We start from the raw sequence: 121,206 nt of genomic DNA on the forward strand, positions 1-121,206 counted from the left end.
ACAAAGGCATCAGGAACGCAAGCTCAATGTTCAAGCTCATTTCAAGCCTCTGCTTCAGTTATGCTTACTAATGTCCCATTGGACAAAGCAGGTCACACAGCCAAATCCAGATTCAAGGAATGGAAAAATAGACTCAATTTCTTTATGGGAGTCACTGCAAAATGTTACTTATTTGCAGCACAATATATTATTGTGACATTGTATAATATCACAATTAACAGAACAGGTGATGTTTCTTGATTTATGTTTGTTATAGACTGAATGTTTGCGTTCCCCAAAATGCATATGTTGAAATCCCCAGTGTGATTGTATTTGATAATGGCCTTTGGGATATGGCTAGGTCATGAGAGTGGAGCCCTCATGACAATGGTGCCCTTTTACAAGAAGCACCAGAGAACTCCCCTGTGCTTTCACCATATAAAAATATAGCAAGTCACCAAACTCCACACCCAAAAAACAAACAATCCAGTGAAGAAATGGGCAGAAAACATGAATAGACACTTCTCTAAAGAAGACATCCAGATGGCCAACAGGCACATGAAAAGATGCTCAACGTCGCTCCTCATCAGGGAAATACAAATCAAAACCACACTCAGATATCACCTCACGCCAGTCAGAGTGGCCAAAATGAACAAATCAGGAGACTATAGATGCTGGGGAGGATGTGGAGAAATGGGAACCCTCTTGCACTGTTGGTGGGAATGCAAACTGGTGCAGCCACTCTGGAAAACAGTGTGGAGGTTCCTCAAAGAATTAAAAATAGACCTACCCTATGACCCAGCAATAGCACTGCTAGGAATTTACCCAAGGGATACAGGAGTATTGATGCATAGGGGCACTTGTACTCCAATGTTTATAGCAGCACTCTCAACAATAGCCAAATTGTGGAAAAAGCCTAAATGTCCATCAACTGATGAATGGATAAAGAAATTGTGGTTTATATACACAATGGAGTACTACGTAGCAGTGAGAAAGAATGAAATATGGCCCTTTGTAGCAACGTGGATGGAACTGGAGAGTGTGATGCTAAGTGAAATAAGCCATACAGAGAAAGACAGATACCATATATTTTCACTCTTATGTGGATCCTGAGAAACTTAACAGAAACCCATGGGGGAGGGGAAGGAAAAAAAAAAGAGGGTAGAGTGGGAGAGAGCCAAAGCATAAGAGACTGTTAAAAACTGAGAACAAACTGAGGGTTGATGGGGGGTGGGAGGGAGGGTAGGGTGGGTGATGGGTATTGAGGAGGGCACCTTTTGGGATGAGCACTGGGTGTTGTATGGAAACCAATATGACAATAAATTTCATATATTAAAAAAAATAATAGAATAAAATAAATATATAGCAAGAAAACAGCCAACTATGAATCAGGAAGTGGACCCTTACCAGACACTTAATCTGCCAGTAATTGGACCTTGGACTTCCCAGCCTTGAGAACAGTGAGAAATACATCTCTGTTGTTCATAAGCTACTTAGTCTATGGTGTTCTTTGATAATAGCCCAAATAAACTGAGACGGTGTTACCTATGAAACAGTTTTTCTTATGTGATTTTATTTTTCAATTCTACCTCACTGTGTAATTAACTAATAATTATTTATGATGCCTCTTAGATATGGTTGGTTTCGATGAACAGTAAGTTCCAAAGAACAGGTCACCCTACATCAGAACTACACAGACACTTTCTGAAGGGAACCAAAAGGGATAGAGACTCAGTGAAATCTAATAAAATGAGGCTTGACTATTTCCACATGAAGGTTACTTTTCCTTACAAAAAGCGTCTGGATAGGGCAGCCCTTGTCACTAGGGCTTGCCATTTCATGCTCTGGATAAATCCTGTCCAGGTGGTAGGGATCTCTGTCTGCAGAAGAAAAGAGCAGTTTTTTGTTTGCAAAAGCTCATGCTTCGAATAGATGTTACCTAGATCATTCTAGAAAGATGAAATAAAAAATGTGAAGGAGTCAAAAATGGCTCATCTAATAGTCATGCACTCCACTTCTGAGGTAAATGGACCCACACGTACGTCTAAAATGTTTATTTGGTGCTGTGGCCTGGGAGATTCACATATAGAGCATCATATTTTCCTGCTTTATAGAGGACTACAGGATCTTGGCCTATGAACTTTTTCCCAAGTTTCTTTTTGTTACATTCCCTGGCAGTCTTCACAAAGACCTTTTAGTGGGAGGATAGCCCACACACCCTCAGGGAAAAAATACATAAGACTGAATTCTCTTAGTGAGAAAAACTTGGAAGCAAATTAATTTAAAGAAGAAAAACTAACATGATTTTTTTACTCCAAAATTTTGTGCAGCAATTTCATTTCCACATTATCTGTCTCATTCACAATTCTTCTGTGAACTTATCTGCCTGCAACATCTGGAAGACACATCCAGTTTTCCCTCTTCATCTAGGTCTGATTGGATCAGCATTTGGCATCAGTGGGGCAAGGTACTCAGCCAGTCTAAATTTTCTATTTGGAAAAGTACTTACAGCATTGTTTGGAACATAAAATTAGATAATTTTTTAAATGTTTATTTTTCAGAGAAAGAGAGAGAGACAGAGAGAGAAAGACAGAGAGACAAAGCATGAGTGGGGAAGGGGCAGAGAGGGAGACACAGAATCTGAACCAGGCTCCAGGCTCCGAGCTGTCAGCAGAGCCCGATGCGGGGCTCAAACCCACGCACCGCGAGATCATGACCTGAGCCAAAGTCAGACGCTTAACCAACTGAGCCACCCAGGCACCCCAAAATTAGGTAATTTTTAGCACAATGCCTCATACATACTGAATGCTTAGTATATGTTAGACAGTGTTATTAGAACCACATTTAACTGAATGTTGATAGTTCAGATACCCACATATCCACAACAAAACATGAAGAAATACTAACACACTATTCACAAACTGGTATCTTGTTTGTTTGCCTCAATTTATAGAGATATAAACAGTTTTTTAGAGGAGAAAGGAGTTTTGTCTGAATTTGTTAAGAGAATGCTAAAATTGAATATATCTGCTTTTGCCTTGGTCAGGCATCCGAAGACTAAGCAAAAAACATTAAGATTTCAATGCTCACATTCCAGTACAAGATTCTAAACTATTTATGTAGGATATGCTGGAAAAAATAAATCTGTCTTCAGCTCACAACTTCTCAAATACATCTCAGGCAATAAAAGAGTTACAGGAGAAGGAGAAAGATGTATAAGCTATGGCATCTCTTTCCCGTCCCATCCTTTCTGGTTTTGGCACTGGGTGCCAGAATCTGCTAAAGCTGATCAAGAAGAGACCATGTAGGCATTCTGACACAGGTGAAATAGTTTCCGGGACAAAGTTTACACCTACTTTTATCGATGATGTGATGCTCTTCTAACACCCTGAGGATTGGAAGCTTTGATAGCACCTACACCCAGTGTCCTTGGTATGAACACTGACACTCTCGTAACATGTTATGGAGTAGTTGAGGTTTTTTCAGATGATTTTAGAGATGGATAAATGGAAGCGAGAGCACAGGAACCAGAGAACAGCATGCAGTGGGGGAACTAACAGGCACAGACTGCCTTTTGAAAACACATGGAGTACCTCTAGAGTATAGCGTCTGGTATGACATGATGACATGAGGAGTGGCTGGGGGAGTAGCGAAGCCCTGCTAATAGCAGGGACGAAGCTATTGAGGCCAGCGGGTATTTGCATTAAGTATAGCTGTCGTTGTTATTAACACGTTAAAGAGTACCTGATTTCTTTTTTTTTTTTTAATGTTTATTTTTAGTTTTGGGAGAGACAGAGACAGAATGCGAGCGGGTTAGGGGCAGAGACAGAGAGAGAGAGACACAGAATCCGAAGCAGGCTCCAGGCTCCGAGCTGTCAGCACAGAGCCCGACACGGGACTCGAACTGACGAGCTGTGAGATCATGACCTGAGCCGAAGTCGGACACTCAACCGACTGAGCCACCCAGGCGCCCCAAGAGTACCTGATTTCTATCAATTATTGAAGATAACAGCTACATAAACTGGAGTGAGTTTGTTGTGTATTTGTTTTCTGAATGTGAAACGGCCAAGAAGCAGCATTAATGGGGCGCCTCATTTTTTTTCAATTTTTTTAATTTATTGAATAAATTTATTTATTGAAATTTAGTGAATTTATGTATTGAATAAATTTATTGGAAAAAAATTTATTTATTGAAAAAAATATTGAATATGTGAAAATGTGGGACTCACATATGCTCACACAATGACCAGCCAGGGAGTACATCTGATAGGGAGCAAACGGGATTTTTAATTGCCTGACAGAACCAATCCAATAGAATTTTAGAACAAGGCGACTGGAATTTTAAAATGTGCTCCAAAGTAAGACGTTATAGAAGGTTATAAAAATATATTACCTGTTAGTGTCCGCAACTATGTAGGTGGCTATGACACCCTATCACTCTCTGAGAAAAGTAGATTATGCTAGAAAGTGTTTTCCAAGTCCTCCACCAAAATAGTTCACTGACAAGTGAGTGCTGACATTTTTTGGAAAACCCCAGGGCTCCTGGTTATTAACTTCTGGTCATTCACTAAAATAGTGGTCCTCAGACTTTAGCATGCATCAAAATCATCTGGAGGGGTTATTAAAATTCAGATCGCTGTACCCCAACACCAAAGTATCTGATTCCATAAGTCTTGGTAATAATTTGCATTTCTAACAAGTTCCCAGGTGACACTACTGCTATTGCTAATGAGGACACACTTTGAGAACCTTTGCACTGGAATACGTTACCAGATTTCAGCTAGAATTCTGTGAGCTGCTGAAGGGACCAAATTGAGCAGATCATAAAGGCCTATTAAAAATTTAGAGGACCACCAGAGTCATCCAAATGGCCCTATCTTTAAACATCATGGTTGTTTGGTTAAACATCGTGGTATCTTCTGGTACATACTGCAGGATGCATCATCGATGGAATAAAACCATAACATTTTTGTCAACTCACAAGAACTGTCATTGAGAACTTTCCCATCTCTACCACAAACTTCAGTATTTATTGCCCTTGAAAGTGCGTGTGAGATGTCAACCTTGCTGGCCCTTTCTATTCTTTTTTTTTTTAATTTTTTTAAATGTTTATTTATTTTTGACAGAGAGAGAGAGAGCATAAGCGGGGGTGGGGGGGGGGGATGCAGAGAGAGAGGGAGACACCAAATCCAAAGCAGGCTCCAGGCTCTGAGCTGTCAGCACAGAGCCCAATGCAGGGCTCAAACTCACAGACCGCGAGATCATGACCTGAGCCAAAGTCAGGACGCTCAACCGACTGAGCCACCCAGGCGCCCCTGGCCCTTTCTATTCTTGAAGGACTGTGTTCTCAGAACTGTTCCACAACCATCCTGTAAAACCATCATTCCCGGTGCAACTAGCAATGCAATTGGATCAGCTGGCATCTGTTCCACAAACAAATCCTGTAGGATAATTATGGACAATTAGTGTTCAAACTACTGGATGACTAGAAAAGTTTTGGGTTTGGATTAGTTTGGTCTAGCATGGATTCCATACATTTACACCCAAAAAATCTATTGAATGACTGCCCTTTTTCTAAGCAAAAGTCATCTTTGCTTTTGGGCAGATATTGGGAATACTGGTAGTACAGCACTGCTTTCTTGGTTTTTATGTGAGAAAACAAATGCTAGAGTCAATATGGTTACAGCTGCACACACTTCCTTGGGCTAATGTGTCCTGATTACATACATCAATGTACATACATACATCAATGTAACCTGGATGTTGTCTGGAATTTAATTTTGACGCCACTTAATTGTTATAAATGATCATTTCATGATTATGTATGTGTTAGATACATCTGACCATTCTATACCCCCAGTACTAGCCTAAAATGCTTGGAGTCATGAAAGCAGAACTTCCTTCACTTTCTGCTAATCCACCAACAAATTTATTTGAATTCACATTCATACTTCCTTTTTTTTCTCCTTGTCACATGCACCTGCCTTTCTTCCCATCCGAAAAGCAACCAAGCCACTGGTGATCTACATGCTTCTCCCGCACCTCCTCCGCCAAAGCATCTTGCCCACTCAATTACTCCTTTCTCTCTATCTTCAATCTCTCTCCCTGGAGGAGAATGTTCCCGGAAGTGTGGTTTATGAGTCATGAACCTCAACACAATCTGGGAGTTTTTAGAAAAGGCAAACTCATAGGCCCCACCCTAGACCTCTCTGTTTTGACAAATTCTCAGATAATTTTGTCACAAGTATGAGAAGCATTAGAATAGTGCAGTGGTTCTCAGACTTATCTACACATTGGAATCACATGGAAGCTTAAAAAAAAAGCTATCGGTGCTTTGGTCCTATCTCCAGTGATTGATTTCATTCCTCTAAGATACAGCCTGGGCACTGGATTTCTTTTTAAATAGACTAGTTATAAGAGCAGTTTTAGGTTCACAGCATAGAGATTTCCTGTATACCTTCTGCACTTAAATACACACAGGAATTTTCAAAAGCTCTCCAGGTGAGCCTCATGTGCAGCCAACTTTAGGAACTACTCTCCAAAATATTTTTCTTATCAGTACTTCAATAGAATTTTCTTACTTTCTTCCAATTCCTCTCAATTGCATATCTACCTCTAAAATTTTTGTTGTTTTTTCACTTATAAGCTTGACTATTCCCTACTTTCTTTCTCCACTTACTCACCTCCTTTTACCCCTCAGTCACTGTGATTTCTTCTGCATTTCCACCATTCTCTTATCTTCAACAAGAGATCCTTTTAGATCTTACCTTACTCGATTTCTCTGGGCATTTGGTGCTAACTTCTGAACTCTTCCCTTTCATTATTTTCCCGACAGCCCAGCCCCTGGGGTTGATTCCCCACTTCTCACTCATTCCCAGTCTATTAGATTTCCTCCTGTGCCATTCCTTATGCACTGATGTTCCTCAAGTTTACATTGCAGGTTCTCTTTTGGACTATCTAGCTGTCACATAGCAGGAAATTTGGGGATACGTGGAGAATTTTTAAAAATTAACTTTTAATGTATTAGTGAACAGCATGTGAAAAGTCACTAAAGCCAAACACAGCTAAAACACGTAGAGGTTTCTGGCTACTCTACATTTTCGACAAAAACAAGTAAAGGAAAACTTGCTGGGGTTTTTGTTTGGAATTTCGTTGAATCTATAAATCAGTTTGTGGAGAAATGATATTTTAACAATATTGAAATGTCCAATCTGAGAACATGGTATATCTTTTATGTTTTTAATTTCTGTCATCTAGGTTTTATAGTTACCAGAGTAGAGAGTTTTTACACATTTTTCATAACCATGTTTTACTAGATATTTGGTGTTTTGGTGCTTTTGTACATGGCATCTTTTAAATTCTATTTTCTATTTTTTTGTTTCTAGTATATGGAAATACAATTCATTTTGTGCATATTGATTTGTATACTATCACCTTGCTAAATTTACTTATTAGTTCTAGTAGTTTCTTTGTAAAGTCTTTTGAGTTTTTTGTACACACAATTGTTGTCGGCAGATAAAAATAATTATATTTTATAATCCCCAGTCTTTATGGATTTGCTTTTTTCCCCTTGCTTTTTTTAATCAGATAGGGTCTCCAATATTATAGTGAATAAAGTATTGGCAGCTGGGGCGCCTGGGTAGTTCAGTCAGTTAAGCATCTAACTCTTGGTTTCAGCTCAGGTCATGATCTCATGGTTCATAAGTTTGAGCCCCGCCTCAGGCTCCACACTGACAGCACAGAGCCTGCTGGGAATCTCTCTCTCTCTCCTTCTCTCTGTTCCTCCCAGCTCACATTCTCTCTGTTTCTTAAAATAATTAAGTAAATTGAAAAAAAAAGTATTGGCAGTAGATACCTTTGCTTTGTTCCCAACTTTCTTTAAGGTGAGATTTTTTTTCATATTTCACTCATATATGTTGTTAGCTTTATGGTTTTGGTAAATACTTTCAGTCATAATGAGAAAGTTTGACTCTATTCTTAAATTGCTGAGATTTTTACCAGTTTAAGTTTAATTATATGACATTTATGCATCTGATGATAAAGTAATATGGTTTTTCTCCTTATTCTGATAGGCTGGTGAACCACATTGATTGATGTGGGATGATATCAATCATAATGTTTTGTTTGTTTTTGCTGGGTTAATTATTTGATATTCTGTTAAAGATATTTACATTTATGTTCATGAGTGATTTTAGTCTGTAATTTTATCTTCTTGTAATTTTCTTGTTGTGAAATCAAGCCAAATCTTACCCAGTGGTCTGCTGGTAAATGTCCAATCATTAGCTTTCCAGGGAGATAAAAGGCCTTGGTTTATAGCGGTTGATGATTACCTTGGTGAATAAAGTCCCATGACAGCTGATTTCAATCTATCATGTGATGTCACTGAACGAACAGTTGGGAAGACAAGTTCATACTTCATTCTTGTTAGCCTGTGCAAGCTGGCTCCAGCATTCCACTGCTCTGACCAAAAAAAAAAAAAAAAAAAGTTCAGAATTGTTCTGTCATGCTTTATACTTGATAATTGGTGCAATATTGGTATTTCCAAGTCTGCTTTAAAATTTTTTTTACTGGTCACAAGGTTTTGAATAGTTTGGTCTTATGACTCCTGAAATATATATATATATTTTTCTTTTTCTTAATGTAAAAAAAAAAATTGCCCTTTTCTGTGAAGACCATATCATCAGTTGCACTGTGTCTTTCAAGAGAAGTGCATAGTTAGTATGTAAATGACATATTGACATATTCCAGGAAAAAGAAAATCAAATGAAGCAAAAAGCAAAACGAATCTTTATGATCCTACTACCTGACAAGGACATCTGTAGTTGGCTAAATAATTAGCAGTGGATTTTGTCAAATGCTATTGGAGAAAGATTTATGTTAATAATGGTTCATTTTGTTTTACGCTAAAACACTAGTTTAATCAGTGGCTGACTTTCTCTTTAGCTAAAACATTAGCTAAATCACAGTGGGAAAATAAAATCCAGAGGTGGAAACTAATTGGAAACATTGCTTTTAGGTAATGAAGCACTTATGCATCCATTTGGGGGATTCATTAAGTGTTAGTTTGGGGAAGTTTTCATATAACTCAACTGAAAAATGCATAATTGTGATTGAGATGTATAATTACCAAAATATAAGTACAAGGGAAATCTGGCATTTCATTTCATCAAACATTCCATCAAAATTTGACTAAACTTTAGGGGTCCAAAAAATAAAAAAGATGAACAACAATGTATTCCACTACTTCAGGAACCTAGCAAGGAACAAACACATTTAAACTAATAACAACACTAACAGGTGATAAGGGCAATTAATGAGATTTATAAAAAGTGCTATAGGAACACAATGTGAGACAATACATTCTTTCTAGGTGGGAGACAAAGTCTATTGATAGTGTTATTGTCTGTCTGTCTGTTTCTCTCTTTTTCTCTCCCACACTGCTCCCCATCAACCAATTAACTATTTTGAAGATGAATTTAAAAAAGTGTCAAAGTAAGAAGTTGCTGCAACTGAGATCAAAGAGGTTGTTGCCTGTTTTCTCCTCTAGGATTTTGATGGCTTCCTGTCATACATTTAGGTCTTTCATCCATTTTGAATTTATTTTTGTGCATCGTATGAGTAAGTGGTCCAGTTTCATTCTCCTGCATGTCACTGTCCAGTTTTCCCAGCACCTATTGCTAAAGAGACTGTCTTTTTTCCATTGGATACTCTTTCCTGCTTTGTTGAAGATTAGTGGGCCATACATTTGTGGGCCTGTTTCTGGGTTCTCTGTCTGTTCCATTGATCTCTGTGTCTGTTTTTGTGCCAATACCATACTATCTTGATTACAGCTTTGTTATACAGCTTAAAGTCCAGAATTATGATGCCTCTAGCTTTACCGTTCTTTTTCACATTACATTGGCTATTAGGGGTCTCTTCTGGTTCTGTAATACAGCTTGAAGTCCAGAATTGTGATGCCTCCAGCTTTGGTGACATGTCTCCCGAGGTAAGGGAAACAAAAGCAAAAAAGAACTCATAGGACCTCATCAAGATAAAAAGCTTCTGCACAGCAAAGGAAATGATTAGCAAAACTAAAAGGCAACTGATGGAATGTGAAAACATATTTGCAAATGACACATCAGATAAAGGGTTAGTATCCAAAATCTATAAAGAAGTTATCAAACTCAACCTCCAAAAAACAAATAATCCAGTGAAGAAATGGGCAAAAGACATGAACAGACACTTTTCCACAGAAGACAATCAGATGGCTAACAGTCACATGAAAAAATGCTCCACATCACTCATCATCAGGGAAATAGAGATCAAGACCACAATGAGATACCACCTCACACCAGTCAGAATGGCTAAAATTAACACCTCAGGCAACAACAGATGTTGGCAAGGATGTGGAGAAAGAGGAACACTTTTGCACTGCTGGTGGGAATGCAAACTGGTGCAGCCACTCTGGAAAACAGTATGGAGGTTCCTTAGAAAATTAAAAATAGAAGGGTGCCTGGGTGGCTCAGTAGGTTGAGCATCAGACTTCGGCTCAGGTCATGATCTCACGATTTGTGAGCTAGAGCCCCACATTGGGCTCTGTGCTGATGGCTCGGAGCCTAGAGCCTGCTTCGGATTCTGTGTCTCCCTCTCTCTCTTTGCCCCTCTGCCGCTTGTGCTCTGACTCTCTCAAAAATAAATAAACATTAAAAAAAATTAAAAATAGAATGACCCTATGACCCAGAAATTGCACTACTATGTATTTCTCCAAGGGATACAGGAGTGCTGTTTCAAAGGGGCACATGCACCCAATGTTTATCACAGTACTATCACACACACACCCACACACACACACGCACGCATAAAATTATATAATGGAATATTACTCGGCAATCAAAAAGAATGAAATCTTGATGCTTGCAACAATGTGGATGGAACTAGAGTGTATTATGTTAATCAAAATCAGAGAAAGACAAATATCATATGACTTCACTCATATGTGGAATTTAAGATACAAAACAAATGAACATAAAGGAAGGGAAGCAAAAACAATACAAAAATAGGGAGAGAGACAAACCATAAGAAACCCTTAAATACAGAGAACAAACTGAGGGTTGCTGGAGGGGTTTTTTTGGGGGGATGGGCTAAATGGGCAAGGGGCCTTAAGGAGGACACTTGGTATGAGCACTGGGTGTTATATGTAAGAGATGAGTCACTAAATTCTACTCCTGAAATCATTATTACACTATATATTAGGTAACTTGGATGTAAATTTAAAAAGTAATAATGATAATAAGAAATAAATTAAAATTTAAGTAACCAAAAAAAATATAAAGAAGGGTCAAAGTATCCCTTCCGTAAACCAGAGGAAGTTACTTTTGCTCCAAGTCCTATTGTTTGCTTTTAAAAGGGGTGCTCAAGTCAAATAAAGGGGCATTCATTCCCAGTGGGATATCTTCCTTTGGAGAACTCCAGAAACATTACTATTGTTGAAGAGCTCCTCAGCAACAAGTGAGCATAGCACATTCATGGTCAATGAATACCATTCTCCTAGGAAAGAGACAATGGATATCTGAAAGGTGAAGTTGTTTTTCTAATGATAAGAAATGGAGCAGTCTCAGAATTGTCCAAAATAATCTTGTTTATCGATTAGGATAGGTTTTATCATATCTTTATACATGATGACTGTTAAAAGAGCTGATGAGATATTTTCCAGAAATATCTAAAGTTTTCCCAGTGCAAACTAAAAATGCAGTATCACTTGTTCAAACACAAGTAAAATTTCAAGATGGCAGTAGCTGCACATTAAACCCAGTACAGGGCTCTGTATTACTACATAGTTCTCAAGCCCATGAAGCCAGTCCTGACCGAAGGGCAGTATCACTTTATGTACTGGAGCAAGCTAAATCTTTGTCATTTGGTTTAGAATGAGAAACCATGAGCTTTGAAATGCAGCAAGTGTGGGTCTGAATACTACTTCCATCACATGTTACCTACTAGATGCTGGACAAGTTATGAAATTTTCCATGTTCCTCACTAAAATGTGGCCATGAAAACTTCCATTGCAAGTTCTAATAATATACATGAATAAATGTGTGCATTTTCTTCTAGTGACTTTACAATTAAAAGTATTATAAAAAGTTTGTGCAAATTAGTGGCTTTACAGTATTGCTACTAGTTTTAGAAAAATAATTATTAAAACAATCCATTCTTTTTTTTTTTTAATTTTTTTTAATGTTTATTTATTTTTGACAGAAAGAGAGACAGAGCATGAATGGGGGAGGGTCAGAGAGAGAGGGAGACACAGAATCCGAAACAGGCTCCAGGCTCTGAGCTGTCAGCACAGAGCCCGACGCGGGGCTCGAACCCACGGACCGTGAGATCATGACCTGAGACGAAGTCGGACACCCAACCGACTGAGCCACCCAGGCGCCCCAATCCATTCTTTTTTAAAAAATTTCCTTGTCTTTTGTTGACATCCTTCATTTTGGTTGTGAGCTACCAATTACAAGTTAGATCACTAAAAAATCATTTTAAGACCAGATTTTACGATATTTAAATAAGTTATGGAGTTAGGATTAAGAACATAATATCATGTGAATTATATATTCTGCATATTATATTCATTATTGTAACATTTCACCATTATTTGGGGGACTCATAGATAGTCATTTAATTTACATTGTATTCAACAATTTAAAATATTACTTACTAAAACATCATAGTACTAGCATAAAAACAGACACATAGATCAATGGAACAGAATAGAGAGCCCAGAAACAAACCCACACAAATAAGGTCAATTAACTTATGAAAAAGGAGACAAGAATATATAATGGACAGTTTCTGCAATAAATGGTGCTGGAAAGGGACGTCTGGGTGGCTTAGTCGAGTGATCGTCCACCTTTGGCTCAGGTCATGATCTCACGGTTTGTGGGTTAGAGGTCCGTGGTGGGCTCAGTGCTGACAGCTCAGAGCCTGGAGCCTGTTTCGGATGCTGTGTCTCCCTCTCTCTCTGCCCCTCCCTTGTTTATTCTCTCTCTCTCTCTTTTTCTCTCTCTCAAAAATGAGTAAATGTTAAAATAAATAAATAAATAAATGGTGCTGGGAAAACTGGGCAGCTACATGCAAAAGAATGAACTGGACCATTATCTGATACCATGTACAAAAAATCACTGAAGATAGATTAATGACATGAATGTAAGACCTGAAACTGTAAAACTCCTAGAAGAAAACAGTGGTAAGCTCTTTGACACTGGTCTTGGTGATGATTTTTTAGATTTGACACCAAAAAAAAAAAAAAAAGAAAAAAAAAGCAACTAAAACAAAAATAAACAAGTGGGACGACATCAAGTTACAGAGCTTCTGCGCAGCAAAGGAAACTATCAACCAAATGAACAAGCAATCTACTGAATGGGAGAAAACATGTGCAAATCATATATCTGATCGGAAATTAGATAAAAGGGGGCAAGGTAAGCCTAATGGCAAGCGGAAGGAAGGTAGAAGATGAAAAGACAAGCTACAGACAGGGAGAAAATAACTGCAAACCACATAACCAACAAAGACCCATATAATATATTTAAAAATTCTCCAAACTCAACAGTAAGATAAAAAAAATGAATTAGAAAATGGTAAAAGACATGAACAGATATTTCACTAAAGAAGATATACAGATGGCAACTAAGCTTATGAAAAAATAGATGTTCAACATCATTAGCCGTTAGGAAATATAAATTAAAACCACCATGAGACATTACTATATACCTATCAAAATGGCCAAAAGAAAAATGGTTACCACATGAAATGTTGCAAAGATCCAAGAAAACGTTTCACTGATACAATGGTGGTAAAAAATGCAAAATGATACAGACACTCTCGAAGTTTGGCAGTTTCTCATAAAACAAAAACATGCAACTACCACAGAATCTCAGGCATGTGTCCCAACGAAAAAGAAATGTATATTCACACAAAAAATCATAGCAGCTTTATTCATAACAGCCAGAAACTAAAAATAATCCAGATGTCCTACAACAGATGAATAGTTAAGAGCAAAGTGTGTGGTACGCATACAAGTAATACTACTCAGCAATAAAAACAAACTATCGGTACATGTGCCTTTGGTGGATCTTCAGGGAATTACATGGAGTAAAAAAAGCCAATCCCCAAGGTTACATACTGCATGATTCCATTTATACAACACTTTCAAGTAAAATTTTAGAAATGAAGGTCAGATTCCTGGTTTCTAGTGGTAGTGAGGGGGATAAGGTATATGGGACAACTGGAAGTAGGTGGGAGTAGTTATACGGGGGCAATATGAGGGATATTTGTGATAATGGCTTGTTCGGTATCATGACTGCGGTACTAGATATACAAACCTACAATTGTAATAAAATTGTATGCAACTAAATCCCCCCATATACACACACACATGCGTGTGCGCATGCACACACACAGGAGTGTAAATAAAGCTGGAGAAATCTAAGTAAGATTCAATAGTATCAAGGCCAATATCCTGGATGTAGTGTTAAACTAGTTTTACAAAATGACTAGCAGGAGAACTGGGTGAAAGTTTTAAAGATTGTTCTATATTATTTTTTTTACAAAGCATGTGAATCTATTATCTCAATAAAATTCATTTAAAAATGATTTGTGTATGGGGCGCCTGGGTGGCTCAGTCGGTTGAGCATCCGACTTCGGCTCAGGTCATGATCTCATGGTTCATGGGTTCAAGCCCCGCATGTCCGGCTCTGTGCTGACAGCTCAGAGCCTGGAGCCTGCTTCGGATTCTGTGTCTCCCTCTCTCTCTGCCCCTTCCCTGCTCATGCTCTGTCTCTCTTTCTGTCAAAAATAAATAAAACATTAAAAAAAATTTTTTTAAACGATTTGTGTAAATATTTCTCCTAGAGCCTCCTTACAGGAACTCTGAGGTCAAGTTAGGCATCAGATTGCTGCTAGAGAAATGCCATTATAAAAACTCTCCCAGCCCAGTGTTACCTCCTGGCCACATTCAGTAACCCATCTAAAGTATAAAACACTCTTATCAAAAACCACAATATCATTCTTAGATGCAAGAAGTGAGATTCAGAATTGTTATGTAGCTTTCCCAATGTTGCATGATGATAGAGTTGAAATCTGAACCTGGCACCATCTAAACACAAAGTCTAAGTTATCAAACTACACAATCCTGCATCCCCATACCGACAGCATTAGCATCACTCTGGATTTCATAGAGACAGACATTGTGTATTATTATCCTGTGATTTTCTTAATTAATTTTAATTTTAATAGAGGAAGACTGTGGGAAAAAATGTGTGCCTTATATATAAACAGAAATGCTTCAAATTAAGTTAATGTTTCTTAAATAAATGTGTGTGTCAATGGGCTCATAGTGGTGTGGTAATTCTCTTAGTTTAACAGTGGCCCCAAATTATGAGAATTAGACCTATTGGTCAAGGTGTGTCAGATTCCCAAAAGGTTTCAGTGCATTGAATTTATTTACCAAGGGCTGCAGTTCTAACCAGCACGTACTGTTTATCACAGCAAAATTTAGTGGTTTTGAGAAGTGTGGACATTGCAGGGAGCGCCAATCTCCTGTGACCTGATGACTTCTGCTATGAGTTAGCACAGACCCAAATTGATGTCAAAATGAGCCTTTTTCCAATGTTTTTTTGAAGAGACACTGTCAAAACCCCCCTCTCCCTTATCAGACAAGCCCGTTATCTGAGTGATAAATGCAGAGATATGAGGGATAAAACACACTTGGTAGCAAAGAACCAAACAACTCGCCCCTGAAACATTATATTTATTTTTTCCTAACTGGACAAGTCTTAGCTTCAAAAGCTTTAAACAGCTAAACGTGAATACATTTTTCATGATGGGGAAAAGGTAAGAAAGGACTAGTTTCAAGAACAGAAGGAAGCAGGTGATTCCACTTTAAGTCTGGGAGTCGTCAATTTTCAAAGATTATGAAATTCTTGCTGAACGATCAACAAGCTTATTCTTAGGCTTTGTTGCTCTCTTGGTTCCCTACCAGGTAGTCACAAAAGAAAATCATGCCCCATCCCATTCACCAACACTCCCACACCTTCTCCCCATCTTTTCACCCCTTGCAGTCCCTTCCAGCAGATGAACTTAAGGTTCAAGAACATGCTGGCTGCCACCATGTGGCAGATACATGTATCTGCATAGAAGAGGAAAAAAGTCTTCGTGAAAACTAATAAACACAAAACTGAATCATTTCAGAGGAAAAATAATTTCATTATGAAAGTGAAAACAATCAATCAACAATATTATTTAAAAAATGTAGTTAGAGGAGTTTTGATGAAACGCCCTATTTAACATGTCAGCATGGGAAAGAGAGGTAAAAGCCGTAGGTAATTCCTCTATAACCGGGTGCTATTATATTAGCTGCTCCGGGTCCGTTTTTCTAGACACTGCATATCCCCTCGTGGACATGGACCACATTTCATCTAGAGGTTATGACAGAGGGAGCCAGGCTTTTACAAGATGACCACCCCCTCATTCCACAGTCAGTTGCTTCAGGGACCATCGAAATCAGGGAAGCCAGGCTGTAATGAGAAACAAATACCATACAGAGAGGCAAGTAAGAGAAAGAGGAGATATAATGGTTCCATCAAATACTACAGCTAGAAGCAATACTTAATTTTTGGTCCCTACCCCAGAATAATTAAGTCAGAGTCTCTTTGGGTGGAGCGTGGATTTTTTAAAACTCCCGTCAGACTAAGTTAAGCAGCAGCTAGGGTTGAGAATAATGATTCTAGATAGATTCTGAAGCTCAAACGCATTTCCCATCTGGAGCCTGGAAAATACCTCAGTATTCATTCAGTACATTACTGTTAACTAACATAGTTCTTCTGCCAAAATTTTAGAATGTAACATGAGTGCTGCAGAGAGATAGCAAAGCAAATGGCAAGTATATACCATTTTATTTATTTTTTTAATGTTTATTTTTTTTGAGAGAGAGAGAGCGAGTGAGCGAGGGAAGGGCAGAAAGAGAGGGAGACACAGAATTCAAAGCAGGCTCCAGGCTCTGAGCTGTCAGCACAGAGACCAATATGGGGCTTGAAACCACAAACTGCGAGATCATGACCTGAACCGAAGTTGGACCCTTAACCGACTGAGCCACCCAGGCACCCCAAATATATACCATTTTAATGCAATGTTACATCTTAAGAAGTTAGTTCAAAAAGAAGTTTGTCATATACCTACAGTGTGATTCTTTTGACCAGAGGTTTTAAAAAACAAGGAAAAAGACCTTGTAGTCCATATAATGGAATTTCTTTAGAAGTCTAGGTTTCAGGTCTAAGGCATGCTAAACTTCATTGTTATAGACAAAACAAAGCAAAACAAAAGCCTGCTTACAGAATAGAAGTTAATGGCAGAGTCCTAACAAAAACCCTTTTACCTTACTGGGCTGTTGTAGCAAATAAGTAGTTGGGGAAAGTGTTGTATTATTTTTCACCAACATTTTTATCTGCTTTTTTATTCACTATCCACATTATCTTTGCCATAATGTTAAATGAGGAGACAAAGAGCCAAGAGGTGAATAAAAGAATTTTCTTTGGTCCTTATTAGCTCATCAGAGAATTCACCTTCAGATTATATAAACTATGAGGAATCCAAATTTGTCTTGGCTCAATATATTTCCAAAATACATTCATGTATACTATTTTATCTGATCCAAATTTTTTAATAACAAAGTGTTTGTATATCTCTTCATTTGAATATATATACAATAGGGGCACCTGGGTGCTTCAGTTGGTTAAGCATCAGACTCTTGATTTCAGCTCAGGTCATGATCTCCAGTTTGGGAAATTGAAGCCTCGCATCGTACTCCATGCTGACAGTGCAGAGCCTGCTTGGGATACTCTCTCCCTTGCTCTATGTCCCTCCTCCACTCATGCTCTCACTCACACAAAATAAAGAAATAAACTTAGGAAAAAAAACTTAGATATATTTAAAATATATGGGATCTTAAATCTACCTTTTATCCTTCACACTTTGCATCATCCTTGTCTAGCTGCAATTTCAAGTATTTTTTTCTCATTCCCTCTGAGCATCTGTCGCCAAGGAATTTCAACACAGATGAGAGAGTTTGAGACTCTTCCCCCAACGATTCATTTCTGCTTTCTCCGTGAGTAGAAGACAGTATGATATTTCCCAGGTTTCCTCCTCCAGAGACCAATGCCAATCATTGCTTCATGTGATTAGCTTTCCCAGATGTGGATGAAACTCATATTTTCATCAAATTTACCTACCCTGTATTTGGGAACCATGTGCACTCTCATTGAGTACACTTTAGGGGGAAATGAACATCAGAAATTTATTTTAAAATGTACCTCTTTTCTGAAAAGAATCATCTTCCAAGTGTTGATTTTGTCACACTTACTGGAAAATTTCTTTTGGCTTCTTTTTTCCCTTTCAAGCCTTAGGCCAAATTTTTATCTTTTTCATTCTTTGATGAGCGTCATATATTTCTTCTGGCATTGGCTCTAGCTTTTTGATAAACACTAGAGGATTTAATCAGTTTTGACACAATCTCTCTTTATCTTATTTTTATAAACTCCTTCTGTTGTTCCAGAATTTTGTGCATCCAAAGTAGGAAGGTGCAGTACTGCATCACTCAGCTTTGTTGTAGTTCACCTTCCCTCTTTCCCTGCTGAGGACGAATTACAGTGATACACGCAAAGGGAATCTTCGTAGAGTTCAACTGTGTCTACATCCACCAATTTGCTGGGTTTGGAAGATAATCATACTGGTATAGTAAGTCAATCCAACATCTCCTTAATTCAAACAATAAAAAATATCACCACGCCTTGATTGTTTAATGAGTTTGTGAATTTTTCTCATGTTGACAAAGAAACCAGTTACTTTCTCCTTCAAGGTTCTCTCTGTGTATCTATCCGTCTATATAACTAAACAACTTTCTCTACGACATGTTGTACGTTGAAATCAGGATCATCACAGTCAGTTCTTTCTTGAAATACGGTTGTTGTACATTTTGTTTAGTTGGTTGTTGTTGTTTTTAAATATCGCATTTCAATTCTCTTGAAGCTTCCATGAATAACAGCAAAGGAAAATTTTCTCTCAGTTCTCAAGATTGTTTAGAACACAATAGTGGGCTAATGTACCACTTTACTTTTCATGTGAAAAATTCTTTAGCATAGACTAACTAAGGCTTTTGGTTTTCCTATTATTTTGTTTCATTGCCTCATTCTAATGATTTATATCCCAAAATATATACCACTTTTTTTTGTTATTTTCCAAGAGTTGAAATTTATCTTTTGATGAAATTTTAATATGTCAGTAGCTTTATGAGTTTCTGCAAACCTTTATGTTTATTTTCCAAGAGCTAGAGAAGTAAACATTGACAGATGGGGAATTCTTTCATCTTCTTATAAACAGATTCACTGTTTTCAAATAGCCTGGAACTTGTCCAAAATATATAGATAAAGAAGATTTTAGTATGTTCTTATACTGGAGGAAAAGTGTTATATTGCAGAAATTATTGACTCTATTAGCTGAGAAACAATCACCATGTAATCTAAACAAATAAAACACAGAAGTATCAAACTAGCCAGGCTGAAAAATCCAAAAGAAAAGTGTTCTTTCCAATGTTATTTTAAGAAACCTTCATTCAGGGGCAGCTGAGTGGCTCAGTCAGTTCAGCGTCCAGCTCTTGTTGGGCTCACGTCATGATCTCACGGTTTCATGAGTCCAAGCTCTGCATTGAATTTGCTCCTTGGAACTCTCTCTTCCCTCTCTCTCTACCCCTCCTCCATTTGTGCTGTCTTTGTCTCTCTCAAATAAATAAAGAAAACTTTAAAAAAGCCTTCATTCGAATAACTATTCAATTGTGAAATATTCACCAAGTGCTTATTAATTACCTTCTGTGCCAGAACTGTACTAATCCCTGGACACAGATTTGAAAAAGCCGCCCTCATGGGGTTTGCAGCCCTTTCTCTTTTAATCTTCACAAAGATTATTTAAAACATGCAAGTTGGCATTATTATGTCAATAATACATAAGAATAAAGATTCAATGTCTTGTCCATGGCCAAACTGGAACTCATACCTCCATATTCCTTTTGGGGGCTTTTTCATATATAAAGATGCAATCTTATTGTCATTTTTAAAAAGTCATGCTATCAAGATATTAAGAATAAACCGAGAAAGAAAATAAAACAGATGGAATCATTTGTTTTCATTCCTTTCACTTGGGTAATTTATACTCTGAATTAATGTAACTTGATTGCCTATTTTGCAGCAATCTCTTCTCCAAGCAAAAAATCCATTGTTCCCTACTTGGAAACTTGGGGCCTTCATTCTTCAAATAAATAATTAATTTATAAATAAATATACTATGCTTGCCTGTACTGCAACCTCTTCCAGGATAATGAAAGAACCAGTACAGCCTGTCTGGAACCCAGCTGGATATTCTTTCTGCTAAATCCTTTCCCTGTTTTCATCTCTTGGAGCATCTGACAGCAACATTCCATCCTAACTAAGCTGCATGCCACAGGCTCTGTTGGGTTTGCCTTTCTGAAGCTATAGTGTCCCCAGTTCTGTGGCATTATCAATCTACTTCTCATGCACAAGGTGACATAGCCATTCTTTGGCCCAATATAAATATATTATCTCCTTTCCACTGTAAAATTGTTACCCACCCACTCCAAACCCTCTTTCACACAATGTAGCGAACATGTCAAAATACCAATTTGAGCCTTATGTTCATGAAATTGAGTTCCATATTTACATTATCATGAACTGCATTACTTTTTACCTTCCAAGACATTTTAAGATTCATAAAGAAAGGATTAGATTTCCTCATTAGAATGCTTTCTAAGCACCTACTACATTGCTATGGGTCCTGTTGCCAGATGAATTTTAATATTTTCAGGTTACCCTGTCTTTTTTGTTTGTTTATTTTTGAGAGACAGGGAGACAGAGAGACAGAGCATGAGCAGGGGAGAGGCAGAGAGAGAGGGAGACACAGAATCCGAAGCAGGCTCCAGAGTCTGAGCTGTCAGCACAGAGCCCGACGTGGGGCTTGAACTCACCAGCCTTGAGATCATGACTTGAGCTGAAGTCAGATGCTCAAGACTGAGCCACCCAGGTGCCCCATCACACTATCCTGTCTTATATCGTCTCTTCACTCCCTGACCTTCTGCCTTTCTTCTCCACCCTCAACATGTGGCAAGATTGAGAAATGGGCGAAAAATGGAAGGTAATAATGACAATTCTTTTATTTTTCCTTTCAACATCAAGAATGTCTTTTTATCTTTTTGTTTCTACACATGGTGGGTTCATCCTGCAGCTCGGTATGTGGGAGGCAAAGTAATAATGTGGAAGAGATGTAAAACTGGGAACTCGTAGTGAGAGTCAAAGCACCTGAAATATCAAGATGCAGTGATGACAAACTCTCTCTTTGGCTGAACCCTAGCCAGACTCTGCTCAGCCCTCTTCCTGATGGGACTACAACCTTGGCCTGCAAAGACTTGAGCAAAACACTAACAGCCCAAGAGCATATCCCTAGGATGATGACCCTCAGCCCCCTCAAAGTACCTGCCTGAGAAAAGTCAAGGCTGCCAAAAGAACTTACTGTTTGTTCTGGTCAAGACTTGAGATATGGTATTCTAGCTTCTGTGGGAGACTAGGAGCCTAACGTCAATAGTCACAGGTTATCAAACCCAAGGGGGTTTCACTAAACCAATCCCCCCTCCAACTTTTTGTAATTTTGACTTCCCTGACTCACTGAGGCCTCACTCATTTCCTGTCCTATTCCCTCGTACTCCTTTTGTATCACCCAGTCTCCCTCTATACAAATTGAAGTTAAAGTCATGTTAAACTCTTTTCCCTATTACAATAGAATATTACTAATTAAAATTTGATCTTACCACTTAAACTAGTGTCCAGCTTTGTTTATCTTTAAAAGTGGGAGCAGGGAGTGCCTGGGTGGCTCAGTCGGGTAAGCATCTGAGTCTTAACTTCAGCTCAGGTCATGATCTCATGGTTCATTGGTTTGAGCCCCATGGGCTCTGCGCTGGCAGCATAGAGCCTGCTTGGGATTCTCTCTCCCTCTCTCTGCCCATCTCCCAGTCACATGTGCTGCTCTCACTCTCTCTCAAAATAAATAAACTTTAAAAAATCAGTTTAAAAGTGGGAACAGGTGGTGGCTACTAGGGAGGTAGGCAGCAATTATTGCTTATAGAATGTATATCACTTGAACCCAGCCCAGCCCATAAATCAGATCTTCACGCGTGTAAGAGATCACATGCTACTGAGTCAGTTTTTGTTACTCATTTTTGTTTCACAGATCCAAAGAAATTTTTTTAAGTTTGTGCTTTCAAAAGAAGACACTATTCACTATTCATCCTCTTTGTGATGTCCAAGGAACCTAAATACATGGTTCATAGCAGAGACTTAAAACTATCTGGTGAATGAAATTATATCAGAATAGGTACCTGATATGCTTCAATTTCCTTATTCCATTAGAGCTCTAAATGCTGAATTTATTAACTTTTCATATTCTAAGACCTAGCTGATATTCTCAGTTGTATAAATTCAGCTTTGAATTTTCCATGACTTCATTTTTCTAGTTCTAGATCCTTCCTCTTTGCAAAATACCCTACATATTCAGTTGAAACAACTGTTATCTTTTCCCTTGCTATACAGTAATGTGATTATATTGTACACGGTACAATATTTCAGGACATACATAGGTGAAATATAAAATGTACATGAAATAAAAGACTCCAGGCTCAATTTAAAATCTAAATATGAAGACTATATTTAGAAAAGCCATCTGCAGAACAGATTTTAGGAGTCACTTTAGGAATATCTAGGCCCACATTTAGTCTGAGGATAAACAAAGGATTAGGAAAGGGCTAGCCAGGAAGTTGTTGGGGAAAAGCCCACAAATGGAACAAATTTGTCAAGTGAAGGATCAAGTAGTAAAAACGTAAGCCACAACTATAATGAAATATAGCAGTTGCTTTCGCTGGCTTCTTACCAATAGCTTTCTATTATTTCACATAGTTATGGTCTAGCCAAAATAACAAAACCAAGTAACACCTGGTGCACACTTTAAGTTTTGTTTTGTTTTTTTTTAATATTTATTTATTCTTGAGAGACAGAGAGACAGAGCACAAGCAGGGGAGGAGCAGAGAGAGAGGGAGACTCAGAATGCAAAGCAGGTTACAGGCTCTGAGCTGTCAGCACAGAGCCCAACGGAGAGATTTAACTCACGGACTGCAAGATCACGACCTGAGCTGAAGCCGGACACTTAACCAACTGAGCCACCCAGGTGCCCCGTGGTGCACACTTTAAAGGGAATAAGCGAGTACTATACGGTTGACCCTTGAACAATGCAGGGGTTAGGGGCACCAACTAACTGCACAGCAGAAAATCCACATGTAACTTCTGACTTCCTCAAAACGTAACTACTGATAGCTTAGTCTTGACCAAAAATCTCACTGAACAGTTGAGTAACACATATATGCTTTACGTATTATATATTGTATTCTTACAATGAAGTACGCTAGAGAAAAGAAAATGTTAAGAAAATCATAAGGAAAACACCTTTAGAGTAGTGTACTGAAAAAAATACATGTGTAAGTGGACTTGAGTATTTCAGACCCATTGTGTTTTAAGGTCAATTGTACCTTTCAAGTTGTAAGCCTTCTAATATGACCAAGAAATTTTCTGGCTCAAGAAATTGAAGAAAATGGAAGGGAGAATAAAAATTATGGGAAAATGAAAAAAAGTGTTTCTATAGTTTTTTTCAGATAAGACTCAGTTTTGACAAACTGTTTGGAAAGTAAGTTAGAAGTGATTTAAAATCCATTACCACCCGAGCCCATTAAAAAGTGCTGGAAATATTTGAAGCACATACTTCAAAGAAGAGTCACATTTTTGCCCAGGGTAACTTATTGGGTTGCCTTCATTTCTGCCTCTATGTGAACCAAATAATGACAAAACTATCATAAGCTAATAAAGGTAAGTGTTGAAGCTCCCTTCTGATATATGTGGTTCCCATTATGTGGATATATGAATGAATTAAAGATGAATTAAATTATTAATCAATATAACTGCATTTCATTAAACTATCAGAAACTTATCCTATACATATTAGTCAGGGTTCTTGAGAGAAACACAACCAATGATATGTGAGAGAGAGAGAGAGAGAGAGAGAGAGAGAGAGAGAGAGAGAGAGAGACAGTAGGGGAGAGACAGAGATTTATTATGAGTCACATGATTGTGGAGGCTGAAAAGTCCTATAATCAGCTATTCGCAAGCTGGAGGCCCAGGAAAGCTCCTGGTGTAATTCCATCTAAATACGAAGAATGAGGGAAGCAGACTGTGTAAATCCTAGTTTGAGGGCAAAGAAAGATGAGATGTGCCAGCTCAAGTAATGAAGGGGGTGGGGGGGGGGGATAGGGAGGGAAAGGCCAAGCTCCTCCTTTCTCTGTCTTTTGTTCTATTCAAGCCAAGTGATTGGACGATGCCCACCCACAATGAGGAGGAAAATTTACTAAATCCACCAATTTAACTGCTAATCTCATCTGGAAATACTCTCACAGACACACCCAGAAATGTCTAATCTGGGCACCAAGGCTAGTCAAGTTGACACATAAAATTAACCATCACACTTATATTCACACATTTGATAAAAGATACGTGCACTTGAACATTCATTGCAGCATTCAGCTTTTAATGTTTTCTTTTTAATTTTTTAATGTTTGTTTATTTTTGAGAAAGAGAGAGACAGATCATGAGTGGGGGAGGGGCAGAGAGCAAGGGAGACAGAATCTGAAGCAGGCTCCAGGCTCTGAGCTGTCAGCACAGAGCCAGATGCGGGACTGGAACCCACAAAACGTGAGATCATGACCTGAGCCAAAGTCAGACACTTAACCAACTGAGTCACCCAGGCGCCCCCAGCTTTTAATGTTTAAAAGCTTGCAGAGTTCCGTATATTAGTAATTTAAGCTCATGGATCATAAACTTAAAGTATAATTATAAAAGTCATTGTACTACTTGGGTTTCAATAATAATGCCTTATTTTTTTGAAAGATAATACATACAAATGGTAAAAAATTTTAAATCCATCAATTTATGAATAAATAATTGTGATATATCAATACAATGAAATATTCAGCGGCAAAAAGAAATAAAGTACTGATGCATGCAACAAGGCAGATGAAGGTTGAAGGAGCTAGTCACAAACGATCACATAATGCATTATCCCATTTATACATAAAGTCCAGCATAGGCAAATCTACAGAGACTAATCTAAAGTAGACTAATAGTTTCCTAGAGCTGGGGGTGGTGGAAAATGGGAAACATCTGGGTGAAAGGTAAGGGATACAGGGTTTCCTTTGAAGGTAATGAAATGTTCTAATATTGGTTGTGGTGATTGTTGTACCACCCTGAAAATATACTAAAAGCAACTGATTTGTGCACCTGAGTTATATCTCAATAAAGGTGTTAAAAATAGATAAGGGCATAGAGTGAAAATTATCCCTCTATTCCTAGTGATCTTCTAGCCAATCACTTCTTTTATTGAATATTCTGGCAAATATATCAGTGCACACATAAGAGTTTATTGATCTATCATTTATCTATGCACCTGTCTAAGCTTCCTATTCCTTTTCTCTACCTCTGGCTTGTGGGGGGGGGGTGTGTGTGGGGGGGTGGGGGGGGTGGGTTTGCTTTTGGGGAGGAGGAATGTTGGCAGCAATAGGGGAAGGGCTGTAAATTAGTCTATTAACAGTATACATTAATATCAAACAGTGTTTCATCACATAGTTGACTCAATATACCTCATAAGTAACAAGAAATTATGATCTGTCATCTAGAAAAAGAAAAAAGGACCCATAGAAATACAGCCAAGATGACTTAGATGTGGAAAAAACAAATAAGGATTGTAAAACTTTTCGTATGTTCAAGAACGAAAAAGAAGTTCATGCTAAATACACATATGGGGAATCTCAGCTGAGACATGGCAGATACAAAAAAGGACCAAGCAGAAGAAGAGATTCAAGATGGCAGCACAGGAAGATCCTGTACTCACTTCCTCTCATGGACAAAAAAAAAATCTACAGCTACGTATGGAACAATTTCCTCTGAAAAGAACCAAGAACTAGCTAAACAGCTTTTCCACAACAAAGGATAGAAGGGCCATATCAAGACAGATAGGAGAGGCAGACACATAATCTCCTGAAAACCCACAGTAGTCGTGGTGACCCACAAGCAAGAGGGATCTTACAAATATAGAATTTCTTCCTGAGGAATGGAGGGGTCTGTGCCCCACAGCAGGCACCCCAACACTTGGGACCTGCACTGGAGGGATAAGCCTCCAAAATGTCTAGTTTTGAGAACCAACAAGCTTGCACCCAAGAGAACCACAAGGGGTAAGGAATAGACATTCTGCTCATAAAGGGCTCATATGTAGAATCACTCATCCTGGCTCCCAGTGCAAAAGCAAGAGTTTGAAAAGTCTAGACCACATGTGAAGGAAATTCATTTGTTAATCTTAAAGCATTTACCAGAAGGGCAAAAGCCTATAGGGACTCTCTCCCAGGACAGAAGGGAGAGCACCCTGTCTCCATGCCCCCCAAGTCACAGGGCACATGCAGCCCACACAGGGGATACCTCCTGAGCACCATGTTTTGGTGGAAGGAAGGAATGCATTTCTGGAGCCCAGGGGTCTGAAACAGAGAGACAACCTGAGAGATAACCAAGAACTAAGGCATGGTTAAAGAGTAAGATTTACCTCACACACAGGGTCATTCCTTCAAAACTGGAAAAGATAGTTGTTTTGCTTAACACATAGAATCAAACAGAGAGACAAGCAAAATGAAGAAACAGAGAAATATATTTCAAATGAAAGAACAAGATAAAATCTCAGGGGGAAAAAATGAAATGAAGATAAGTAATTTACCTGACAAAGAGCTCAAAGTAATGGTCATAAGGATGTTAATCAAAGTCAGAAAACTGTATGAACACAGCAAGAACTTCAACAAAGAGAACAAAAATATAGGAGTATGAAACATAGATAACAGAACTGATGAATAAAATAATGAAACTGAAAAATACACTAAAGGGTCCAACAGCTGACTAGATGAAGCAAGAGAAAGAATCAGTGATTTGGAAGACAGAGCAGTGGAATTTACCCAAACAAAGCAACAAAAGGAAAAAGAATCTTAAAAAATGAATATATTATGAATGAATATTAAGGGACTTAGGGGAAGACACACAGAATAACATTTGTATCATAGTTTTCCCAGAAAAAAAAAGACAGAAAGGGGCAGAAAACATATTTGAAAACATAATGGGCTGATAGCTTCCCAAACCTGGGGAAAGAAATGGACATATAGATCCAGGAATTCTAGAAAATTCCAAATAAGTGAACCCAAAGAGACCCACACCAAGACACATAATTAAAATATCAAAAGTTAAAGATAAAAAGAGAATCTTAAAACAGCAAGAGAAAAATAGCTTGTTACATATAAGGGAACTCCCATAAGGCCATCAACAGATTTCAAAGCAGAAACTTTTCAGGCCAGAAGGGAGTGGCATTCAAATACTGAAAGGAAAAAAAATTCCAACCAAGAATATGCTGCCTGGCAAGATTACCATTACAGAACTGAAAAAAAAAAAAAAAATTTTTTTTCAGACAAATACAAACTAAAGGAGTTCACCATCATAAAACCAGCCCTACAAAAAAACATTAATGGGACTGCTTTAAGCTTAAAAGACAGGGTAGTAATTAGCAACAAGAAAATATATGTAAGTATATATATATATATGTACATATATATATACATATATGTATATGTATATATACATATATATGAAAAAGATATATATATATATATATATATATATATATATATATATATATGACTCACTAGTAAATGTCAACATATAGTAAAGGAATTACATTAATCATTTTTAAAACCAGACAAAAGTAGTAAAAATGACAATAACTACAATAATTAGTTAAGGCATACACCAAATAAAAATATGTAAAATGTGACATCAAAAACATAAAAATGGGAGGGAGGGAGTAAAATGCATTGTTTTAGAATGCATTCAAACTTAACTTGCTGTCAACTTAAAAAAGACGTATGTATGTGTGTACAGAGGCTGGAATATGGGAACCTCATCGTAACCACAAAACAAACACCTATAAAAGATACAATAAGGATAGTGAGAAAAAGAGCCTAAGCATAATACCACTGAGTCATCAAACCATAAAGGAAAAAAGCAAGAGAAGAATAAAGAATCAGGGGCACCTGGGTGGCTTGGTCGGTTAAACATCCAACTTCGGCTCAGGTCATGATCTCATGGTCCGTGAGTTCGAGCCCCGCATCGGGCTCTGTGCTGACAGCTCAGAGCCTGGAGCCTGTTTCAGATTCTGTGTCTCCCTCTCTTTCTGCCCCTCCCCTGTTCATGCTCTGTCTCTCTCTGTCTCAAAAATAAATAAACGTTAAAAAATATTTTTTTAATAAAAAAAAAAGAATAAAGAATCAGAAAGAAAATACAAAACAGCCAGAAAACAATTAAAATAATGTCAATAAGTATATAGCTCTACAAAAATTAGGTGTGAATACACAAAATTTTACAGTCAAAAGATACAGAGTGGCTAAATGGATAAAAAACAAGACCCATCTACATATTGTCTAAAAAGAGTCACTTCAGATGTAAGGACACACAGACTGAAAAAGAAGGGAAGGAAAAAGACATTTCACGCGAATGGAAATGAAAAGAAAGCTGGGGTAGATTCACTTAGGAAAAAACAAACTTTAAAACAAAGACTGTAATAAAAGACAAAAATGAGCATTACAGAATCATACAGGAGTCAATCCAATTAAGAAGATGAATGTTTGCTCCAATATTTAAGGTAGGAACACGATGGCCATCAAGAAATCTTAATGAAGTTATTGCTTAAATGTTTAAAGACATTATCACAAAGCAGATTAATTTTTCATTAGCAGGTAGCTATTCTTTTGGCAATAACCTTCTTCCTGAGCATTTAACTTACTAGTCTGTGACCAAAGAACAATTTGTAGATACCTGGAGTATGGTTTTATTTATAAATTATTTTGTTAATTTTACTCTTTAATTCTACTAAGGCTTATTACCTTGATCAATGTTTATATATATTTAAAGAATTAACATCTTGGAACAAAAAACCATGACTCCACAAGCATACATGTCCAAAATTTGCTAAGAGATAAACAGTGTCCCCTGCACCATTTTAAAGAGAGAGGGAGGCAAATCACAAGAGACTCCCAAATACAGAGAACAAACTGAGGGCCACTGGAGGCGTGTTGAGCAGGGAGATGGGCCAAATGGGTGATGGGCACCAAGGAGAGTACTTGTTGGCATGAACATTGGGTATTACATGTAAGTGATGAATGACTAAATTCTACTCCTGAAATCATTATTACACTACATGCCAACCAACCTGGTTTTAAATAAAATTAAAAAAATTTTTTTAAAGTGTTACACATTTGCTTCTTTAAAAACTCTATAGAGTTAGTACTATTAGATGTATGTTCTTAAATGAAATGACATCAGTGAGGTTTTAAGAATCTGCCAAAATTCACAGGGCTTTGAATTCTGTGAATTGAATTGATGACGGTGGGACTTGAAACTTCAGCTCTCTGACTTCTATTTTTTTTTTTTTTGAAAACTAACATTGCCTCCCTAAAATTCTTAAATTAATGAGTGAAATGCAGATATTTTCACTAATTAACCAATACAAATACCCTTTAAATTGTAAATATAAAAAAGGGACATTCATATTTATTTCTTTTTTTCAGAGAGAATCAGAGTATTTTATTTTAGCTCAGTTGTATCTGTCTCTTGGGTTATTGACACTGTTTAATAATTACCATATCTGTATATTATATCAATGTGATTGATATTATATCAATGTGATTAAGTTGTACAGAAGTTAAACTGTAGTTCCAAAATTTAGAAAGAAAAGCTTTTGCCTGTTACTTAATTCCTTCTCTTCAACTTAGAAAATCGCTCATTGCCAGCATATGTGTATATATTTTATATCAATACTTTTGCTAACATCTGTTCAAAGGAGTGGCTTAATTTAGATGTAAATAACAAATTATGATGTATATATCTGTGTGGGCACAAGCATGTAGTACCCTTACATTTATATTAAATGAGTTTCCTTTTGGAATAATGACATTGACTACAGTAATTGAATTATGTGATATCTCTTAAAATTTGGATAGAACCTTATCTATTAAATTACAGAAAATAACTTAAAGCTAGAAGTAAAATTAATTTTCAGTCATTTCATAGCTTTCAAAATTTAACAGTTTTTAATAATTAGAGATATACATTACTAGACAAATCATTTTTTAAAAGACTCTCAATACCCCCCCTCCCCACTTTATTTAATTCAATGATATAGACAAGAGGCTACAGCTAAATTCTTATTGCTTTCTGGGGTGGGGACAATATTTTGTTGCAATCATGGTAATTTGTCTTCTTTAATCTACTATGTGTTGGCAGTTCTTGCAAAATACTACAGTCATTAATGGTGCTTCTCAAAAATTCTGTATGTACACATTTTACATAAGTCATAATTTTCATTGTTTTTTTATTCCAGTATTTTATTTGCACAGATTCATTGTGCCAAATTTCTAGCCTCACCCAAAAGTATCTCTCAAGCTTTAAAAACTCCACTACTGTTAATTTTTTTAAGGTTTTTTTTTTTTTTTTTAATTTGAAAAAATACAAATCAGTTTATTAAGTCCCTGGGGTATTTTTTTGTTTGTTTGTTTGTTTATAATTTTATTTTTTTTAATTTACATCCAAATTAGCATATAGCACAACAATGATTTCAGGAGTAGATTCCTTATTTGCAAATGGCAAGATTTCATTCTTTTTGATTGCCGAGTAATACTCCATTGTATATATATACCACTTCTTAATCCATTCATCCATCAATGGACATTTGGGCTCTTTCCATACTTTGGCTATTGTTGATACTACTGCTATAAACATTGGGGTGCATATGTCCCTTCGAAACAGTACACCTGTATCCCTTGGATAAGTACCTAGTAGTGCAATTGCTGGGTCGTAGGGTAGTTTTATTTTTAATTTTTTGAGGAACCTCCATATTGTTTTCCAGAGTGGCTGCACCAGCTTGCATTCCCATCGGATGGATCATATATTAAGCCACAAAACAAGTCTCGGTAAGTTTAAGAAGACTGAAGTCAATCAAATATCATTTCCAACCACAATGGTATACATTTACAAATCAATTACAAGCAGAAAACTGAAAAAATTATCAATATGTGGAGATCAAACAAGCTACTGAAAACCAATGGGTCAAAAAAGAAATTAAAAAATACCATGAGACAAATGGAACATACCAAAGTGTACGGGATGCGGCAAACCAGTACAAGGAGCAAAGTGTATAGCAAGAAAAGCCTATCTCAAGAAACAAGAAAAATCTCACACAACCTAAGTTTACGCCTGAAGGAACGAGAGTAAGAATAAAAAACAAAGTCCCAAGTGAGTAGAAGGAAGGAAATAACAAAGATTAGAGCAGAAATAAATGAAATACTTTAGGAAGACAACAGACAAGATCAATGAAACTAAGACTGGTTATTTGAAAAGACAGACAAAATTGGTAAAACTTTAGCCAGACTTATGAAGAAAAAAGGAGAAAGGACCCAAGGAAATAAAATCAGAAATGAAAACTGAGAAGCTAGAACTGATGCCATAGAAATACAAAGAATCATAACAGACAGCTATGAACAATTATATGCCAACTAATTAGACAATCTGGAAGAAATGGTTAAATTCCTAGGAACATCCAACTTACCAACACTGAATCATAAAGAAATAGAAGATCTAAACAAACCAATAAAGAATAAAGAGGTTGAATCAGTAATGAAACCCTTCCAATACAGAAAAGCCTAGGACCAAATAGTTTTCCTGGTAAATTCAACCAAACATTTAAGAAAAATTAATGCCTATCTTTTTCAACTCCTGCAAAAAATTGAAGATAGAGGAACACTCCCAAACTCATTTTCTGAGGTCAGCATTAACTCGATACCCAAACCAATTAAGGACAGTACAAGAAAAGAAAAAAGAAAGAAAGAAAATTACAGGCTGGTATCCTTGATGAACACAGATATAGAACTCTTCAAGAAAATACTATCAAACCAAATTCAACAATACATTTAATGTATTATACATCATGATCAAGTGGGATTTATTCCAGGGATGCTTGGATGGTTCAGCATCTGCAAATCAATCAGTGTAACACATTGCATTAACAAAATGAAGGATAAAAATCATATGATCATCTCAATGGATACACAAAAAGCATTGGACGAAATTTGACATCCATTTATGATCTCAACAAAGTGAGTATGTATGGAACGTACCCCAACATAATAAAGGCCATATATGACAAGCCCACAGCTAACATCATACTTCTTGGCAAAAACCTAAAAGCTTTTCCCTTAAGATCAGGAACAAGACGAGGATGCCCACTCTTGTCACTTTTATTTAACAGAGTAGTGGAAGTCCTTGACAGAGCAATTATACAAGAACAAAAATAAATGTCATCCATATTAGAAAGAAGAAGCAAACTATCACTATTTGTGGATGAATGATCATATATACAGGGAACCCTAAAAACTCCACCAAAAAAACCCTGAGCTAAAAAAACAAATTCAGAAAAATTGCAGGGTATAAAATCAATATACAAAAATCTATCGCATTTTTAAAAAATTTTTAACGTTTATTTATTATTGAGAGAGCATGAGCATGGGAGGGGAAGAGAGACACACACACACACACAAACACACAGAATCCGCAGCAGGGTCCAGGCTCCAGCCGTCACCACAGAGAGCCCGACGTGGGGCTCGAATTCGCAAACTGCGAGATCACGACGTGAGCTGAAGTCGGACACTCAACCGACTGAGCCACCCAGGCACCCCAAAATCTATCGCATTTTTATACACTAACAACAAACTATCAGAAAGAGAAATTAAGGAAACAATCCCATTTATAGTTGCATCAAAAGGAATAGAATATCTTGTTATAAATTTAACCAAGAAGGTGAAAGATCCATAATCTGAAAACTATAAGATATTGATGAAAGAAACTGAAGACTCAAATCAATGAAAACATATACAGTACTCATGGATTGGAAGAATTAATACTGCTAAAATGTCCATACAACTATAAGCAGTATACAGGCTCAGTGCAATCCCTATCAAAATTCCAGTGTCTTTTCATAGAAATAGAACAAACAATCGTAAAATGTGTTTGGAACCAAAAAAAATTCCAAATAGCCAAAGCAATTTTGAGAGAGAAGAACACAGCTGGAGGCATCACATTTGCTGATGTAAATTATATTACAAAGCTATCTGTATTGACACAGACCAATACACCAGAAGAGAAAGTCCAGAAATCAACCCAAGTATAAATGGTCAATGAATTTAAAACAAAGAGGCAAGAATATACAATGGGAGAAGAGACAGTCTCTTCAAAAAATGATATACAGAAAGCTGGCCATCCACATGCAAAAGAATGAAACTGGATCACTATCTTACACCATACACAAATATTAACTCAAAATGGATTAAAGGATATAAAACCAGAAACCATGAAACCCCTGGAAGAAAATATCTCTTGACATCTCTCTTGGTGATTTATATATTTTGGCTCTGACATCAAAGGCAATGACAACAAAAGCAAAATAAACAAATGGGACTACATCAAACTCAAAAGCTTCTGCATAGCAAAGGAAACCATTGACAAAGTTAAAAGGCAACTTACTAAATAGGAGAAGATATTTACAAATCATAGAACTGTTAAGGTATTAATATCCAAAATATATAAAGAGCTTATACAACTCAGTAATAACAAAAACTCCAGTTAAAAAAAATAGGCAGAGGATGTAAATAGACATTTGCCCACCAAAGAGGTACATGAAAAGATGCTCATCACTAATCATCATGAAAATAGCAAATCAACACCACAATGTAATATCACCTCACACCTGTCCGAATGGTGGTTATCCAAAAACAAAAAAATGACAAATGTTGACAAGGATATAGAGAAAAGGGAACCCTTGTGCACTGCTGGTGGGAATGTAAATTGGTGCGGCCACTATGAAAAATAGTAACGAGGTTCCTCAAAAAATTAAAAATAGAACTACCATACAACCCAGCGATTCCACTTCTAGGCATCAATCTGAAGAAAGTGAAAACACTAATTTGAGAAGATATATGCACCCCATGTTCATTGCAGCATTACTTACAACCTAAGCATCCACTGATAGATGAACGGATAAAGATGTGGTCTATGTACACAATGGATTATTCAGTCACATAAAAAATGAATTTTTGCCATTTGTGACAACACGGATAGACCTTATGGGTATTATGCTAAATGAAATAGGTCAGAGAAAGACAAATACCACATGATTTCACTTATATGTGGAGTCTAAAGGAAGAAAACAAATGAACAAACAAAGCAAAGCAAAACATAGATACAAAAAAAATAGGCTGGTGTTTGCCAGAGGGGAAGGGGTTGAGGGGTAGGCCAAATGGTGGGAAGTGATCAAGAGGTATAAACTTCTAGTTATAAAATAAATGAGTCCTGCAGGTGTAATGTAAAGCATGGCAACTACAGTCAATCAAACTGTATTACAAATTTGGGGGAGAAAATGACCAAATAGAAATACCAGAACTAAAAAATATAACATCTGAAATGGAAAAATCATGGGACAGGCTTAATAGCAGATTGATTTAAAGGTCAATAACTTGAAGACAGAGCCATAGAAATTATCCAATTCTAAGAAAAGAATAAAAGAATGAAAACATAAGCAAACCTCAGTGATCTGTTGGGCAATACCGAGAGTTCTAGCATACATACAGTCGGATTCCTTAGAAAGAAGGGAAAAAATGGAGAAGAAATTTAAAAGAAAAACGGTTGAAATATAAACAAATCCATGAATCTCAGAGAACCCCAGGCTAGAAAAATACAAAGGAAACCAAATAATATAGACTAACTGCACAAAACCAAACAGAAAAAGTTATCTTAAGGCAGTGATAGCCTACTGCCATCAGATAAAAATGGAGATAAAACGTATGATGTCTTTAACGTGGTAGGAATTAAAACAAAATATTGCCAATCTACAGTTCTATATTCAGTAAAGATGACCTTTAAAAATGAAGGCAAGGGGCACCTGGGTGGCTCGGTCAGTTAAGCTCTGATTTTTGGCTTCGGCCCAAGGAATTGATCTCATGGCTCCTGGGATTGAGCCCTAGTTCCTGCTCTGTGCTGGCAGCAAGGAGCCTGCTCAGGATTCTCTTTCTGGCCCTTCCCTGCTCATACTCACCCTCTCTCTCAAAATAAATAAATAAACATGTAAAAAAAAAAAATGAAGGCAAAATAAATATATTTTCAGATTAATAAAAGCTGAATCTATTGCCAGCAGACCTGCACTTTAAGATCTCCAAAAGGAAATTCTTCACCCCAAAGGGAGATGACACTATATAAAACTCAAATGTCCAAGAAAGAATGAAGCACACATGGAATTGTGCACATAGGAGTAAATATATTTTATTATTCTTTATTTTTTAATTTTAATTTATATCCAAATTGGTTAGCATATAGTACAACAATGATTTCAGGAATACATTCCTTAATGCCCCTTACCCATTTAGCCTATACCCCCTCCCACAACCCTGTTTGTTCTCTATTTCTTTTTTAATTTTAAAAATCATTTTATTTATTTTTGAGAGACCGCGTGAGCAGGGAAGGAGCAGAGAGAGACACACACAGAATGCGAAGCAGGCTCCAGGCTGTCAGCACAGAATCCTATTGGGGGCTCGAACCCAAGAACTATGAGATCGTGACCTGAGCCAAAGTAGGATACCCAACGCACTAAGCCACCCAGGTGCCCCTGTTTGTTCTCCATATTTAAGAGTCTCTTATGTTTTGTCCCCCTCCCTGTTTTTATGTTATTTTTGTTTCCCTTCACATAGGGGTAAATATAAAAGCTATCCTTTTTTCCCCTTCCCTTAATATCTGTAAAAGACTACTCACTCTGAAAGCCAAATTTTAACAATGTACATGGAGTTTATATCTTATGTATAAATAAAATATGTGAACAGTGACACAAAGGATTGAAGAAATGAAATGCACTGTTGCAAATCTCTATTTTTTTTACTAAGTGATATTAACTTTAAGTGGATTGTGGCAACATAAAAGCAACCAGTTAAAAATAACAACAAATATGAAAAGATGTACCTAAAAAGCATCAAGTAAAATAAAATAGTTTTTAAAAAGTAATGCAGTTATCACCTGACTTATTCAAGTAGGAACATCATCGTATCATGTCCTTAAGACTTGACGTTGGCTCGCCAAAGCTTTGGTGCTTATTTTTTAGTTTTATACATTAACATGCCATCTCTACATTTGAGAAATGTCCTGTGCTAACGGCATATACAACGGGATTTTAAAAATTTATTCTCACACGCATACTAACAAATAGCACACATACAAAGGAAAATTCCAGAACTCCACTCCCATATATGCCTTCCCCTTTCCAAACTTCTCCCGTAGTGGAGCACCGCCAAGTACGCCTCAGTGCCTAATCTAATTTACTTCTGTCCAGTTCTGATTTTTTGTATAATGTCAGGGGCCGTTAGACTCCTCTAGCTCCAATCGGTGGATTGTGCTCCTCCCCAATGACCACCACAGACCTGAAACCCAGGAGTTAGAAAAAAGCATTTGTGCTGAACGGTGGTAATTAACCAACGGCATTCCCCAATCCCCCCTCCACCCGTGTCAGGAAACACTGGCAACCCTACTTCTTCCCTTTTCACCCACGGAGTCCCTCCCTTCCTGCTTCTCAAATCAAGTTGGCCTCCTCCAACCCTTTGGGGGAAGAAAACAAAATGCCTGGGCCCGCGCCAAGGGTCTGGTGGTGGGAACAGAGGCAAATTAACAGGGCTCGGGCGAAGTGGGTGTTTGTTTGTTTGTTTGTTTGTTTTTCTTTTCCTTTCCGTGGTCTGTAATCTCGGTCAGCAAAACTCTTCCTCACAGGCTGTGGAACCTGCGTCTCTGATTAGATGCAACCGTCGACTTGCCCTTACCTTTCTCTTCCTCTCACTCTAGAGCTGCGACAACCTTTCTCCCCGGGTCCCCCTCCCGCTCCTTTCTCATTCGGAAGCCCACGCCTCCCGGGACCACAGACCCGAGGCGCCGGAGCGCGGAGCGCGGGGCGCGGGGGGCGGGGGGCGGGGGGCGGGGTCGGAGGCCCGCGCGGCCGCGCGCCCCGGGAGAGGGTCCGGGCGAGCCGGGGCCACGCCCCCGAGCCCCGCACCGCCCCCTCCCCTCCAGGCTTTAGTTTGTTTTTAATTTGGAAAGCCCTCCTCTTCCTGCCCCCTTCCTCCGCTCCTCCTCTTTCCTCGGCTCCGCTAGGAAAGTTAGACCCCGGCCCGGCGTCGCGGGTGCCGAGCGGACGGCGGGCCCGGCGGTGAGTGGGCCTGCAGGGCGGGCGAAGAGCGGGGTCCCGGCGGTGGGCGCCGAGCTGCGTGGCGGGGGGAGGCGGGGGCCTGCGGACGTCCTGGGCTGGCCCTCGGCGGCGCGCTGCTCCCGCAGGTGGCGCGGGATTGCGAAGCGCGTCTTCCCCCAGAGGAGGCGGGACCGGCGGGGAGGTGTGCGCCCTGGGAGAACCGGTTGCGCTTCCCAGTGCTTTCGGCCCGGCTTTCTTGCGCCTCCAGTCGGAAGAGGTCGCGTGGCCGGGCTACTCTCGCCACCTCTGCGTCTCTGTCCCCTGGCAGGTTTCCACCTGACCGACTCCTCTTGCATGCCGTAATGAAAACTTAGCTTGATAGTTCTCATTCTTCAGGATGAGGGAACACGTGATAAGAACAAAAATACCTAAAATGTGACTGCATAAAATAAAAAAATGCATGGCAGATTCCAATAAGTAAAGGCCAATGATACATTTCAAAAATATTTCAACGTATGATAAAGTTCTCATAATCTTTCTATAAAGAACTCAAATCGAAAACAAGAAAAACTAAGATAAAAATGGACAAATGGCAGCTTGTAAAAAAGGAGATACAATTGACTTTCAAACAACAAAAATTAGTCAACCTCGTTATTGTAAGAAACCGATCCAGCTATTCTCCCAGGTATATACCCAACAGAAATAAATACACATATATTGCACACTTTTTGAAATAGCAGAAATTTTGAAAGAACTTAAATTTCCATTAAGTAGCCAGTTAATTGCAGTCATTAAGAACAAGGTTTGTATGAATTGAAATGTGATCAATATGAAGACTTTAGTAAGTTTAAAAACAAATAAACACACAAGACTGTCATGTGTATTATAAGGTACTATAAATATTTATGTCCCTTCAGAATTGGTATATTGAGTCCTAATACCCAATGTGATAGTGTAGAACCTTTGGGAAATGCTCAGTTTACAAGGTTGCCACCCTCATGAATGGCCTCTTATAAAAATATGAGGCAAGGAAAGATCTCTCTCTCTTCCACTTTGTGAGGTTACAGTAAGTCTGCATCTGGGAAGAGGGACTTCACCAAATCAGGCTGGCCCCCTGATCTTGGACTTCCAGCCTCCAGAACTGTGAAAAATAAATATTTGTGGTTTATAAGCCTCCCAGTTTATGCTATTTTTGTTATAGCAGCACAGATGGACTAAGACACAAGGTGTACATATTAGTTTGGTTCTTAGAATGTCTCCCAGAAGACAAAGTATCTGGTATCTCTAAAGAGTAGCTTTAAAGATAAGAAATGGGGATTGGGGCAGAATGAATTTGTATTTTTCATGATATAAGTACTCCATGACTGCTTGAATTTTATGTTGTGTTTGTCTACAGATAACACCTATTCCAAAGAGTATTTTTAAATATTTATTTAAATTTATTTATTTAAATTCAAGTTAGTTAACATACTGGTTTCAGGAGTAGAGCCCAGTGATTCATCATTTGCATATAACACCCAGTGCTCATGCCAACAAGTGCCCTCCTTCATGCCCATCACCCCCCACCCACCTCCCCTCCAGCAACCCTCAATTTTCTCTCTGTCTTTAAGAGTGTCTTATGGTTTGCCTCCGTTTTTATCTTATTTTTCCTTCCCTTCCCCTAAATTCATCTTTTGAGTTTCTCAAATGAGTTTCCACATATGAGTGAAATCATTTCTCTTTCTCAGATTTATTTTTCTTAACATAATACACTCTAGTTCCATCCACATTGTTGCAGATGGCAAGATTTCATTCTTTTGATCGCCAAGTAATATTCCATTGTGTATGTGCGTGTGTGTGTGTATATAGATAATACACACACATGCACGCACACATATCTTTATCCATTCATTAGTTGATGGACTTTTGGGCTCTTTCTACAATTTGGCCAGAAGGAATCCTTATTTTTCATGATATGAGTACTCCATGACCGCTTGAATTTTTTGTTATTGTTTGTCTGCAGATAACACCTATTCAAAATGAGTCCATTTTTATAAATGTAAGATTTCTTGTCAAAGTGATTCAATCTCATAGGCCGCATGATCTCCTGCTTTGTTATAATTTTCGATACTAGAAGACTAGATGGGTAATAATACAATAAGATGTTATCTGTTAATAGTCCAGATATAATTAACATGGTAAGTCTATTATACATCTTATATAAACCTCATGAGAACATTGTTCTTCCAATATTTTTATACTTCATAATGGCAAAAACTATTCCTTGGAAGCTAAGATTGAGAGAGACCTAATAGTCTCTAAAGCATTTAAACTAATTTAATATACTTAATAAAATTTATCCAGGAACTGTAGTTATAGGCTTGTTTCCATTCAGTCTCATGCTTTTATTTTAAAATAAAGCCACAAGCTGACCTTTACAATCCTTAACATTCACCAAAAAGAAAAGAAGGAAATATTCTATCATACACCGTTTGTTTGGACAGTCATAGCGTGAATAAAATAAGGAATATATTCATGTAGATTACAAAAATGGTAATATAAAATTGATTAGATTTTGCCAAATGTCATTTAGTCCTAGTGAAAAGCATTCACTTCTCAAGTTTTTTTTTTAATGATCGATTCCATGATAATACATAATTAAATGAATACATTGCATTTACAGTTCTAATAATAAAAGATACCGTGAAATTACGGATATCTGTATATTTATGTTATCTCATAGTAATAAATGTTTATTTATCTTATTAGTGCAAAGCCTATATAGTGACTTTTAGGTTAGTTTTTCTATTCCCAGCATATGTGACAGGAAACTAGTAAGGTGCCAACACCAACGTGCTGAATAGGAGTAACTGAATTCTTCATAGTCGTTGGATTTGACTTCTTATTGAGCCCACACAGCTATCTAGATCTTTCTCTTTTTTAATTTTATTTTTTTTAACATTTATTTATTTTTTGAGAGAGTATGAGCGGTAGAGGGGCAGAGAGAGAGGGAGTCACAGATTTGGAAGCAAGCTCCAGGCTCTGAGCTGTCAGCACAGAGCCCGATGCAGGGCTCCAACTCAGGAACGTGAGATCATGACCTGAGCCAAAGTTGGATGCTTAACCAACTGAACCACCCAGGCGCCCCCCCCCTTTTTTTTTAATTTTTGATTTTTAATTTTTGTTTTTTTAACAACAGCTATCTAGATCTTAAGTAACCAAGAAACTGATGAAACTCATCAACACAGTATACTGCAAGAGCCAAGATTAAAAACCTATTAAGAGAATTGAACTTGAAAGAGTGTGCATAAACTATGCCTCTGGTGAACTCAGAAGGTCTTTTTACTTACAGATTCACCACAAGAGACTACTTTGTCAGTTCTGGGGTTTTCAATAGATTAACTTCTATTTAATTTTTCAAGGTCATCACAACAAATACATGTTACTTTTATATTTTTAATTTAGTGGTATTGGGCGTTCTAAATGTAAATAGGCGTTTTTGCTGCTACTATAGATGACTTCAAATTACAGTGATTCTTGCCTTTTTTTCTTTGCTTTGCTATAAAATATACATATAAAATTTGTTGTAAAATATAATATATACATATATAAAATATACCATTTTAACCATTTTTAAGTGTATGGTGCAGTGGCAGTTCTATTTTTATTATTTTTTCAACTTATTGAGATTATTACAATCTATTATACATTGCTTACATTTTATTTCCTCTAGGTTTTTCAGACTTTTTAAAAACAAAATTATCCACATTATAATTACTCATATTATAAACATTTTATGATTTTTGCAAAAGGAACCATACCTTTTATAGTTGGCAATAAGATTGTATCAGGGGGTTTCACTATAATTTATTTACTTAAGCATTATGAAATATGTGCATTATTTTTCTTGAGTTTCAACATGATGAAAAATATGCAGTGTTTACACTGTCCAGACAAATTCAAGTATAACTGTTTAAAAATATATTTGGGGCACCTGGGTGGCTCAGTCGGTTAAGCATCTGACTTTGGCTTAGGTCATGATCTCATGGTTTGTGAGTTCAAGCCCTGCGTCAGGCTCTGTGGTGACAGCTCGGAGCCTGGAGCCTGCTTCGGATTCTCTGTCTCCGTCTCTCTCTGCCCCTCCCCCACTTGTGCCGTCTCTCTCTATCAAAAATAAATAAAATATAAAAAAATATATATTTAGCCATTTTTTTTTTCTGAAGCATTTTGGATAATACTTAAATGCTTGAGAAGGTAGGAAAATGACTAAACGTTTTGGAGATATTTTCATTAAATTGACAAAAAGTTTGGGAGATAAGCCAATTGTTTGTAGGAATAGTATATATCCTATTAATCATCCATTTTTAAAATATTTACTATTTTAGATACTCCAGAATAGTATTTTAACTGGTTTAATAAATGATTAATGTTACAATATAAGAATATATATTTACTTAAAAAAATCTTCAGCAACTTGACCTAATACAAAAATCACAACAAAATGCCTCTTTTAAAGTTTGCTATAGAAGGTTTCAATTTGTATTTCAATTTTATTCTCAATTATTTTTGTATTATTTTAATATCAAAGGTTTATATAGTTGCAAGTTTTTCAGAAAGTACCCAAGAGAAAAGAAATAATCTGTAAATTTGATCATGTCTTAGGTTCTTGGGATCATTCCCCTAGGTCATAATTACTTACCTTTAGGTAATTCTATAATTCTGTAATTGAGTAAGTACATGCATACAATAAAAAAGACACTAATTCCTTTTTTAAAAAGCAGAAGTTATTATTTTTTTTTTTTATCTTGGATTGGATTTTGGTAGCAGAGACAGACCGCTGTCCCAGGAATGAATAGTAATAGGTATGTTTGAACAAATGATGACTTGAGAGATGACAGAAGTGAAATCTGGGGTGCCCGCCATGGTTCATGACACAGTTTGTCATACCTGTGTACAGTCCTTCATTAAGACCCACCTATGCAACGTTTTTTTGCAGCAAATTTCATCATCTTGAGATTGGATGCCAATATGACCTAATAGATGATCATTGCCCATAGCTAAATTTTATCCCAGTTAGCTATTCAGTCTTGAATTCGATAAATTTACAGCGGTGTAATCATATTTTTAAGAAGAAAAGGAAAGCTTCTGTTTATATTTTAAGGGTTCTCTAAATGTACATGAGAAATGTAAATCAGTCAGGTTGCAGGTAGAGAATAGAGTGATATCAGTAAATATTTCAGTGGTACCAGGAAGTTATGCTTATTTGTATACAATCCCAAGTTGTATTTGGGAGTAAACCCAGTATAATATGAGGTCAGTTTCAGGGATACTGCTGCATGATCGCCTTTGAGTTGAGCAGATCCTTGAAAAATAAACAGTCCCAGAGAGTTCACCATAGTTAAGACCTATTATTTTTATTAATTTAAAAACATTTTCTAATTTCCCATGGATTATTGAGAAATATTTCATTTCTAAGTTTTGGAGGTTTTTCTCTTATCCATGAGTTAGTGGTCCCTAGTTTAATTCCATTATGGTCAGAGAACAAACTTCATGTAGTATAACATATATTTAGTAATTAATATTCAAAAATTAAAACCCCATAAACTAATATTTCTGATCATTGGGGTCTTCAATTATCGGTATATAAATGCCGCATCTTTATACATCTAACCACTCCTTATAAACATACTTTAAACTTCTGGAAAAAAAATTTCAATCTTTCTCTTTAAAAAATTCTAATTTCTTTGTTCTTGTCATTGAAGTTAGTTTTAACTTTACATTTAACAAGAGTTATCTGTTCAGGAATTTTGAAATATGGCTATTTAACCTATCTTTTCCAGCCGTGTGGTTTGATGTTGTAAATAATTTAACATAATAATCCTAGAAGAAAACAAAGGTAGTAAGCTTTTTGACATTAGTCTTAGTGATACTTTTGCATCTGGCTCATCAAACAAGTACAGCAAAAGCTAAAATAAGCAAGTGGGACTAAATCAAACTGAAAAAGTTTTGCATAGTTGCGGAAACCATCATCAAAATGAAAAGGCAAACTACTGAATAGGAGAAGATATTTATAATGATATATCTGATAAGGGATGAATGTCCAAAACATATAAAGAGCTCCTATAACTCATATGAAAAAAACAAAAAGTTCGGCTAAAAATGGGCAGAGAATATGAACAGTCATTTTTCTAAAGAAGACATACAGACTTCCAACCGGCCCACAAAAAGATGTACCGCCTCATTAACCATCAGGAAAATGCAAATCAAAACCACAGTGAGATATCACACTGTCAGAATGGCTGTTACCAAAAGACAAGAAATAACAAGTGTTGGTGAGGATGTGACAAAAAGGGAACCCTTGTGCACTGTTGGAAATATAAATTATTTCAGTCACTATTAAAATAGTATGGAGTTCTCAAAAAATTAAAAAATTACCATACAATCCAGCAATCCCACTTCTAGGTAGGAGAATGGACTACATAGGTGAAGAGGATTAAGAAATACAGTTTTCCAGTTATAAAAAATAAATATGGGGCTATAATGTACAACACAGGGAACATAGTCAATGTTACAACTTTGTATGGTGACAAATGGGACCTAGACTTAATGTGACCTTTTAGCAATGTATGTAAATATTGAATAATTGTGCTGTACACCTGAAACCAATACAATATTATATGCCAAGTATTCTTCAAGAAAAAAGAAATTAACCAAATACGATCATTTCAAAATAGCTCAAAGACCATGCCTACCTGATTATGAAATGAACTTCAAATTCAAAGAAACATATGTTTGAACGGGTCATTTCCACTTTTGATTCTACCAAATCTGTCACCAGAACTGCTAGGTTTTGTAGAGACACTAAAGAGTGGCTCATTAAAATATATTTACTTTTCTAGTCGGTTTTCCCTCCCCACCCTACTTCAGAGGCAAGTACCAAAGGGATCTGGTGTAGCTGAAAGGCAAGCATCTGCAGCCGTTGAGGCACATGCGGAGCTGTGGCTTTGAGGGAGCTAGGTTGCCCATGCTTGGGTCCTGGAGAGATGCCTTTGAGCTTCTCTGTGCTACTGTTTCCCTCTCTGTTATGCTACCTGTTCTCTAGAACTTTTTACAAAATGAAATGGATTGATATTTCTAAACTGTCTTCGAAGGTGCGGGGGAAGTGACAGTTTAAAGATAGAGATGGTCAATAATGATGGGATCAAATGCTGATTCGATAGATTGGCCATAAAAATAATAATCAGTTTTGGATATCTCAGGTATCTTAGCCTTCCCCATACGCTGATGTAAGCTTAAGAAGTTTCAGAAATGTTCAGAAAAGAAGGTAAGCAAAAGAATGCTTATTAAGTTTAGGGAATTCACCACAAGAATCTAGTTACACCCTCAATGTGTAAGCTTGGGAAGGAGCAGAGTCCATATTTCTGGGTCTCCCTGCCAAATCTGATATGAATCATTCCTTATTAACAATTTCACTGTGCCTGTACTGGAAAATATGTGTTAATTTTGATTTATTCACTTATAGAATGCTAGCAACTCAACTATGTTGATGTTCAATACAGAATCCACAGGCAAGCTAAATGGAGATACGTTGCATTTGTTATTTTATTTTATTATTATTATTTTTTTGCATTTGTTATTTTAAACTTCTAGTTGGGGAGGCTGCTTGCCTAAGTACCCATTACATTTGTATTTGTCCTTATCTTGCTTCATTTGAAGAAATTAATAAATTATATAGTTTTGAACTAGCAATAGATGATTTGAAGTGTCTCTTACAAAAGGAGGAATCAGATCCTTTTGAATGTGAGGTTAAAACTGCATAACAGTACTGTATATCTGCTATTCTACACTATGTCTTGCATTTTTCTAAAATCTATTAAGCCAGTATAAGTTAAATTTTGTTTTGAGCAGTGCATTACTAGTATTTTCAAGTACTAGAAGGAATTAATTCTATTTAATGGTATTATAAAACAATAGCCATAATTTTCATGTAGTAATTTGACAACAATTAAAGGAAATGAATATTCAGTGCTAAGATGTTCATTCATATGTGATATGGGCTTAAACAGAAGGACCCTTCCTAGAAAGAAAATATCTGGGCATAATGTTCCCAAATTCACCTATAGACCCAAAATCTTAACATAAATTATTTTATACCAAGGCAATAGACAATAACCATATGTAAGTAAAAACATTTATGTGAAAGGCTATTTTATAGTATTAATCATAATACCAAGAAAAATTAAAGCAATAACAAAATAGTTTGAATGAGTTAAGGTAAAGCCATTAATAGGTTGCTTTGTAGTTACTAAAGTTGTGGTTTCAGAAATATTTGTTACATCCAAAATATATATTCATTAATGTATGACTATAATTGTAGTCTAATTTTATTGTAAGATGTATTGTAACTCACTCTGCATGCATACACACAGAAATTCACATACACACAAATGGATTATGCCAACATTTTAGGGATGATTACTTTGGGAAGGTAAGAACGATGATGTAGCTCATTTCTTCTTTATGACTTTTTGCGTTCCTTGATTTTCTGTAGATACTTATTACTTTGATAATAAAAACAATGTTTTATTGTATGTGTATGTTATTGTAATAATTTTCTAAAATTTCCAGCATGCTGGGGTGCCTGGGTAGCTCAGTCCGTTAAGCACCCAACTTTGGCTCAGGTAATGGTCTCACAGTTAGTGAGTTCAAGCCCCGCAACAGGCTCTGCGGTGACAGCTCGGAGCCTGGAGCCTGCTTTGGATTCTGTGTCTCCCTCACTCTCTGCCCCTCCCTCACTCACACTCTGTCTCTCTCTGTCTGTCTCTCTCAAAAATAAAAAAATAAATAAACACTTAAAAAAAATTGAAATTTTCAGCATGCTAATGCTGGAGGAGGTCATCGAGAGGATGTGACCACCATTTGACCTGTGAGCTGGACCTGGGCATTTGTGACTCATCCCCTCTCCTGTCCTTGGAATATGTACTCTACGTGCTTTCGCCAGCTGCCTCAGGACACAGCGTTGAGATAGTAATGTGGTGATGAGACCTCGTGGATGGTGTACGTGACAACCCAGGTAAGTCCTCCATATGAACTTATAAGATTCTGGTGGTGGGTGTAAAGATCTACTCACAGCCTGCAGCCATCCAAGACCAGCCTTGTGTGTAAGGTCCCTTGTTTATTAAACTTGCTACCTGCCAATCTGGAGTGGTCTGCCTTTTTGTCCCCCCCCCCCACAACCCCCCCAGCTGCCTGTGGAGACTGGTTTCAGATTACATTCCAGAAGCTACCAAGGTTGTGAACTAAGCTTTAATCTACCTATAACAATTAAATTGGAACAGCCGTCTATGGATATAGAAAAATAAATAACGTATTAACCTTTTACTGCAAAGACTACTAAATGATTCATTTTTAAGCACAGCATACTTACTTAGTTAGGATTATTGGCACATTAACATGTATGAACCCAGCCTATATCCCTACTGTGAAATACGAGTTATGAAATTTGAACACTTTAAAAGTATTGTTCCTATTTACTAAGAGCTTTATCAAGGCTCTCACATAAACAAGCATAATTGTATAAATAGTCTCTCATTTTATATCGTAAAGCCTACTATAGTAACATAGAGTAAAAATACTCTATTTTTCATATTGCAGGGTTGCAAAAAAAGACCTCTATGTTAAAGATTTAATGGATATTATATTTTCCTAATTTTCAGGTGTTTTTAACACTTTGTATCACCTGCTCTTTTAAGTCTATTGCTATTGCTATCTAAATGCATTCATCTGAATGATACGACATGATGAAGCTATACTCAACTAACAGCAAACCCTGCAGACACTTGAGATGCACTCTCTTTTGTCTTTCAGTTAGCTATGAATAGAAAAGACCCCTTCCACAATGTCTCCATTTTATTTCAGTCCATTCCAGTATTAATGCTTCGTGTAAAACAATGCTCCTGAAACTTTACCTGCTAGAATTATAAACAGTGGAGGTGAGGAAGAAGCTAGTGGAGACAGCAGGAAGCCCAGCATAAAATCTTATGCATGGGTGCTCAATACTTGTTAAAAGGCTAACAGCTTTTTTATAGGCTATTCTTGAATATAGATATTTATTCTTGGTCTTTTCATTAGTTTATATATTTTATCTATTGAAATAATAGTAATAATGAAACTTTATTGAGGGCTTGCCTGTGCCAGGCACCGTTTTAAATGCTTTCTACATAGGGTAGTTTTCATCTTTACAACAAGAGTTCTGTACGTGGATCTAACTATGATCACACCGTGTTATATAGGATAACCCGACAACAAGGAGATTGCCTGATTCACCCCCCATTAAGGACATCTCTGGAACTTGAACCCACACTCTGGACCACTGTCCACGCCATCTGAAGTGTGCCAGCAGTGGCTGTTAATCCCTTGTATCCGTGTTAATCCCATAGAGGAAGATGGAGTGTAGCAGCTGCAGAAGATTTACAGAAACCATTTTCCCTGCTCCCGGTAAGTAAGAATCAGAAGGAATTGTCCAGACAGTGACTCCCTGGCTTTCTTTTCTCCCCACTCACAGTTGAAGGCACTGGAGACAGGCAGGACCCAGGGTTTTAGATTGCATGTGCAGGTTCCCACGTCTCATGCCTCAAGAATTGCAAGATGACGTATCCAGCAGCTCCTTTGCCTAGTGGATAGGACACCTTCCAATATATACACGGCTGCAAAGGGCTGACCATTCTGGTTTTGTGATTGAGGTTTTAGATGTCCATGGCGTGGGCTTGAGAGTTTGTGTTTTCATTGAGCTTTGTTAGCCCATCACTGTTGACAAAGTTGGAATTGAAAAGCAAGATACTGAGCAGCTGCAGTGTTGGAGCACCATGTTGATGCTCTTGCTGTGGGATGCCTTCTATGCCATCAGAGCTGCCTTGCAAAAGCAGCAAACCATAACTTCACCAACCTCGTCCTGTCCAGCCTCATGGCTCCTTCCTTCTTCCCTCCCGCTGTCACCACTAACTTCCTCCTCACCTCTGCTGTTTATAATTCTAGCAGGTAAATTTTCAGGAGCATTGTTTTACACTAAACATAATACTGGAATGGGCTACAATAAAATGGAGACATTGTAGAAGGGGTCTTTTCTATTACTAACCCAGCTCGTATCCTTATGATTGTTACTTTAAATTCTGATTCAGGCATATTACTTATGTCTGTTTCAGTTAGATTCCCAGCTGTGGCCTCTTCTTGTTTTTTCTTTTGGAATCAATATCTCCTTCTTGGCATTTTCTCTAGCTCTTTTTTTCTATGTATTAGGAAAGCCTTTTATATTTCCTGCTACTGAGAGTAATGGCTTTATGAAGCAGAGGTCATACACTGTCCAGGGCCCGGTGCCTTCAGAAAGTGTCTCCAGTGTATGCTATGTGCACTCTGCTGCTGTGTTTTGGCTACTCTTTCCCTTAGGTCACTCCTCTCCGGAATTTCCCCTTGCCTGCAGTGGGGAGTGTTTGGACCTTGGCCACAGTGTGGCAGGTTTTAATTACGTGTTCTCTGGTCCGCTTGCTCTTTCCACTAAAGCTGAAGCTTTGCAGCACTCTGTGGTCAGTGGACATGGTGCATGCAAGGGCTTGTATTGGTCTTCCGGGGAGGGGCCCACTGCTCTGTTTGTCAGACACATTTGCCCCAGAAAAGCAGCATGAGCAGAGCATAGGGGGCAGGGCTTGGTGTAGGTAGTTCAGACCACCATTGTTGGCACTGTGCTGCTTACTGAAGTTAGTTTATGCTAAGGGGCGGCGAGAAAAATGGCTCCAGCCAACTCTCTAGTCCGCACAGAGGGGAGTGCACACCTGCTGCTGCCTGGGAAGCCTTCCCAGAAGAGCTAATAATCTCCCCTGTTTGTGTCCCAGGCGTTTCGTAGATCACTGCCTTCACCATGTCTGTCTGGGCCATCTGCCGGCCTGGTAGCCCAGTGCACCTGTGTTCTATCCCAGGCAGGCCGACTGAGTTTTAAAATTCCAAACTAGAGATTTGGCATGGCAGGGACCCTCGCTTGGTTCTTTGGGGGAGGTTCTCATTACTCTGGGACTGGTGCAGGTTTGTCCCAGAAGGGCAGTCCCACCAAAGCACAGGGGCATGGAGTTTGGAGTGAAGCACAGCAAAGAGCCAGTGTCCCGGCTAGCTGCCCTTAGCAGGTGTCTCTGCACCTGTGCTGAGGGGTAAGGGAGTGAAATGGCAATACCCCTCTCCCAGATGTGCCCCAGATGTGTTTGTTCTGTTAGTCCTTAGATTGGTTTCTTGGGTATTCAGAATGATTTGATATTTATCTAGCTGTGCTTGAGGTCTGGGGCAAGTCTAGGGTCCTCCTGCTACTCTGCCATCTTAGATCCCCCCCCCCCCTTTTCAACCTATGGCACCTTTTGCTCTTGCTGAGAGATGGAGAAGGCTGAAAACAATCCGCTGAATGTTAAGGAACAGTTATGTTGACAATATGTATGCTTATATCAACTGGAAATTATTCTGCCTCATGTAACATGCTAACTAAATAGAGACATGTTGTTATAATAACAGATAGTATGCAAATTCTGAGATTGTAAAAGAAAGAAATTTGTATAAGAAGGAATTGAGAACACTAGGTGGTGGGGAAAAATTGGCATCTCGAAGGAGAGGGAAGGTTAAACCATGAGCATTTGCAGCATACGAGGCAGTGTGCAGGTATATTTTACTTTGTTTAAATTCATTGATACTAGTTGATTTTTAGAACATCTTTATAGATTGGTTTAGTTTTTACTTGAATCAGGTTTAAATTCTAATTTCTGACTGATTTAATTGAGAGCTATTAATTTATGAGAACTATTAAATTTCTTTATCAATTTCAGGCATGCTTGATTATAAGAACTACATGCTGTCTCTTGATAAAAATACAGATTTTTACCTAAGACTTAGAGTACAGAATTCTGCATTTTTTCTCAATAATACTTATTTTTTTAAAAAATTCAAATCTGTATTTTTATCTAGATTCATTGGTCATTAAAATTATGGTAAGTTACTGGATATATGAATGGATGGATGGATACATAGAAATAGGCCCCTTAAAATCTATTCTAATAAATTTCATTATGAATCCCTAGAAGTTAGAAATTCCTAAACTTAACCTCGAAGGTAACAACAAACCTTTAGTTAGAAAAACATTACTCTCAACATGTAGCTGTCAAATGGTTCTTGTTTAATGTGAAGTAAAGTCATACATCTGAAAACATGTATTTAAACATATATGTATCTTTTACAGAATAACAACCCATCTTCCCTGTCCTTAAGAATGTGAACAATTCTTTTAATGTACTGTTAGATTCGATTTGCTAATATCTTGCTAAGAATTTTTGCATTCTTATTCATCTGGGATATTGGTCTGTAATTCTCCTTTTTAATAGGGTCTTTGTCTAGTTTGTCTAGTTTTGGAATCAAAGTAATGCTGGCCTCATAGAAGGATTTGTAAGTTTTCCTTCCCTTTCTATTTTTTGGAACAGTTTTAGAAGAGTAGGTATTAACTCTTCTATAAATGTTCAGTAGAATTCCCCTGGGAAGCCATCTGGCCCTGGACTGTTACTTGTTTGGAGATTTTTGATTACTGATTCAATTTCTTGGGTGATTATGGGTCTATTCAATTTTCTATTTTTTCCTGGTTCAGTTTTCGTAGTTTATGTGTTTCTAGGAATTTATCCATTTCTTCCGTATTGCCCAATTTGGTGGTATATCGTTGCTCATAATGTTCTCTTATAATGATTTGTATTTCTGTGGTATTGGTTGTGAACTCTCTTCTTGCATTCTTGATTTTATTTATTTGGGTCCTTTCTCTTTTCTTTTTGGTAAGTCTGGCTAGGGGTTTATCAATTTTGTTACTTCTCTCAAAGATACAGCTCCTAGTTTCATTGATCTGTATTTTTTGGTTTCTGTATCATTTATTTCTGCTCTATATTATTTCCCTTCTGTGGATGGAACTAGAGTGTATTATGCTAAGTGAAAAAAGTCAGTCAGTGAAAGACAAATACCGTATGATTTCACTCACATGTGGAATTTAAGAAACAAAACAGATGAACATACGGGAAGGGAAGGAAAAATAAACTAAGATAAAAACAGAGAAGGAGGCAAGCCATAAGAGACTCTTAACTAGAGAGAACAAACTGAGGATTTCTGGAAGGGAGGGAGGTGGGGGATGTGCTAAATGGGTGATGGGCATGAAGGAGGGCACTTGTTGGGATGAGTACTGGGTGTTATATGTAAGTGATGAATCATTAAATTCTCCTGAAACCAATACTACACTATATGCTATATGTTAACTAACTTTAATTTAAATAAAATCTTGGAAGAAAAAAAAGTTTTTAAAAAACCAGTGTGTTCAAAAAAAAAAAAAAAAGATTTAGTACATTAGCAGGAAACTAGAGTCCCTTTTTCCTCATCACTCCCCCACAGGTAAACATTGACTGGTTATTGTGTTATGTCACTAGCTTCTTTGTAAAGTTTTACCTTCACGTATATATCTGAAAAACATATTTAGTTTTCTGCCTTTAAACATAAAAGTAAAATCATACATGCTCTTTAGTGCCTTACTTTTTTTGCTCAATGTTATATTTTTGAGATTCATCCATGATGATAGGTGTGATTCTAATTTGTTTCCACTGCAGTGTAGTATTTATATGACTAGACTAAAATTTATTTAGTCTGTCATTGATGGACAATAAAAATGTTTTCAGTTTATCTTCATATGCACTGTGGTGTCAAGAACATTCTTATATATATCCTCTGTGTACCACATACAAGAGTTGCTCGAAAGTATGTACCTAGGGATGTCCAGGAATGAAGGTTCTAGAAGGATATGATTGTTTTTCTAAATCCCAGGGATTCCTATCATTGGAAGGTAGGACCAATGTCCTGAATTCCTTTGGCTGGCCAACAGTTGCACACTTCATCTTTCTGGTGTGCTGCAGAATCCTTTTATACCTCTTGAGACACTGTATTAGTAACTTAGGCTTAAGGGACAGAGTGGCGATGGTCCAAGCCTAGTGGGTCTCTTTGTTCCATACTTAGGGGACAACATCAGGACTGAGAATCTATGTACTAGCTTACCTCATGACAACATTCTTGAGTCAACTCAGTGTTCATAATGATCACTCACATGCTGTTCCTTGACCTGTTCTACATCAGTGACTTTCCACTTCGCTTGAACAGCACAAATGACCACATTCTAAATTCTGATCCACAAGATGGCATAGTGGAAAGAACATAGGCTTTGGATTCAGAAGGAATTGACTTTAGTGAGCTTGATCACTTAATAAGCACATCGTTAATTTGTTTCATTGCTCTGAGTCTGTTTTGTCATCTATAAAACTGGGATAATAGTTTGTACCTTACAGACACGTTATAATTAGAGATAATATGCAAATTGCTTGGCCATTTACCTGACCCTTGCTATGCATTCACTAAACTATAGCTTTGGTTAGTATTGTTCTAGTTATTTGTCATCATCTTCAGAAATCTGGAAATACTATTAATTCATTTTTTTGATGATAACCTCACTTTTTTTCCTTGCCTGATTGAATTAACTAAATCTGCATGCTCCCCCTCTTAAAAATTTCATCTCAACTTCTAGTTTCCTACCCTGAGTTATTCTCATAATGTTCACTTATAAATGTTTTGTGCTTTGGTCTTAATTTTTATTTTGGAGAACAGGATTATATATAGGCATACTTCATTTTATTGTGTTTGCAGATACTGTTTTTTTTTTCCCCCAACAAATTAAAGGTTTGTGGCAACCCTGTATTGTTGAGCAAGTTTATTTGTGCCATTTTCCCAACAGTATTTGCTCATTTTATGTCTCTGTGTCACATTTTGGTAATTCTCATAATGTTTCATTTTTTAAATTATTATTATATTTGAATTACATTCAAATAAATTATTATATTTGAGTTAACATTCAAATAAATTATTGTATTTGAATTACATTATTATATTTGAATTTAAATTATTACTATATTTGAATTAAAATTTTAACACATGAGTTACTTCTTATGAATGAGCTTCTTTGCTTTTTTGCTTGAGAAGGAATCTACTCCTGGTGAAGATGCCATGAAACTGCCAAAATGACAAAGGATTTAAAATATTACGTAGTGGGGGTGCCTGGGTGGCTCAGTCGGTTAAGCGGCCGACTTCAGCTCAGGTCATGATCTCGCGGTCTGTGAGTTCAAGCCCCACGTTGGGCTCTGTGCTGACAGCTCAGAGCCTGGAGCCTGTTTCAGATTCTGTATCTCCCTCCCTCTGACCCTCCCCCGTTCATGCTCTGTCTCTCTCTGTCTCAAAAATAAATAAACGTTAACAAAAATTTTTTTTTAAAAAATAAGATATTGGGGCGCCCGGGTGGCTTGGTCGGTTAAGCGTCCGACTTCAGCTCAGGTCATGATCTCACAGTCCGTGAGTTCGAGCCCCGCGTCAGGCTCTGTGCTGACAGCTCAGAGCCTGGAGCCTGTTTCAGATTCTGTGTCTCCCTCTCTCTCTGCCCCTCCCCTGTTCATGCTCTGTCTCTCTCTGTCTCAAAAATAAATAAACGTTAAAAAAAAAAAAAAAATTAAAAAATAAGATATTACGTAGGGGTTCCTGGCTGGCTCAGTGGACCATACAGTGTTTGGTTTCAGGGTCGTGAGTTTGAACCTCATGTTGGATTTGTTAGATTTTTAGATTACTAAAAAAAAATAAATGAACTTAAAAAAAATATATTACATAAACTTAGTTGGTAAAGTAGTGGCAGGATTTGAGGGGAATGATTTATTCATTTATTTATTTTTTTAATGTTTATTTATTTTTGAAACAGAGAGAGACAGAGCATGAACGGGGGAGGGTCAGAGAGAGAGAGGGAGACACAGAATCTGAAACAGGCTCCAGGTTCTGAGCTGTCAGCACAGAGCCCGACGCGGGGCTTGAACTCACGAACCGCGAGATCATGACCTGAGCCAAAGCTGGACGCTTAACCGACTGAGCCACCCAGGCGCCCCGAGGAATGACTAATTTTGAAAGAAGTTCTGCTGTGGGTAAATGCTATCAAACAGCATCACATGTTGCAGAGAAATCATTCGTGAAAGAAAAAGTCAGTCGATGGGTCACACTTCATGATCTTAAGAAATTGCCACAGCCATCCCAACTTCAGTAGTGACCACCCTGATCAGTCAGCAGCCATCAACAATGACACAAATGCTCCACCAGCAAAAAGATTATGTTCGCCTTAATTTATAAAGATGACTGACAACATAGGTTAATGCTTTTGAAAGAAAAGTAGTGGTGCAGTTTCCCTAGAAATGAGAGGCATGGGACACAATGCAGAGCCACAGAAGGAACACCACTTGTGATCAGGAAGAAGCAGAAGAAGCTAGAAGAGCCAGCCCTTAGATTATGGCCTTTATTGGGGTTTGGCAGGACCATGGTGGAGGGGTGAGGGCAAGGCAATGCAGGGCAAACAACTGAGGAATGGCTGGTTTGAATAATTCTGGCAAACTCTAAGCCAAAGAATAGCTTCTAGTTACCTGGTCCTGGCCCCGGGAAGATTAAAGTGAGGGAATGTTATCTCCTGGGGTGGACAGGCCGGATAAAGGAAGTAGGTAGAGCTCTGGGGCAGTTCGCTTGTATCAAAGGCATGTTCCTGTCAGAGCCCTTTGCTATTTCTAAGAATTGGCTAGCCCTGAGAGAGTTAGTCTCTCCCTAGCCAGAACATTTATATTTTTAAGATGTAAAAACATCTTTCGTAATAGAAAAATAAGTACACTTGCAAACATACGCACACAACATTTTCTGTTAATTATTTATCTTCTTTTGGCCTTTTCTGAAGCATGTCTTAATTTAAACTTTTAATTCCTACCCTCCCCAGCCCCCGCCATTTCCCCTACCATCTTCCTCTCTAGTTCAGTTAATGGCATTGTCATCAACTCGGGTACCCTGGCCTGAACACTGACACCCAATCTTGACTCCTCTTAGTGCATCAGAAACTCCTGCAGGTTCTGCTTCTGACCACATTTCACCCTGTCCGTGTTACCTGCTTGTCTAAGCCAGCATCGGGCTCACCTGGATTGCTGCTGCCATCCAGTCTTCACTGCGTACTTCCACTGTTGCCCCCTCAAGATAGAGTATAATCAGATCTCATCACTCCACTGACTGAAAGTCCTCCAAAGATTTCCCAGCTGCAGTTACAGCAAATCGCAAATGTTTTGCCTCAGCCTTCAGGTGTGATCAGGCTTGTCTCCATCTCTTCCCTCTGTTCTCCTCATTCCTTGTGTCCCAGTCATACCTGACCTCTTTGTCACCCCTGAGTATTCCGAACTCAGTGCCACCTCAGGGCCTTTGCACATATTTCCTGTTGTCCTACAACTCTCTTCCTACATTTTTAGTGTAATGCCGCCTTTTGTGGTTCAAATAGCTCAAAGTTACCTCCTGGGAGAGGCTTTCCCTGAACGTCCTGGGAGTGCCATCCATGTTTTTCCTGAACTGTTTACTTTGTTTCTTTATAACTATACTACCTCAATTTAATCTGAAATATTTGTTAATATGTTTTTAATCTCATGGCACTAAATTAGGATCTCTGGCACGATGGACAACTGTTACTCTGGTTTATTACTGTATTTTCAACGTCTATAGTAGTACCTACACAATAGGTGCCCAGTAAATATTTGTTGGATTAATGAAAAAATGTATGAAACGTAACTAGAGACAAAAAAAAAAAATCATAAAACTTGTTACATGTATCATGAATTAATAGTAATATATACATAATATATAAATTTGTATAAATATCTTAGAGCATTAAAGCATTTTATTTTTTTAGTATTCATTAGAATTCTTCAAAAATATCAGCATGTCTTTTGTGAACGAACTTTATTATGCCTTGTTAAAAACTGTTTTTTGAATGCTTATTTATTTTTGAGAGACAGAGACAGAGCAGGAACCAGGGAGGACAGAGAGAGAGGGAGACACAGAATCCGAAACAGGCTTTAGGCTCTGAGCGGTCACCACAGCTGTCAACACGGGGCTCAAATCCATGAACTGCGAGATCATGAGCCGTAGTCAGACACTTGACAAACTGAGCCACCCAGGCACCCCTATTATGACTTGTTTCAAATGTGAATTATAGGACTGTTTTCCTTAATAGCACTTTCAGTTTGTTTCATTTGGAAGTTGCTTTTATTGTTTAACATTTGGATAATGTAAATATGTCCATTCATTTATAAATATGACCATTCCTATCTTCCTATATTTGGCATAGAAAGGACTAAAGGAGACTTTTATTGGTTGCTTCTAAAGAAAGATACTTAAAATACTTGAGACAAATGAGGTAGGAAAATTAAGGGTAGGGAAAAAAGTCCAACACAAGAGGTGATAGTAATAAAAAGCTTTCCTTGATGGAAGAGGTCTGAAAAGTGGGCCCTGAGTTTTCTAGCAAATGATGTAAGGTGAGAAATATTACATTTATGGGACTTATGTTTTCTAGGAGTTAAAAGTCAACCAGTTCTTTCAGAGAAACTGAGCCGTTCCTCACACTGAGGTCAGGGAGCAGTGTCTCCAATCTCAATGAAAGGACAGGGTGTAACATGAAACGTGACCTCAGCACCTTCCTTTCAGTAATTACAGTGACATAGGTTGTTTTAGGAAGAATAAGTCAAAATAGGAGTCACTGGGGAAGTGATCTAAATCACCTCTCGGTGAGTTATGAATGGCAAACCGCTTTTAAAACCATTAAGTATTTGTGTTGTTTTGTTTGGGATTTACTCTGACACAGCCACTTTTCAAAGAAGATGTGGGGAAAAAATCAGATTCACTCCACATATGGCATGCTCTCAATACTACATCATAGGACAACAATTTGTGCTATGTTGGAAGGAATTCGTCTATGTAAATAAAAGTCAGTATCAGGGCAGCCGAACTGCCAGCCTGAGAGTTCATTGCTTTAATCACAAGCACAGTATAATTACTCAGCCATAGTTTTTACTCTGTGTTCAGCCTAACAATTTACCATAATTGTGAATTCATGCCTCGTGTATCATATGCATGTATTGTGTATGTTGTAAGAAATAGAGTAGTATATTTAACAATGATCACGTACACTGATGTTTTAGCAAACCAATGAGAAAAAAATAGTATTTTCAGTAATACATCATTCCATTTCTCAGTTGGGCATGACCTCTTCCTCCAAGGCTGGTCTTCACAAACACGGATGAACCGACGGGTGACATTGACAATAAAACAAAGTCCTTGGATCCAGTACCTCATGCTGCTCCTAACCACAGATGCCGTTTGAATTCACCAGTTACAATACCTGATGACCCTCCAGAATAGAATTCCCATTTTCTACCTGGTAAGGTAAATCTCCAGAAAGAATCTCTTCACCCCTGTAGAAAATGACACTAAGAGTTAAGTTGCTCATTTAGCTAATTACTTTATTGTTTCAATAAATAAATACTGAGTACCTACTGGATACCAAATACTTTACTAGATGTCAAGTAGAACATTCCTGCCTTTACATCGCTTGGAGTAGGAAGTCGTACAAACATTAATGGTGTTCTGCATGCCGTTATGGAAATGTGAAGAGAATGTTATAGGGACCCAGAAGACAGAGTAACTGACTGTGGGGTTAAAGGGAAGGCCTACCTGAGCAAGTCAAGTTTTATTGGCATGGTAGGGAGTTTCTCAATCAAAAAATAGGTGGGGAAGGGAGAATGTTTGGGAGAAAGAAAAACCTGTCCCAAAACACCAGGTCATGAAGGCCTAGTGGTGTGGTTGGGGTTGAGGAAGGCCGGCTGGATCAAAAGGCAGAAGTGCAGGTGGAGGTGACCGTTTCCAGTGCTGATTAAGTAGTTTGCATCTTATCCTGGAGCCTTTGAGAGCCTGTAGATGCTTTTTAACAGGACATCAAGACTTTTTTTTTTTTTTTTTTTTTTTGGTGGGGGGAGAGGGCACAAGTGAGCGAGGGGCAGAGAGAGAAAGAGAATCCCACAAGGAGCAGAGAGAGAGGGAGAAGCAGAGCTCACCCGAAGTGGGGCTTGTGTTCACCCAAAACGGGGCTCCAGCTCACCCAATGTGGGACTCAAACTCAGGAACCGTGAAATCACAACCTGAGCTGAAGTAGGTACTTAACTGAGCCACCGAAGTGGGACATCAAGATTTTAGGGCGCCTGGGTGGCTCAGTCAGTGAAGTGTTGGACTTCTACTCAGGTCACGATCTCTCAGTTTGTGGGTTCAAGCCCTGCATCAGGCTTCTGTGCTGACAGTGAGGAGCCTACTTGGGATGCGCTCTCTCTCTCTCCCTCTCTCTCTCTCTGCCCCTTCTGAGCGCACACACTCTGTCAAAATAAATAAATAGACTTTTAAAAGAAGCCTTTAAAGCAGATACTTGAGTTTGTTTTTTCATCATTTTCTTCCCAGCTTCTGGCACATGGTCTGGTGCCTAAAGGGCACTCAATAAATGTCCAGTGAGTAAGTGATTGAATGTTTGATAAGATAGCTCTTGGGGCCAGTGTGAAGGAAACACTGGAACAGAGAGAAAGCAAGAAAAGGGAAACTAGTTAAGAAGTTACTACAGTAAACCCAACTGGATGAGGCTTCGTACCAGTAAGTATAAAGAAGAGGCAAAAGTTCACAGTTTGGAAAAAAAAAAAACAAAAAAAAACTACGAGATGATTGCAGAGATGTTATTTCATTCTAGAAATAAGATCCTTGTCACTGCTGGGCAGGAGATCAGCCTCCTTACTAGGCCTGCACTGATCCATCCTGGCTGAGGGAGGGGTGTGGTATTATTGCTTCTTTTAAGGCACATTTGATAAAAGAAGCAAAATCTAAAGTCCTACCTTGATGGTACCCTCCTACCAATTCATGATTTCAAGTGCTTCTCTTCTTAAGTATTGTGACTATTTAAAGAAATCTGGTTTCCTTGACTGTGACCTTACTTACATTGACCAAGTTAGAATTTAACAGACCCCCCGTTGGGAGGAAATCAGTGTGAGAACCAGATGGTGAGGATATAAAGAAGTGACGGGGTCAGCAGCAATGTAGCATAGTCTTCAGATCACCATTTTGAAGTCAAGATGTGCTTTCAAATCTCAGTGTTACCACTTGCTTTATCTATGTAAACTTAACAATAGTATGAAGAGTATAAAAATAGAACTTTGTGCAGAGCTCACTTTAAGCCACGTCCTGTGCTAACCCTGCAGCAGCCTTATGAGATGGGCATAGAGAGGCTATCAAATTACCTCCTCTCTTCAACCTTAGTTTTTGCACTTGTGAAGTGAACATGACTATCTCATAAAGCTTAAGAGGATTCAATGAGTTAGTAATCTGGAAATCCCCCTACTACGTTTTTGGGGTGTGGTATTCCTTTCCCTCAGAAAATAGAAGCTCTGACTCTTTCTAGGAAGCCTCCGTGTGACCCCTGTAACATCTGTGTAAAAATTTATGCTAAGTTCCAATATATTGTAGTTACAGTCATGTAATTTTTTCATTTGTTTTTGAACACAGGGCCCCCAGCACCTACACTCCCTCTTCTCGCATACTACCCAGGAGGCTTGCTAATGGGATACTGCTGTCTGCATCAGCGCAGTGCCTTCCCCTTGTACCAGCCAACTGGTGGCATCCATTCTATACAGCACCAGCCTGGCAGATGTCCAGTGTGAAATGAGTCTGCTCCAACAGCATGGGTGCCAGAGCCAGTTCCTGTGCCAAACTTCCCTCCTGGTCTGGAAGACTTAGTAGCTCAGGTACTCCACACAAATCCAAAATATCTTCCTGTGAAATATGACCTTGAGGATCCAACAGAAAAGAGACACAAGGCCGGATAGAGTGGACAAAGGTGGTGGGTCATTGATGACAGAGGCCCAGTTTGTGAGGCTGTAGGAGCAGTGGTCCTGATTTCAGATTTGTGAAGGGGAAGCGTAAGTATAGGAATATTTTTCGTGGGAAGACTGTGCATGGTTTTCATAAAGGATTAACGTTGAGTGGTAAGATATTTGAGATGTCCTCTTGAAGGAAATTAGAAAAGTAGGAATAGAAAAAGTCGACATACATCCTAACTGGAATGTCATTTAATTGGAAGAGTAAACATCAAGAAAGGCAACATGAAGGAATAGAACATTTAGTGACAAACTCATCAGGTGCCTTGGCCCCTTGCTTTCCCTCACCACCCATAATTTCATCACCTGCTCTAGCCCTCATAAAAATCTATTATTACCAAGTAAACATAAGGTGCCTACCAAACACACATAGCTTCAAGCCAAGTCCATGAGGCCCTCTACCGTAAAGTGGTGATCCCCTAAACTCCTTCTGTTTAAAAATTGTGAACCCACTCTGAAACCCAGGTCCTAACGTCAAGGGATAAGCAGATTTGGTTATAAACTTAAATAGTATAAACTCAAAAAATGTATCTAGTGAAACTGAGATACAGCTACTATTGGAAACTCTTCTGTTATCCTGGCTCTTTTTGTTGTGGAAACAGGAGGTATTGAAGTTCATTATAAGCAAGGAACTCTAATTCAATGCTTGTCTTCCCACATGATCAATAAAATATTCCTTGAGGTTGACAAGTTTCTCTTTGCAGTTCTATATATTTAATCTTGTGCACTGAAAACTATTGATACAGTGCTATGGAGATGATGTGCGAAATGCAGTAAAATTGGATTGAGAAATTGGAATTTGTAGGAGCCAAGAATTTTATTAAACTATCCCTTCATAAAATAGGTATAAAATATACATGAAGTCATTAAAGTGCTAGAGTAAACCCCTTAACTATGTTAGAAGCTTATTGGATGCCTATAGTTAATAAATTTTAGAAAATCTTTTTTATGCTTGTACGATAATATAAGAATTTGACCTTGTAAGTCTGTGGTCTCCTAGACCATTTCCCCTTCTTTTAAAATTGCACAGCGTTGGGGCGCCTGGGTGGCTCAGTCGGTTGGGCGGCCGACTTCAGCTCAGGTCATGATCTCGCAGTCCGTGAGTTCGAGCCCCGCGTCGGGCTCTGTGCTGACAGCTCAGAGCCTGGAGCCTGTTTCAGATTCTGTGTCTCCCTCTCTCTGCCCCTCCCCCGTTCATGCTCTGTCTCTCTCTGTCTCAAAAATAAATAAACGTTAAAAAAATATTAAAAAACCATTCATTAACTTATTCAAAAAATATTTAAGGCAATAGGGCATTCTAGTCCATGTCCTGTGCCCAGAAGTTAGGAATGACAGAAAATTGTGTAAGATAGGATCAGTCTGTCCTCAAGGAGATTTCTTCCGCTAGAAGGATTCAAGAGTCTTGGGAGTAATCCCTAAGTAAGACTAAGGTGAGAAATCTGTCTAATGATAGTATGAATTTCCCTTTTCAGGAGAACACATTCCAGAAAGTTTCTTGTCCTGTCCTCTCATCCTGTTTATAAGCCTCTTGCCCTCCTGGACCCTCCTCTTATTACAAGGGAACACGTAGGGAAGAGCTTGGTGTGTAGTAACTCAAGTGAACAGAAAAATCAGAATGTTAATCTGTCAGAGGCACCTTGAAAATTTGATACTCCTGTGTGAGGTTCACGCTGGCTGATTCCTCTCCCTAAGCCACTGAGAAAATAGCATCGTATGTGGCTGGTCCGTGTTAAACCATCCTGAACTTTCTGAGCAACTCATCCGTAGGTGACATGTTAATGAGACCAGTGAATAGGAACTGAGCTAGATACAATCTGTGTAAACACAGCTTTTTCTAGATGCTGTTAGTGTAGCAGGAAGATGATTTTCTGAAATTTTCTTAGAAACATTAAATATTTTAGTCTTCTAGAGTAGAGCTGGAAGAAAGCGCCTTTCCTATCTAGACAGCTCTCCTCATATGTGGTCAGGTGCAAATAGGCTAATTTCACTTGACAAAATATATTTGTAAGTAATTAACATTGAAGATATGTTAAAAATTGATTGCTACATTGTAATATATCATCAGTTTTTTCTCTAAGCCTAATAGTTTTAATGCTATTGTTTCTAACTTTCCTAATTAACTTTTTTCTATCACATTAGTTGACAACATACCCATTCTTCCGCATTTTGAACACCTGGAAAATATGTATACTTCAGTGGTGATCAGCAATATTTGAATCAGCATTATTGAATACCCAGTTAGTTCTTCATATTGGCCATTTCTTAGTGGTTCAAAGAGAAAAGACTGTCCTAGAAACTAAAAAAGGGAATTTTTGTGTATAATTTTATTTATTTATAAATCATTTATTATTAGATCTAGATTGAAAAAGATCTTACATATTATCTGGTCACCCCACTACACTTGTTCCCTCTTTCTGCCCCCATCATAGATATTATAGACAAGGGGGGAAAAGAATAGAGAAACTAAGGAACTTAGTGAGGGACAAGTGAATCTAGATTCACTGGAAGGGGGAAGAAATGAGCACAATAAACATGAAATCTGTCCTCTATTCATCAGTAAAGTGTTCCTGACCCTTAAAGCAACAACTTTACACGTTCATTTGCCTATGACATAAGGCTTTCTTGGTTCCTTTTTCTATCTGCAGTTTGTGATGACCTTGATCATCTTACCACATTTCATGTGCTGAATGATTTGTGATGCAATGTATAATTTTATTAAAATATTTAAAATTTACTTATTTAAATTCAAGTTAGTTGACATACAGGGTAGTAATAGTGGTTCATCACTTACTATTATAACAACCACTGCTCATCCCAACAAGTGCCTAATACCCATCAACCCATTTAGCCCATCCCTCCCATCTCTCCTCCAGCAAACCCCAGTATGTTCTTTGTATTTAAGAGGCTGTTATGGTCTGCCTCTCACTCTGTTTTGATCTTAGTTTTTCCCTTACCCTATGTTCATCTATTTTGTTTCTTAAATTCCACATATGAGCGAAATCATTTGATATTTGTCTTTCTCTGCCTGACTTCTTTCGCTTAGCATAATATACTCTAGTTCCATCCAGGTGGTTGCAAATGGCAAGATTTCATTCTTTTTGATCACCAAGTAATGTTCCAGTGTGTGTGTGTGTGTGTGTGTGTGTGTGTGTGTGTATGTGTGTGTGTGTGTGTGTGTGTGTGTGTGTAACATATCATCTTTATCCACTCATCAGTTGATAGACACTTGGGCTCTTTCCATACTTTGGCTATCGTTGATAGTGCTGCTATAAAAACATTCAGGTGTATGTGCCCCTTCGAATCAGCACTCCTGTATCCTTTGCATAAATACCTGGCAGTACATTTGCTGGGTCATAGCATAGTTCTATTTTTAACTTTTGAGGAACCTCCATACTGTTTTCCAGAGTTTGCATTGCCACCAACAGTGCAAAAGGGTTCTCCTTTCTCTGCATCTTTGCCAACATCTGTTGTTTCCTGAGGTGCTAATTTTAGCCATTCTGACAGGGGTGAGGTGGTATCTCATTGTAGTTTTGATTTGTATTTCCCTGATGATGAATGATAGGGAGCATCTTTTTGTGTGTCTGTTAGCCATCCAGATGTCTTCTTTGGAAAGTGTCTATCATGTCTTTTGTCTATTTCTTTATTAGGTTATTTATTTTTTGGGTGTTGAGTTTGATAAGTTCCTTATAGATTTTGGATACTAACCCATTATAAGATATGTCATTTGCAAATATCTTTTTCCATTCATTCAGTTGCCTTTTAGTTTTGCTGATTGTTTCCTTTGCTGTGCAGAAGGCGTTTATCTTGAAGAGGTCCTAATAGTTCATTTTTGCTTTTGTTTCCCTTGCCTCCAGAGATGTGTCAAGTAAGAAGTTGCTGTGGCCAAGGTCAAAGAGGTGGTTGTCTGTTTTCTCCTCTAGGATTTTGATGGCTTCCTGACTTACATTTAAGTCTTGTATCCATTTTGAATTTATTTTTGTGAATGGTATGGGAAAGTTTTATTCTCCTGCATGTCTCTGTCCAGTTTTCCCAGCACAATTTACTAAAGAGATTGTCTTCATTCCATTGGATACTCTTTCCTGCTTTGTCGAGGATTAGTTGGCTATACATTTGTGAGTCCATTTCTGGGTTCTCTGTTCTGTTCCATTGATCTGTGTGTCTGTTTTTGTGCCTGTATCATACTCTCTTGATTACAGCTTTGTAATACAGCTTACGGTCCAGATTTATGAAGCCTCTGTCTTTGCCTCTCTTTTTCTCATTACATTGACTATTAGGGGTCTTTTCTTGTTCTATACAAATTTCAGGATTGTTTGTTCTAGCTCTGTGAAGAATGCTGGTGTTATTTTGATAGGGATGGCTTTGAATGTATAGATTGTTTTGGGTAGTATCGACATTTTAACAATATTTTGTTCTTCCAATGTAGGAGCATGAAATGTTTTTCCATTTCTTTGTGTCTTCGTAGTTTTCAGCACACAGATATTTTACCTCTTTGGTTAGGTTTATTCCTGGGTATCTTATGGGTTTTGGTGCAGTTGTAAATGGGATTGATTCCTTGATTTCTCTTTCTGCTGCTTCATTATTGGTGTATAGAAATGCAACTGATATCTGTACATTGATTTTATATTCTATAACTTCGCTGAATTCAGGTATCAGCAATAGCAATTTTTTGGTGGAGTCTCTTGGGTTTTCCATGTAGAGTACCATGTCACCTGCAAAGAGTAAAAGTTTGACTTCTTTGTCAATTTGTATGCCTTTTATTTCTTTTTGCTGTCTGATTGCTGAGGATAGGACTTTTAGTACTATGTTGAACAACAGTGGTGACTGTGGACATCTCTGTCATATTCCTGACCTTACAGAGAAGCTCTCCGTTTTTCCCCATTGAGGATGATATTAGCTGTGGGCCTTTCATTTATGGCTTTTATGATGCTGAGTCATGTTTCTTCTATTCCTACTTTCTTCAGGATTTTTATCAAGGAAGGATGCTCTATTTTGCCAAATGCTTTTTCTGTATCTATTGAGAGGCTCCTATGGTTCTTATCCTTTCTTTTATTAATGTAGTGTATCACATTGATTGATTTGCAAATATTGAACCAGGAATAAATCCCACTTGATCACGGTGAATAATTCTTTTAATGTGCTTTTGTATTAAATTTGCTAGTATCTTGTTGAGAATTTTTGCATCCAGGTTCATCAGGGATATTGACCTGTAATTCTCCTTTTAATGGAGTCTCTGGCTTTGGAATCAAGGTAATGCTGGCTTCATAGAATGAGTTTGGAAACTTTCCTTCCATTTCTATTTTTTTGCAACAGTTTGAGAAGAAGAGGTATTAATTCTTCTTTAAATGTCTGGTAGAATTCCCCTGGGAAGCCGTCTGGCCTAGGACTCTTATTTGTTGGAAGATTTTTGATAACTGATTCAATTTCTTTGCTGGTTATGAGTCTGTTCAATTTTTTCTTTTCTTCCTGGTTCAGTTTTGGTAGTAGATGAGTGTCTAGGAATTTGTCCATTTCTTCCAGATTGCCCAGTTTGTTGGCATATAATTTTTCGTGGTATTATCTTAGAATTGTTTGTATTTCTGTGGTATTGGTTGTGATCTCTTCTCTTTCATTCGTGATTTTATCTATTTGGGTCCTGTCTTCTTGTTGATAAGTCTGGCTAGGGGTTATCAATTTTGTTTATTCCTTCAAAGAACCAGCTTTTAGTTTCATTGATCTGTTCTACTGTGTCTTTGTTTGTTTCTGTATTGTTTATTTCTGCTCTAATCTTTATTATTTCCCTTCTTCTGGCATTGGGCTTTATTTGCTTCTCCTTTTCTAGCTCCTTTAGGTGTAAGGTTAGGTTGAATATTTGGGACCTTTCTTAAAAGCTTCTTGAGATTAGGCCTGAACTGCAGTGTACTTTCCTCTTAGGACTGCCTTTGCTGCATCCCAAAAGGTTTGGACTGTCGTATTTTCATTTTCATTTGTGTCCATGTATTTTTTATTGCTTCTTTAATTTCCTGGTTAACCATTCATTCTTTACTAGGATGTCCAAATATTTTCATGTGGCTGAATTCAAGTTTCATAGCGTTGTGAGCTGAAAATATGCATGGTATGATTTCAGTCATTTTGTACCTATTGAGGGCTGACTTGTGACCCAGTTTGTGATCAATTTTGGAGAATGTTCCATGTGCACTTGAGAAGAATATTATTCTGCTGCTCTAAGGTGAATGTTCTGAATATATCTGTTAAGTCCATCCAGTCCAGTGAGTCATTAAGAGCTGTTGTTTCCTTTTTTTATTTTCTGCTTAGATGATCTGTCCATTGTTGTAAATGGAATATTAAATCTCCTACTATTATGGTATTATTACCACTGAGTCTCTTTATGTTTGTGATTAATTGCTTTATATATTTGGGTGCTTTCAAGTTGGGGGCATAAATATTTACAATTGTTGGATCTTCTTGATGGATAGATCCCTTAATTATGATAATGCCCTTCCTCATCTCTTGGTACAGTCTTTGTTTTAAAATCTAGTTTGTCTGATATAAATATGGCTAGTCTGGCTTTCCTTTGGCTTCCTTTAGCATGATAGATGGTTCTCCATCTAGATAGATAGATAGATAGATAGATAGATAGATAGATAGATAGAGGTTCTCCATCCCCCTACTTTCAATCTGCAGGTGTTCTTAGGTCTAAAATGAGTCTCTTGTATGCGGCATATGGATGGATCTTGTTTTTTTAATCCATTCTGCTACCCTGTGTATTTTGATTGGAGCCTTTTGTCTGTTTGCATTCAGATTGATTATTGAAAGATAGGAATTTAGTGTCATTCTGTTATCTGTAGATCTGATGTTTCTGGTGATGTTCTCTGATCCTTTTTAGTCTTTGCTGCTTTGGTCTTTTTTTTTTTTTTTTTTTCTCCACTCAGAAAGTCCCCCTTAAAATTTCTTGTGGGACTGGTTTAGTGGTCGTGAACTCCTTTAGTTTTTGCTTCTGTGGGAAAGTCTTTAACTCTCCTTCTATTCTGAATGACAGCCTTGCTGGATAAAGGATTCTTGGCTTCATATTTTTCCTATTCAGTACATTGAATATTTCCTGCCATTCCCTTCTGGGCTGCCAAGTTTCAGCGGATAGGTCTGCTACTACCTTTATGTGTCTATCCTTGTTAGTTAAGGATCCTTTGTCCCTAGATACTTTGAGAAATCTCCCTTTTTCCTTGTATTTTGTGAGTTTCATTATGATATGCTATGGTATTGACCTGTTTTTGTTGATTTTAAGGGAGTTTTCTGTGCCTCTTGTACTTGGATGTCTGTTTCCTTCCCCAGATTAGGGATGTTCTCAGCTATAATTTGTTCAAATAAACCTTCTGCTCCTTTCCCCCCTCTTCCTCTTCTAGTACTCCTATGATATGGACATTATTTCATTTCATGCAGTTGCTTAGTTCTCTAAGTCTCCCCTCATGATTTGGTAACTTCCTTTCCCTCTTTTTTTCAGCTTCATTATTTTCCATAATTTTATCTTCTGTTTCACCTATTCCCTCCTCTGCTTCTTCATTTCATGCTGTCACTATATCTAGTTTATTTTGTATCTCAGTTACAACATTTTAAATTCATCCTGACATTAAAATATTTTTAAAACTAAAGTTTTCTGAATGCAAGTATTATAGAAAACATGAATATCTTATAAAAAATGATTTCAGTCTTTCCTGTTATGTGAATAAACATTTTAAAATGATTGTGCTCTGAGCTTAAATATTTTAAATCCCAAAGGAGTTATTTTTTAATTTGTATTTATTTACATAATCCTTTATCCAATGTGGGACTTGAACTCATGACCCTGAGATCAAGAGTCACATGCTCCTCTAACTGAGCCAGCCAGATGCCCCTAAATCCCAAAGGATTTAAATTCTTACAAGGGTTATAAGATATTTTGATGTTCTGATGAATTGCATATGCTTCAATGATATTTTGAAAAAGCTGTTTTTCTTTATACACTAAAAAATGCTAGACAAATACTTGAAGACCGTTTTAACTGCTTCTAAGTTAAAAGTGGCTTTCTTGGGCACCTTGGTGGCTTAGTTGGTTAAGCGTCCGACTTTGGCACAGGTCCTGATCTCGCAGTTTGCAAGTTTGAGTCTCTCTTTGGGTTCTATGCTGACAGCCCAGAGTTTGGAGCCTGCTTCAGATTCTGTGTCTCCCTCTCTATCTGCCCTTCCCCCCCTCCCACTCACACATACATAACATACACACACACTTTCTTTCTCTCAAAAAACGAATAAACATTAAAAAAATTTTTAAAAATAAAGCTGCTTTCTCATTTTATTTTTTAGTGATGACATCTTTTAAAACTAATAATAGATACAATATTAAAAACAATCTGGGCCAGATTATTCACACCATAACTGAAAACACAGAAGACTTTACCAAAACTGTGTATCAGACACTAAGGCCCTTTATCCTGCAGGTCATTGACTATATGGGGCAAGAAATCATGACCATGCAGAGGCCTTTCCGATGTACCTGCTGTTATTTCTGTTGTCCCTTCACTAGGCAAGAGGTCAGAGAACACAAGTCTAATTCCTTGTTTCTTTCTGATCTAACTCTTCACAGCATCGTTTTGCTCCTTCCAGAATGACACACGAGGGTGTTTTCACTGGCTCTGCTGGTCAGAATGAAAGAAGAGAGCAGGAAGGGGTGGGGGGGAGATGCCAAATTGTGTCACCTGAAAAAAATCACAGAGGGTTTTTTCTTGTGGCTTTTGTCTCCTGGTGCTAGTTGGAGGGTCAGACTCAGATAAGGGTTGTTTACTTGGTGACCAATTCTGTTGGTTGTGTCTACTGAATTAGAAATGTGTCTGTTACCCAGAACAGAAGTCACACACATTTGTCTAAATGTACCAGCATAACCCCAGATAAGGTGTCCCTAGACATAATTGTATACTTTCAGAATTGGAAGAGACTTAAAAACTTTTTTTTTTAAGGTTTATTTTTGAGAGAGAGAGAGAGACTGAGTGTGAGCAGGGGTGGGCTGAGAGAAAGGGAGACAAAGAATCCAAAGCAGGCTCCAGGCTCTGAGCTGTCAGCACAGAGCCCGATGAGAGGCTCAAACTCACGAACCACGAGAACATGACCTGAGCTGAAGACTGACGCTTAACCGACTGAACCACCCAGTCGCCCCTAGAATTGGAAGAGACTTTAGATAACTGTACACTGTCCATCCCAATCCACACCTTGCCACAGATAAAGAAAGGGTGGCTCAGAAAGTTAAGCACCTGATGAACGTGTTACACTCCACCAAGTACTGGAACTGGAAAGCAGATGTTCTGAGTTACAGCTGGGTTCCTCTTCTACAACCTGTGAGGCTCTAGGAAGGTTGTTTGCTGCAGGGAAAAGAAGCAGCTTTAGACAGAGGTCAACCAGAATTTTGAATTCTAGATACGCCTTCTATTTATGTTGGTATAATTTATTTAACTTCATTGGGCCTCAGTACTTCCGTACATAACTATGCATAATATCCCATGGGATTACTGGGATATATAAAGACAGATTATGTTCAGTACCAGCACTTCCTGAATGTTAGTTTATTTACAAGCCTTTCTGTGTTTTGATGTCCTATAACATGGAGATAATAATGGTACCATCACGTAGGATTGCTTTGAGGATTAAATAGTAAATGAATGTTAACTGTCGTTACAGTACCTGGCAGGTAGTACAGCGCTCAGAGAATGTTAGTTGTTGTTCCCAGGTATCTTCTCTCTCACTACTGTGTTTGTAATAACAGCCTTAAATTTTTTTTTTAACGTTTATTTATTTTTGAGAGAGAGAGAGACAGAGCATGAACAGGGGAGGGTCAGAGAGTGGGAGACATAGAATCTGAAACAGGCTTCAGGCTCTGAGCTGTCAGCACAGAGCCCGACGCGGGGCTTGAACTCACAGACTGCAAGATCATGACCTGAGCCGAAGTTGGCCGCTTAACCGACTGAGCCACCCAGGCGCCCTGTAATAACAGCCTTAAATTTGAGATGAATCTTCACCTTTAATCCTCAATCCTTTTGAAGATACAAGGAATTCTTGGGGTGCCTGGGTGGCTCAGTCGGTTAAGCGGCCACTTCGGCTCAGGTCATGATCTCACGGTCCGTGAGTTCGAGCCCCGCGTCAGGCTCTGTGCTGACAGCTCAGAGCCTGGAGCCTGTTTCAGATTCTGTGTCTCCCTCTCTCTGACCCTCCCCCGTTCATGGTCTGTCTCTCTCTGTCTCAAAAATAAATAAACGTTAAAAAAAAAAAGATACAAGGAATTCTTCATATTTATGACTTTTTCCCTCAAATCCTATAATGCAGCCTTCCAAGATTTCAGTAAGCCATGATGTGGCAAAGCTCATCAAAATTAGAAAATACTCAATTTATGGAACATTTAACCAATGATAGATTTGTTTTTTCTCATTTCTCCAGTTGTACTTGTATTCGTGTGTGTGTGTGTGTGTGTGTGTGTGTGTGCGCGTTTTTAGTCCTGGGAGGTTTGATCACCTGTGTAGATTCCTTTTTCTACCGCCAAGATACAGATACCTGACAGTTCCTTCACCACAAAAATCCTCTTCATAACCACACCCGCCATAGAATTAGAGAAGGAACTTTAGTCCTCCTCTGTGTCCTGAAGGAAGGTGTGACCTCATCCCTTAAGGTTGCTCCCTGCAAAGTCAACCCTGACAAATGGCCAAGGGAAAGAGTGGTCAAGGCCTTGCGTTGTTGGCACGCACAGTGAGAAGGGGAGGAGTACGAGAGGCCCACGGAGGACTATCTTGCCCAGCAGTAATTTCCCTAGTCCTTGAAGGGCTTAGAGCACATCTGGGTGCTGTGTACATGTGTACATGTCTGTGTCGTTTCCTCCCCTCTGCCCATTTGCAGCTGGAAATGCAGTGGCCTCCTGGTGTCACTGCTGGCTTTGCTCTGGAGCACTGGAACCCGTGCAGGACGCTTTATAGCATCCAAAGCAAGAAGAAAGAAAAAGTGATGGGAGTGCGTGGGCCGCCTTCAACCCATGGCTGGGTTCAGATTCTGCTTTTGAGGTAACCTAATATTAAAATGTTTTCAGAGTGTTTTCTACATGGACTAACCAACCTCAGAATGATTTGTTTCAGTACACTTTTCCATGTAAGTGAAATGAGGTTTACAAAATCACGTAGAAATACAGCAGTATGAAAGATTTAAAATACTATGCTAGGTATTTAAGGAGACTCGAAGGTATACAGCATAGTACTCTGTCCCAAATGTAAAATAAGCAAATACAGATTAGAGTGTGAAACTCAAAAACCATTGATACAAAATAATTGCAAATTCATCATGTTGCACATATGTACCACATCATGAGACAGGTATCTACTAATCTCATTTTTCAGAGACAAAGCTGAAATTTATTAAGAGTTAATAGGAAGGGGATTGGGTGCTGAGGAATTTCTTCCCTCTGATGTAATTGCAATGCAGGGAGTCAGAAAGAAAGAGACATGAGAGCTCCTGGAAGAGGGAAGCAGAGCAGGTGGAATTAGCTGACACAAGAGCTGTCGAGCTAATGAGTCTCAAAGTCCCCAACAGAAGCCTGGTGAGGCAGCCTGCTGTCCTATCCATGTTCTCCCAGTTTCCCGAGTAGTCTGGTGGTCAGTGGCCACTGGTGTGTGTGGTGGGGGCAGGAGACGGTGCTGGGTCTGGGATGACCTCGATGCATCCACTCTTGAGGTAAACACTACCTCCAATGTACTCAACCGTGCGTATATCTTAGGGGATTTTTCTGTGTAACGTTTTCTGGATTCTAAGGAACCAAGATGCGTGTACGTTAATAGAATACACTTACAACGCAAATGATTTGCACTGGAAGTCTATAAAAAAGAAACAACAGATAAATAGCAAGTTCTAAACACATGTTCTGTAATTAGCTAGCTTCATGGTAGTCCCTTACATTTTCTTGCAGTTCTTAGTTCTGTTGCTTCTCAACAAAGGAGCCAGTCGCGCAAAGGCATATAATTTTGATATGTATAGTTGCTAGGTTTACCTCAAGATTTAATTCCAGGCCAGAAGGATATGCATCTGGGCAAATTTAGAGAAGAAACATCCTAATCATGGAATAGTTGGAATAATGTAACCAGTGACCTATATAGCAGCAGTGATGACTGAGGTGATGCTGATGATGATAAGAGCAGCTGTCCTTTCCAGTGATCCCTACCTTCTAGGCACGGTTCTGGTCCTAACTACTTTCCACATGTTAACTCATTTAATTTGTATAACAAACCCATTAGATAGATACTATGATAATACCCCTTTTAGGGGTGGCTGGGTGGCTCATTTGGTTAAGCGTCCGACTCTTAATTTTGGCTCTGTGCTCACAGTGCTTGGTGTATTCTCTCTCTCTCTCTCTCTCTCTCTTTCTCTTTCTCTCAAAATAAATAAATGAATATTTAAAAAATATAATTCCCCTTTTAGAGATGAGAAAACTGAGGTTAGATATCTCGTGCAAAGTCACTCACAAAACCATTATGTGAAAGTGTCTCCAGAAGCTACACCTTAAACCACTATGCCTTGTGTCATCTTTCATCTGTGGGATATTTAGTTTCTTTCTGTGTAAACACAGGAGATCAGAAATGGAGTAAAATGGTGGCAGGTTACTTCACGCACTCTCAAGTTTAGAACCCTGAGGCTGAGCCCATGAGGGTCCGAGGACAGCTCTCTCTGACAGGCTTGCTCTTGCTTCTGCTGGTGTCCCATGATGTAACCAATGGAAGACCATGTGTTATATTATTCTTCCAATTTGGAGATTCCCAAGTCATGTGTGTGTTTTGAATATAAACCCCTAAATGATGAGTGCACATCTTGATGTATGAGTTCTCAGTGATCAAATTTTCCCTGCCAAAATCTCTTACGTATTGAAATCTCTATGTAAGCTTGAAAAAGAAATAAAAAATAAATAGCAAGTTCTAAACACGTGTTCTGTATTTAGACAGGGTAATGGTTGACCATTAAATTTCCTGCGGTTCTTAGATTTGGCCCTGCAGGCCAAAACAGTCGAGCTTTCTTTTAATCCTTATTGTCTAGTCTACCCTTTATACCGGGTTGTCTCCCTTTGAGGGTTCCCACCTTATTGGAGATCAATGATAGAGTACACAACACCCACTGCTCAGGCCCAAGGCCCCACCACTGCCCTGCCATGATTGGAGAAATCAAATCCCCTGGCTAAAGGAGGATTGGCACCTCTCAGAAGCCAAAGACGTGTCAGCCTGTGTGTAATACGCAGGATTTTCAGATTTTTCCCTTTAGCTCCACAGATTACTAGAACTTTTCTAGGAGCTTGACTTTGCATGTCAGTAGGTTTTAATTATATTTTCATTAGCACTTTTAGGTTTGCACATTATCTACTTTGCAACCTTGCCAGAACTGGAAGTGATAAAATTGTTAAAAAGGTGCACAGATTTTAGTGTCAAGAACATAAGACAGAATGTTCAAACACCAGTGTAACAGTTAAAATAATTTTCTTCATGTGAATTATTAATGGCTGGCAATAGCTAAAAAGACACTTCCTCGTTTTCTATTTGAGATGACATATGTGATGTTTCTGCCCTGTGGAATTCGTATGGAATTCCGATCCTCTGGAGATGTTTGTTTCTGTTAATGTTTGATTAGGTAAAACCTCATTCAATTAATGTTATGGTAACTGTTTTACAATCCGAGGCACAGAAAAATTTATCTTGGAAAAAATGCTGAAACCATGTTTTTCCTCAAAGTTTCAAGAGTGTGTTTGCTAGGTTGTCGTAGCTAACACTCATTGAATGCTGTTTCTGTTTTGTTAAAAATAAAACAGATTTAGAAAATAAACAATGTTAGAGACTCTTATTTGTGCAAGGATAGGGAGATGAGGGATGTCATAGAGAATAATTAAAACGACAAAATACTTACATAGTTTTATAAATTTATTGCTGCTAGCTGCCTTTTGCCCTCCTCACCATAAAACTAAAACAAGCCTTAAAAGGGACAGAACTAGCTTATAGCTTCTTTATTAAAAAATACTTTTATTAAAATATACTCATTTTGATATATATCTATTCTCATGAATGTTACTGTGACCCTAAACTGCTCTGAAAAATAGTCTACTAAAAACAAAATTCCTAGAGGCCTCATAAGGGATATAAATGAGCGAGGAAGAATTATCAGGAACTGCTGCAAACTGGAGACTACAGATGGTATTTAAAGAGGGACCCAGATATTTAGCATAAGCAAATTGACTCATCCAGAGTGAGGTTTACATGGACAGACTGCCTTTCTGGGGAGGCTAGGTTATGCTGTGATGACAAACAACACCGAAGTCTTAGTGACTTATAAGAAAAAAAAAGTTCCTTTCTTTTTTTAAACTTTTTGTTTCAATATTTACTTTAGAGAGAGAGAGAGAGAAAGAGAGAGAACGCATGTGCGCGTGAGTGGGGGAGGGGCAGAGAGAGAGGGAGACACAGAATCCAAAACAGGCTCCGGGCTCTGAGCTGTCAGCACAGAGCCCGACGTGGGGCTTGAACTCACGGACCGGGAGATCATGACCTGAGCCAAAGTCAGCACTTAACTGACTGAGCCACCCAGGCGTCCCTATTTGTTCCTTTCTTACCCTGTATGTCCAGGTGCAAGTTATCAGAACACCTCTGCTCATCACAGTCTCTCAAGGACTCGTGCTAGTACAGACTCTATCTTGACCTAATCTTATGGAAGTGCTAAGAAGACATGGGGGAGTGCACATGGCAACTTGCACACTGGTTCTTAAGTTTTCTGCCCGAAAGTGGAACATCTCACTTGGAGTCACAGTTCATTGGTCAGTGCAAGCCATGTAGAAACAACCAACTTCAAATGAGCAGAAAGGTGCGATCTTAGAATATTTTTGGAAGGAAAAAAAAGTTTGTAAATAGCACTAATGACGACTTGGCAAATGTCCTGGTTTTTAATTTTTGTTTTATTTTTCTTCAAAACAACCTGCAATACAGAATGTTATGTGAAATTGATATATTAATGTGGGCAACTTGTTACATTTTTAAGACAGCATCTTCAGGGGCGCCTGGGTGGCTTGGTCAATTGAGAGACTGACCTCAGCTCAGGTCATGATCTCACAGTTGGTGAGTTCGAGCTCCATGTCAGGCTCTGTGTTTACAGCTCGGAGCCTGGAGCCTGCTTCAGATTCTGTGTCTCCCTCTCTCTCTGCCTTTCCGTGCTCACACTCTGTCTCTCTCTCTCAAAAATAAATAAACATTAAAAAAATTAAAAAAAGAAACAGCATCTTTACACTAATGATGCTTGCTGGCTTCTAATTTGTCATTTTTATCAACTAACATCTTAAGTAGAAATTAGGGTAAATCTACCAGCTTCATAAAGGCAGTGGAAGGCCCTAGGCATAAGGGAAATGGAAGACATACAGTGGAGTTGCTTAGTTGAACATAGGCAGGGGTATCAAAAATATCTTTTTACTTACTTCACAATTTGCCTGCCCTGAATGGTTAAAATTAAAAAGACTGAAAAAACCAAGTGTTAGTGAAAGTGTGGAGCAACTGGAACTCTCACAAATTGTTTCAACCACTTTGGAAAGTCATTTGTAAGTATCTAATAAAACCAGACATATAAGTTCTCTGTGATTCAGCTACTTAACTTTTAGATAGATGCTTAAGAAAAATAAGTACAAATGTTTACCAAAGGTTATATTCAGTGTTTCTAGCAACTGTATTCATAGCCCCAAATGCAGAGATCCCAAAATGTGCATCAATAGGAGAATAGATTTAAAAAAACATTTTTTTTTTAATGTTTATTCAGTTTTGAGAGACAGAGAGCAAGCAGGGGTGGGGCAGAGAGAGAGGGAGACACAGAATCCGAAGCAGGCTCCAGGCTCCGAGCTGTCAGCACAGAGCCCGACTTGGAGCTCGAACTCACAAGCTATGAGATCATGACCTGAGCCGAAGTCAGACGCCTAACTGACTGAGCCACCCAGGCGCCCCTAGGAGAATAGATTTTTTAAAAAAGTGTATTCCCAGAATGAAATGCCATGCAGTGACAAAAAGGAGAAAGTACTGATGTACAGTACAACCTGGATGATGGATAAATCTCAGAAATTATCTTTATTAGGGTTCTCCAGAGAGACAAAATAAATACATGGAATTGGCTCACATGCTTATGAAGACAGAGAAGTCCCACAATCTGCAGTTGGCAAACTAGAGACCCAGAGGAGCTGATGGTACAGTCCAGTTCAGGTCCAAGTCTGACTGCAGCAGAGGACTGGTGTCCCAGCTCAGAGAAGCGGACAGAGAAAATTTCCCCCTAACCTCCCTTTTTTTTTTTTTTTTTTCTATTCAGACATCCCGCAGATTGGATGAAGACCAACCACATTGAGAAGGGCAATACTCTGCTTTACTCAGTCTATCAATTCGAATATTAATCTCATCCAGAAACACCCTCACAGACACACCCAGAATGTGTATCCAAATATCTGGGCATCCCGTGGCCCTGTCAAGTTGACACATAAAATTAGCCATCACAAGTCCACTCCTTGTCAACTTAACACCCATACACATCTCCTTAAACCATACTTAATTTCCAAATATAGACAATAACAAGGTCATGTCACCTAACATGATACAACTATACTACCTACCATTGAAAATGCACTAACCCGGGGCGCCTGGGTGGCTTAGTCAGTTAAGCGTCTGACTTCGGCTCAGGTCACGATCTCGCGCTCTGTGAGTTCGAGCCCCGCGTCGGGCTCTGGGCTGATGGCTCAGAGCCTGGAGCCTGCTTCCGATTCTGTGTCTCCCTCTCTCTCTGACCCTCCCCCGTTCATGCTCTCTCTCTGTCTCAAAAATAAATAAACTTAAAAAAAAAAATTAAAAAAAAAGAAAATGCACTAACCCATTCCAAAAGAAAAGGTAAAGTCCTTAAGTGATGTTTACTTTTGCCCTGATATCCTGTAACTTAAATACCATGATATAAAATTAATAATATTTAAATATCATGGTAATAAGTCAATGCCTGTTACGGTATAAGGGAACAAATATATTTCCTATTCACATACACATAACATATAACAAAGTAAGAGGGAACTCTCATAATAATTACAGTTCTTGTCTCTTCTGTGGTCATAGCTGACATCTGTAATTACCTTCTTCTACTACCTATTCTGTATTACTTTTGCCTTCGGCAAGCACCTCAGTTGGTCGTGGTTCTTTACCTAGTGGAATTACACAAACATTCATTCCTAAAAGATGTGGGACGTTAGTAGTCATGTCTGGATTGGGTCATTTTAGTTTTCCATTGACTTTAATATACAGCCACAGTAATACGAAGAGATGCCCTAATGTATCTTCTGTATTACAGAGATACTCTTCCTTCCCTCCATTGTTGAATATCAGTCCAATTTCCCCTAGGTAGCCAGGATTATTCACTTCAACTGACACACTAATTCCTTTCTTTGTCTTGATTTAAAGGCATAAAGAGTCCAAATGCCAGAGTGGCAGTCTTAACTTTTAGTTCAATTGAATCATTACTTTGTTTCCTGGTATAACCATTCCTCATTCTGGTACTAAGGCTTCTAGGCCAGCAGAGCATAAGGTTGCAAAACCAAAGTAGAAATTTTGCTAATGGGTCACTGCGGGTAATAGTGAGTGGTGCCATTCCCATTTCCACCCCTTGATTGCTGGACTCAAGAATCCTGATGATAGGGAAAACAGAACCATATATTAGATGCTGATTCTAAGTATATACAGCCTCCTGGAGAAGCTTACCCTAGAGTTGCAGGGCATTGCCACTTAGTTAGTGCTATAACCAAGTATTCAAAAGGCCACTCCATCATTTTGATCAAGCCAGCTGCTTCAGGATGGTGAGGAACATGGCAATGGTGGTGAATTCCATGAGCATGGGCCCACTGCATGTACTACTTCCATTTGATGATAGTGTGCTGCAGGGCACATCCAACTTTATGGCTTGGTAAGTCAGGTGACGTCCAATTCATGATGGGTAGTTTATGTCTCATGGTGACTGGGTGCCTCTAATAAATCTCATAGCAAGCCAAGAGCTATTTTTCAAAAGGAGAGTATTTCTCTGCAAGGGATGGCAGGATTCTAAGGGCCTGCAGAGAAATTCACTTATAGGTGAATTCTGCCAGCGATTCCAAACAGCATTCCTATCTACCACTGACAGTTCAAGTTCCATTGGATGTGCTGGATCATATGACCCAAGTGGCAGAGTAACTTTTATAGCAGCCTGGACCTGTTGCAGAGCCTTCTCTTGTTCCGGGTCCTCCTCAAAACTAGCAGCCTTTCAGGTCACTCAGTAAATGGACTGGAGTAACACTTCCAAATAAGGAATATGTTGCCTCTAAAATCCCGAGTCCCATTAGGCATTGTGCACGTATTTTGTTGTTGTAGGAGGGGCCAGAGGCGACAGGTTATCCTTCACCTTTGAAAGGATATCTCAATATGCCCTATAGCACTGACCCACTAGAAATTTCACTGAGGTAAAAGACCCAATTTTTGTTGGATTTATTTCCTATCCTCTGATAGCAAATGTCTTACTAGTAAGTCTAGAATAGTTGCTACTTCTTGCTTACTAGGTCCAGTCAGCATGATGTCCTCAATGTAATGGACTGGTGTGATGTCTTATGGAAGGAAAGAGTGACAAAGATCCCTATAAATTCAATTATGACACAGGGCTAGAAAGTTGATATACCCCTGAGGTAGTACAGTGAAGGTGTATTGCTGGCCTTGCCAACTGAAAGCAAACTGCTTTTCTGGTGGACCTTATGGACAGGGATAGAGAAAAAGACATTTGCCATATCAGTAGCTGCATCCCAGGTACCCAAAGATGGGTTGATTTGCTCAAGCAATGAAACCATATCTGGTACAGCAGCTGCAATTGGAGTCAGCATCTGGCTAAAGTTATGATAATCCACTGACCTTCTCCAAGATCCATCTGTCTTCTACACAGGCCACATAGGTGAGTCGAATGGAGATGTGGTGGGAATCACCACTCTTACTCTTTTTCAAGTCTTTGATGGTGGCACTAATCTCTGTGATACCTCCAGGAATGGAATAATGCTTTTGGCTTAACTGTGTTGCTGAGTAGAGGAGGCCATAGTAGCTTCAACTTGGCTTTTTCCACCATAGTAGCCTTCGTTCCACATGTCAAGGAACCAATTTGGAAATTGTGCCAGCTGCTGAATATATCTTCCAACTGTGCGTTCTGGAGCTGGGGAATAACCACAGGATGGGCTCCCATTGAGAGACAGAGTTAAAAACTCCATCAGCCACCTGACCTTTTAAGCCTCTGCTCTGACTGATGGCCACAGTGACGTTTTGGGTCTTGTGGAATTAGTTCAGAGGCAGTGACAAGTAGTCCCCAAATGGTCAGATTATTTCCTTTTCCTCAATGCACACAGTTAGTTATGCTGGTAAAAGGCCATAGGTCCCTTTGGGGAAGTCTGAAAGAAATATTAACAGTAAGACAAAAAAAACCTCTTTCTTTTTTTGAGAGAGAGAGAGAGAGAGTGTGCACATATGAGCAGGAGAGGGGCAGAGAGAGAGGGAGAGAGAGAATCTGAGGCAGGCTCCAAGCTCAGTGTGGAGCCCAGTGCAGAGGCCTGATCTTATGACCTTGACATCATGACCTGAGCTGATACCAAGAGTCAGCCGCTTAACGAACCGAGGCACCCAGCACCCCTAATAGTAAATATTTTTAGTAATATCTCAGGGTCCTTCCTCAACAGGACCTGGTCCCCCCTTCACTCATGGGGTTTTGGGTATATAAACTGGCTTAAGTCTGGCAGTTGATTGAGGGGCTGTGACCATCCTTATGATTCAGATTTGGCTTTTGTTTACTTGAACCAGAATTTTTTGTGCTGCAAATATAGGACATCAGAGACGGAGGGAGGGAGTGCAGCCCAATCTAATGCCTCAAATACAAATAAATAAGCAAACTACTTTGCTGGCCAAATCCTAACAGTTGGATTGTTCTGATTAGACCCAAAGTTCTCCATTTTCACTCATCTACAAATAGTATTTTTATACCTATGCACTACTCTTCAGAAACAAACAAATGGTCTATTAATAAAAATTAAGTACTTAAAATAATTTTTTATAAGCTTATAATAAATTTCCTCATAATTAAGATTAGGGACTACGGAAATATCCAATTAGAATTAGCATCCCAGAGGTGCCTGGGTGGTCCAGTCGGTTAAGGGTCCGCCTTCGACTCAGGTCGTGATCTCACGGTTCGTGAGTTTGAGCCCCATATTGGACTGTCTCCTGTCAGCACAGAGCCTGCTTCAGATCCTCTGTCCCCTTCTCTCTCTGCCCCTTCCCTGTGCCTGCACTCTCTCTCTCTCAAAAATAAATAAACATTAAAAAAATAGAATTAGCATCCCAGCTCTGCCACTTGTTACTCTGTGCCTCACTTTTCCTCTTACCAAGTGCATGCTTTGGACAGTCACAGCGAACCTCTCCATGCCTTAGTTTCCCCATCTGTAAAATGAGCAGGATAACAGTACGAAGCTATATGAGTTGTTTTGAGGATTAAATATCTTATAAATAAAGTGCTTAGGACCATGTCTGGCACCCAGACAGCAAACAATGCGAAGGCATTAGCTCTTATTATGTTTCTTTTACTTTTGAAAGGATACTCTATATTATTAGCCTGATATCTGAGATTTCTATCACACCTGCATAGTTCAGTTTTTTAGCTTATTTAATTGCTATCCCATTCTAAAAAATACTTAAAAATTTTTTTTCTATTCAATTTTGGATCAACAGAAGAAATACTTTCATTACAACTAACCCTTAAGCCAAAGATCTCTTAGAGCAGTGGTTCTCCACCTCAACAGCACCTCAGAATCACCTGGAGGCCTTGATAAATTACAGAGTGCTGGGCCCATCTCCACAGTTTCTCATTCAGTAGGTTTAGAGGAGAGTCTGAGGTTGTGCACATCTAAATATTTTCAATGTAATGCTGATCTGGGGACCACACTTGAGAACTGTTGTCTTAGTGAACAAAATCTAATGATTGTTGGAAAAAGAATTTTGAAAATTTAAGTAGTAAATTTATTTTCTTTCTGTGTGTGTATATATGCATATGTGAATATAAATATAGTAATTATGTAAAAGATGGATGAAATTGTTAATGTGCCATTTTCTATATAATTAAAAAGGTAGGTCTTACCAAACAAAAATCATGTAAGTACAAGTACTTAGGAAGTTTATGTAACATTTGTTTTGTTTTTTGTTTTAAGTTTATGTAACATTGATAATTAAGTTGACATTATTTGGAATATTTTCTTGCATTTCATAACAACAGCATGTTTCTTGATAAGAATTCATGTTTTTCAAAATAACTAGTTAACTAATCCTTTTATTGTCTAAGAAATTTCTGTAGGATTACTGCTTATTTAAGGCAAAAAGACTTCTTGGATGTTCTTTATGCCACCAACCTCAAGGTAAAGCTCTGCTAAAAAAGAAGCAAACAGATCTTTTCTTGCATTGATTTGTGTATGTGTGTGTGTATGTATGTATGGGATTACTTTGATGAGATGTAATCATTTTGCAAAAGTATTATTATGAAGTTATTTAAAAGCTATGTAGTATTGAATTTGTAGTAAGTATTAGTTGCCCAGTACTGGGAAATAATTTAAAGACGAGGAAGGCCAGTCCAAACAGTAGTGAGCTTATATTTTGTATTTTGAGTTTTTCTAAATTGTGCATACATGAAATTGCAGGACAATATACACCAGATTCCTTTGTTCTTTGCTGTGTTATAAAATTGCTACTCATATCCAGGGACTGACTCTCTAGTTTTACCATACGTGGCATTTTTATGAGCAATGTTTAACACATGTTTAAGAATGTAGGAAGGAACTAGGATTGGCAGAATGAAAAAATGTGAGCTTCATGCAATGGAAACACAGATTTGAACTAATAATAATTTATTACATTTTCTTACTGAAAATGTGGTTGAGTACTAGTTAAGCAAGCCTTTCCTTAAGAGAAAGAATTGACTTTTCATACTCCTCATTAATGTGTATAGTATCCCAGAACTTCTCACTTGGTCAAATTGTGGAAAAAATCTTCTAGAATTCTGCCAAGTGATCAGGCAGATAGTGTTCCAGTACAGGTGAGTGAGACACCTGAATGTTGATAACATGTGAGACCACAGGGTCTCTGGCTTCAAGGAACATAGATCCATGAAACCAATTTATCAACGGGTAGGTGCATTTTTGTTTCTTGGTTTCCAGCATTGTCCTGTTTTATTGTACAGTTCACATACTGCCACATGTGAAGTATGGAACTGATGTGTCTTTTTCAACTGAAGAAAGAAGTGCAAAGTTTATGTTCATGCCCCAATGCATTATGGGAATCAGCATTTTGAGAATTAACAGCAAAATCTCTCTTCTAGTAGTGGTTTGATTTCATCCATTCTTTGGGAATTAGGAATAAATATAAATAGTTGAATTCAATCATATTATTATATGTAAGAAATATGTAAAATGATACTATTTTTGCTTCAGAAATCCAAATATGACCTGGGTTTGATAATCTGGCACTGTCCTTTGGGTACAAAACCCTTAATGAAGCCTCCCTAAGCATTGGTGAGTAAGGGTAATAATTCCCTCTCTTTAGGGTTTTCATAATGATTAAATAAATATGTTTTACTATTATTACTGTTATTTATATTATTAATGTATCCGTGATTCTCAACTCTATTTAGATAAATGACACTACACCATAAACATTGTTTACAGCTTTCAGATAATGCATAAGTGCTCTAAGTGGGAAATAAATGTCTTAGAAAAATAATGAGAAAGTAAAGTTTTATTACTTCTGGATATTGGGTATATATCTAATCTAGCATTTTCCATACTGAGCAAATAGATGCTGTCCTACCCTACTGGTGAATATTTGTGATGTATTTCTAGTTGTCAATATTTAATTCAGATAATAACTATAATTCTTTCTGTGGGTACTTATGTAAACAAACTGCATATTCTTCAGGTTAATTTTCCAGCATTATTTTCCCCAATATTAGTTTTCTTGAGGACTTGTTCTAAGTTCAAAGTCCATAATTCAGCTTTTTCTACATCTCAAATATGTGACAAACTTTCTTCAGAGTACAATAAGGAATATTTGAGAGCATTTACACAATCATAGAATTTGACCTTTAGGAGAAACTTTTGTATTAGTTCATAGATAAAATATTGTTCACAGATAATAATATTTTATTTTTGTACATAAGAAAACTGAAGTTCCAATATTAGGTAATGTTTATTAACATGATGGACAGGTATGACATTCTCTTTTTTATACCCACAGTCTTCCACAGGATTCCCTGGTCATTTCCCTTTGTTCAGGGGGACTTAAAAATGTTCAGGAATGTTGTGTTATTCATAGGCCCATGCGTGAAGTTGGCAGAGGGCTTCCGCATGAGGGCAGCTCATCCATGGAATCCTTACCTCTTGTGTATTCATGGTTTCTCTGTCTCTTATATTTTCATATCATTTTCACTCGTTTTGAATCACTACAGTCTTTCTTCTTTTACCCAAAGCCTGGCACAAAATAGGATGCTCTGGTTCACGTTCCAGGTAGTTTGAGTCTCTCTCTCTCATATATATGCTTCAGGCTGATACCTCTCAATACCTTGCCCTCACACAAAGAACAAACAAGTACAGCAGACAAGAGCATACAAGGTTCTTATGGGCCATGATGTGATGTCTAATACATAATCTTGCCATTAACCTAGGTAATTGCATAATTTTACTGAGTAATTTCCAGCACATTGCAATTACATCAGTTTATGACACCACTTATCACAGCTTGGAAGTAGGCAGGGCCCAAGACTTGCTCTAAAACAATAGGATGTTAAAATGAGATGGGTTTCTCCTTCTTGATTAGGTTACAGTATATAACAAAGGTATGGGATGTCATTCTTACCTTAGCTGAGAAGTCTTAGAGAAAGATTTTTCTCTATTGTTGACCTGAAGAAGTAAGCTACCACACTGTATGTGAACCTAGGGAGAGGTCCAGGTGGCAAAGAACTGCAGATAGCCTTCAGCTGACAGCAAGCAATCCGACACCTCAGTCACACAGCAGCCAAGAAGTGAATTATGCCAACAAACCGAAAAGGCTTGGGTACACATTCACCCAGTCCAGCCTCCAGAGGATAACGCAGCCTAACACCTTAATTGTAGCCTTGGAAGACCCTAAGCAAGGGCCTCAGCTAGGCTGTGCCCGGACTCCTGACTCACTCCTGACTCGCAGAAATTATGAGATAGTAACTGTATGTTGTTTTAAGCTGTTAAATTTGCAATAATTAATTACATAGTAACGGAAAAGTTATAAAATCAGCCAGGTCAAATTGCAATCATTTGAGCTGCTTTACCATTTTCTATGTTGCTTGTTCATAAACAGTTGCAATTTGATTTGTGAATTTTGTAATGAATAAAAATATTTCTGGATTGGAGGATGATTGTGGCATTCGTCAGGTTTCTTTTTTAATTTTCAATTTGTAAAATTTGTGATTTCTTTTATAAATCTAAAGCAATACTCACTTTCACACATAATTCTGTAGTATGTTTCTTAACGAGGGCTTGCAAAATTTTATCTGCTTTGGCCCTTCAAATTTTAGATTCACTCCAAACAGTAGTCACACTTTCTGGTTCTTGAACAGTTTTATACAGTGGACTGTGAGGTCCTTGAGCATCTGATCAAACCCAAAACCTAGCAGCATTGAGTTCAGGGCCATGCACAGAAATGTCAGGACTGTTTGTTAACATGGTCTAGCCCATAGTTTGTAACCATTTCTGCGAGAGGGAATCGCCTATGGTACTTTTCTAGAAACAGCTTTATTGAGATATTATTTCTATATAATAAGTTTCACCCATTTAAAGTATACAATTCAGTGGCATTCAGTATCTTTTCAGAGTTATGCAACTGTTATAGTTTGCTAGGGCTCCCATAACAAAATACCTCAGACTGGGTGGCCTTAACAATAAAAATGTAATTCGTCACAATTCTGGAAGCTAGAGGTTCAAGGTCAAGCTGTTGGCAGGTTTGGTTTCTTCTGAGGCCTTTCCCCTTGGCTTACAGATGGCCGCCACCTTGTCACTGTGTTCACATGGTCATCTGTGCAGGCATGAATCTGGTGTCTCTATGTCCTAATCTCCTCTTCTTGTAAGAACACCATGTGAATTTTGTTACCGTTTTTCCCATTTCCCTGTTGACTGCCTTCTTTCCCTTACCTCTCATGGATCTTCCTCACATAAGCTTTCCACTGAGCTCTTTGCTATTTTTTTAGGCCTCCAACTTACTTCCTGCCTATCTTCTTCCTCTTTTTTTTTTTTCTCCTTTACCTCCTTGTCTCATCTTCTTTCCTTTTTCTTTCTCCTTAACCTCAGTTCTGAGTATCTTCCAAAGAAATGATGAAATGTTGGACTACAGAAGTTAGAAGACCTTTAAGTTTTCTGTGTAACTCAAATATAACACATGCTTCATAAAAGTCTGGCTCCTCATTGATAAAAAGCACATTATTTTTGAAGTGCTCTTGGAATTGAAAATATGTTTTCTTTGAATGCAACCCTGTTCAAAGATAGGATACATCAAGACTTCACTTTATGTGTTAATTGCATATCTTTATAATTTAGTACTATGCAGTCATAGAAATGATGCTAGAAAAGTTAAATGTAACTTCTGGTCTGTACAGGATGGCATAGATTTGTCTCCTCATGCTCTTCCCTACTACATACCATTATAAACTCTGGAGGAAACTGAAGAGACAGCAAACGATAACTGAAAGTTGGTAAAGAATGGGGAACTTGTTTGGGACCCCAGCATGGGTGCGGGGGGGAACAATACAGCAGCCGGTATCTTACAATCCCCACCCACTATAAGAAGATTTCCAGCTCTGGCATTTCTTGATGGCAGCCTAGAACAGAGTGTGGCCCAGGTAGGGAAACTTCTCTTCCTGACTGATCAGGAGTCCCATCCGCAATGCCGGGGGACACTGATTGAATCACAAGGGACAGATTGGGAAGAGCCCCTGACTTTAAATAGCCAGAGGAAGTGCTCTTCTTCCCTCTCAGGCCTGAGACTGTGCTCTTCCTCCCAGAGACATCAGGTAGTTATAGGACGTCAACCAGGGGGATCCCACCACACATGTCTAGACCATGAAGTGCTCTTATCTCCCACAGGGCATGAGACTCTTCTCCCGAGCCCGGAAACGTCATTTAGCTGGCAACACTGGCAAAAGGTATCATAATAAGACAAACACCCAACCTGGGAAATGTTCATTGTCCCATGTGCTAGAGCATCTCTTCTCTATAGGCAAGAGGCACTCAGCCTGGGGAAGCTCCTTCAACTTCTTGAAACAGCTACAGCTGGGACCAGTGACGACTGCAGGTTACAAACTAAGACAAGCAGCAGATAACAAAATAGCACTGTATTGGTTCTGAAAATAATAGGGTTATTGGAACCATTGCCCATAGAATTAGGCCAAAGATAGGGGACTGCCTCCTAAAACAAAAAAAATTTAAAAGAACCCAGGGCCTCCTTATAAAGAAGCCAAAATGTCCAGGATACAGTTTTTTAAAAGTCACTCATTACAGGAAAATCACAACTTGAATGAGGATACAAAATTAATTGATAACCAACACCAAGATGAATCATATATTGTAATGATCTCACAAAGATGTCAAAACGATCATCATAAAAATGATTCCATAAACAATTACAAGTTCTCTTCAAGGAGATGGAAAAATAGAAAATCTCAGCACAGAAACCGAAGGACCCAAATGGAAATGGTAGAGCTGAATACAGTAACAGAAATTTAAAAACAAACAAAAAACATGCTACATGGGTTCAGTAGTAGAGTGGAAATGAGAGAGGATAGAATCTATGAACTTTATGTAACTGACCCAATCCAAACAACAAAGAGGAAATTGATGAAAAGAAAATGAACAGAACCTCAAGGACCCATGGGACAATAACAAAGAACCCAAAATATTTGTTATCAGAGAGGACAAAGGGATAGAGATTGAAAGAGTATTAAAAAAAAAAACAACAATGACTAAAAACTTCCCAAGTTTTGACAAAATATGTAAATCCGCAGTTTCAAGAAGCTGGCATGTGTGTCTGCAAGAAAAATCCCAATATAAGTCTACATACCAATTAAAACTCCTAGGACTAATGAATGAGTTCAGAAAGGTCACGGGACACAGATCAAGCTATAGAAATCAATAGCATTTGTATGTACTAAGAACGAGCATGTAGGAAACAAAATTAGAAATATGATACCATTTACAATGACTCCAAGGAAGATAAGACTTAGGTAGTCTTTTCCAGGCCTTGATTTTAGGCAGAATGATAACTCACAGTTTATTCATAAATTTCATAAACATGCACAAGATCTGTATGCTGAAAGTTACCAAAGATATAAATAAAGAGATGGGTATACTGTTACATTGTATTGGAAGAGTCAACATAGTAAAGGCATTCTCCCCATATTGATGTATAATTTTAACATAATGCCTCTTAAGTTTCCAAAAAACTTGTTTTGTAGACAGGCTTATTCTAAAATTTGTATATAAAGGCAGAGGTCCTAGAAGAGCTACAAAAAGAAAATTACGAAAAAGAACAAAGAGGTAGAACTCCCTCTACCCAGTGTTAAGGCCTAATATGTGGCTATACTAATGAGGACTGTGTGGTATTGGTGGAGGCAGTCACATAGATGAATGGAACAGAATATGCAATCCAAAAATAGATCCACACAAATTTATTCAACTGATTTTTTTACAAAGGTTAAAAAAAAAAGTTCAATTGAGGAAGGATAGCTTTTTTTTTTTTTTTTTTTTTTTTTTTTTTTTTTTTTTTTTTTTTGAGACAGAGAGTGTGAGCAGGGGAGAGGCAGAAAGAGAGGGAGACACAGAATCTGAAGCAGGCTCCAGGTTCTGAGCTGTCAGCACAGGGCCCGACATGGGGGCTCAGACTCACGGACTGTGAGATCATGACCTGAGCCAAAGTTAGATGCTTAACCGACTGAGCCACCCAGGCGCCCCTAGCTTTTTCAATAAATGTTGCTGGAGCAGTTGGACATCCACAGACAAAAATATAAATCTCAGCATAAACCTCATACTTTGCACAAAAATACCTCAAGATGCACCAGATGTTTTAATGTAAAAATGTAAAACTATAAAATTTTTAGGAAAATGGAGAAAGTTTTTAAGATCTAGGACTAGGCAAAGAGTTCTTAGACTTGACAACAATATCACAATACATAAAGAAAAAATTGATAAATTGGACCTCATCAAAACTGAAACATACTGGTTTGCAAAAGTGTCTGTAAAGAAAGTAAGACGATAAGCTAAGATTGGGAGAAAAATTTGCTAATTACATATCCCAAAACGGGCAACTATCTAGAACAGAAAAAGAACTCACAAAACTCAGTAGCAAAGGATAAACTGTTGTCTAGTATTCTATGTTGAGTGAAAATATGCTTTAGAAATAAAGATGGCATTAAGATATTTTAAGGTAAAGTGGAAATTTTCACTACTATACCTGGACTACAAGAAATGCTAAGGAAAGTCTTTCAGGCTGAAGGGAAATTATGCCAGCTGAAAACTTGTATATCCATGAGGAATAAAGATCATTGAAATGGCACATGGAAAGACCTTTTTCTCTTAAGTCCTTTAAATTCTTATGAATAATTACACCAAAAGTTATAACCCCAGAGGAATTTATAACATATAGAAGAGATTCTACATATGGTAATTGTCACAAAAATGATTAAATGGACCCACATATTTTTAGTGTTTCTACATTAATATGAAGTACTATAATATTAGCTCTAATAGGCTGTAAAAAGTTAAGGATATGTACTATTACCCCAGAAAAAAAAAACACTAAAAATTAGATAAAAATATAACTAAACATTCGATAGATTTATTAAAAGCCAGAAATTTTCAGTATGGATAAAAAAAAAAGAACTGACTATATACTACGTATAGATGTTACACTTTAAAACAAAGATACAAGGGCCTCCTGGGTGGTTCCGTTGGTTAAGCGTCCAACTTCAGCTCAAATCATGATCTCATGGCTCCTGGGTTCGATCCCCATGTCAGTCTCTGTGCCGACAGCTTGGAGCCTGGAAGCTGCTTTGGATTCTGTTGTCTCCCCCTCTCTCTGCTCCTCCCCACACACTCTCTGTCTCTGTCTTTCTAAAAAATAAATAAACGTTAAAAAAAATTTTTTTAATTCCTTATAAAAAAATAAAGATACAAAAACCACCAAAGACCTTGAATAGCCAAAGCAGCCTTGAAAAAGCAAAGCAAAGCTGGAGTCATCACAATTCCAGATTTCAAGTTATATTACAAAGCTGTAGTAATCAAAATATTATGGTACTGTCACATAAATAGACACATAGATCAATGGAACAGAATAGAAAACCCCAAATGAACCCACAACTATATGGTTCATTGATCTTCAACAAGGCAAGGAAGAACATCCAACGGGAAAAAGAATGTCTCTTCAACAAATGGTGTTGGGAAAACTGGACACCAACATGCAAAAGGAAGAAACTGGAGCACTTTCTTACACCACAAACAAAAATAAATTTAAAATGGATTGAAGACCTAAATTTGAGACCTGAAACCATAAAAATCCTAGAAGAGAACATGGGCAATAACTTCTTTGACATCGACCATAGCAACTTCCTTCTGGATATGTCTCCTGAGGCAAGGGAAACAAAAACAAAAATAAACTGTTGGAACTTCATCAAAATAAAACCTTCTGCACAATGAAGGAAACAATCAATAAAACTAAAGGGCAACCTATGGAATCAGAGAAAAGATTTGCAAATGACATATCTGATAAAGAGTATCCAAAATATATAAAGAACTTACAACAACACCCAAAAAATGAATAATCCAATTAAAACATGAGCAGAAGACATAAACAGACATTTTTTCCAAAGAAGACATCCAGATGGCCAACAGACACATGAAAAGATGCTCAGCATCACTGATCATCAGGATCATGCAAGTCATGCAAGTCAAAACCGCAATGATATATCACCTCACACCTGTCAGAATGGCTAACATCAACAACAAAGGAAACAGTAGGTTTTGGCAAGGATGTGAAGAAAGGGGAACCTTCCTGCACTGCTGGTGGGAATGCAAACTGGTACAGCCATGCTGAAAAACAATATGGACCTCAAAAAGTTAGAAATACCCTAGGATCCAGCAATTGCAGTACTAGGTATTTACCCAAAGAATACAAAAAGTCAGAGGGATACGTGCACCCTGGTGTTTATAGCAGCATTATCTACAATTGCCAAATTATGAAGCCAGCCTAAATGTTTATTAATGGATGAATGGATAAAGAAGATGTGGTGTAAATATACAATGGAATATTACTCAGCCATAAAAAGAACGAAATCTTGCCATTTGCAGCAACAAGGATGGAGCTAGAGAGTATTATGCTAAGTGAAATAAGTCAAAGAAAGGCAAATACCATATGATTTCACTCCTATATGGAATTTAATAAAACAAATGAGCAAAGGGGAAAAACAAAGAAAGAGGCAAGCCAAGAAACAGACTCTTAATTACAGTGAACAAACTGATGGTTACCAGAAGGGAGGTTAGTGGGGGGATGGGTCAAATAGTTGATGAGTATTAAGGAGTGCACTTGTGATCAGTACTGGTTGTTGTATGGAAGTGTTGAATCACTATATTGTGCACCTGAAACTAACATTGCACTATATGTTAACTGTAATTTAAATAAAAACTTAAAGATACAGAAAGACTGAAATTAATGAATGGAAAAATGTACCAAGCAAACAGTAAGCATAAGAAGGCTGGAGAATGATATCAATATCACAAAAAGTTGTATTTAAATAAAAGATATTATCAAAGATAAATAAGGGCATGTCATAATAATAAAATATTCTACTATATCTTGAATAAAGATATAATATAGAAAGATACAGCAATCTTCAGTATACCTGAAAACAGCCTTATGATTCAGGAAAAAAATTTGAAAGAATTAAAAGAAGAAATGGACATTTCCACAATCATAGTTGGAGATTAAAAAACCTCTCTCTCAGTAATTGATAGAACAATGAGAACGATAGATAGATAGATAGATAACCAAGATCTGAATAGCACTATTAACTAACTTAGCCTAATTGATATTTCCCAAGAACTACAGAATACATGTTCTTTTCAATTATAAATGATATATTCATTCTGATATATCGCATGCAGGGCTATAAAACAAGTCTCAGTAAACCTAAAAGAATTGAAATCATAGAGTATACCCTCTGGCCATTATTGGATTAAAGTATAAATTACTAATAAAATATCTTTAAACTGGCAATATTTGAAAATTTAAACACCATATTTCTAATCTATGGAAGAAAGAAGAAATCAAAAGAGGAAGGATAATGAATTATAATAATACAACATACCAAAATTTGTGTGGTACACCTAAAATAGTACTTTCAGGAAAATTTGTATCTTAAACTATTTATATTAGAAAATTTTCTTTAGAGGGAACCATTTAAGACCCCACCTAAGGAAGTAAAAACTCAAAGTACACATAACGAAGAAAATAAATATATCCGAACTCAATGAAATTTAAATATAAATGGAAAACCTCAACAAAATAAACCTACCTAGACTTACCATGAAGAAAAAGAAATTATGATTATCAGTAATTGAATAAACAAGATAGTGTATATAAATATCTTGAAAATATAACTATGCAACTTCACAAAACTAATGCAGGATATAGTGGAAAATGTACATGGCCTGTGTCTAATACTGGAATTAAATTTCTTATTGAAATCTTTCCACAAGGAAATCTCCAGGTTAAGATGGTTCGCTGATTAATTCTATCAAATACTTAAGAAATAATACCAATATTACAAAACTCTTTGAGAAAATACAGAGAAGAGAAACACTTTACAATTGGTTTTATAAAGCCAGTATAACTTTAGATTTGAAACCTGACAAAAATATTACCAAAAAAGGAACACTCTAAACCAATATCTCTCATAAACTAAGTCACAAAAGATTTTTAACAAGATACTAAGAAATCAAGTCGAGTGATTTAGAGTGCAGAAGAATACATCTTGATCAGAGGAGTTCATTCTAAGAAGGCAGGGCTGGTTTGACATTCATAAGTCAACCAATGTAATTCACCATATTAACAATAAAAGACAAAGTCACTATGATCATTTCAATAGATTGAAAAAAGCATTTGACAAAATTCAAAGTTTATTCATGATAACTCTCAGCAAAGTAGGAATAGTAAAACTTTCTCAACCTGACAAGTGGCATCAAAGAAGCTACTTAATGCTGAAATATTTAGTGCTTTTCCACCATGATCTGTAAAAAGCCAGGATGCCCACTCCCACCATTTCTACTGAACCTTATGCTGGAGGTCCTGATTGCTCTAAGGCAATAAAATATTTAAAAGGCCTAAAACTCAAAAACAAATAAACTTGTCTCTATCTGTATATGACATAATTTTTAACATAGAAAAAACTTAGGAAAATACAATTAAGATACTAAAAATAATAAATGAGCTAGCAAGGTCACAGTATACAACTAAAAGTCAATTGCATTTATATATACTAATAACAAAAAAAAAAGTTAGAAAATAAAATTAAAGAAATAATTCTATTATGTTGGCATCAAAAATCATAAAATATTTGGAAATAATCTCTCAAAAGATATAAAGGACATTTACACTGAAAACTGTAATACAATGATGAAAGTTGATAAAGGAGACCTAAATAATTAGAGTCCACATAATGAAGTTTATTGATTTTGAAGACCTAAAGTCATTAAGATATCAGTTCACTCCAAATTGGTCTATAGATTCAGTTCAATTCCAACACAATCCCAGCAGGTGCTTGGGTAGAAATTGATTCTAATGTTTATGCAGGAGCACAAATGGCCTAGAATATCTAAAGTGATCTTTATAAAGAACAAATCTGGAGGACTTACATTTGCTAACCTCAAGACTTACTGTAAAGCTATGGTAAACAAGACAACATGGAACTAGCATAGGGCTGTTACACAGATCAGTCCAACAGAATAGAGAATCAAGAAATACAGTCATGTGTTGGTAGTAAATTAAATTTTGACAAGGTGCCAAACGAATCCAAGGAGGATAGAAAAATCTTTTCAACAAATGGCTGGAACAACTACATATTCATATGGGAATAATTAACCTCAACGACTATCTAATAACAAACACAAAAATTAACTCAAGCTAAAATATATTAGCTAAATCTATAAAGCCTAAAACCTAAGCATAGTTTAGTATCTTTGTAATTTTGACCTAAGTAAAGATTTTGCAGCAATAACTGTAAAAGCAAGAAAGTAAATTAGACTTCATGGAAAACAAAAACTTCTGTCATTAAAAGACCTTTTTAGGGGCGCCTGGGTGGCTCAGTTGGCTAAGCATCCGACTTCAGCTCAGGTCACGATCTCGTGGTCCGTGAGTTTGAGCCCTGCATCGGGCTCTGGGCTGATGGCTCAGAGCCTGGAGCCTGCTACGATTCTGTGTCTCCCTCTCTCTCTGCCCCTCCCCCGTTCATGCTCTGTCTCTCTCTGTCTCAAAAATAAATAAAATGTTAAAAAAATGTTTAAAAGACATTTTTAAAAATGTATAGGTTACTCAGAAAAAAATATTAACAAACATGTATCTGATAGAAGACTGGTAGTCAGGATATATTTTAAAAAGCTCTTAAAACTTGGGGCACCTGGGTGGCTCAGTCGGTTAAGCGTCCGACTTCGGCTCAGGTCATGATCTCACGGTCTGTGAGTTTGAGCCCCGCGTCAGGCTCTGGGCTGATGGCTCAGAGCCCGGAGCCTGTTTCCGATTCTGTGTCTCCCTCTGTCTCTGCCCCTCCCCCGTTCATGCTCTGTCTCTCTCTGTCTCAAAAATAAGTAAACGTTAAAAAAAAAAATTAAAAAAAAAAAAAAAAAGCTCTTAAAACTTAATAATTAAATGACAAAAAATGGATCAAAGTAAGCAAAATATTTCAACAGACATTTGGCCAAGAAGTACAAGTGTCCAATAAGCACATAAAAATGTTCAGTATTGCTTATGGCAGGAAAATGTCAATTAAAATCATGAAAAGATACCCAGACATCTCATCAGAATGGTTGAAACAAAAAAGAATGGGTTAACTAATGACCTAACTGTTGGAGAGTACGTAGAGTAGTTATGCCTCTCATACGTTATTGATGGGAATATAATATGGTACAACCACACTGGAAAAAGCTCTGGCAATTTTTTTTATGAAACTAAACATATGTTTATTTTTTGACACAGTAATTCAATTCCTAAGAGAAATGAAAACATATGTCTGCAAAAACACTTGTACAAAATGTTTAGAGAGTTTTATTCATAACAGCTAAAGCCTGGAAAGAGCTTGAGTTTCCGTGAGAAGATAATGGATAAAGAATTGTACTGTATTCAAACAACGAAACACTTCATAGTAATGAAAAGAATGAACTATTGGTACATACAACAGCATGGACTAATCTCAAAAATACTCTGCTGAATGAAAGAAAAAAAGCTCCATATCTAGAGTCCATACTGTATGATTCCATGTATAGAATCAATAATTTGATAGGCAACAAATTTCTATGGTAAGAAAAAAATCAGAACAGTTGTTGCCAGTAAAGGGTGGGGCAGGACTCTACTTGGAAGGAGCATGAGGAAGCTTTCAGTGCCCAGGCTAATGTTCGGTATCTTGATAACGGTGTAGGTTACGCAAGTGAATATATTTGTAAGAACTCAACATGTGGTACACTTAAGATTTATCCATTTTACCATATAGAAATTTTACCTTTCAAGAAAAAAAGGAACCCAATACAAATATTGGATAATAGTTAATCACAGGCATGCTGCAGTATCTAGTAGAAGTGTATTGGTGTTTTCAACTTACTATGACATACGTAAAAAAAAATTAAGCTTTGATTGATGGGTGAAGGAATAGATGGATGATGAAGCAACTATAGTAAAATAATATAATATAGTATAATGAATATAATATAGTAATATAATATAATAATATAGTATTATGTATAATATAGTATTATGTATAATATAGTATTCATTATAATATAATGAATATAATATAGTAATATAATATAGTAAAATATAATATAGTAAAATGATCATTGTAAAATCCATATCATGGATATATGAGTGTTTGATGTAATGTATTTCAACTTTTCTGTGTATTTGAAAATTTTTACAATTAAATATTGGGAAAAACCAATGCATCTGTTGTTTTATTTATAAAATCCATTTCATTAGTCAAGTGGAACACAATATTCAAAGTAAATTTAGTCAGAGAGAATGCATATAAGATTTTATTTGTTTGGCAATTTCCAAATGTTTAGTGTTTCGCTAATACGTATACCTGCAATGCTTGTTGGCATTATTATTTAGTTTTGTTGTTATACAATGGTGATTGTTATATATGATTATGCATTCAGTGATAATGTATGTTAAATGATGTTGAATGGTAGTGGTTGATGGTTTTGATAGTGTCAGTACTCCTACTTAAGCACATTTTAAGTCACTGAGTGCAGAGTTAGGAAGAGATGCTCACAGTTGGTTCTTGTGAGCCTGTGCAAGCTGACCCCAACCTACCTCTGTTCTGACTTCATCAAACCAGTTAGGGATTGTTATGGACCAAACTGTGCCCCTGCAAAATTCATATGTTGAAGTCCTAACCCCCCGTGTGACTGTATTTGAGAAAGGGTCTTTATTTTTTTTTATTTTTTTAACATTTATTATCTATTTTGAGAGAGAGCTTGTGTGCACATGGGGGAGAGGCAGAGAGCGAAGGAGAGAGAATACCTAGCAGGCTCTGTGCTGTTAGCACAGAGCCCAACATGGGGCTTGTTCTTAGGAACCATGAGGTCATGACCTGAGCCAATATCAAGAGTTGGACACCTAACCTAACAACAGCCACCCAGGTGCCCCAGAGATAGGGCCTTTAGAGAGGTAATTATGGTTAATGAGGTTATAAGGGTGGAGCCCTAATCCAATAGGACTGGTGTGTTATAAAAAGAAAGAGATACATGAGAGTTCTTTCTCTCCACATGTGCACAGAAGAAAACCCAGGTGAGGACACAGAGAGAAGGCAGCCATCTGTAAGCCAGGAAGAAAGTTCTCATCAGAAACCAACTTTGAGGGGGGAACCTGAGTGGTTCAGTCAGTTAAGTGTCCGACTGCTCAGGTCATGATCTCACCATTCCCAAGTTCAAGCCCCATGTCAGGCCCTATGCTGACAACTCAGAGCCTGGAGCCTGTTTCAGAGTCTCTCTGCCTTCCTCTCTATCTCTGCCCCATCCCCATTCATGCTCTGTCTCTCTCAAAAACAAATAAACATTAAAAAATAATAACAAGGTGGGGGGGGGAAGAAACCAACTCTGAGGACACCTTGATCTTGAAACTTGAGCTTCCAGAGCTATAAGAAAATGAGTTTCTGTTGCTTAAACCATCCAGTCTGTGGCATTTTATTATGGCAGCCCTAGCAGAACAGTATGCTAATCATGCTTTATTTCCTGAAAGAACACTGTCAGGTTAGCATTGCTATTTCCTCTTACATTTTTTAAAGATTCACAGGATTTTGATTGGCGAGTTTGGACCCTGATCCTATCAATTTTGAAAATTACGTGTTCTGATGCACAGAAATCTTCCTCTTCTACAAGAAAGGTGACCTCAACCACACTGTCTTTCAAAAGATACTCTTGTTTAATGTGAGTGCCATATTCCAACTCTAGTTGGAATATGTCCTTATCTAGCATTGGCTAGATAACTAGCAGTACTTTTTGTCAAATGCTGTTGAAGAAGGATTTATGCTAATAGTAATTCACTTTGTCTTATGATAAGACATTAATTTAATCAGTGGCTCATTTTTCTCTTCAGCTAAAGCTTTAGGTAAATCGTGTTGGGAAAATAAAACCCAGAGGCAGCAGAGGCAGAAACTAATTGGAAACATTGCTTTTAGGTAATGAAGCACTTACACATCAATTTTGGGGATTCATTAAGTTTTTGGAGGGGACAATTTTTCACGTAAACTCATATGAAAAACAAACAATTGGGATTGAAATATGTAATTGCCAAAGTCATGAAATATGGGGAGAAATTTGGCAATTCATTTAATTTCACCAAACACTTCACTAAAATATTGTTAACTATTGGTGCTCCAAAGATTTAAAAAATGAACAAAAATATGTTCTACTACTTAAAGTAGTCTACTAGAGGAGAAACACAATTAAACCTGTCCCAGGTGATAAAGGCGATTAACAAGGTATATATCAGGTGCTGTAGGAACACAATGAGAGATTAATACACTCTTTCTAGGTAGAAGACAGTCCAGAAACAGTGTTATAGTTTCTCTCTCTTCCTATCTCTCAGCTTTTGTATTTTGAAGATAACTGCTGAGAAGGGTCAACATATCCCTTCAGGAAACTAGAGGAAGTTACATTTGTCTCAAGTCCTGTGGTTTGCTCAAGCCAAAAGATCATTCTAGATAACTATAGAAAAAACCGGTGGGGTGCCTTTCTTTGGAGAATTCCAGAAAAGAAAAAGAGAAAACTGATGTCTGAGAGGTGAAGCTGTTTTACCAAAATGAAAAGAAATGAGTCACTCCCAAAGATGTTCAGGAACAATTTTGCTAGTTGATAAGTCTAGATTTTGTGACACTCATTGCAAACACGAAGACTCTTTAAAAAGCTGTGCAGGACTTTTCCAGAAGCAGGACCAGCTACATAATTCTGGGCCCAGGGCAAACTGAAAGTGCTAGGTCCCTTGATTAAAATTATTAAGAATTTCAAGGAGGCAACAGTAGGCTTTAAGCCACATGTGGTGCCCTGGGCAATTGCACTTGCTCTGGGGTCCTGGAAGCCAGTCCTGGCCAGAGGACAGTATCACTCTAAATATTGAAGCAAGCGAAGTATTCCCCATTTCTGTCTGGTTTAGGCAATTACAGGCTTCGGAATGTAATAAATGTAGATCTGAGTCCTGGCTCCATCACTTATCAGCTCCTGGGTTTGGAGCAAGTTATTTTCAGTTTCCTCACTGAAATGTAGTCCTGCAAATTAAGCTTCTATTGCAAGTTCCAGCATCACGTAAATTACACATGTGAATTTTATTCTGGTGACTCTACAAATAACTACGTGTATTACTAAAGAAGAATTATGAAAATTAATGATTTAGAAATCTTGCTATTAGTTTCAGAACAAGAATTACACTAATTGAAACACTTTTTTTTTTCTCTTCTTTATTTTTCCCCTCTTGGCCATCAGTTTCATTCCTCATCTCAGCTGTGAGCTGCCAAGCACAAGTTTGATTAACCATAAAAATCATTTCAAGATCAGAAATATTTCTTGTTTAAACAAAAGTTATGTATTTGGGATTAAAGAACATAATGTCATGGACACTGTATATTCCACATACTGTATTCTTCATGGTAATCTTTCACCATTACTTGTTGATATTCATAGATAAATTTAATGTACATAGTGCTTAACAGTTTAAAAAATCTATCTACGTTTTATCTGTCACTGCTGTACAGAAAAACAGGAGTACTGGTTCCTGCCTGTGGACCTCTCTCTCTGGGTAGTATGGCAACTTCCTCCACTGTCTCCAGGTCCTAGAAAGCTGGATTTTCTGGTACATCATTAAAAAACTGGCACCAAGGTTCAAGGTATCTATTCCCTGGGCAAGATCACTGTTACGTTCTCTCCATTAAAAAGAGACAGCAGCAAAGGGCGAGTACTTCTGACGGTACCCAGCCCCGCTGTCCAAGCACACTCCTCTAGGAAATTGCAAAAACAGGAGACTCATGCTCCTGCTGACACTCTGAGTTCCCATGTGCATTATGCGATGCTTGCTGCTGTGTGCCCCCAGCCTTTACAAGATAGACCTTAAGTCATTGTTGGATAACAGGGGCATGAATTATTCATCTCGTTTTACCAATGAGAAACACAAAGTCAGATGGCTGAAATGAAATGCCCAAAGTCACAAATCTAATGATGAGAATTGACGTGGCATTCGACCTTCCTATTCCAGGATAATTCATCAGTGATATAGGTTCCTGAATAACAATAGTTGACATACTACTTTGTACTAGATGCTCTCACAGGCAGTTTATATTTACTGACATTTAATCCTGCAACACACCTCTAGAACAGGTACCAATATTGCCTATTCTTTACAGAGAAAGCAACTGAGGCAAGGGGAAGTTTTGTGATTTCCTCAAGGTCTGTTTGTAAGTTGCAAAGCTGGAGTTCAAAAGTAGCTGATCTGGGTCCAGAGTCCCTGCTCCTACTGTCTAGCTGTACTTCAACTCACTTGCTAGCTCAGGAGGTGCTGGGACAACTGTCTGACCATAGCTCTTCCTGGGCCACATAACCAGTTTATTCTGAGGGAAAGGTAAAGAGGGATCTCCCCATCAGGACTCAGGTTGATGTTCAGGGCATTGCCAGGAGGGGAGGGCAGGGCAGGGTTTGTGACCGAAGTCACTTGTTAGTGCAGGTTGTGAGGCCAAAGGTAGTAGAACTGCAGACAGTTAATGGTTTAAGTCCGTAGTCTTCAACCTATCAGACTGATGAAATACTTGATACACTCGATAATTAAACACATATTGTTTTCATGCCCCCCACTAGGCATTCAAAGTCATTCAGGATACCAACAAACATTCTTTGTGCAGGATTGTCCTATGCATTGCAGGAGGTCTAGCATCTCTGGCCCCTGTCCTTTCAATATCAGCAATGTCCCTGTGAAAGTGACAACTACAAGGGCTCCCTAAAGACCCCCTCTCATCTCCAATATGAACTCTGAGATATGATTCATTCTGTGCTAAGAATCAGCAGTATATATCCATGCAAAGCCTTGAGGGGTAATCTAGAATTAGGATCCACAGGCAATTCATCTGTGCCTCACCAGGTTGTACCTCATATCTTTATGTGCCTGGTTTTGAAGCAATTCCCAGTTTCTGAAGGCATGCCCTAAATTTCTCCTAAACAAGATCCCTATTTTCTTTCAGCTCTTGATTCACAAGCCATATGAGAGATTCTGAGCTCATTCATGTTGCTATAACTTCATCAAGAGCTGAGTCCCAAGAAACAAAACTTGGAAGCCAAGTGTTTGAATGACCCTCTTCTGGGAAACAGCTAACTGGCTGGAGTGGTTGGGGTGGGTTGTATGCATGGATAGATTTGTAAAGAACAGCTAAAGCAAGAGAGGTCCCAGAAGTAACTGGTGAGAGAGAGCTGGCGAGCAATTCTAAGTCAAAGTCCTTAATGACTGTCAGAAATCAGAGACAAAATACAAATGCCAGGTCTCCAGGGTAGAAGCAAGTGTTAAATGAGAAAAAGGATCAAAGGTCAGGAAACAGATGGAGATGGAATTTAAGAGTTAGCTGTCCAGGAACCTAAGAGTAGGGATGGGCTGGGATGACAGCCAGAATGTTGTGTGTTTGGGGCTTATTATCTCTGCTCAGTGGTGATGGTTGCACAACTCTCTGAATATACCAAAAACCACCGAACAGCACACTTTGAAAGAGTGGCTTTTATGGTATGAAAAATCTACCGAAATAAGTCTTTTAAAAAGTATATGTTGGGACAGATAGAAAATCAAAGAGAAAGAACGTGACAGGAATCTGTGTACCTAGTAATCCTAAGATCTTTAGTGGTAACACAAAAATTTTGTGGATATACAGAACTAAAAGTGAAATTGCATCTCTCAGCTATGGCATCCAGCATTATCATCCAGTTATTATTAAGACATCGTAGATCTAAGAGAGCAGCAGAGGGATTACACCGGTTTTCTTGTCTGAAAAGCATGATGATGTTAGCACCCACCCGCTGGTATGAGAAAGTGAAGAGTTTATTTTCCAGTCCGGGGTATTCAGAGTCATCAGGAATATCAAAAGCATGTCCCCCAAAATCATATTTTTCTGAATTTAATGATATGATTCATATAAAATGTTTTCTTTAAATCATTACCTAAACTAATTTTTTGTTCTACAATTATTTTTAAAGACATATGAAATGTAGTTGTTAATACATCTCCTTTTTTTTTTTTTTTTTTTTCTTGACCAGTATGAAGCTCAGGCATGACTCAATTTACTCAAGCCAATCATTTAAGCAGATTATTTAAGACTTGGCTCAGGTCTGGCAGAACACAAATAAATATTACAATGTAAAATAAACATATAATGGATATTATTAGATCATGTCCAGCCATGGCTAATTTTGTGGTAGATTGTATCATAGTTGCTCCTATGTCCAAGAACGTTCTAAGTTTGTTGAAAACTTCTACAAGGTAAAGGAACAGGAATGTGTAAACGTGGTTAAATAAAACAATGGTTTTAACCTCCTCTTTGGATGTGTACCAAAGTAATGGAGGAAGCAATTACCACACCAGCTGACACACAAACATTGTTTAACAAATATGTCCTCAGTGGATCGTTAGTTTTCAGTGTATTGTTAATTCATTTTCAAAACATTTTCAAATGTTCTTGGATCTTAATATAATCAAAAAGAGGTGAAAATTAGAAAAATGGAACACAGTATGTCCTTGGTGACGATAATGCCTGTGATACTTTCCATTTAGTTGGCACTCACTAAGTGACTATTCAAGAAATCTAGTAAAAGATACCATACATCTGTCCATCCAAGATATGTATTGAATCCAACCATGTGCCTGCCACTGCGCTAAGAACTGGGATTACACAGGTGCCACCTTGGACACAGTCTACCCATGAGCCCACAAAGCTAATTGTAACATACGGTGTGAGGATGATCATAGGGAGAGGTGCCGGAGGATCCATAAAAAGAGGACTTAACCCAATGGGATGAAGGAAGAATAGCAGAGAGGAGTTGGAAAGGTTTGGGGAGTAAGGCCTGAGCCAAGATTTGTATAGGAGTTACCCAGGTAAAGGGCAGAAATAGAAGAGGGATGGAAGTAGAAGATTCCAAAATAAGGGGATGATATGAAAAGAGGAACAGTCTGTTCAGTCTGACTCAGTCTGTTAAACGTCCGACTTTGTTTCAGGTCATCATGATCTCACGGTTCATGGGTTCGGGCCCCGCGTTGGGTTCTGTGCTGACAGCTCAGAGCCTGGAGCCTGATTCAGATTCTGTGTCTCCCTCTCTCTCTGCCCCTCCCCCACTCACGCTCTGTGTGTGTCTGTCTCTCTTTCTCAAAAATAAATAAAAGAAAGAAAGAAAAAGAAAGAAAGAAAGAAAGAAAGAAAGAAAGAAAGAAAGAAAGAAAGTCAGAAGCTCAACTGACTGAGTCACCCAGGTGCCCCAAGGCAATGAAGGATTTAAACAGGGGACTAATGTGGTTTGAATTGTATTTTGGTGACATCATTAAGACAATGATTAAGACAATCATTAAGACAATTTGCATACCTTTGTGGTATTAAAGAAGGAAAAGAGGACAATTATTTAAGAGGCAAGATCTACACACATATAGCAATTGATTAGATGTTAATTAGTGGAAGGTAAGTTTCAAGGAAAACTCCTGATTTCTAGCTAAGTGCATTATAGTACCACCAATCAAAACAGGAAACAGAAAAACATGCCTGGGATAAAATCAATTTTATTTTGAATCTGATGAATTTGTGATGCCATTGCCAGGCCCCGATGGGAATGTCTAGTAAGCAATTGGATATATGAGTCTATAGCTGAGGACGGGCTCTCTGTGGAATCAAGAGGTTTGGGAATTTCAATACAAGGGTAGTCACTGAAAACATTTGAAAAGGTGAGATTACCCAACAAGGATTTGTCAAGTAATGTATCCTAGGGAACATGGACATTTAGAGGTTATGTGGCGGGGGTGGGGGGGGGGGGAGTTGTGAAAGAGGCAAAGAACTGCAAAAGTATGAGAACCAGGAGGGTGTGATGTCAAGGAGCAGAGAGCCATGAGGGGTCAGTAAATAAAGACTTAATTGTTTCCATTGAATTTGGAAATACAGAGGTCATTCGTGAACTATGCCAGAATCATTTCCATGGAGAATTAAGAAAGCAAGCCAGATTGCAAGCAGTTGAGAAATGAATGGAAAATAAGATAGAAATGCTTTTCAGTCGAGAAGAAGAGAAAAGTCTCCATGGTGTATAGGGAGAAACGGAGACAACAGAGTACTTTTTTCAGATCAGGGGCAAAGCCTAAATTTTGCCTAAGCAGAAGAAAGAAAAAAGAAAGAGTTGAAGATATTGGAGGTGGACATTTCAAAAGGCTAGGTGGTTTCTGGTGCATGTTCTCAATCCAGAAAGAAATATCTATATATCTGGAAATAGCTGTCTGTCTGTATCTATCTGTATCTATCTATCTATCTATATGGCCTAAGGTCCAAAGGTTGGCACAGTGTATTGGCACATGTCGGCTAATTGAGATCGAGTCAACAGGACCAGGCTACCACATCTGAATTTCACATGTCTCCAGACTGGACTTGTTTGTTTTGTATATGGTAAATATATTCTTGAAATTAAGAATGCCTTGGGCCCTTTCTTCTATCCTGCATTTGTGTGTGTTTGAGTGTGTTTCCATCTGACACATCAGCTCCCTCTCTTCTGTGTTGTTTCAATCTTTATAATATGTCTGGATCATTTTCACAATCAGAAAAATATTGAAAATATTTCCATTACGAACCTAACAAGAATCAATGGCCTGGAGAAGTTGACTGACTTCTGACTAAAATATCTGACTAAATTCAGTGAGTGGGGAACGGACAGTTTCTTTCTTGTCATAATAACATGGAAGGCACCAAATCCACAGGTAACATACACTTAAACAAGAAAAATATAGGGGCTCTTGGGTGACTCAGTCAGTTGAGCATCCAACTCTTGATTTCAGCTCAGGTCATGATCTCACAGTTCATGAGTTTGAGCCCTGTATCAGGCTCTGGGCTGAGAGCACCGAGCCCCTGTGTCTCTCAAAATAAATAAATAAACTTTTAAAAAAAAAAAACAGGAAAAATATATACAAACATGGAAAGCAAAGAAATTCTATGTATTCACTGGAAGTAGCCATTTTCAAATGTTCTATTATTTTGCATTATTTATTTTTAGAGCCTATAAACAAACCTGTTTCTGGTAGTCTTACGTCCCCCAAATTTAAAACTCATCACAGTATAATTATGATAGGAAGAAACATATTATGAGAATTGAACAAGAGCAGAGTAGAAAATAGGTTAACAAGGGGCACCTGGGTGGCTCAGTCGGTTGAGCATCCGACTTCAGCTCCAGTCATGATTTCACACTCCATGAGTTTGAGCCCCGCGTCGGGCTCTGTGATGACAGCTCAGAGCCTGGACCCTGCTTCAGATTCTGTGTCTCCCTCTCTCTCTGCCCCTCCCCTGCTCATACTCTGTCTCTCTCTCTGTCTCAAAAATAAATAAAAATATTAAAAAAAAATTTTTTTAAAGAAAATAGGTTAGCAAACTTAACAACTGTCATATATTTGTGAGTATATATAATTGCTTACAAAGAAATCTGCTATTGAAAGCTAAGAGACATTGTTTTCAAAATCATTTGAATCATTGTAAAAAAATATTCAATAGCTCAATTACTGTGAACTATATATTAAACTACATTTCCAGTGTTTTCTTGGGCTATTCTTGGGCATTTAGTTTTTTTCTTCATGTAATTGAAGATCATTTTAGCAATTTTTTAAAAGTTAAGTGTTTTTTGTATTAAATTAATATATTAACTTTAAATGTATTGATTTTTGAAATCTTGAGTCTTCCCATTGAAAAGTATTGCTTACATTTCCTATATTTTACAACAAGCATTGAAATTTCAGTCTTCTTCATGAAGGTTCTATCCATTTCTTGTTAAACGTATTACTTTTTTTAAGATTTTATTTAAATCCAAGTAGGTTAACATATAGTGTAATAAAGGTTTCAGGAATAGAATTTAGTGATTCCAAAGTTGTCTCTATTGTGCATGGAATTTTTTTTAAAAATTTTAATGTTTATTTTTTTTTAATTTTTTTATATAATGTTTATTTTGTTTTTGAGAGAGAGAGAGAACATGAGCAGGAGAGGGGCAGAGAGAGAAGGAGACACAGAATCTGAAGCAGGCTCTAGGCTCTGAGCTGTCAGCACAGAGCCTGACATGGGGCTCGAACCCATGAATCACGATATCATCACTGGAGCCAAAGTCAGACACTTAACTGACTGAGCCACCCAGGTGCCCCTATTGTGCATAAAATTTTATTTATTTTTTTTACTCTTTTCTTTTCTAGGACTAATGAAGATAATATGGGAGAAAAGAGGGAGAGGCAGAAAATAAATTTAATAAATGCATTCATAAATATAAGAATTTAAAATAAGTATACTACATAATTGAGAAAGACAGAGGGTGTAATGATTGCAAAGATCCTGGGGTGGGAGTGTGATTCTGACATTTAAGCATCAGAAAGAGGCTAGTGTGACCGGAGCAGAAGCGAGTGAGTGAGAGAGGAATAGGGGAGGAGATCAGAGTTGCTAGGACATATGGGTCACTATGGGGTCTGTGGCTTCTCCTCTGAGACTGGTAGAATAAAAGCAAGCAAGTCAACCTTTCTTTACTGTAGCACCTCAAGAAAACCTCTTTTTTTTTAATGTTTATTTTTGAGAGAGACAGAGACAGAGACAGAGACAGAGTGTGAGCAGGGGAGGGGCAGAGAAAAAGGGAAACACAGAATCTGAAACAGGTTCCAGGCTCTGAACTGTCAGCACAGAGACCGATGTGTGGCTCGAACTCATGAACTGCGAGATCATGTCTGAGCCAAAGTCTGACACTTAACTGACTGAGCCACCCAGGTGCCCCTCAAGAAAACCTCTTGATGACCCATTCTATTCTTATTCTCCTGCACACAAGGCAGGAGGGATCTGCCCATGATTCAGTTTCTTCTTGGCTTTAGTATAGGAACCCTGGCTTCAGAGACTGATCCGGCCCAAGAGTTCATGGTTGCGCATTAGCTTCCACACCAAGGCCACTATGGAACACACTGCCTCAGTGGCCCGCAGACTCCCATAAACGTCAGCTTCCATCTGACTCAGGAAGAACAGACACATAGGATTCGGTGGCAGAGGGAAGGGAGCTAATTCCCGTCATCACCCTCCCAGAAGCTCCTGCTTCAGAACCCGAAACTATATTTATCTTGGTCCAATTGCACAAGGTCTCTTTATTCTCACCTTCCCATATTTCAAAGAAATTGATAAAATAAAAAGCCACAAGTTAACACGAAGCAATTTCTATATCCCGATACGTAGCATTTATTGTAAGTATTTATTTGATATTTTATGATGACTTTTGTATAACAGATCATATTGTTCAACAAACCATACTTTATTGTAAGCAATAGGCAAAAAGGCTTAGCTGTTTACAACAAAACTGTAGTTGGACTCTTCGCAGAACTATCTGAGGTTGTGGAATCACTCTTGCTTGAAACAATGAGTAAGAATGTGATTAAAACAACGAATACCTTCTCGGCACTTATTTGTTATACATCATGCTAAATCCTTTATGCATGTGATTACCTCAGTCCTTCAAACAAGCCAGTGCGGTAAGCATTACTGACATTTTACTATTGCAAGGGAGGACATCTAGGGGGCACACACATGTCGAGTGGCAGGACTGATCTTGTCTGCCTCTAACCCAGGGGACCTAACATCCAGTCACTGTTTACAAAACCACCCAACAAAGGCAGAAGCACTCAAAGGCCACAGAACCTTTGCAAAGATATAAAGCTGTATTACAAAATCCTCGGTTCCAGGGGACCTGTTGAGACAGCGGAGCAGAGCAGTTCAAGACTTGTTTCAGTGAGCATCACACAGCTTTGTTTCAATGGAGAGCAGCATATAGGAGCAGTTGTCTGCTCTGATCTCTGCCAGGATACTCCAAGCCAAGAATTACATTTTTAGCTCAAGGGCACTGTCTCTCTTAGAGATGTAGTTCTAAATTGAGGGCATTAACTGAGCCTCTGCTTTTCAGTCTGTCTCCTGAACATCCAAGGGTATTATTTTGAAAAAAAAAAAAAAAAAAAAAAAGAATGATAAAGAACCAGAGAATCAATGTGCTATACTCAGCTTCTCAAATGACTGGTATAATTTCCTATCTTCATTATCAGCAGCAGCAGCAAGTAGCATTATTATAATCATTATTATAAGTATTTGTAGGCAAACTCTTTCTATGGTCAAAGTGTTAGGTATGATCTCTTGCACTAACAAGTGAACCTCTCTAGTCTTTCCTTCTTGGGTTAAACTGTTGGGAGCTGGGTGGAGGTGGGCAGGTCTGGAATCTTCTGTACAATGTACTGGCCAGGCATCCTTTGAACCCTGTTCGTGAGGTGGTCCCTTGAAACTTCTGGAGAGCTGTAATGATTGGAAAGTGGTATACTGAAGGAACATCATTCGTCCTCCTCTGAAAATTCTATTCCTTGTTTTTAGCACCAACACATTGCAATGCAAAGTTACTTCTATGTAATTCAAATACTTCAAAACAACTGGCCCATTCTTCCTTCTTCCTAAATCTTTATTTTTCCAGTGTAAATATTTCTGGCTTTAGCTGCTTTTCAAATGAAGCTATATCCAGATGCACTCTCACTCTACTGACTCTTTAAGACACTTTACGTTCTGCAGCTCTATTTGAGATGAGGCCCTGGGAACTAAATGATATTTCAGACACGTTCTTTGCATTGCAGAAGACAGGTGAACTGCCTGGGACCTTCCTTGCTTGGACACTGGACATCTATCTGCTAATGTAGATTAAGTTTGCATCCGCCCACGTGAGATGACTGAATCATACTGAGCGTGGAGTGTATGGAATCATTTGGAATTTTGTTTATTTTGCGTGGATTTTGGCAGTTTACTAATTAGGGTTTTGTTTCTTTGTTTTTCAGTGGATGTCACGTGACATAGTGAAAAGGGCACCAGACTTAAAGTCAGAGTATTTGGATTGAATCCTTACAACAACATTCCAGAACTCATTCAACAACATACAACAAGCTCATAAATTTTTTATTTTACCTCTCCGTTTTCTCATATTTAAGTTAAGCTTGATGAAGATTGACGATAAAGTATACAAAAGGAGTTTCTGAAGACTTGTGTAATCATTAAGTATTGTTTTTTGAAAACTTGAAGTGAGAGTCTTTTCATTAACCCCTTTTGATTCCATCATGTGATTTTTGCCCAACTCTTTCATTGCTAAAAGACTTTTGCCAAGAGATAGGGTTAGCAATTATATTATTTTAAAACAATATACAAAAAATATGGTTGGACTATATTGAGAAGTAACTGGTGTTTTGTTCATGAAGAAGTAAAGTTGCTTTTTTGCAAACTACAGTGATATCATTTATTTCCATCTCAGTTGGGGAAGTGAACAATTATCCTGGTGTTCCGGGAAAGATGAGTGCCTGACTTTTTAAACAGAAATACTTCAAAGTCAGTTAATGCTTCTTAAGCAGAGACGGGCAGAGGGAGGAACGGGTGATGCTCTTAGTTCGTCACTGGTAGCTTCAAATTATGGTAATTAGACCCACTGGTCAAAGAATGTCAGACTCCCTTAAGATCTCAGGGCTGCAATTCTTGACAGTGTTTATTGTTTATCACAGCACAACCAAGTTGCTTTGAGAACAACTTCCAAGTAGGGACTTATTGAGGGTGATAGTCCCTTGTGACACAATGGCTACAGCTATGGCTTGACCCAGGCCAAAACGAAGCCAGGATGAGTGCTTTTCTAATGTTCCTGGAAGGCTGTGATTGTACCAAGGACACTGCCAAAACCCCTCCCTGCTTTGCCAAAGCCCATCAGCGGAGTAATGAATGCAGAGGTGTAGGCTAAAGTGCCCATGGCAGTAAAGAAAACCAGATTGTGATTTGTTCTAACGGCACAAATCGTGGTTTCAGAACTGTGAAAAGCCAAACCTGAATGCTCTTCTGATGACGGATTACAAAGTAAGGAAGGACTAGTTTCAAGAACATAATGTGGGAGGAGATTATATTGTAGTCTGAGAGACATCAACAATAATAAAGATGACAAAACTCTTGCTTAAAGATTAGCAGATCTACTTAGAACTTAGAAAAGCTTTGGGTTTGTTTCTACTAGGTAGTCAAAAAAAGAAAAATCATGTCCCTCTCTCACACTCTCACATTCCTTAGTCCCCATCCCTCCACCTTGTCACCACCCCCTTCGGTGAGGCTAACAAGCAAACTGAGATCCAGGAACAGGATGGTTCACAATGAGGGGTGCTATGTCTGCACAGCAGAAGAAATATGCCTATTCATGAAAACTACTAAAGAATTACACCTAAAGGAAACAATGATTTTATTAGTAAAATTTCAGTGTGCCTACGAATTTTAATACTTTTTTCAAAAATATTATAAGAAAATGTAAGTACAGAAGTTGTGTTGAAATGTCCTATTTCACATGTCAGCATAGGAAGGAGAGTTAGAGATCCAAGATAATTTCTCTATAACTGAACAGTATTATAGTACCTGCTTTATTTGGGCTTTTTTTTTTTTTTTTTTTTTTTTTTAAAGCCAGCCACTTACCATTCTCTACATCTTTACCTATACGTACTAGAAAAGCATCCATACTTTCCTAAGATGACCAGCATTTCTATCATAGATGATTGGCTCAGGGACCGTTTTCTGTCATGTGAATACAGAAGCAGAGAAAGCCAGACCTTAATAAAATAAATAAATAAAACAAAAAGAACAATAGAAAATACAGAGAGACAAGAGATGGAGAGAGCATTTACTTGTTTCCCCAAAATATTAGAGGTAGACCTAGTCGTTAGTCTCTGGGGTCCACACCATAACAATTAAATCAGAATCTTTGTGGATAGAGAGCCCAAACACTGATATTTTTACAAATCTTGCCGGGTAAGTCTACGGGGAAGCCAGCTTTGAGAACCATGGTTTTAGACAGTTGCTGAGGCCCAAATGCATCTACAATGAGGGCTTGAAAGATACCCCTGTATCTGTTCAATAAACAATTCTTAGTTGATGTACTCCACCAGAATTTTAAAATATATCGTAGGTGCCATATTTCATTAAAATATGTTTTAATGCTGGGGTGCCTGGGTGGCTCAGTCAGTTAAGCAACTGGTTCTTGGTTTTGGCCCTGCCATGATCTCATGGTTTAGTGAGTTCAAGCCCTGCATTGGGCTCTGTGCTGGCAGCACAGAGCCTGCTCGAGATTCCCTTTCTCCCTCTCTCTCTCTCTGCCCCTCCCCCATACGTGCTGTCTCTGTCTCTCTCAAAATAAATAAATAAACTTTATGGAAAATTAAAAAAAAAATTGTTTTAATGCTATGTTACATTTTGATCAGTTGTCTCGGAGAGAAATTTACAGCACATTTCTGAATTGTCATTCCTTTGACCAGAGGTTTTTGTTTGTTTGTTTTGTTTTGTTTGCCTTTTTTTTTTCAGAGGTAAAGTTTCAGGGTTACAAACAAAATATACGTAATTGTATTAGTTTAGTAGGAGTCTCAGTTTCATGGTTTTCAACACTGAGCATAAGAAACTGCAGAATTTGCCCGGTTCCATTGTCCAGAGATCAATGACTACAGTTACTTCCTAAGTGTTACCAGTTTCTGCAGATGTTCAGGAACATGATGTTTCTACCACCTCTATCTGCCTTTTAAATAGGGAACATGTAAGTTTATAGAAAGGTGGACACCAAAAATTAATGAAATTTTTATCTTTTTTACATGAAAAGTACAATCTTCCAAGTGTTGATTTTGTCAGATTTTCTTAAAAACTTCTTTTGACTCCTTTTCCCCCCTTGGAAACCTTGAGCCAAATCTTTATTGTTTTTCTCATTCTTTGATGAGCTTTTCACATATTTCTTCTGGTATTTGCTATAGATTCTTGATATACACTTCATGCACTGCAAGATTCAATCTGGTTTGGACATAATTTCTTTTTAATTTCATTTCTATAAACCCCTTTCTCTTTAACTTGGTAACTTATTCGCTATATCCAAATTAAGAAGAAGCAATGTTCACATCACTCAGCTTTCTTACCTTAATGTCTTTCTTAATCTATCACTAAGAGAGATAGATATTTATGTTTGCAAAGGGCATCTTCACATAATTTAGATTCTGCCTGTTAACATCCAGCAGTTTGCTTAGTCATAAAGTAAAGGTAAGTATTGTAAATCCAAATATTTCCCTTGATTCAAATAATAAAAACAATCATAATGCCTTCATTCTGAGATGATGATGTTCACTTTTCTTACATTCATACCCAGGGGTCGGTTACTGTATTTCCTTCAAGACTCGATGTGACTGTGTATCTGGCTATCTGCATGGTTGACCAACATTCCCTAGAAGTCAGAGTGGTTTCCATCACAGTCAATGGATCTCTTCTTGAAGTACTGATTTTGTACACTGTATTAGTTTGTTTGATTGGTTAGTCATTTTTGTATAGTATATTTCAATTCTCTGGAATCTGTCATAAAACAGAACAATCAAAATTTGTTTACTAAATTTTTAATATATATATTTTTAGAACTCAACAAGTAAAATACCAAATTTTACTTCTCTTACCAAAATGTTCGTTTAGCAGCCCTACATTTTGGTTTTGCTATCATTGCTTTTAATGGACTCATTGGAGTCCATTGGAGTGGACTTAATGGAGTAATTGTTAGTACTCCAGAATTAATCTCATTTCCTCTTCCCTCTGTTTTAACTGTGTCTTCCTCTTTCATTGACTGAAATTTCTCTTTTGGTGCCATTCAATGAGTCAAACATTTATGGATATCTGCAAACCTTTCATTTTTTGTTTATTTTTTTAGGAGATCAAGAATCCTTTGATGAAAAGGTGGGGAATTCTTTTGTTTTCTTATAGGTGGACAGATTCACTGCTTCCAAACAGCCTAGAAGAGGAAAGTATCCAAAGTAAGGAATGTTTTAATGTACTCTCACACTGGGAGGAAATATTGTTTTGTAAATTTGACAGACATTTTTGATTCTATCAGCTCAGAAATGATGGCCAGGTAATCTGAAAAAGTATAACACAGAATTAATCAAACCAGGAGCTAGAAAGATTCAAAAGAGAAGTTTTCTTTTCCATGTTGCTGAAAAGTTTCATTTGAATTACTATTCAGTTGTGAAATCTTCAACAAGTACTTATTAATTGGCTAAAGTGCCAGGATTATACTAATTCATGGAGATTCAGATGTGAAGAAACTGGGCTGGGGTGCCTGGCTAACTCAGTAGGCAGAGCATGAGACTCTTGACCTCAGGGTTGTAAGTTCCAGTCCCATGTTGGGAGTAGAGATTACTTAAAAATAATAATTTTAAAAAATCTTATAAATAAATAAATAAATAAATAAATAAATAAATAAATAAATAAAAGAAACTATGCTGATGGGAGCTTCAGTCTTAAATCATCAAAATTTCTTTGAAAGAGGAGCATTGGCATTATGTCAATGACAAATAAGAATAAAGATTTAAAGGTTTGTCACAGATCAAACTGGAACTTAAATGTTTGTAGTCTTTTTTTGGTGTTTTTTTCCAAAACATAAAGATGTAATTTTGTTGTAATTTACAAAAATCTATTGTCAAGACTGTAAATGAAATTTAAAGCAGGGAAGAAAAAATAATTTTTTTAATGTTTATTTATTTCTGAGAGAGAGAGAGAGACACAGTGTAAGCAGGGGAGGGGCAGAGAGAGAGGGAGACACAGAATCCGAAGCAGGCTCCAGGCTCTGAGCTGTCAGCACAGAGCCTGATTCGGGGCTTGAACTCACAGACCACGAAATCATGACCTGAGCTGAAGTTGGACGCCCAACCGACTGAGCCACCCAGGTGCCTTAGGAAAGATAAATTTTCAACTGATACTATTCAGATTCTATTCTCTTTAGCTTAAATAATTTATAGTTTGAATTAATGTAACTTGGTTGCTTATTTCATAAACTTTCCCAAACAAGTAACAGTAATTTTAACTAGGAGTGCTCCTCTTTACTTCCTTACTTTGATTCATACTTTTGTTCTGCAAATAATTTAGTGCTAGTTATGTGTCAAGCGCTGTGCTTGGCTTAGCTCAGACTTCTTCCAAATTAATGAAAGAATCAGCACAGATTTTCTGCAGCCCAGCTGGATAGTCTCTCCACTAGTCTCTCCACGAAACGTCTGCACTTGTTTTCATCTTCTGGTACATCGGACAGGTACACTCCATACAAATTAAACTGAAAGTCAGGAGGTCTGTTGGATGTACTCTTATGAAGCTATCGTGTTCCTCCTCTTGTGATGTTGTTCAGTACACTTCTCATGCATTCAGAAATCTTAATTCTTTGGTCCAATAGGCATGTATTATCTCCCCTCCACTGTAAAATGATGGACTACTCTTTACAAAGTCTTTCTCATACAATTCAATGAACACGTCAATGTACTAACCTTTTTTCTTTAAGTTATTTATTTGGAGAGGGAGAAAGAGCACACTTGGATCGGGCATGGTATAGAGGGAGAGAGAGAGAGAGAGAGAGAGAGAGACTCAAGCAGGCTCTGTGCTGTCAGCGCAGAGCCTGACACGGGGCTCGATCTCACAAAGTGTGAGGGCATGACCTCAGCCGAAATCAAGAGTTGGCTGCTCAACTGACTGCGGCCACCCAGGTGCCCAATCAATGTACTAATTTAATGAGACTTGTTTTCTTCAAATTGTCTTGTAGATTTACATTTTTATTGAAATATGAGCCTTAAAGACACTTTACAACTGTCTACTGCTGGACAAACTATTTAGGCTACCTCTCTGTGTCACATAGCCTCTCTGTTCCCTGTCCTTCCTCTGCCCTTCTCTACCAGAAAGTGTAGCAAGATTGAGGTATTTTTGAAAAATGGAAGATAAATAAAGAGGTTAGAGTGGGAGAGAGCCAAAGCATAAGAGACTGTTAAAAACTGAGAACAAACTGAGGGTTGATGGGGGGTGGGAGGGAGGGGAGGGTGGGTGATGGGTATTGAGGAGGGCACCTTTTGGGATGAGCACTGGGTGTTGTATGGAAACCAATTTGACAGTAAATTTCATATATTGAAAAAAAAAAGAAAAATGGAAGATAACAGTAATCCCATTTTTTTTTTTTTCTTTACAGGTCAAGGATTTCTTTTTTGCTTTTCTTTGTAGATATGGTATATTCACCTAACCCCTGGAGCTTAGTAGAGGTGGAAAAGTATTAATGTGGAAGAGATGTGAAACTAAGAACTGATAATGAGAGTGAATAGCATCCCATAACACAGAGGTATAGTGGGAGCAAGTGGAGGCCAGTTGGGAAGCAGGCAGGAATTACTGCATTATTAAGGCCACGAGGGAAATTTCTATCACCTATATGCAACCCAGAGTCTCTTTTACCCATGGCTTCCTACATGTAAGACAGAGAACACATGTTTCTGAATCAGGTTTGTTATTCCTGTTTTTTTATACATTAACAAAAATGTTTTTTTTTTTCAATTTAAGTTTAGTGCTTTCAAATGGAGGCATTACCCCACTATTTGTCCCTTAGTTTGATTTCCAAGGAACCCAAAGAGATGGCTCAGGATACTTTTAAAATATCTGTTGAATGAAATGATAACAGAATACCAATTTGATGTGTGCTTCAACTCTCTTGTTTTATTAGAACTCCAAAGGTTGAATTTATTAGCTTTCCAAATTATGTATGAGTATGAGCTTATATTCCTCACTGTGTAAATTCAACTCCAAATCTTCTGTAACTTTTTTAGTTTTCTGGCTCTAGATTCTCTCTTCCTGCAAAACACCTTGTGGACTTGTTTGTTTATAGAGAAATAGAAATATTTTTAATATTTATTTTAATGTTTATTTATTTATTTGCAAGTGAGTGAACGGGGGAGGGACAGAGAGAGAGGGCGAGAGGGAGAATCCTAAGTGGGCTCCATGCTGAACTTGATCAGTGCAGGGCTTGATCTCAGGAACCAGGAGATCATGACTTGAGCTGAAATCAAGAGTTGGAGGCTTAACAAACTGAGCCGCCCAGGTTCCTTGAGATATATTTTTTAAAAATCACCCCATGTTTTTTAGTGTAATTTTACTTCAATAAGATTGAAATTCTCTTTCTTCTTGATAAATCATTTTTATTTGTGCTTCCTTGAGGTGATATTGAAATAATTTTGATTAGGGTTTCATGTGTTCCCCCAAACACTTCAGTCATTCTTTTCCATTCTTTATTGCTGTATTCTTGAAGATGCAACCCACTTTCCACTTCATGTATCAAAGAAAATTTGAATAGATGGTATAAATGAGTTCAAGCTTTTTTAAGTTTTTTTTTAAATGTTCATTTTATTTTTGAAAGAGAGACAGAGTGTAAGTGGGGAAGGGGCAGAGAGAGAGGGAGACACAGGATCCAAGGCAGGTTCAGGCTCTGAGCTGTCAGCACAGTGCCTGATGCGGGGCTTGAACTCAAAAACCACAAGATATGACCTGAGCCATGCTCAGGTTGGCGAAGTTGGTGCTCAACCAACTGAGCCATGCAAGCACCTTGAATACAAGCTTTTAAAATCATATAAACTACATCTATGGGCACAAAATAACATGTAAATGTTTCTTTGAAACCACTGTCAATTATATTTTCAACGTCATAGAACATGTGAACATTCAGAAAACTAGTGAAAGGCAAACTCTCCCAATTTCCACAGAGAAAAAAGTGCAATATTGACTTATAGAAATCTTACACACACACACACACACACACACACACACACACACACACACACGTTCTATTTTAATTTTCTCTGGTTGCTTTAACAAATTGCCACAAACCAGATCACATTAAATAACAGAATTCTATTCTGTCACAGTTCTGGAGGCTAGAAATTTGAAGAAAAGGTGTTATTAAGGTTGATTCATTCTTGCAGACTCAGAGGAAGAATCACTTCTATACCTCTCTCCTGGCTTCTGGAGGTTGCTAGCAATCCTTGGTGCTCCTTGGCTTTATAGACACATCACTCCGCTCTCTGCCTGCATTGTCACATGGTGCTTTCCTTCGTCTGTCTCTGTGTTCCAATTTCTCTCTTCTTATAAGGCACTAGTCATTGGGTTAGGACCACTCCAATTTAGTATGGTTGCATTTAAATTTTTTTGTCAATGTTTATTTTTGAGAGACAGAGAGGGACAGGCGTGAGCAGGGGAAGGGCAGAGAGAGAGGGAGACACAGAATGTGAAGCAGGTGCCAGGCTCTGAGCTGTTAGCACAGAGCCCAATGCAGGACTTGAAGTCATGAACCGTGAGATCATGACCTGAGCCAAAGTCAGATGTTTAACTGACTTAGCCACCCAGGCGCCCATAGTATGGTCTCACTTTAATTTGATTACATTCATAAAGGCCCTATGTCCAAGTAAGATCACAGGCACAAGTACCAAAAATTAGGGCATTAAGATCTTTTAGGGGGATACAATTCAATGCACAATACACTACAATATCAATTTCAGGCAAATTTATAGTATTATTTTTTAAATAATAGAATGTGAGCATTTAGCAAAAGGAGTGGTAAACAACATTAACAATTTTGTGTTCTCAAATATCAAACTTATGAAGTGGACACATTTTCCTTTCCTGCTTGTTACTATAGAGAGATCATGGGACCACCATGATGAACATTGTTTTTAACATACATGTAGCACAAATGTTCATTTTAATTGCTTTGGGCAAGAAAGAAAAAAGTGGCTATATAACAGGACAGTCTAAGTGGATTTTTAGCTGGTTGAACAATTATCAAAAGTATTAATTACTGAATTTCTTCCATCCTGAAATTAGCCTCTAGTGGTAACTTATCAAATTCTTTATTTATCCCAGCATTTGTATCAGTGACATAAATGTAGACGTTAAAAAAGTAGACATAAAAAAGTCAATGTATATGACAAAATCTAAGAAAAAAGCTAACACAAAAGGTTAACAAAATACAGATTCAAATTAACCTTAATAGGCTACATCTAATTTTAGTCATAAAGCTGTGGACCTAAATGGATTTAATGAAGAAAATGAAATTATATAGGCAAAGTACAAGTTTCTCTTTCTAAAATAAAAAAGTCAGTTGCCCGTACAGACTCTATTATCTATAGCTTTAAAGAGCTGGTTTGAGGATACTGTCTATAAATGGATAACCACATTGTGTTCTTAAATTGCCATTAAATGAGTTTCTGGGTGAGACCCCCCCCCCCCAAATTAGCCCTAAGTCAGCAGGTAAGATTCCAAAGAGAGCAAAAAAACTTCCATTATGTGCACTCCGGAGAGAAACAATTTCATTACAAGGATTTCTGTTTTTACTGACTTTTCCTGGTTAATGTGCCAGAGAAGTCAGTTTGAAACACAACATTTGTAACAAGTCCATCCATAAGGAGAAATCTGACAATGAGACACTTTACCCTGAAGCATATTGTTGCTGGCATCCCGTTCATATCTAATGCTGCACATGAGTAGAAATATTTCCAGTTGTACACGTACTCTCTTTACACTGATTAGTTGGAAGGAAAGTTCATTTTCTCCGTCAATGTTATAATGTATGAACGCTGTAGGGGCCATGGAGTACTCTGACTCCAAAATTTTTGAGAGTAGCTAGGAGGATGATCATTGAAATCTGGGCAATTCACCTAATATTATTTGCTGGCAAAAAAAAAAAAAAAATCAAGGAATACTTTAGTTGCTGGGAAAAGCCTTTCTCCACCATGCTCATATCCTTCCACCCCCAACTTCAGCCTACTCTCATTTTTAAAAAAAGTTTATTTGTTATTGAGAGACAGAACGTGAGCAGGGGAGGGGCAGAGAGAGAGGGAGACGCAGAATCTGAAGCAGCCCCAGGTCTGAGCTGTCAGCATAGAGCCTGACTTGGGGCTAGAACCCACGAACCGTGAGATCATGACCTGAGTCGAAGTCCGACACTTAACTAACTGAGCCACTCAGGCGCCCCAGCCTAGTCTCATTTCTTATGATTTTTGTTTACTCTTTTGTTAAAATTCTTTGGGTTCCATTTCCCTTATATCTTATGCATAGACCTTACTGGACTAAAGAACGGAGGTCAGGAAATAAAAGATCATCTACCAAATACTAATAAGTAAAATTTCTGTCGTATACAATGAAAAGACAGACTCCAGGGTCACTAATGTTGGGGTTTAATCACCACAAATATACTAGAAATGGTTACTATGCCCATAAAGCTAACATAATTGGGCCTCAATAATAGGGTCCTATTGATATTTCGTTGTGTTACACAGTATCAGACCAACTATTAAAAAGTAATTAATAACTCTAAGGAAGCTAATCTCAATGTAAGGAATCTGCAATCATGAAAAAATAGAAGTAGCAAAAAGAAAGAGCGTTCAGTCTTCAGAAGAAAATATTTAAGGAAAAGTGGATAGCAATTTACAAAAACTTAAAAGGCTACTGAATTAAAGGAAGAAATATATTATCTTTTGGAACAAAAAGTAGAAGCAAGCAAAAACGCAGAATGTCTTGTGGATATAGATTTTAATAAAAAGAACTTTAAAACAGTTTGGTTTCTCTAGCAATGAAATACTTGAAAATGTTATGAGTCTGTGAGAGTTAGAATTTCAGTAATGATAAGTTAGCTTGGGGGCACCTGGGTGGCTCAGTCAGTTGAATGTCTGACTTTGGCTCAGGCCATGATCTCGCAGTTCATGAGTTCAAGCCCCACATCGGGCTTGCTGCTGTCAGCACAGAGCCTCCTTAGGATCCTCCGTCCTCCTCTCTCTACCCCTCCCCCACTTGGCTCACTCACTCTTTCCCTCTCTCTCTCTCTCTCTCTCAAAAAAAAAAAAAAAAAAGATAAGTTAGCTTGTACTGGAATAACTATCCCATGGATAATAATGAACCTGAAACAATTACTTGAAGACATTGGAGAGCTGTCAAAAGCAGTCTAAAACTGTAGAGGATTTGACCAGTTAAAGAAGAGAATTATAATAACTGAGTGAGATCCATGTTTATACAGCCATTTCCCTGTGGACAGTCCCCAGTCCTCAGGTGCAGGGCAGCTACAACTCAAGTGGAATGCTTCAGTTTTATTGACTTGTGATGTCAGTGAAGAGATTACAGGCTGCGCATTGAGGGTAATATCAGAAAGTAAGGTGATACAGAGGGAAGAACATTAACATTTGCCTGTAAAAAACCCTATAATTCTTGACTGACCATTGAACTATACATGCGCTGAGGAGTCCCCAGTCATGACAGCAGAAAGTAACAGCTAAAAGGACTGGACAGAGGTTTCTTTTGCTGTTCAGTGCCAGGAAATAGAGTTTGGAATATGAGGACTGCCAAGGATAGTGGGGCTTGGTAAAACCTTCAGGCATTTGATAGACTGGCCTTAACACAGTATAAACCAAAGGTCCAGGAGTTAAAGATGATCTGCCTTCAGCTACATGTCTGAGAACAATTAATCCTTTTCAGAGAAAGAAGACAAAAATCAGAAATTCTACAATAATTATCCACAATATCCTATACACAATAAAAAATTAATATACATCCTAAGAAACAGAAAATTGTGGCTATGTCAAAAAAAAAAGCTACCTATGCAAATAGAGCCCAAGGTGAAACAAATATTGGAACAGAGTAGTAAACAGGTATTATAAATATGTTCAATAATTTAAAGAAAATGATGGTCAAAATGAATGAACAGGTGTGCAATCTCAGCAGGTACATAGAAGCTGTGAAAAAGAACCAAATAGGAATACAAGAACTGAAAAATGTAATATCTGTAATGAGCTTAACAACAGATTGAAATAAGGCCAGTAAATTATGAAAAGCAAACCATAGAAATTATTCAATTTAGAGAGAAAAAAATTGGGGGGTGCCTGAGTAGCTCAGTCGGTTAAGCGTTGGATTCTTAATTTCAGCTCAGATCATGATCTCATGGTTCGTGAGATAGAGCCCTGCATTGGGCTCCATGCTGACAGCCCAGAGCCTGCTTGGGATTCTCCCTCTCCTCTCTCTCTGCCCCTCTTCCCATGCTCTCTCTGTGTCTCTCAAAAAAAAAAAAAATAAATAAATAAATAAACATTTAGAAGGAGAGAGAACAAAAAATTGGAAAAAAGTAAATAAAGTCTTGGTGACCAATGAAGTAACAGTAAGTAGTCTAATATACATTTAATTGAATTCACAGGAGGAAAGGAAAGAACAAGAATCAGTTTGGGAAGTAATTTAAAAGAATTAGGGTTGAAAGTTTAACTACTATCAACCTACCTATCTATGACACTCAGAGGAAACTAAGTAGGATAAATACAAAGAAAACCACACATCATAAACTAACTGCAGAAAACCAAAGCTGACACATTTCATCTCAAAAACCAATAATACGAATCCCATCAGATAAAATGGAGGTTAAAACTGTAAATTGTAGGGGAAGAAAAAAAAATCTGTTCATCCAAAATTCTATATCCAGTAAAGATACCATTAAAATGTATATAAAATAAAAATATTTGTCTGGAGTTGTCCTATACTACAGGAATACCAAAAGAAATTCTCCAGCCCAAAGGGAAATGAGGTAAGTCTCTATCTACAAGAAAAAATGAGAAGCAAAAATTATACATATGTGAGTAAATATAAAAGTTACCTTTTTCTTTTCTCAATCTCTGTAAAAGACAACTGACTACTTTATCAAAACATAACATTTTATTCTGAGGTCTATAATCTGTGTGCAGGTTAAGCATGAGAGCAATGGCACATAGTGTTGAGGAACCAAAAAGCTCTGTTGCAAATTTCTTAATTTTATACGAAGATGTACAATATTAACTCTAAGATGGTGGTGATTTAAGAACAACCGGTACAAACAA

At 37.9% G+C, this 121,206-nt stretch overlaps 1 protein-coding gene across 1 annotated transcript; it reads left to right on the forward strand.

Annotated features, from left to right (window-relative positions):
• Window positions 1-37,418: 37,418 nt before the first annotated feature.
• LOC102970433 (phospholipid scramblase 4-like) lies at window positions 37,419-77,076 on the forward strand. Its single transcript, XM_042956502.1, is given in 9 exon segments — window positions 37,419-37,524; window positions 46,358-46,555; window positions 47,775-47,979; window positions 60,001-60,230; window positions 60,305-60,311; window positions 62,511-62,552; window positions 68,681-68,907; window positions 71,252-71,412; window positions 76,706-77,076. Coding segments are annotated over 7 exon segments (801 nt in total). The 5' UTR covers window positions 37,419-37,524; window positions 46,358-46,555; window positions 47,775-47,927; the 3' UTR covers window positions 76,788-77,076.
• The last annotated feature ends 44,130 nt before the right edge of the window (window positions 77,077-121,206 follow it).

This window comes from Panthera tigris, chromosome C2 (genome assembly GCF_018350195.1).
Source record: "Panthera tigris isolate Pti1 chromosome C2, P.tigris_Pti1_mat1.1, whole genome shotgun sequence".
In the NCBI taxonomy this organism is placed as follows: domain Eukaryota; kingdom Metazoa; phylum Chordata; class Mammalia; order Carnivora; family Felidae; genus Panthera; species Panthera tigris.